This window comes from Harpia harpyja, chromosome 7, assembly GCF_026419915.1.
Source record: "Harpia harpyja isolate bHarHar1 chromosome 7, bHarHar1 primary haplotype, whole genome shotgun sequence".
Lineage (NCBI taxonomy): Eukaryota > Metazoa > Chordata > Aves > Accipitriformes > Accipitridae > Harpia > Harpia harpyja.
Window position 1 is genome coordinate 40,738,080 of NC_068946.1, and position 134,844 is coordinate 40,872,923.

The 134,844-nt window shown below is 47.7% G+C and overlaps 1 protein-coding gene across 2 annotated transcripts; it reads left to right on the forward strand.

Moving 5' to 3' along the window:
• The first annotated feature begins 15,471 nt into the window (after positions 1–15,471).
• On the forward strand, positions 15,472–121,671 carry MARCHF4 (membrane associated ring-CH-type finger 4). Of its 2 annotated transcripts, XM_052792786.1 has the most exons (5): positions 15,472–15,968; positions 16,076–17,350; positions 90,102–90,257; positions 99,364–99,556; positions 119,857–121,671. In XM_052792786.1, exons 2-5 carry the CDS (start codon positions 16,859–16,861, stop codon positions 120,216–120,218), a joined length of 1,203 nt encoding a protein of 400 aa, XP_052648746.1. In that variant the 5' UTR covers positions 15,472–15,968; positions 16,076–16,858; the 3' UTR covers positions 120,219–121,671. The 2 variants fall into 2 exon arrangements, with proteins under 2 accessions (XP_052648746.1, XP_052648745.1); XM_052792785.1 differs by lacking the exon at positions 15,472–15,968 and having other exon boundaries at positions 16,045–17,350; positions 90,102–90,263.
• The last annotated feature ends 13,173 nt before the right edge of the window (positions 121,672–134,844 follow it).

Sequence of the window (134,844 nt, forward strand, 5' to 3'; positions counted from 1 at the left end):
TAGCAAGGCCATCCAGCAGACAACTGGAAATCAGCCCAGGCTAGCGGCCCTCAGATGCCCCAGCTTCTTGGAGGGATTTGGTAGCCCACACTGAGCTCAGAGACACCATTACCAGTGCCCAAATGTGCCAGTCTTTGACCAGCTGTGGAGAACTTTTAGTTGTACCTTCTAAAATAAATGAATCCAATGCGCATGAGCTTTATCAGTTCCTTCCCAGCTAAAACCAGTCAAGTGGCTGGACTGGAGACATGCAGGTTACATTTTCAGAGAAGGTCTTGGGGCAGGAGAGTCAGAGAAAGGCCCGTGGACTGGCAGAGCTTCTTCGGATGGGAGAAACCCTTTCTTGTCGGTTGCTAGGGTCTGACATGAATACTTTTTACACCTGTCCTATGTAGGCTGTGGGGCTGTGCTTCCTCTGCTCTGGTTTGGGGTCCTCAGTGGGGTCTAAGCTTTCTAATGGGGAACCAGAGCCCTGGGCTTGGAGGGCCAGGGGGTGCTTGGGTTTGGGGGGATACTGACCCTGCATCTCCCCCCTCATACCAGTTCTCCCTAGATTTCTTTTCTTAGACAGCTGTTAATCCCCTCTAGTTTCCCTCTGCCATCAAGGCACATTCAAGGACCATGGACTGCTGGCCCATCTGACAGCCTAGCTACTACTGCAAGTTGACTCTGAATCAGGCCCTTTCCCCGAGCATCTTTGTAGCACCAAAGACAAAATTTGGAGTTTGCTGAATCCAGCTGCCCTTGAAACTGATGAAAGAGGACCTGCAGAGGCTTTTCTGTGAGCTTTTCTAGCATGAGAAGGTTGCTCCCCTCCTCTGACTGCCAGCTCAGTGAAGACCACTTCTTTTTCCCTGCTCTTTGGCCACCTGGTGCAAGGAAAATTAGTCACCCTCCACTCTTTTGAAGCAGCCTCTTTTATCTACACAGCTTGTTCTTCCCTGGCACGCTGAAGCCTTCCTGCTCTTGTTTATAGTACAACCCCTCCAACAGATTGCAGGGTCTCTTTTCTGCCTTCTGTCCTTCTTGGCTGGATTCCTCTCCACAGCTCCAGTCCAGAGCAATGGTCTGCACAGCACATGGCCTCCGCTTTGCTGCCAGGCCACTTCCACGCTCACAGGGCTGCTGCAAAGCTGAGCCGAGTCCTGATCTTTTATGCAACGCAGCCCAGGTGTGTGGGGCAGTTCGTTGGCACCCAGAACAAAGATTTAAAAGAGAAAACAAACCCCACATCCTACATTGAGATGCAAACTGTGTTTCCAAAGCTTCTCTGTCGCCAGCATTTAACACAACGTGAGCTGTGATCCAGCTGGGGTGTGGGCACTAGCAGTGTGGATTCTCCAATGTCTTATCATATGCCTAAGACCAGGGCAAAGCACATCCCTCTGCTCTACATAACTGGGGTTTTTTTGTCCAGATGCTGAACAGAACTTTATCTTGATGAAACACAGTTGAACTGGCAGAAGGGTGCGAAGTTAGAAGGAAAGGCTTGTGTGCACACACAGAGAATTTAACTGCATAAGCTTTATTTCCTCAGGAAACCAGGCTAAACAAACCAAAGTTGCATTCCCAGTTCTATTCTGGAGCTTAAATTACTGGCCTGGTTTTCAAACTCAGAATAAGTAGCTAATCCTATGGCCTTAGTAGTGATGTGAAGCCAGCTTTTGAGATCCTGTTTGTTAAAGCTAGCTACAGTTCTGTGCCCTTTCTCTTCCTGGTGCATGAGAGACCCAGAGATATGGAGAAATCCTTTAAGCAGGAACATCAGAGGTCACTGACGTTAAATAATTAACCACCAATGTAATATTAGTGGTCCTTTGCCCTTGCACAGGAGCAGCATCTCTCCTTGGTGGATCTCAAAGCATACTCCAGACCAAGAGGGGTTGGCAGAGAAGCTCTGGACTTCTGTGGGATGCAAAGTCTGATGCCAAGAGGGTTTCCAAGAGACAGAGCCAGGGTTGTGGCATGCCTGAGACTTTCCTAAAAGCCCTGAGCTTACAGTGGGTTCTGATACAACTGTTTGCCATCCTCTGCTGTGACTTAGACGGCAGCAGTGTAAGAGGAATGTGGACTCAGCACAGGACTCTCTTCTGCCTCAGTCTTCACTCAAATGCAGGAAGGTTGCTCTCATCTTAGAAACCTCCATGAATGCAGTGCATGGAAAGTGAGCCAGAATCTGGCCTTGGCAAACAGCACACGCTTAACTTGAAGTGTGTGCTTAAGCTTGTTAAGCCTCCTCTTTCAACAGAGATGATTTTCCTTTATGTTGGGAGTCTCATCTGCTACAGAAGCGGGGAGTCACAAGGTGATTTGTTTGTTATATTTTGTATAGCAGTCTGATCTAGAAAACACTTGCTGTCAGCTGCAGTATTTTGCTACCAGCTTGTCTCAGTGACTTCCACTGGGCTCCTTGGGATAGCAATTATTCCACAACAGGGAGTGCTCTTGAAGTGTCAGGGCAGCATGCTCGCAAGGTGCTGCTGCAATCTGCCTGGGCGGCGCTATACGTCTCTCATTATAAATAACAAGGGTCATAGGCAATGGGAATGCATGTGCCTTTATTTAGGGGGGGCTATTTCCCCGTTTTGATCACAGTAAAAATCGTGATAGCCAGATCCTGAGAAACAGCTACAAAGGTTCTGTTTAAAAGAATGTGACTACAGAAAGCAGATGCTCATCAAGTTAAATAAGGAATTTAATTAGCCTGCATTTTATCTTGTTTTCAGCAATATGATGACAAATCGCATCTTAATAAAATAACATTAGGGAGCAGCACAATTCCAGTGCTTCAGGAAATGAGAAGCAGTAGAAGTTAGAGGCCTGTTCCCACTGAAGAAGTCATTCTCATTCAGAAATCTGACATGAGACATGATGTTAAGATGGATAATGTTTTAGCAAAATGGTCCTCTGACATTTAGAAATATCTACAGCCACTTTTGGCTTTAAAAGGCTTAATATAGGGTGGTGGGTGAGAAGGAAGTGGCATGAATAGCTCAAGGGACTGGTAGCACAATTAATATTTTTTTTTATTCCTATGGTGGAACAGGTGTGCAGGGTTCTTTACAGGTGAATAAAAAGAGTTGTCCTTTCCCCAGTGGGGCTATAACTAAACATAGACATTATATGTTGTACAACAAGCAGCGGGTTTAGTATTTGTCATATAGTCGAATATGTCCAAATTCAATTACAAACTTGCATTTGATCTAGGAAATCAGTTTTGTGTAACATTGTGAGGACAGGTCTTGCCTCACCCTGAGAAAGGTTCATGAAGGATCCACAGCAAGTTCACTCATGTCATGGTTTGAGGGCTGCAAAAGTTTGTCTAAGCTCAGTTGTAACTTCTGGGACTCAAGAAACTAGCATTGTTTGGAATATTTCTGTCCAGTAAAAAGGATTACAAAACACAAGAGTTACAACAATAAAAGATGATGATATTTAGCTTCATTACACAAGAATAAAGGAACTACTCATCCCATTCAGCATGGTTGTCCACTGAATCCTTTCTTTTTGTCTGTACCAGGGAGCAGATCCATGTTTTAGGTGATAGATCATGGGATTATCACATAGCTGTCCACTATAAAATGCACATTTTGATCCTGGGTGATATCTTGAGGCAATATATTTCACTTGCTGATCATATGTTGTAACAACAGTTATTCCTGGTGGTCTATTTGACTTTTTCCATCATTCAGATTCAGTGGTTGCTCCATAGCTCTTTTGTTAGGAAAGGAGAAAAGTGTAAGAGTTGTCTGATTGGATCCCTTGTCATGCAAGGCTGCACACATACACAAACAGTACACACATTGAGTTTATACATGCATACATATTTGTGTGTAAACAAATATATATTTGCTGATAGAGTAATTTTCTGGATTTGTGATTTAATGTATTAATCCAAGATTATGCTGCTGTTGCTGAGGACAGAAATGCTTCAGAAGTCATTGATGAATTGGGAGTCTTCTGCCAGTAACTTCTTGGCCTGCATTTAGTTTAGGTTGATGAGGGCTGAAAGCTGTTGCTCTCTGACAGCTGTTCACTGGTGTATGTGAAATGAGTTTGTGATTGTTGATTCAGGACCTAGAAAACAGATGTCCATGCTACAAAACCCACCTTTGCTATTTAGACCCTCACTAACACTATCTAGAGGGATCGTGATGAAGCTCTGCTCATTGCTATGGGGCAGCCTTGAATCAAAAGACAGTGCAGAACTATGGGTTGGGAGTGGGTCTCCTCTTTTAACAGGCAATAAATTCCTTTTAAAATTAACTTACAGGAGCTAGTTTTAAGACTGAGCATGGAAGGGTGAGGTTTTCCCTTCTCTCTATTGGTGGAAAAAATTTTGAAATTTATTGACCTGGAAAATCCAAGCTCGGAAGCAGCAGCTGGGTTTTCAGCAAGTCCCTTGTTTCTTTCCCTGTTGTCCATCTGGATTCACTGTAACACAGAGAAATCAAGCATTGCCTCTGAGGTCAAGTAAAGTTTGGAAATGGCCACCATTTCCATACAGTTTTGCCAGGATGGGTGGTGCTGCCCCGTGCTCTGACAACGCTGCTTGCTGGATATGAAGGGCTCAGGTCTGTAAGCAGTGGTGGGGATGACTTTTCTCATTTGCAGAGATTTTGCAGAATTGGACCCTAAGCCCTCCTGGAGCAAATTATGAAGCAATGCACAAATCAAATCAAGATGCTGACTGTGACTGCATCATGGCACAATATCATGCTGATAGAATTTGAGGCTAAAAGCAGTGACATTCATGTCTAGTGATGTCTAATACATCATATGGTTGTAAAGTGACAACTGAGTCCTGGAGGACAAAGACTAACCCCCATATGCCCTGCAAGTATTTTCCAGTCCACAGATGAGTTAAAGACCAGGTCTTGAAAATCATTTGATGCAGTGCCTGAACTTGATCTCTTAACAGTAGAACAGGTAGTTCCCTCTGAATTTGCACATGCTGTCAGTTTTTATTCATGGTCATGACACCATGCGCTATTAATGTTCCCTGTGGATGCAACCAACTTTTTTTATAGATTTTCCAGACTTTCATTAATTACTTAATTGCTGCACAGTAATATAAGAAATGAAGTGTATTCCTATAGGGCAGTTATACTTCAGACAGGTACCAAGCTATTTGCAAGCAGAATTAAAACCAAATGAGAGAAACATTTTCAGTTGTCCTCGCTTCACCCCCAGTTTCAGCAACAAAGCTGATATATTGCCAGTTACCCACTGGTAATCCCACTACCTGGGATTTGTCCATGTTGAGAACCTATTAGTGTTCTCCTGTGAAGACAGGCTAAGCGAGTTGGGGTTGTTCAGCTTGGACAAGAGAAGGCTCTGGGGAGACCTTATAGCATCCTTCCAGTACGTAAAGGAGGCCTACAAGAAAGCTGGAGAGGGACTTTTTACAAGGGCATGTAGTGAAAGGACAAGGGGTAATGGCTTTAAACTGAAAGAGGGTAGATTTAGATAAGATGTAAGGAAGAAGTCCTTCACTGTGAGGGTGGTGAGGCACTGGAAGAGGTTGCCCAGAGAGGCTGTGGATGCCCCATCCCTGGAAGTGTTCAGGACCAGGTTGGATGGGGCTTTGACCAACCTGGTCTAGTGGAAGGTGTCCCTGCCTATGGCAAGGGGGTTGGAACTAGATGATCTCTAAGGTCCTTTCCAACCCAAACCATTCTATGATTCGATGATTCTATGATTCTTATTTGAGGGAAGAGGGTGAGAGAGAGAGAACACAGCTTGTATAAATCAGATTATATTGACAACTCCTAAGCAATGCTCGTTCCAGGAACAAGCTCACTATGTGATAACACCACTGCTATAGAAGAAGTGCATTTTGAATGCATGCCACTTTGCAAATACCTGGTGGGTCATGAGTTCTTGAGGCTTAGTTCCTAGAAGAGAAAACAGGATTGCTGGAAAAATTAAATACTCTAGATGGAGATTATCCGAATTACTTAAGAGGTGAGAGAGTTAACAGCCACTGGACTTTGCTTTGATGATTCAGAACCATCTTGGGTCAGAGTAGAGTAGAAATTGTTACAGCTGATACAGACTAAATGAAAAAATCAGGGTCTTGATCCAGGCCTAGTGAGCAAAGAACTCCACTGTGTGCCATGATTAGTCTTGTCTTTGCACATTCAGTGGGAAGGGCATGGTTAAATGCGAACCTAGAAGAACAAAATCCTGTCTCTCCTGTCAGTGTGGTTGCTGGATGTCAGGACCATGAAATATTAATAGTCAGTGTGTGTTAAGAGTCCACCTCTCTGCCTAATCCACAGACAATGTGCATCTGTCTCTGCTTTCAGCCACAGAGCTCAGCTCAAGCTGCGGACGGTGGTGCTTTTTGCTTGGGAGCCCTCGATGCACCCAGCAGGAGGGCAGCTTTGCCACCGGTGTTGAGTCTGGGCTTGGCAGATGGCTCCAGCTTCCTGACTGTCACCCTGGCGTCTTGCATCAGCACTAAAAACCCCTGTGTTATTTTTATTTGATACATTAGTCTTTTTTTTTTTGCCACAAAGCAGAACATGAGCAAAGGGTTGGAGGTGATGTGAGATGACCAGAGGAGGGATGGATAGCAGGGTAGTAGGAAGGAAAGGGGAGAGCTACAGTTGCAAGCAGAGAGACCTTCAGTGGCTCTACCAGTATCCCATCCCCTTTCCCCATCCCTCTTTCACACACACACACACACACACACACACAGAGGGAGTTAAGCAGTGGCAGATGGGAAAAGAAAATAGATAAATAAAAGTGTCAGTAGGATGGATTGGTTTGCACTTCGTCTCCTCTCATCTCTCTGCATATGTCTGCTGGTATGTAAAGATCACACAACCAAGGGACTTGGCACTGACCCGGAAAATTTATACTACTGAACATAAAAATGAATCAAAAAGAAAAATGTAGGAAGGAGGTGGTCAGGGAAGAGAACAAAAGGAGATTAATTTTTTTTTCCTGTATACATCAGGATTTTGTTGGGACAGCAATTTTGTGGGAGTACATATTGCCAATGCCACCACAGGAGCAGCTCTGCCTCAAAGAAAAGAGACCAGGTGGGCAGTTTCCTGTGCTGAGATCCCTCATGTTTTTGATCCTTATCTGCCTAAACGAGGGCTCCCCAAAGGGCATCAGAGGTGGACGGGGTGAACTCAGCAGCAGAGACTCAACACGTGACAGCTTCAGACAGAAGAGATTCCACCTCCCTCTCCAAGGTCTCCTGATACCACACACTCAAACCACATCAGTGAGGGCAGGAGGAGGTTATATCTCAGGCTACTCTGGGCCAATACTCCTGTGATTTTCCAGTTTTCCAGTAAGCTGGTCTGTCCAGAGGAAACTCTTCCCCTCTGTGTAGTGCCACCATGTAACTGAAAAAGCAGCATCCCAAGGAAGAGATTGTTGGTCTACCTGCTTTGCCTTTTGCCTGGATGATCAGTACTCCAGCCATGGGCTTCATTTGGAATGTGTCAGCAGCAGCTCCTCATTGTCATAATGTGCATAAGCACAGTCATTCCTGCAGTCCTGCCAGCTTGTGATCTTCCTCTGGGTCTCATCAGACCCAGGCCCATTTCCAGAGTTACCATGAGTACCGCAACACCATGCCCTGCAGGTGGCAAAAGCTGGTCCTGCACTAGGCTAAGCCCACCTTGCCCCATGCACCCTCCTGTGCAGGGAGCCTGGGCAGAGACCCATGACATGGCCACTGTGCTGGGGTAGGGTGATGGTTGGGAGCAGGGGAAACAATGGCCACCAGCTCCTCTGGTGGGGCCACGGCAAGCTTGAATGCCGCTCCCTGCTCCTCCAGGGGTAGGTGAGGATGATCTGGGGCACCACGCTGCCAGCTCTCCTGGCCTGTATGCCCAGCATGGGAGCCTTACCCAGGACCACAGGCAAGTTCAAGGGTTGGATGAGGTTCGAATTTGGCCTGTGTCTCATGCATGGCAACCTTCCTTTTTAGAACATGCTGGAAACTTTTTTCCTAAGGCACTATCTATCCTCCAGGGCACCCTTTCCTCCTTCTCATTGCTAGTTTCTACACAAATACAGGATCTTTGGTGCTTAGTCACTCTACCGTTCTTGCTGTTTATTGTCTCTAACGGGTGTAATTCTCTGCTTGGGAGACCTTTGCAAGTTGCTGTGGAGGAGCCGTGGGCTGTTGTCATCCCGTTTCCAGGGGGCAATAAACAGCAGCAGTCAAACTTCCATGGAACAAAGATTGTGTGATTATTCAGTCGTAAAGAGAGGGAAGAAAAACAGATATATATTGTGTGTGTGCTTATTTGCACATCACACAAGGATGTGCAAATTGCTCTCAGAAGAGAGTCTTGCTATGAGGTAAAATAGGTCCCCATGTAGCACTTCACTGCTGGCTGGAATAAGGGAATTCTCCTGCCTGTGCCTCGGTTTCCCTATGCAGATCAAAGGCCTTGTAGCTCTTCCCACCTAGCCTAAGTGCTTTCAGGGCCAGGACTTTATTTATGCCCTTACAGGGCAGGTCAGAAAGGCAGGGATGTGAACTCAGGGGTGTTGCAGGGAGGGAAGTGTTTCCCGGGGTTAACAGCTTCTGTTTTCCCCCTCTTCTTGAATGAGACCAAGTGTTTGTCTGGGAGGAAGATTCAGAGAAACCACATTAGTCTTAAGATGGAAAAGGCTGATATTAGAGCCAGCCCATCACAACAGTCACCTGCATCTGACGTGAGGGTTAAAAAACAATCACCACAGACACCTAAAGCCTATTAGGAAGGAAAAGCACCTTCAACAGCAGGGAATTGCTGCCTGCATGCAGACACTGGCTCAGAAGCAAGTGCTTTTGAGGGTTTCCTTTTGGGGGCTGTGGGACTGAATATTCTAGTGGTACTAAGTCATTAAGAGCTGCATGACCCCAAGGACCAGAGGGGATTTCCAGCTCATCAACAGTGAGGGTTCAGCCCATTGGGAAACCCATGCACTCAGCATGTTCATGGAGGTGTTTGGCACCTGGCAGCATCCATCCCTAAAATGCTCCCCCCACCATAAAATGTAATTAACAAAACCCTTTAACTACATAAACTTCTAAATCAATTAATTATCTTGGCAAGAAAATGTATATGGTTTTAAAATCTCCCTTTAATTAACATAAAGTCCGTTAGGAAGCAGTAGATCTAGGCCATTACTTTGACGTAACAGTCTCTCACTTCACATGCTCCTGAGGCCCTGGGAGAGTGTGTCAACATAATGCTCAAGCTCCCTTCCAAATACTATGTCTGGGCCACATGCAAGGTCAAGAACTCCCTTTCAGAACAAAGTTTCCATTCTGATGTACTATTGGGGGGCCCTCCTTAGAAGCGCAACGGTCAAAAATCAACTCCTGTAAATCCATTAACTTTTCCCACTCACTGCTCTTCCATTTCTCTCTGCTTTCATTGCTGGCAGCACTCCATCTTCGACAGCTCTGCCTTTAAATCCACACTTATCCTCTTATCTCTGTCTTATCTCTTCCTGAGAGAGCCCTCAGTTCTTTCATAGACAGACACTGTGCTTGTCCTTTGTGCAAAGGTGTGGGGAGAAGTCACCAAGGAGAGTGATACCTGCCAGTGAAATCTTAGCGCGCTTATTAGTGACAGTTGTGAGCTTTCCTGTATTTCTGATGTGCATCGGAGCATATTCAGGGCAAGAGAGAGAGGCAACACAGTATCTTAACAGGCTGTAGGTTAGCCCAGTGTTTTGTAGCTGATATTTCCAGGCAGATCTGGAAACCTACTGACTGCTCCTGCTGTGAAAATGATGTGGAGCTGGTGCATGTGGTGGGTGCTTCTTCAGCACAAGGGAGAAACTAGGATGTCCTCCTATGGTGTTCTTCACTGTGTGCCTTTCTCTGATGTCCAGTGTCCCCTCCCTTCTCAAGACCCACTATATGCAATGAGGGTCACTTAGGAGACACCTAAAATGGTCTTCTCCTCATGTCTGGACCTTGGCCTCTGCCAACATGGAAACTCATCTACTACTGATGAAACCAAGATTATCCATCTGGCTTGTAAGTGACTTCACTGCCTGCATTGTATTTATGCAGTGTGTGTATATTTGCCTGCTGATCCAGAAACAAGCTGCTGTAGCTGAGGAAGTTATCTGGGCAGCCTAAGATGTTAAATCCTAAAATACAGATTTGTAAGAATTTGGGGAAACAGTTTCAAATGTTCAAAATATTTATTATACTGAAGCAGAGTTGTAGCTCAAGAGGAATCTCAGCTCAGCACAGGATTCACAGGATTCATCTCCTGGACATCCTGGCATGGGGTCACCATACATGACACCTTTGTGCCACAAATGGGTCCTCCTGAGGACAGATATTCAGTCTTCCCATACAAAGCTGCTCCTGTTTCCTTAAGCTGAGTATGGCAGTGTTGTGCCACAGTATAATCATGATGGTCCTAAGGGGAATATCATCAGTGTTACTGTGTCAGATCATGAATCCTGGTAGCTAAGCAAATGCCTGATGACATGCTAGATCCTCTCATTTCACCTTGATTTGGAGAGCACAGCATATCTCTCAGGATCAGCCCCTAACTGGCTTGTTTAACAACATTGTTTTCCTCTAAATCCCATGTCAGACAAGTGAGAGCTAGTTCTAGGACTGTTGCATGTCGCTAAAATAACATACATCCGAGAATGCAGTTAGAGACTTGAAACAAATTTGACTTGACTCAGGAGAGTAGTGGAAATATCCAAGGGACCTGTGGTTATATACTTTCTCTTTTTTTTTTTTTTGTAATGTCTAAATTCCAGGCCCTTTTAGGTTTGGTGTTTCATGACAATTACTACATTCCTGGATAGTTAAAACTACTCAGCATTTGGCTAAATGCCTTCTGAAGATATCCTGAAATGCACCATCTATTGCAGCTGCTCTATTCAAGTCACAGTTCTGACTAGTCACCCAAGGGGACAAGGAATTCCTTTTGTAGGAGTTAGTGTAGGACTTGTTACCAGGAAAGCTCTATGTTTGCGGTTGTCTAGTCCTGAAGAGAAGTGCTGTGGCTTTGCAAGTTTGAATTTGAAATCCAAATCCTAAAGGAGGAAAGGTGGGGGCTGTCTTCATCAGCAATTGTATCATCTCTCTCACATACTCCTGCACATTGACTGGCCTCAAGACTGCTTGTAGACAAAGCTCAATAAAACAAAGACCTAGATTTCTTCCTAAACCCATGGAAAAAGATGTGCAGTTGTACTTCTTTGCTTGGGCGCCTGTTGTGGGACATGCCTGATTTTTCAAAAAAGAACAATTCCTTCTCTTGCCTTAGCAGAGAGCAAGCTGCCATGGAAGCAGAAAAATTTGCTGTGTATCAGCTCAGAGGCAGACCGCGATCCTCACAGGAAGAGAGTGAGTGGAAGTTCAGTCCCTGCTTGGTGAGAAAGCAATAGCACAGGGACTCCCTGTGTGCAGAGTAACGTGCTTTTTGCTCCAGCCCAAGGCAGCAGATATACCAAGGCACAGCACTCCGGAAATTATTTCTGATCTCCTTTGATCATTCCAATCAATACATGGATTATTTCTGGATGCTTGGGGGATGCATAACCCCCACCTGCTGATCCTGGCTTCCCAGAAGCAGCGTCCTTTGCATCGGCATATTTGCAACTGCCCAGAAAGAAAGAAAGACCAAAGAAAATGTGACAGAGCTCCCTCCAGCCCCTGGCTGTGTCTGCCCACAAGCTTCGTCAACTGAGTTATGATAATTACATCACTTGAGATTTATTTAATATCTCCATCCGGGAAAAAGAACCAGGAAGTCTGGCTGTGACAAGCAATCAGAGGGTACTCAGCTGATGAGCAGCTCCCCATCACTAAGAGAGCAGTAGGAACCTTCAATGGATTGGATTTAAGTAATGGTTTGCCAGAGGGATGAGGCCCACGCCACGGCAATCAAAGCTCCTCTGCACCATTAAGGAGCTGTAAGTGGAGCAGGAGGCGCAGTGCAGCTATTGACCAAGTAGGTGGGCATGAAAATGGGTTTAGGTAACTGTTTACTTCCTGAGAGATGGAAAACACAAAGGGATGTTCCTCTGGCAGCTTTATGGCTCTCTGATCCTGGCTGTCCACATCAGCATTTATATTGTCTGTCTCTTACATACTCATGCACAATGACCGGTATGCTGTGTTCAAGCTGTTCGGCAGCAGTCCACGCAGAGCTTTCCTGCTTGCCTTCTCACTATCTCTGCCATTTTTTAAATCTCTGACCTAACAATATTTAAAAAAAAAAAAAAGATTTCTGATACAATTTTATATCACACCACTACACAGGCAGATCAAGTATTGCTGCAGCTCCAGCCACCCTCTTTCTTCCTTCTTCCACCGCCTCTGCACTGAGCAATGGCTTGTACAGAGAGGTGAAGAGGAGACACATAAACAGCAATACTTTTTTTCCTCCTGGTTGAGGTGGTAGCTAAGGGCCAATGGGACCACACTTTGTTCTAGAAGACCAGAGTTAGAATATCTGCCGTGAGAATGACCTGCAGCCTGACACCTAAGTCCATCCTGAGGCAGGATCTATAATAAACAGGCATGCAGGTCTGTGCTGAGATGCCTGGGCATTTCCCCTTCTGATTTCCCAGTCAGTAGCTCAGGAACCAGTTCTCCACTCTCAGCTGATGGATCCATGTTTTTTTCTTCCTCTTTCTGTACCTGAGGAGGGCAGGTGTAGTGTGTGCCAGAGCTGATGCCTCCCGTATGTTTCCTCCCTATGTTAACCGCATGACTATTAGTGGGCTCAAGAGACACACTGTCAGAACTCCCAGAGACAGGCCCTTCTGCAAAATGAGAAGGTATTGCCCATCACTTGCTACACATTGCTTCCTGTGGAGTAAAGTTTGGAAGGCTGCATCGGCCTCCTGACAGCCCCCTGCTCCCACTGGGATCTCACCAAAGTGTCACAGGCCAGCTCTTTCCAGTGCGAGCGTTTTAAGCAAGGCACCTTGATCCATACCAAGGGACCTGAATGCAGCATCCAAGTGTGAAAACATTGGCCGCTGTCCCATTTACCAAAAGAGGAATAATAGTACCCACTCACCTCTGGGAAGCATATGGAGCACCTCCGATTTATTATTTGTTTTATTTATTTTGTCACATTTATCAGCCATTCAACACTCTGGGCACACAGCCCATACATTAAAACCCAGAGTATAATACAAAGATCTCCTCTACCCTGAGCATATCCTTTCTGTAAAACCAGGCATGGGCAGGAGGGAAGGATGAAAGATGCTTTACACAAGCAAAGAATGACAACAATATATTTTTCTCCAATTCTGTTATTGATGGAACCATTCTAAAAATGTTGGCGACATCAAGACAAGAAGATGAGGGCAATAAAAAGCAGGGGGGGTGGAAAGCCATCCTGGAGCACGGGCAGAGAGACTCAGCCTCTAGCCAGCCTGTCTCATGCTCAGGAAGTCCCTAAAATGCTTTTTCCATTATTATTTCTCTAATGACCCCATTAAACACATGTGAAATTCTGAGAAGCCTAAAATATGTTGTAGAGAGCCACACTGGCAAATCTGCCCAGCTTTTCTGAGAAACGGCAGGCTGCAGTGATGAATGTTTTAGCTTTAGAGCATCCCGATGTGTAATTTATTTGCTGGAAATTAATTGCATGTGCTGGTTTCATTTTCCTGTAGCGAATAATCAGTTTTGCTCCCTTTTTAATTAGGTAACAACACAGATTCCTCTGCTGATCATGGCACAGTGGTTTATGCATGTCACGTCTTATTCTAAGAGAGACAATTTCAAATCGTTGTCTAGGGCCCAGCACAACTTTCGAGTGACATTAGATTGTCTATCAGCTGTAACTCCTGGGTCACTGCCAGTGAAGACCTCATGCACAAGACTGGCTAGAGAACCCAGCCTGGGCACTGGTGTATGCTATATCCTACTGAAGTAGGAGTTTGAGGAAACCCTATGGAGAAAACAAATTAAGGAGCCTGAAATTTCAATGGCATTGACATGATGTCAGACCCAGGCCCAGCTCTGTGTCACCAAAAGGTGTGTCCCATCTGGCGGGTGTTCAGTGGTCCCTGAGCTGAGACATTGCACTGCCATTAGCCGGACTGCATAGACTAGAAGCCTTCAGATCATCTGTATCATTAATACTTCAGGTCCACATCAGCACCCTTGTCAGCTGTTCCAGCCGGGGTGGCAACGACAAAGTCCTAGTGGAGAGCTCACCTTCCCCTTGTATTTGGAGGCCGGATGGGGCTGCATGGACACACAAAGCGGGACAATGTGGAGAAAGCCACCCCTGCTGATGTTTGCAGAGAAAAGCTAATGGACTCCAGCAGCTGCTACTTAAAATTTTCAGATAGGCTGAAGAGTGTAAGGACTAGCAGCTTTGGCTGCCATTGGTTACTTTAGCAAATCTCTAATTAAGCAAGTGTTCAGTCATATTTACCCTTCACTGGGCTACAAGGAACCCATATTTCTACTGAAACACATGCTACTGAAACAAAACAAATCTATCAGCGAGCAAACGCTGCTGGAGTGAAATGAAAAAATATTGATTATCATAGCTATTAAGCCGTGAAATCCTCTGCAGCTAATTAATCTGGTAGGGGAAAGTTTGTTAGTGGGATTTCGGCTTCCTGCTGGGAACCTGTAAAGCAGGCACCATTGCCCGAGAAATCACCAAACACTCGATCGCTGCCACCTGCCCCTGAAAGTTTCCTCCTTTCATAGGTCCCCGCAACGGCTGGTGGGAGGTGAAAACCGGCCTGAAAACACGCCGGAGCGCAGAGCTTTCGCCTTCAGCAGGCTGCGGAGCCTCGCTGCCTTCCGGCTCCTCTGAGGCGGCGGGGCCGCCTCCGGCAGTGCCCGCGCTCGGCAGGGCCGGCTGCGGGGCCCCCCCCCGGGCCTGCCCGGCGGCGGGGGGCGGCGGGCCGGGGGCGCGCAGCGCGGAGCAGCGCGGAGCAGCGCGGAGCCGCCGCGCCGCGCCGCGCCCCGCCCCGCCCGCGCCCGGCGGAGCTGTCCGCGGCTCGTGGTGCTGAAGCCGCAGCGGCCGCCCAGCCCCTTCCCCCGCCCCTCCTCCCTTCCTCCCCGGCGTGGGCTCTTGCAGGCAGCCGGCAGCCCGGGGCATCAAAGCTCGGGGAGGGCCCCGTTTCTCCCTTTGATTCTCCCCCCCCACCCCCCCACCCCGCCTTTTTGCTTCTTTTTTTTTTTCTTTTTTCTTTTTTTTTTTTTTTTTAATGCCGGGGGAGGGAGGAGAGCGCGGCCACGTTACACCCCTCCCTTCCTGCAAATCCCCGCTTGCACTGCAAACAATCTGCCTTCCCCATTGCATCCAAGGGAGATAGCAACAGCAACATCATCACGGCAAGCCGGATGGGAGAGCGGAGAGGAGGCTGCTGCTGAGGGAGAAAGGCACACACGCACACACCAGCTCGATGTTGTCAAAGCGGTAGGAGCCGCACGAAAAATAAGCCATGCTGCCCCATGTGTCTGGCGCATTGTGCTCCATCCGAGCCTTTTAGGAGGAAGAAGAGAATTATCTGCTCCGATTTTTTTTTTTCCTGCCAGCGAGAGTGCGACAGACTTGCGATGGTTGAATGTCAATGCCTGTGAGAGAGAACAACAGTCAGAGGAGGAGGAGGACAGAAGGGGAGGAAAATGAAGGTGGGGACGGTGGTGGAGAGAAAGAAGGAGCCTCGTCCAATGCATCAAAAGGAGGTCCCTGCAATTGCTGATAGAGCCCTGGCCGCCTCGCCATCCACAATGGTCTGTACAAGCTGCCAATGCGTTTGATGACGTTCCTGTTTTGTGAAAGGAGGAAAGGAAACGTGACCATGTAAGATCCACGTTTCCCCGGTCAATTACATGCGAAGAATAGATCCGATTTCGACGGGTTTTTTTGGTCCAGAGTGGTAACAGCTTAGGGAATAATACAGCCACCTTCCCTCACCAATTTCGCTCTGATTTTTTTGGTGTGGTCCAGACAGCTGCTGGAATAGAGAAGGTCAGAATATATAAATATATATAAAATATATATATTATATATATAAAAATATCTTTATCTCAGTACATCTGGGATTAAGCTCATTGAATGCTAATTATTTCTTTCAGGACTTTTAATATTTACAATGAAATCTTTTAAAGGCAACGGGGAAATCTGAAGCCACCTGGGAGTACAGTGTTGGAAACGTAGGGTGTTTTCCCACAAACAATGTGAAGGTCTTTTTTGTCAAAGAGGCAATTTTGATAATAACAACAGCTACCAATTTTGCATTTTAATAGCCAGACCGGCTGCTATTTTGTCTGGGTGCACACCGGGTCTCGTGCGATCAGGTTTTATTTTTTAATTGAAAAAAAATTATTAAAAAATAGAAGAAAAAGGAAAATTACTTGAGATGCCAAATACTGTCGAGAGAACCATATTCTCCCTCCTCCCCACACCCACCGGAGACGTGGACCCTTCTTTTTTACAGGCTTAGGAGTTGCGAGAGCCGATCAGGGGCTTTCTCCCGAGCCCGCCGCCCGCGCCCCCGGACCCTCGGGCGTGGGAGATTTATTTCCTCCTCCCGCTGATTTCTACACAAACTTGTGGAGGGGGGTTAAGAATCCCCCAGGAGCGCAGAGTCGGGTTTGGTTTGGGGTTTTTTTTTGTGGTTTCTTTTTTTTTTTTTTTTTTAATTGTCATCCTCGCCGGCTTTCAGCGGGCTGCCGGGGATTTCACCCCCTCGCCCTCCGGCTCTGCTTTTGTCCTTTCCCCGCCGGCCAGCGCAGCCCCCCGCCCCCCCCCTCCCCCCGAACAGGCACTGAGGCCGCAGCGGAGCCCCCCCGGCCGCGGGGCGCCCGGCTCCTGCCCTTTTCTTTCCCACCCCGTCCCCGCCTGCCAAGGAAAGGCACATGTTAATACCACCCGGCGCGGTCATTTTCTGCTACTGCTGCTGCGGGCTCCTCCGTCCGAGACAGATGTTGCGAAACCAAGGCCTCCTCAAGTGCCGCTGCCGCATGCTCTTCAATGACCTGAAGGTCTTCCTGCTGCGGAGACCCCCCGCGCCGCCGCCGCCCTCCCCGCCGCCGCCGCTCCCCATGCCCGGCGGCGCAGAGGCGGCGGCGGCGGGCGGCCCGGCGGGGGCCGCACCGACCGGGGGGCGCGGGCCCGGCTGGCGGGCGGCGGCGGCGGGCGGCGGCGGCGGCGGCGGCGGCGGAGCGGGCAGCCCGGCCGCCGAGGAGTGGGGCAGCCCCGCCGGGGAGCCGCCCGCCTCCCTGCCCAGCAGCACCTCCTCGGATGACTTCGGCAAGGGCAAGGCCGAGGACCGCTACTCGCTGGGCAGCAGCGTCGACAGCGGCATCCGCACCCCGCTCTGCAGGATCTGCTTCCAGGGGCCCGAGCAGGTGAGCCCGCGGAGGGCGGTGGGCGCTGGGGCGGGGGGTCGGCGACGGGCCGCGGCGGGAGCCCGGCTCGCCCGATGGCAGCGGTGCTCCAGCCTGCAGGAACTGGGGCCTGCTGCTGGCCGGCGTCTCCCCCGTGCCCGGAACGGGACCCCAGAGCCCGAGGGGCTCTGCCCTCTGCCCGGGCCCTGGGCTCCAGGATTTTGCGCCTCGGTGGTGTTTCCCGGGGAAATGTGGGGTGGAGGCCCGCTCCGTCCCTCTCTGCCGGCCGGCAGCCTTGCCCCAGGCGCCCGTGCCCGGCCTCAGAGCCGTGCAGCTGTGGCAAGGCAGGGACCCGCGGACCCCTTCGTGGAGCATAGCGCATCTGGGCGAGGGGGGCTTTTTGTCGCCTCGTGGGTACCCAGTTGCGATGATCCCAGAAGTGATGCAAAAGATGCATTTAATGTGCTGTTTGCTTGTAAAAATACAACTTCAGTCTGTATAAACACGTGGCAGGAGGCAGCCCCACCTCATCGGTGGTTCCCAGGGGACAGCAAGTAGGAGCTCTGCGGGTTTGCCACCGCTCCCGTGCTCCCAGTTGCACTAGCTAGAGGAGGAAAACCGCTGGTTACAATTGTACCTGCTGGAGCTGCAGGCGTGAGATGGTCCTTGGTACAGACCGAGGTTAGGCCAGGGAAGTTTCCCGCCACCACACAGGAGAATGAAACAAACGCAACCTCGCTAGAACATAAGGTGCCACCCTGGGGCATTATTCTCCCTATTTAATGACAATTAAAAGCAGTTCACATATTTTCAGGCTGGCAACTTCCTTACAGTGATATACACAGCAACATTTGTAGCTAACGTGACACAGCTGCAGGCGGCAAGGAAAGCTGCAGACCTCTGCTTGTGGGATCAAGCCCGGATATGCAGATAACCTTTATTACTCTGGGTAGTCCTGTTACCTGTGATAATAAGGGATCCTTGCACGAGAAAGGGTTGCGAGGTTCGACTTGGCTGATACCCATTTCCATTTTAGGAAGAGATCCTGGCACGAAAGACGATACGTTGAAATCTTGAGCAAAACGGGTTTTGCCCCATGCCGTCTTTCCCCTTCATGGACCTGTGTGCTCTGCTGAGGAGAGCCAGTGCTCATCTGAGAGTGGCCACGCTCTGGCAGATGTCCCGCCTGTCCCAAGGCTACCCACGTCTGTAATGCAGTGATCGTGCCTTCCCTTGTGTCGGTGCGAGGATGGTGGTGGGGAGGTGGGGAGTGGGCTCCCATTCTTCTTTGGGAGAAGCAGGGCCTGCCACCAACTCATCTAAATACCCACAGCCCTGCTGGATGTGTCATACCAAGGGTCTCATAGATCAGAGCTGGGTGCTCAATGGACTGTAGCCTTCTCTAATGGTTTATGCAGCTGACTGATAGCTGTGAGACACAATTTTCACCACAGGCTTTTAGATTGGGGGTGGGGGAAATCATTCTTTTTTGGAGATGCTGTATGCCTCCCTCACTTGACTGTCTCCTCCCTGTCTTTTCTAAAAGTTGGAAGTCATGCAACTCTCTCTCTGGGAATTTGCATTATTCCACATTTCTAGTACTCTTCCCTGGCTTGGCATTCTGTCTGCGTACACGAGACGTAGTGCCTGCAAGATTGGCTTACGTGTGTGAGAAAATAGAGCCTAAGCAGAAATAAAATAGAGGTAACTTGCTTCCTTGGAGAACATTAATGCTCGAAAATAATTGGATGCTAATTTTCACACAGAAAACCTGTGTAGGTTGCATTGTAAAAGTGAGACTATTTGCTGACCATCTGCCAGACTACCTGAGTGAGAAGCTGAGCAGATGTGACTGGCATCTAATAGAGTTTCACCAGGATTTCTCTTTTTTGCTTCTCACAGTTTCTGACCAATATAATAAGACACTTACAACTGGATTCTGCCACTCATCCCTGAGCAGTACCTTATTCCACAAATAATTTTTTCATCACCAGCATGGCTTGAGGAGTATCTGAAACCCTTTGCCCCACAGCAGCTGGGAAGCACAAGTCATTATGGAGGTCTGAATCGTGGGGTTTTAAAGCACAGCCAGATCCTGACACAGCTTCCTAGAAGTACGGTTCAGAATAACTGAGAGCTGAATGAGTGCAGCTGATGTCAAGACCTGCAGTTTGGTTTATTTGGCCCTTACGTCCATAAAACTCCAACAGGGCTAAATCCCAAATTCCATGTTCTTTTTTATTATGGTGGTTATTACTGGTTTAGCCTTTATTTCCCATTTGTTTTCCAACTCAACAGCTGAGCAAAGACCCTTCATGTTTTGGACCCTCACAACTATAAAAGTCATAGATGCACATTATTCTATACCACCCCTGCCAAGATCATCATGAAAATTTATCCACTTGGAAACAAAATGTAATTGCTAGTTCTTTACTCTGTGGATTAATAACAATGAGAGATATAAACAGTGTTTTATTTACCTGTCAAAAACATCTGAAACTGCTGCAGCTGTGGGCAAATTTGCAGGGCTGCATCACGGTACCAAGAACAAAAGCCTTCATTATAAATTGACTGTTAGGCGCTCTAAGCTTGTTTACCCAGATAAAATGACAGCGAGTCTCCAAAAGATGTTTTAATCCTGTTTTGATTTAAAAAAAAAAAAAATTACAACAGCCAAAAAGGTTTCTTACTAATCTGGCTTCGCAAGTAGGTTTTATTTAATATCTAATGCAAAACAAAATCAGTAGGGATTTTCACTTTAAATTTATGATTGCCCTACACGCATGATACTTCAGGCTACTGAATTGCTTATATCTTAAGCTCCTCATGTTTGTTTGTGGCTCTTACGGGTAAGCTGATTCTTTCATTTAAAAATCTGCTGAGGACCGTAGGAAGGAGTAAAGCTCGTTATTGTAAAACTGTTCTGATCCTTGCATGTTACTCGAGAGAAACCAGTGGTGCGGGCGAGAAAGATGGCCAGGTGATCACAGCATCTGGACTCCCGTTTTGAGGGCATGAAGAGCAAGCTTTGCTCAGGTGTGGCAGTTGAAAAAGTCAACTGCTTTTATTGAAAACAAGGGCTTAACATTGTGAAAGCTGATGAGCTGAACTCTGAGCTTGGTAGTGGTATTGCCTTTCGGGGGCTTGCTTGGCATTTTCAAAAGTTTCACTGAGTGAGCATCCTGCACCATTGTGTCAGCTAATTCTGAGACCCTGGATTGAATGGCAAAGCTCTGGGGAGAAAGTGAGAAAGGAAGATGCTGGAGTATTTTCTTCTGTTTTGGTTAATGCTCAGCATTGGCAGAATTTTGTCTGCTTTCCTGGATCTCTGACAATGTTCTGCAAGAGAAAGAAACCGAGATGAGCTCCACTCTCACAAATGTTTCACAGTGCTTGGTATGGATCCAAGCTGAAAGCAAGTCATGGAGAGCAGCAGGAAAAGGCATGGGTTAAAAGTCCTTTCACAACAGCAGATCAACTGTTTGCCCATGTCACAAGGAGTTAGCAGTATGGCAGGGTTTAGGAGCTCAGAGTTGGTGCTAGCTGTGCTGAAAATAAATAGAAAAGCATTCTTAAATGAAACTGAGATAATTTGGAAATCAGTGTGTCTCAAGGATTGCTTGTTATATTGTCAGTTAGAGCATGCGTACATCTTTTCTTACCTGTCAGTTTCTGTCTGCGTTTCTCTATTTCTCTGTTCTGGGGAAAAATACTGTAAAGATGGAGATTTGAAAAGTCAGTGCAGATAGGATTGGTTGGCTCAGGAGGATCAGAGAGAACAGACTGTGGACTCTTTTGCCTGCAGGCTGCTAGCTTGGACTTAGTTCGGTATTCAATAGAAATGTTTGAAAATAGACTATTCTTCCCACTGAAGCCTCCTCCAGACTTTAGGGACGCTAACTCAGTAATATGAGAACGTGAAGACCTTCAAGGAAATTGGAAGGGAAGACAACTTATAATGGATATTAGGACATGCATTTCCATGTGATATGTCATGAGGCTGTGGAGCTCCTTGTTGCTAAGGACAAAGAAGTTGACTAAGTTTAATAAAGGATTGCAAAGCCATGTGGTTATTAAGGATATCTAGAGTCATCACAATTAATGATAACTTTTCTGAAAGTAAAATTCATGCTTCAGGTCTGAAGCCAGTCTAGAGATCAGGGTAACACTGAAGAGGAGCGAAGCCCTGGGGCTGGTCTCCAGCCCCACAGCTCACCAGCCCCTGTGCATGGCCAGTGAGATCTGCCTCTCCAGGGGCATGTCTGGATTTCATCCACATGTATTGTAATGTCTTCAACATGTAGGCACCTGCCATGCTCAGGGCCTCTCTAATGCTAAGGTGGCCCTAAATTACTTGGTCTGGATTAACACACCATTCTTGGGCACCCTATGTAGGCTCAGTGTATGGTTAGTACCATCGAATGGCTGGTCATTGGCGTGCGTTGCTTGAAAAAACATGTCAGAATCTCAACTCCATTCCTGTTATAAATACAGAAACAGGCAAAAGCTGTCATTAGCTTCCCGCCTGGTAGTGTCTGCGGAGAAGGCATGAACTAAGCCAGGAAATACTGCCACTCTACAGATTGGTCTCTCAGCAGCAGGGGAGTGGAAGAAGTCTCTGGGATGCTTCATTTCTGATTTACAACGTCGTAAAATAGAGCAGAATCAGGTACCTCTTTTCTAGAGTGAGACAAAGAGGGAAAGAGGTAGCCTGTGGCAGAATTCAGGGCACGAGCGTGACAATGAATGAGTGGAAGAAGAAACAACTGTGCAGCCAGCATCACAAGCATGTCCAAAGCCAGGGAAACTCAGGAAGGGAGATGCTGGCGTTTGGTGGGGTCTGACCAAATTGGCTAGACCATCAGCACACTGTTTTCAAACATGTCGAATCACATAATGACAGTGCAGGCTTCCCATCCATGTACTTTTCATAGGTGTGTTCCCACAGGATTCATTTACTTGGTGTTAGAAGGAGAATCATTCATTGGAAAACAGCCAGTCCTGCTAAAACTGAAGAGTAAGAGATGCTGGGATGCAGCCCTTTAGATTTTAATCTGTATATTGTGATTTATGACAGAAAGGAAGGGAAGATGCTTCCTGTGACATTTGCAGTCTACCTCTCTGCCTTCCCATCTTTGAATCTTAACACCTCTATACCTAACTCTATCGTTTCATCTGTCCCAGGATCAAGTCTATACTGTGGAGGCAGAACATTTTTGGCTTCAGCAGAAGCTTTGCTTGAGCCATCAACTGAATGGAGCCTAGGATGTCATCTATTTTAGATTTAGACTCTGTTGCCACAGAGTTGATTGGCAAAGTTCCCATTAACTTCAACAGCAAAAGGGTAGGCATCCAGTAGCAGAGACTTGACCCCTGTATTTCAATAATGTTGTGCACACAGCGGATTTTCTATAAATAATAGTGAAGGCCACTAATCCCATTGACTTCTAATTGCTCGAGGAGACAGGGTTTTCACCTTTTGTGCCTGCTGAAACTCTGATGCCTGACCCATTTATTTCAGTGGCACTAGCTAGCCTGAGGAGCAGTTTTTCTTTTCTTTCACTTTTCCCCATGTAAAAGGCTTCATGAAGGAACTTGTCTGTGTTTGTGTCACTGTTTCTTAAATATACATTTCAGGCCATGATTAACAGTGGCTGATGTCAGTTAGTGACAGAACAAGCAATGCAAAAGCATGTAGCTCCATTGTTTGCATCTGTAGAGACACTGTTATTTCCACGAAGGCAACACTTGCTCCTGGAAGGGCTCTGTTTGTACAAAACTGAATTGCATTCAGGTTGTCTGTCTTTCAAGCAAAAATTAATTCCCTGCAAGGGCCTCCTCTGTGGCAGCCTTTTGCTCACATTCGTATTTTTCCATCTAAGGCCGGCCCAGTCCAGAAGTCAGAAATACAGTTGTGCCAAAAATCTATGATGCTGTGTGTCCTATGTATGTGCTGCACATGTTTTCATCGCTCCTAGGCCTGGAGTAAGATAATAAGATAGACTACAATTGTTATTGGTCCATATCTATGGCCACCCCATCCCTTTTATTGATGATTCTAAAGGAATAAAGCCATGTGACAGTGTTAGCTGTTAGAGTTGATGCTCATCAGCCCTCTTCTAGACCTATTGGCCAATTTCAGCCAGATTTGGCAGAGAGTGGAGATCCGAAAGGCATTACATTTCTGCAACTTTCATGAAAACTAGCTGAATGAAGAAGAGGAAACCTAGAAACGTCCTGTTGTGGGAGAGATCATAGCATTGGCTGTGCTACACACTGTAGAGTCCATGCATGACAGAACTTCAGCTGGAGCAAAAGCTTTAACAGGAATGTGTATCCCATCAGATAAAAAAACCCCAAAACAACATGATATGGTTTCCATGGGAAACCAGACTCAAATAATACTCACAGAAAAGCTTGTTAACTTTTTATCTTTCTCCTTTTCCTTTGTTAATCAGGGTTACTTGCCTAAAATGAATTGCTTGATGCTGAAGACTTTCTTAGCTTCCCCCATCTTTTCACAACTGACCTTTTATCCTTTTCTGATTTATCACTGGTTACAGTAGAACAGATTACATTGTTGGCAGCGGAGAGTGATGAGTGATTACTTTCTTCTGGTGAGTTAAAAAGCAGCAAGACCTGGAAACCTATGTAGATAATAAATGGGCTGTCCCCATGCCCTTCTGTGAAAAGTGATGAGATAAGGCAAAATGTTGGTGGGCAGACTGGTTCCAGTGACAGGGCCCAGATCCTGAAATCCTCACACATCTTTTCTTCTGTTGTGTCATTTTTTCTTCTTTATGCTATTTGGTGGTTTTCTCTCACCTCCTCTTCCTTCTCTTCTTCTTGGCCAAAGTCAAGTGACACATCAGACCTTGGTCCCACCCAGCCTATCTAGCTGTACTCTGCACAGGTTCTCCTATGGCCTGTGTACCATCTTATCCAAGCATCCTCTGTTTGCAGCTTGAACACTGGTGGCATCACTCACAACAGCCACATGAGTTTAACCTGCTTCCCTGGGTGGGAGTGAAGGAAGGGATAGTACAGAATGGGAGAATAATAAGCAAAAATATGTTTTACATGTTGTTTTATTCTTTCCTACATCTGGTGCCTTGTGTTTGTTGGAGAAACCAGGCTGTGCTTGGGGAAAACTGTGTGAACTCCATGGAGGATGGGGTAGTTCAATCTTGAACAGACTCCTGAGAAAGTTTTCTGTCCTCTGTAGAAGAACTTTGTGGGGAACTTCTGTTAGGGTTGGAGAATAGGACTGTCAGCCATACTTTTTACCATGGAGTCACATTTTAGACATTTTAGACCAGCAGGTCCACATACAGAACAACATTGCAGAACAGGAGAGAGAAAATGAATTTGATATTCCACCAGTTTGGGAGGCCAAAGACTGCTGCTGTATTTGTGGTGTCCGATTGTGCTATATGTCACTCTTAGCAGAAGTTCATCAAGGGTTGCTTGATTGACAGGGTATTTATGTTTAAGGTAAGGCTGTGAGGTCACCTTTTCCATGCAAAAAGTATGTGTCATTAGCTAAGAGATCCATGTAAGAAGCACCTTTAAAGTTTGTAGTGCATTGAGCACTTGGAGGTGTTTGCCCTCACTGGATGCAGACGGCCCCATAGCTGCAGCCTCTGTGAAGTTGTTCCCTGTGACCACCATGGTAACCTCTGGTACTGTGTGGGTTTAGCTTCTGTTACTTAATCCATGCACTGATCACGCCCAAGCACTGGGCAATGTCCAGGTCTCAAGAGGTCAATTATTCCACCCATCCAAAATCCTGACAGAGGCTGATCTAACCAGTTCTTAATGGTGATCATGGTTGGAGGCTCCATCTTTCCTGCTGCAGCCCATTTCTTCTTGCCCTGCCCATTAGGAGGACAGGAGGTTATTTTTACTGTTTTCTTTTATCCAAGCAGTAAGTAATTGAAGGTATTATCCAGTAGTTGCATGTAAATATAGCAAAAATTCATCCTCTAAGGACTTTACAAGTTCAAGTGACAACTGAAGCCATGGCATTCCCTGTTCTTCTCTAGGCCAAACAATCCCAATTCTACCTGTGCTCTTATGACATGTTTTCTAGACCTCTAATCATCCTTGGTGTTATCCTCTGGACTTTCACCAAATGGTCCATATTTTGCTTTAAATGCACTGTCTAAAGTTGGAAACAATTCTCCAGGTGAGTCCTTGTCAGTGCTGAGCAGTGCAGAAAGGTTTGAATCCTTCTTAACAGATAACAGATGCCATCCATTCCAGGGTGATGGTTGCCCTATTTATTTATTTATTTATTTATTTATGGAACAACAGAAGATTATTGATTCTTACTCAACTCATGATCCCATATAATCTCCATGTCCTTCAGAACTGCTTTCTGGCCAGTCCTCCTCCATCTTGGCTCTGTGCAGTTGGCGTTACTGCCTTGGTGGAGGAGCAGTACTTGGCCCTGCTGAATTGCATCCTTTTTTCCCCAGACCTCTCCTCCGCAGTAGCAGGCCCTTCCAGATGGGTGTGCAGATGCAGTGAGCATTAACTCTATTGAATCTTCCATGTCATTAATGACTTGAGCTCTTCTGCCTTGATTTCTGAGGAGAGTTGGGAGGAAAAGGCTGAAGAAGCAGCTGTGTGTTTCTTTAAGGATCCCTTGGTGGCCAGAGATGAGACTTATGGCTGGGGCTGGTCCTGTCACTGCTCACTTATAGCCATGTGGAGGAGGAGAGAATGGATCCTCATTACTTCAGGTGTCTGCTCTTTGCCCCCAGTTAAAGCTGCTCTCAGCAACGCTGAATATGACCTTTCCTGACAGATGCAGGCCTCCAGCCAGTCCTGCTTGAAATGTTGCCCCTCCACCCCCCATTTCTCTCCTGCTTCTCCAATCACTTTATCATTGATGGGGTGCATCACATTTCCTCCACAATCGCCTAATGGCATCCCACAAAGCTCCTTTCTCCTTGTCTTTCCCATCTTTCCCCAGCTCACCCACTTCCTCCATTATGTCAGCCCTTAAGGCTGGTTCTGCAAGCTTGATTTTCTTTAGTCCAACCCTAGATCTCCTGTCTCCTAGACATCTGTTACTGAATGCTCTGGCATCAGCTCAGATTTCTTGTATCCAACATTTTCCTCCATGTCCATCTTTTTTCTGCCTTCCTCCTGTGCTACCACTGTCACTCGGGGCATTAACCCTACCCTCAACTTGAGCTTCTTTTGTCTCACCTCCCAGCTGTGTATTCATGTTGTGCCCAGATCTTCATTTGCTTTCTTTTGGGTTGCACAGATACTTGCTCAGATCCTCATTTCTTGCCTTCATTTCTGTGATTCCTTCTTGTCTGCCTTCCCAGCACAGGCATTGCCCTGCTTCAGTTGAGTCAAAACCAAGGTGTGAAGATCAATTCTTTGACTGCTATTTTGATGGAAGAAGTGGTTTCCCTGAGAACTTCGCCGTGCATCTCCCCTCCCATCAGTGAGTGTTCCCTGGCCTTGCCCAGGTAGATCCTGGATAGCTTTTTACTCCAATTCCCAGTCTTTGGGAGAGCCAAGAAAGCGCTGTGGATGGATCTGATGAAGACAAAACATACAGCATTGGCACGCAGGATTCCTGCTGACACTTCACCCACATCACATCAGCACCTACCCTGGCAATTTCATGCAGGCGGTGAACTAAAGCTCAAAGGATGGTTTGCACTTTCTGCAAGTACAGGGCCATGGGCTAAACCTACCCCTCCAAACACCCCAACACTTTTAGTTGTGTCAGGTCTTTCCAGCCTGTCTGATACCCTGCATGACCTTGCCCTGTCTGATGAATGAAGCACTTTCCCTTTCCTTTTCTCCTTGTTGAGTGCACTAGGACCTGCCAGGATTAAAGGTGCTGGAGAAGTACAAGCAGATTATTATCCCATTCCAACTGATATTAAAAGAACATTAAGACAGATCAGATGAGCATTCAAGAAAAGTAGGTAATAATAAAATACTATATCAGAGAGAAATAGCAGTTAAGTAATTAAAGAGAGGGTTTGCACAAGAGACAGAAGTAAAGTTATAGGTGCTTCTGGCCTCTAGACCATTCTTTATTTTAATACTGTGGTAACCTTTAGAGGATGTCAGTATGTCAAGCATTGCACCAAGAAGTGAAGCAAAGGCTTTTCTTGCCCTAAAGAGTTCACATTTTAGGACATAAAAACCCAACATTTCCTTAACATTGAAGAGAGGTGAATTCTTACAAGATTTAGGGCCAGAGGGGATTATTGGGCTAGTCTAGTCTGAACCTCTCTATAACAGCAGTGAAATAAGTTCCCTCAATGAAATTCCCGCTTGAAGGTTAATAGCTGTGCAAGGACTGGAGAAGAAATATCCCATCTTGATTTTAAAATCTCCAACAATGGGAAATTGTTGCAGTGCCCAAGGAGAACGTCTGGGGAAACAAGGAACTGAAACTATCTTTGCATATGAACTTTTGTCTTTTCTGTCACAGAAAGGACTGTGTACTGTGTGCATCCTTAGAAACCAGCTTCAGAAACCCTTGGGCTGGCTGGCAGAGAAGATTTCTCTCATGGAAAAAGTTCAGTGTTGAATACTGTTTTATTCCACATTAGATTGAAAGCAAGAAACTTTCAGCCTGGGAAAACATGCATGGGATTCAGCTAGTTAGGAAAAACCAGTTCATAGCCTCCTCTGACATATGAGAGAAGTAGTGCTGTCACCTACATTTAACCCACATTTGGAAAATTTTCTTCATAGACAGGATAGCTACATCATTTCTAAGAAAAACATTTCTACAGCCCCCAAAGCCTGCATTGAGGACTCCTACATAAAATCCAGCTTGCTAAGCTGCCATAACCTGGCCCAGCTGCCATCGTTATTCTTTTTCCCGGTCCTTATGGATTCATTTCTTGCCCTTCTTGCAGACATGCGAAAATCTGCAGGAAAGCCCTTGGCCTTCCCATCCTGCAGCTATTCAAGAAATTTCTTCTCTCACCTTTTTCTTGGTGTTGCCAGACAAGAGCTTCATCTCTTTGGAGGAGTGCTGAGGCATGTGATGCAAATGTCAGGTGAAGGTGACAGTTCTGAGTGTTATAGCTCAGGTCAAACAAAATCACACAACCCCAGAATAATTTAGAATGCAGGGACCTCTGGAGGTCACCTTGTCCAACACCCTACACAAGCAGATTCGACCAGATCAGGTTGCTCTGGGCCTTGCGCAGCTGAGAGCTGGGTATCTCTAAGGACAGCTATTCCACTCACCTCTCTGGACCCCTGGTCCAATATTTGACCTCCCTTATGGTGAAAATGTTTTTTTCTGATTTCTAATCAGAATTTCTTGTGTTCCAGATTGTGTCTGTTGCCTCTTGTCTTACAACCATGCACCTTTGAGAAGAGTCTGGCTCTCTTTGCTGTACCTTTCCATGAGGTGGCTCAAGACAGCAATAAGCTCTCCCCTTAGCCTTTACAGTGATTTTAGGAGGACCTATGCAAATGATAGGATTAAATGTCTGCTCTAGCTCCCCAGAGTGGATTTGGACAGGGGCTGAGATTTTTGTAATAGTAGTCAGGTAAATACCAAGGGAAAATAGCCGCCCAGCCATAGATTGAAGAATGAGAACAAACATCGCTAATAATAGCAAAGGCTCAGATATTTCTGTTTGTCATAGCCAAGACACTTCTTGATCCAATAATCACTAAACCTCCAAGAGGTGATACTATTTCAAATCTGAGTCTTATAGAAATACTGGTTGTAGAAAAGCTTGATTGAACAAGAACTGTTTCTGTTTAAATTGAACAGAAGGATAAGCAAAAAGAGGTCTGTAACTAAGGTTTTCAACTTTGCAAAAGCAGATTTTGAAAAATTAGGAATCTTTAAAAATATGCAACGTAGCAGAAATTTATTATACGTTGTCTAATGACTACCAAAACAGCCATTAGTCTCTTTATAACAAACAAAAGCATTCTGTTACAATTGCTGCTTTCTGGAAGCTCACAGTCATTCTCTTTTCTACAGGCTATTTTTGCTTTCTGCCTTCAATTAATTTGTCTAGAAAGCTGTTCACAACCTGTCCCAAGATGTACTTTAATAAAAATGAAAAATATTCTTTTCTCTCTTTCTAGCTTGCTTTCCTAAGCAACAGTACTTGTCCATGTAAGTTCTGTTTCTAAGTCCATGAGATACACTCAGTGACATTTAAACTTCTTTGCCAAATTCAGCCACCGTTGATAAATAAATGCTGCAGAATTCTTAAGCTTTTATGAGTTGCATGAAAATAAGTGGCCAAGTGGGGCATACTGCCCACGTTGGGTTTGTGATGCCATGGAGGAGAACTGTCATAAGAGGTCCACCCCTGTTCAACATCAAAGAAGCCACCTTACTCCCAGGTACAAATTGGGGATACCTAACTTTGTTTGGCTCCATTGCTCTGAGAACTTCTGGTTTTGATTTTTTGTTCTCTATTCTGTTTTAAAAAGGCAAGACAAAGATCCATCTGCCAGCAGAGGCTGAGCCTAGCAAGTTTGAATGCAATACTAAGTATTTCAGAAAATTACACATTTAGGAAAACTGAGGAACCACATAGTAAAAGTTTTGGAGTCTTCTCCACTGATCACAGTCCAGGATCTGTTACTTCAGGCAGCCTCTTCCAAGGGCACTTCACAGCAGGGCAGTCACATCCAGCCAGATGATGGTGTTTGCCCTTTAGGCAGTACAGGCATGGAGGGGGTTGATGTAGGGCTGTCCTAGGATAGCCTGAAAGCCTGAACCAACACCTTTTGTAGTTGGCTGATGGCAGCACCTCTTTCCCAAGCCTGCAGAGCCCTGCGTGTCACCCTGCGTGTCACTTGATAGCTACAGTAAACCAAACTGGAGTGGAGAGCCAGGTGATCGTGGGAGTGATTGTAGACGGTTAAGTTAGCATGAACGGTGGGGAGAATATCAGAAATAATTCTGTGCAACTTAACAAGAGGAGGAGCTTCGATCAGAGGCAGCCAGAGTGCATCGGTCAGTAGGAAAGCAAACTAAGCTGCTGGGACTCTTCAGAAGTTGTTACTGTCATGGTAAGCCAAGGGGGATGCAGAGACAGCTACAGGCTTATGGATTTCCACAGAGCAGCCTCAGAGGCTCCACATCAGAGATTATTGGCAAACGCAAGGTGTACAAATGTGTGTGTGCATGTAACTGAGCTGCTCTGTGTGTATTTAGGAGGATCAGAAACATGCCGGGCAAATGTTGCAGTCTCTGAAGCTGGCAGGAGGTTTGCTACCATAACACGTCTCTGTTTTCTGTTTGGGTTGGATCCACTTATTTTTCCCTGTAATGGATGCGAGGAGGCCACTGAGATAGGGTTTCTCTGATGAAACAGAAGGTGCAGCAGGATGATCTTGGGAGAGAAGAAGCTGGAAAACACGTGCTTTGCTTCTGTGATCAGCACAAGGTTGTGTTGCACCTGATGGAGCCTGACTGGTTTGTTCCTGCAGGCGATCCCACCACCACCAAAAGAGCCCAATGACGTTCATCTGCTCCTTGCTTCTTTGCATCACTCCCAGTTCTGCCTTTCCCCACTTGCGTATCTCCTTCCATAGGATTTATAATTTCATCCCTCTCCAGATGATGTCTCTCCAATGGGAGAATGTAACTCTCTGCCTTTTCTCACCAGATAATCCTCTGCCCCTAAGCGCTGTGATTGGAGCAGCAGTACCAGCCCTCTTAGGCTACAGGGGAGGTTTTCACCTTCTCTAACTACATCCTGAATGTTCCCAGTTTTTCAGCATGCTCTGCATTTTGGCCTGATTAGGCTACTTGTTCTGTTGTATTGCAGAGACAAGGAGTGGTGCTTAGGCACAAGACAGTATGTTCTCTCTGTATCCTGTAAAATAAGAGAAAATTTGCTCAGCTGGAAATGAAGCAACCTGGAGTTCAAAACTCACTTCCACCGACAGCTGTTTTGCATTTTCATACGCTTACCAGCCATCAGTACTGGCCAAGGTCTCTACCCCTAGGTAAATGTTCCTAAGGCACTTAGCTATTTGTATGCTGGAAATGCTGATGACTCAAAAAGAGGCTGTACAAACACATGGAGATTGGGAAAACCATCCAGATCCCTGCCATTCAGCCTGCCTTAACCATGTATGGGACAAATATGCACCCCCTGAGTCCCCTTTCTCAGACTGCCCTGTGGTATTTGCTTCCCAGGGGTGAGATAAAACCCACGAGTCCTCCTGGTTGACACTGTTTGGTAACCCTCTGACATAGCTTCAGGTGTAATGGGTGGGCTGCAGGATGAATAATAGCCCTTCCCATGATTTATAACCTGTCAGGGGGAGGAAGGGATTTTTGCCAGATATCCATCTACCTATAAATGCATATGGCATAACTGCTGGGACACAGCTGCACTCACGTGTCTGTCTTTAATCCGTTTCCTTTTAAATCACTGTGTCTACATTGCCTTGAGCTGTTTTTCTTCCCTCCTGAAATGTGCATAGCAGCATTGGAGATAGGTATCTTCAGTGCATTGCTCCACTCCTGGACTGCACACCCTCTGGGGCTTTCATGAGAGAGTTGGAGGACCACGGAGGTCAGGGACCTAGGTTCTCACTAACACACTCCCTGACCCCTCTGTCTTTGGAGGATCGGCATGATTTCCAAGCAACAGCCAGCCATCACACACTGCCGCAGCGTGCGCTGATCCCAGCGCTCACTATTAGTCAGGGATTGGCTGTGCGCATATTTGCAGCAGTGTGGTGGAAGGCAGGTGGCACGTGGCTGAGCCAAATTGGATAGAGAAGGAGATTAAGTGGTCACTTGTGGGTCAGCTTTTCCTGCAGAGAGCAGCTTGATGCCGCGGTGCACATCTGGGCTGTTGAGCAGATGCAGCAGTTTCAGGCTGCTGCAAGGTGCTTTCCTGGAGGTCTCTCCTGAGCTCACTGCAGGGTTCAAGACACAACACAACAACCAAGAGCTCCCCCAGCCAGGGATGTTCCTGTGCAGAAAGTGGTCTTTGAAAGGTAACTACTCTTCACTGTTACTGGTACATTTGTACTCACAGATCAGCACTTTGGCTGTTTCTCCCAGTCGCATGTGCATGGCATATCCAGCGCAGCATGGTGATTCGCAGTGTGTCATGACTGGGCTGAATCACAGTGGCCCACGGATCAGGCCTGTGTGTCTTTTGTTTTTTCAATCCCCATACAAGTGCTCTGTGTCCACCCACTGAAAAAGATCTTTCCATCTGTCTGGTCAGCTATGAGGCTCACCAGGTCATGAAAGCAGGCTGACCTGGAAAGATCCAAGATATGAGGATGTTTCAGAAAGGCTTGGTTTAGGCTTGAGCACTTTAGATACTGGGATGTTGGGGCTGTGACTGTGAAACAGTAGTGAGCCCTTGCTGGACAATACAAGTGGTAAAGAAAACTTCCCGGTCAGGGCAGTATTTAACCCATGTTAGAAGACCTCTGAGCAAACAGTATGCTGTGATATGGAGGAAAATGACATGGCCTGCCTCCATGAGTGCCCGGAGAGGGGCACTTCTGCTTTCTGCAGAGCCAGGGTTTGCCTTTCTGGCAGAGAAAAAGAAATAGGCTGAAGGATGCGGGGAACTGGGCAGCAAACACCGTCCTCTGAGATGAGAGTTATCCTAGAGATCAGTCTTAGCAAAACCCAGGTTTTAGAGTCAAGGTGGCAGCTTGGTCACTGGATACCAAACAGGTCCCAACCCAGGCAGAGGGTTGCTCACTGGCGTTAAGAGGACACATTTAAAGTAGTTCCCCCATGGTGACAGCTTGACTAGAGGAGGTTCCTCTTCCAGTTCAAGCTGATGAAGGAGGATGAATAGCAACCCAGGGATCTCAGCTTCTCCTCTGAAACAACTGTGATCCTGGGTACATCCCTGAGGCGGAACGCAGCTCCGGATTGCAGACACCTCAATGCGAGTGTTGCAGCGTAGGTGTCTGCATGTGGACTGGGTGTCTAGGCAGTGAAAAATCAAGAGCTTGACTCATGCCCACACAATGATTTCTTAGTGGAAAACATCTCGAGGTAGGTAATCGTGCCCCTAGTCAATACAGTCAGTGGAGCTGGAGAGCTAGACACCTACATTTGCTCAGCTGACTCACTCCGGGGCTCCGCTGTCAACATTGACTAGACCTCCATCGATTATGTGGGAATAGAGATACCCAGTGTGCATATAGCTGCTACATCTAGATATAGTCTGTCTGGATCTGGATTCACCTGTAGTGATACATAGGGCCCTTTCATGCCACCATAAAGCAGGACTAGAAATCTTCACTTCCTTCTAGGAAAGCTGTAAGGGATCCTTGCTCGACTATAAAACACCTAAACCACTTCAAAGCTAGGTGCTCTGCAAATGCTGAGTGTTCGCATTATTATAACTAAACAGCAATTCGGAAATGCACGCACAACACTGAAGAGTAGTAAACAGATGGGAGAAGTTGCCAAGTAAGGCCACGCTGAAGCAGCGAGCAAAAATAAGTGTTAGAGTCAGTCTGACGTTTTTATAGCAAGACAGACGCAGCCAGGATTTGAAGCATATAGCAATGAAATGGGGTCAAGGAGGTGAGCTGCCTTTTCTTGGCCAAGTTCTTCTCCTGTCGTGCAGTCCCTTCTGTGCTCAGACAGCAAACGCTCCTCGTTGCTGGCCTGGCTGGGAGTTTTCAAGATAATCACAGCGCAACACAGCTGCAGTGGACAAGGCAGGAAAAGCAATATCGTTTATGATGAACCGCTGTGTAGGAAAAAAGAGGTTTTAAACACAGCCTTGAAGTCACTGGGTTACACCAGCACTGGGCTGAGTTGAACTGACAACTACTAATTACTGAGAGAAAAATGACTCACTAAAACCCAATAATAATTGTCTTACATCTAATTAAAATGGTTGATTTACAGTCAAATAGAAAACTACAGTCTTGGCATGGGGCACATGCAGAATTTGACGGACAGCCTGCAGCCCCGCATATCTCTCATAGAAATAGAGTTCAAAAGTTGTGCAAGACATACTGTATTTTAATTAACCGAAGCCCAGAGAAGCTGTTCTGCAAACCTAGGCAGAAACTGCACAAGGATACCATTCTCCTGGCAAAACACTGAAAGTTCAGTCTGATGCTGCTAGCAGCAAAACTCGTCTGGCTTCCAAGGAGTCAATATTTTCCCCTTTCCAGTATCCAGCTGGCGTTGCTGCTGGAAACTCTCCTGTGGGGAGGGGAGAGCATCGGTAGAGAGGGTCTCCACAGAGAAATAGTGAGAGGGAGCAATTCTTGCGGACTGACATAGTAAACATGTGACAGGCACTTCTGAAAATTCTTATGTCTGTCAGAGACGTTAAAACTATTTCCTGTTGGTGTGATAAAAATGTATCAAATATTTGTCGGGGTTTATACAAGCATGGATTATAAGGAAAGCTCTTGTATTTTAAGGGATTACATACTTTATTACAGTATATGCTACCTAAGTAGTACTGAGAACAGTTCTTGTGTGTGTGTGCTACAAGGGAACAGTAAGCAAAAGGCAAATGGTTGTTGGTGGTCTTAGGTGTAATTTGGATGAACAGGCATGGTTTTCCTCTTTTTGGCATCCAGAATGATCTTTTCACCTCCATAAAGGGACCTGAAGTCAGTCTGAAATCTGAGCTGGTGTTGAGGTGCTCCTCATTTGGGTGTAAATGGGTCCACCACGCTTCTTGGGCATCAGAGCTCAGGGGATCTGTTTCTGGTTCCCAGCTCACTTTTTAACGTTGAGCAGGTTGTTTCCAATCTTTGTTTTGGGAGCGACAGCTCAGCAGACCTTGGCTCTGAATTTCAAGCTGCTGGGCCTACTCAGCAGACGGAGATGTCTGCTGGGGAACAAGGCACTCAGCACCTCTGGAAACAGCACTGTCAGTGCAATGTCATTTTTATTTAAGAAAAGGTTGGCTTGGTTGGCCTTTGCATTATTGTTGCCTTCCCATGCATATGTTGATAATTCCTTGTTAATGGGTCATTTCTGTTTGTAAAGCACTTTAAGTACAGTTCCACACCAGTGTGGGACATGCTGTTACCTAAGACAGTGGTGGCCTCCTGTTCGCCTCCCCTTCTCTTTTTCTCTCTCTCTTGTAATTGCTTGAAAGTTCCCTTGAGCCCTTGCTTAGCTGGTTCACCCTGGACTCAAAATAGTAACAGCCTTAATCCAGGGGACTTCTCTAATCCTGGGGTTGGGGTGGGAGGCATGAGTGATTGCTCTGAGCAGCAAACCAATTTATGCAAAGTGTTTCATTCTCTGAGCAGCATCATTGAGGAAGGATGAGATTAGAAGGATATCACTGGCAAAGTGACTAAGAGATTTATCTTATTCATAGGCTTGGCTTGTACTTAAGGAATTTACATTATTGGGATTTTTCAAAATCTGAGCTGGCTGAATCTATCCTTCTTCCAGCAGTGTCACAGCTATCAAAGGCTTGTTGTTTCCTTTCCAGTTCATAACTTCCAGCACCAACACATTGCTCCCTTTGCTTTCTCTGTTGCTTTTCCACACTTGTTTTCAAATGCCAGGAGTACCACAGTCTCCCTCAAGTCCCTAAGAGTTGATCATAAGGTGATTCAAGCCATTTTCCCAGGTATTCAGCCTGGGGTTTTTTTTGCTTAATTAATTTCTTCCTGATTTGTCTAGTTAATACCATTGGGAAGGATAAAGAGGGATGCATCTCCCTCTGACACTGACATGTCCAGATATTTATAATAAAGAAGAGTTAGATCTCCTTGAAACTTCCAGGTCAGAGATCCCCTCTAGAGAGGGAGCTGGGCCAGACTGTAGGATGGAGATAGATATTTCTGTACGTCTGTCCTCAGAGAAAGCCCTTGGGAGGACAGACCCCAGGGTGCCCTTACCCCAGCTGAGGCCGGGGATGCCAGCGCGAGGCCCCCAGCTTGCAACACTGAGGGACGTCCTGGAGTGCCTTTGCTCCACGAGGACTCTGTATTCAGCCAGACTACTTGGGAAATGCTATCAGCAAAAACCCACACTCCTCTGCTAATGAAGACTGACACCTTGCTGGGGACTTCAGAGAGGTGACAGGGCTGGGCTGGATGAGGAGTGGGGATGGCTGCGCTGGGCTAGCACAAACGAGTTGCTCTGGGGAAAGGCTGTGTGGAACGAGACATGCTGTGCCGGAAGGCAAAACATCCACAGTGAGAAAAGTCAGGCTAAAGTCAGTTCAGAAACTGTGTCCTCCCAGCGCGGTATCTCCGTGCTCAGCAATTGAGCCAGGAGCAGCAGGGACATTCCCAAGGGGAAAAAAAAAAAAAGGTGTCACTGAAAGAAGGCAAAGTCTAATCTACAGACCTTTCCTCAGTGTAAGGATGACTTTCCGGTCTCTCAGTGGTGTGTGTTCATGAGCAAGCTGAGCCAATCTAAGCCCATGCAGCTATAGCGAGCAGCAACCTCAGCTCTGCGTTTCCACCCTTTCCGAGCTCTAGCACCAGTGACCATGCAGCCAGGGACTCGATCCAACAATAATCAACTTTTTTAAAATTTTGATTATCTTTCAGTTGGATCAGTTCCCTGATCTGACCACCCGGTCACCAACACAGCACCGGTGAAGGGGCAGGGCAGCACACCGGGGAGGGCAAGGGGAAGGGGGAGATGGCAGCACAGACTTAGGCATAAACTGTGCATGGAATTGCATCCTGATACCAAGAATTTAGCAACTCCCTTCTAGCAACAATGAAGTATAAAGCATTTGAAGATACATCACAGCAATTTCAAAGGGATTATTCTAAATTCAGCCCAGTGAGATAAAGCATACTTTGGGCTCAGCTCTTCAAGAAAACAAGCTGCCTGCCTGGCCTGACATGTGAGTATCTGTCCCAGGAGAGAGTCCCCTTCACCTCTGTAAAAGGAAAAAGAAAACCAGTGGCACTTTTACGCATGGAGCCATGCCATTTTCTTTCTCATACTTCGCAGTTTTTCCCAAGTGACACTGAAGTTGTTCCCAGATTAGGGATGCAATGTCTTCTGGCCATCCTGGGAAGAAGGGCTATACTAGGTCTGTATTAGGTGGTTGCAGGCTGCAATTTCAGAGATTTCTTTCTTAGTGCCCAAAGACTGCCCAGTACAAAAGAGAGATTGATGATCCAGGCTAGTCCAGTGGGGGCTGCTAAAATGGTGAAGGGGCAGAATCATGTTATGTGTGAGGAGAGGTGGAGGGAGTTGGACTTGTTCAGTCTGGCAGCAAGAAGATGAAAGGGGAAATCTGCTGTCTTCTGCTACTTAAAGTTGGATTATAGAGACCACAGAGCCAGAGGGGCACAGCAAAGGACAAGAGGCAATGGCAGAAGTTGCAGCAAGGCAAATGCTCGTTGGATATACAGAAACAAACCTTCACAGGGAGAGCAGTGCAGCCCTGAAACTAGGGCCCAGAGATATGGTAGGATCTCAGTCCTCAAAGATCTTCAGGGTTCAGCTAGACAAAGCCCTGAGCAACCTTGAAGCCAGCCCTGGTTTGAGCAGGAGGTTGGACTAAAGAAATCCAGAGACCTTTCCCAACCTAAATTCTGCAACCCTATGAAAACCACAGAGTGAGGGGACTGAGAAGTGGTTGTAATGTCACTGCTCATACTTGTTCTGGAGAAGGGGGGGGGGAGATTTTTACACACACAGAGATGTGCGTGCACCCACCCACTTGCTTGCCTGCCGACGCAAATGTGCCTGCAGCTGTCTCAGTGGTGTCCCAACTTCTGTCTGATTGACCTTTAAACAACGGAGCTGGCCCAGCATGAGAACCTGCCCTAATGAGCACAGCAAAGCCACGGCCTCTTGAACCGGTGGCAGCAGTTGGTGCATCACTCGTGCCTAGAGGGTGCCTGAGCCCAGCTTCCCACTCATGTTGGGGGGATTGCTGATGCCAGCCTTCACCTGCTGCACTTTTAAGATCAAATTAATGTAGAACCAGTGAAAACTGGAGCTGGAAAGGGCTGGATAGAACACTACCTGCCTTACCTGTACCTCTAACATGGCCCCTGCCCTATCACCTGCATAACTCCCGATCTCCTGTATCATCCTGCTTCTTTCCATCCCATGGCCCCCAGCTGATTCCCCACTAGTCACTTTTCTCTTTGTTTCCAAGCATGGCTCTCCTGCCTTTTTCCTCCTCTCTCCCTCAGACCTGGTGCTCTGACCTGGACAGAAGGTCCCTTCTGTCCTTGGGGACGGCAGCAGAGTGAGACCGGTGATGGAGCCACACTCTGAGGTCCGCTTAGCTCCCATGGTGAGACCACCCTCTGGTGAGCGTGAATCTGGGCTTGGTGCCTCTCTCTCCTGATCCCCTGCCTCCCAGCAGAGGTGGAAATAGTTTCCTCCAAGCCTGTCTCACTTAGGGGACCCTGGAGTGCCTGGAAAAACTGTGTGCCCATGCCCACCCCAGCACTGCTGCTGCCCTTTCTCCATCAGCGAGCAAGGAGGGGAAAGCAGCCAGGAATGAGAAAGCACTGCTTTGACCAACCTGGTTTACTGCAGGTTACCCCAGGTCCCTCCAGTGTAACAACAGACCCCTGATCCCCACATCATCAAGTCCTTTTCTTTCAGTATTATTCCCCAGCCCATCGTGCTGGGGCATCCCAGTACCCCATGCCCAGTGACTGTCACCTGAGAGCCACACTTAGCAGCACCTCTCTTACACCCCCGTTTCCCAGAGCCCTTCCAAGCTCAGTACTGCCAACTCATCACACTTGTGACTGTGCTCACACATGGCTCTTTCCCTTCTGGCACATCCTCATCACTTTCACATCCCCCTGCCTCTCCCAGTAGCTCTCCCCGCCCAGCCTCCAGAAATGGTCCTTCCAGGTGCCCTCCATCTTCACCTTCCTCCCTGGCAGGAGTGTGGAAGGAGAAGGCAGGCAAAACCTCTCCCTGTAGAGTGGGCGTGCTTAATTTGGTGTTTGTTTTCAGTGCCGTCTGCTCAGTCACTGCTTAATGGAGTTCATAAAAGAAAATAAGAGTTATATCCCTGCCTCACTACAGCACCTTTTTTGAAGGGAAAATACCTTCCCTGTTTGCCCATGGATGCTGGTTTCTGTCTGTGAGGTTCAGCTACCAAAAGGCTTGAGTGTGGTCACCTGAAGCATGCTTTGAAGTGCTGCTTATTTTCTCCCTCAAGGGAGCAGGTGAAGGTTTTAAATCTGGTCGTGTTCTGCCAAGGGAGAAAGTGATGCCAAAATGCAGCCTGCCCCAGTGGAGGAGCTGGGTGAAGAGGATGGCTCTGGAAAGGCAGCGTGGGCTCACCTGGCCAGGTCTGGCCATCACAGGCAACCCCAGTATCTCCTGAGCATACCCAGCACCAGAAGACAGGGAGTTTCTTCCCTTCCTGCTTTTGCTGGGGACAGACCCTGAGCATCCCTGCGCTGGGGTTGGGCCGGAAATCTCGACTGATTTCTAGCCTGCCTGCAAGTCCAGGCTACTTGAGACCTATTTGGTTTTGTGTCCCCAAAGTCCTTTATTTAACCAAAGTCAGGCCTTCAGCCTCCAGAAGCGTGAAATAGTTGATTCATATTCCTTTAAATTGCTATTAATTTCCTCTTTTAAAATTTCCCTCCCATTCTCCTACACTATCTGAGTTTGGATTAGGTGCCACAAGCAGTCTGTCTGTCCCTGGACAGGGGCAGCTTTCCTGGCCTCCGCATGGGGTTTGGTACCAGACCACTGATTTGCAGAGGAGCCATTTTCCTGATTGTGGCATGGGCTTTGACTGACTCAAGCTGCTGTGAAAGGAGAGGCATTAGGGAATGGCTATGAGGTCTCCGAAGAGCCAGACCCAAGCAGAAGTGTGAAATGTTACTGTGCCGGCAGGTGATAAGGAAGAAAGTGTGTTAATGCTTTCAAGAAGCACCGTCAGGCCACAGATTCATTTCTCAGCCATCCACCTCACTGCCCTATGCAGCAAACCGTGAATAGTAACACCTCCCTCGATCCCTCCCTCCCAGGACCCGGGGGGCAAAATTAACTATTGCAAAGCCCGCTGGGTGCATGAAACAAAGAGTCCCAACTGTCCATGAAAAAGCCTTTCCACGATATAAATTCTAACTCGTGATGTATTTTAGGCTTTTCATAGAATTAAAAATAAAGCGAGATAAGCCTCCTCCCAGCGCTCAGAGCTGGCTATGTGTGCAAAGTGGATTTTGGCTGAGAGCAGGTGCTGCTCTCCACAGTGTGAGTGACTTGAAGGAGCAAGCCCGGCCTCGCATTGTGCTTTTAGCACAAAAGGATGGGTTTTGAGGCTTACTGCAAAGAAGTAGCACTGCCTTCCCCTGCCACCATGCTCCCACCTTCATTGCAGCAGAGCACGCTGCCAGGAGCAATTAGGCAGAACGAGTTTTGTTCTCTCTGAGAGCAAGAGCTCTCTTGTGGCGAGGTCGCTTCTCGCTGCTATAACGTGGCTTAGCTCAGGAATTTGCCGTGGTTTTTGAAGGGGTGTTGCCAGGCAGGGTAGGACCGACACGTTTCATTAGAAAGAGGATGAATGCAAAGCCAGGGTGGGGCATACAGGCTGGTTAAAGGAAGGAAGGATGGTGCCGAGATGAAACCTCTCACATGGCACTTGGAAGCCCGTGGTGTAAATCCCTGCTCCGCTGGAGACCTCCCAGCAAGTCTCTGCCTACACACCAGCTCCCACCCGGGCGCAGGAGACACCATGCTGGCCCTTCTCCCCAGGGAGACCGTCAAGGTAAAGGCATCGACAATTACACAGCCCTCAGACAGTATGAAAAAAGGAGACACACATGCACATGCCCAAGATAGCCACTATTAACCTTGCCTCATTTTATATATTTTTACAGCTGCAGCAGATGTCTCTGTGTCTCCCTGGAGGGACGTTAGGTACTTACAGCCCTTTCAGCGCAGAGAGAGTTGCCTAGAGGAGCTGACGGCTTTGGCCCCGGCTCCGCGTGGCTCCCCTCCTCACAGGCAGGCTGATTGAAATCGGTCAAATCGTCCCAGCCCTGAAAGGGACTTGTCTGCGAGAGCACAGCTGGGTTTCAGCAGCTGGGTCAGTGCCGGTAGCCGCTCGCCCAGATCTAATTGCAAGCTCGGGACATAAATAAGACAGAGGATAAATAAGAAAGGATGTGCTGGGAAGCCCCACAAGAGGAAATAAGGATATTATTATTGATTAATAAAGATAATAACAATAGCAGTTATCGACTCGATCTTGCAGCATCGGGCACACCAGCCATGTTGTGCTAATGCAGGAGAAGTGAGAGGTGCAGCAACCCCTGCACGCCAGTCACGCAGCTCGTTTGCCCTCACTGAGCTGAACCGGAGAGAGCACGTTTGTAAAATGTAGCCTGAATATCATAAGCTAAAGTGACCTGTAGGATTTTCCCACTACAATCACCTGGGGAGCTGTTGGCAGCAGTAGTCCAGAAATATTTTTCCTTGGCATCAGCCCAGAGGGCATTGGCATTGCTGGGAAATGTGCTGAATTTGGGGAGCTTTGGAGCTGGCTGGAAGAGTCTTGCAGAAGATGGAGAGGAATTGGGTTTTGGTGTCAGGAAGTGCTGTCTCCCAGGCCCAGGCTCTGTAGCAAACTGGTCTCCCCCTTTAAGCACCCCACAAAGGAGCACTGGGTGCAGAGAAACCCACCACCCACCTTCCTGGTGAGCTCTGCACATACTCATGGGGTGGAAGAAAACACCTGTGATTTTCACTTGTGGTGTAGCCACCTCTGCTGTGGCCCAAAGTGATTATTTTTTCCCATCAAAGATTATTTACCTGTTCCTTCCTAGCTGCCTGCTGCTTGCCCGGCCCTGGCCAGGGTTCTCCCTCTACAGCACAGAGGTGATGTCTGAGCATTGCATCTCTGGGCACCCTGGATGGTGGGTTAGCCTGGCTTTGAGTGGCGACTTGAAGCAGGCAGGAGCAGGACACCCTGATGGGCAGCTCTATCACCCCCTTGCCATGCTCTCCATCCCACGCACAGCCCCAGCACGGACTGCCCAGCCCCGGTCCTGCCTCTCTGCTCTGCCTCCCCATGTCCTCCCTGGCTTGGCTTGCAAATTGCTGGTAGCTACATGGAGATCCTCTGGTAAAGGGGCATTTCCCAGCTTCTGGAGTTGCTTAATAGGGCAGGTTTGGTTGCTGGAGGGCCAGTGTCCCTCTCCCTGCAGTTTCCAGCTGCTCCCTTTGTCCTGCTTCTGCCTCATTTTCCCCATATATGAAGTTAAATGAGAGTAGCCAGTTCCGTCAGGTACTAGGATGCTTAATGTATTAAAGATCGCATGGCACCTGGATGAAAGCACATGGAAAACTGCTCCGCATTTTTGTTAAATGCATTTTCTACCGTTCATTCTGTGCTGCCTCCCCAAAGCCACTGAGTCCCCTTCAGGTGAGGCAGAAATTTCGTACCGAGCAGCCAAGCCAGATGCAGGGACCTGCTGGTGACAGGGCTGTCCCTGGGCTCCCCATAGCTCCCTGGGCTCAGGGCTGGCACAGCCATCCCTGGAAATGCCGCGTGGTGGGATGTATCCCTCCTGCCCCAGCTCAGCGTGCGTAGCCGGACCCCCAGCCTTAGTGCTGAGGCAGGGGATGCTCTCCACGGAGCTAAACACTAAACGCATTTGCTGTCCTCTGCTTCGTGGCCCCCCAGCCACTTTTCCACCTGGTCCCTTTGCAAGGCAGGTAGCTTTTAATTGGGGAAAGGACTACCAGGATGCTGCAACGGCTGCTGGCTTGGAAAACAAGTTGCAAATGGCCCAAGTGAGAAAATGCAGAGCTCAGGTAACCCTCACCCACAGGGGCTGTGCGGTGGATGCAGCCCTGACCTGGGTAAGAGGCTTATGTGTGTTATGGCAAGCATGTGTCACGCTGCAGAGGAGCAGCGTACATTTACTTTGTCATCTCACCCCCTAAATCTGATTTAGGGTGGCCTCATCTATGAGGAAACCCCTTATTTCCCATTCCTTCAGTCTGTTTCAAATCACCCTGCTGGCCACCCTGCTAGTGTGCAGATGTATGTGGGTGTATAGGGGTGTTAAGCCCTTTAGAGCATGAAATGTGATAGCTTTCCCTGCACGCAGTGAACTGGGGCTGCGAAGGGAGATGCAATTAATTGCACCAGCAGTAGAAGTTGATTGACAGTCAGTGTCGCGGTGGGGAGGTGAGTCTGCAAAGGGGTGAGCTTTATCAAAAAGCTGGGAATCGGCTTAATCAGGAGGGGGTTTCTTCAGCTGGTAGCTGGGCAGAAAACACATCTGTTGACATTAGTGCCTGAAGGCACATGCTGAGTTGGAGGTGTGCGGCAGGGGAGCATGGCAGCCACTTGGGTGCGTGCCTGGGCTCCCCAAGGGAGCGGAGGAGGGCTCGTGGGAGAGCAGCCGGGATGTGCTGCGTGAGAAACCTCGTTTGATGTGACCATAGGAAGGGGGCCACAGACAAATTCCTGGGGTACGGGTGTTAAGTGAAGTGAGCGTTTGGGACTGATCTGAAATACCAGATTTAAAAGTGAATTTTGGAGGTAGCAATTTTCAGAATTAGCTGCCCCTGGCAACTGAGTTGGAGGATAGGGGACATTTAGCTGCTCATCCTGTGTGAGATTCAGCCTGGCATTTCTGGTCCCAGAGCATGGAGCTACCATGAACCCACTGTACCAGGGCAGGGTAAAGCACAGTGCCAGTCAAAGTTGTTTTTACTGTGCCGTAGGCAACACTGACAGCTGATCTCCAACCCCCTAGCTTGCTGTGGAAGACTTTATTAAACATCTCCATAAGCCCAAAACCACAATACAATGTACAATATCCAGTCAGTACAATATACTGATTCAGGGTCCTCACTAGGGCCAGATCCTCAGTGACTGCATCTTGGTGTCTTTCCCTCCTCGGTGGCATGGAGAGGTTTTATTGCGTGCGTCCGAGATGTGACCACCCAGGCTGATCAGTCCAAGGCTGATAGTCACCATAATGACAAATTACCCCATGGCTCTGCCTTTTGTTACAGGGCTATTGCCACCATGTCCGTGACATACAAATGAATCATTCTGCCCAGCGGTAACGCACAGCCTCCTCCAGAATGGCTGCTGGTTACTCATGCACAGCAGCAATACGTGCTGGCTTACTGCTCCAGGAGCGTCATCTCCAGCTGCTGCTTCAAAGTGCAAGAAGGGGGTGATTTAGACCTGCCCCATGCCGTAGCTGACCAGGGCTGAGCCCCTAGATGGGCAAAAAGAGGAGCAGCAAATTGTCCCTGTCCCTCTATGGAGAGCAGAGTTGCTCAGAGTCTCTACTGAGCATAAGGAAGAACAAGGATTTCCACCCTTGCATAAAGTCATTTGAGCTGATCTAAGTGAGGGGCAGGACTGGGCAGCAGTGCCCCTGAGCCCACTCTTCAGCTCATAGCTGACTCACTGCCTGACATGGGAAAATGAACTAGGGCTTGTCTGCACCAGAGAATTCTGCCCACCCCCCCACCCCCCCCCCATGCTAATCTGGTCTGGCAGGGGAGGCAGAGTGAGGTGCCAAAATGCTTTTTTTTTTTCTTTTCCTTTTCATCCTCTTTTTAAGTAGCAGTTCAGCTGATGGGCAAAACACGGTCTAGAGTAGCATTTCAGGCAGCAGAAAATTAGTTCAGCTTTTACCCTCATTAGCTGATTGCCAGTAATTAACATTTTGTCATTAACTACAGATGTTTATGGCCTCGAAGAGAAGTTTGGGCGTCTCCGCATATAGCTCTCAGAAATGCGCTGATTATCTCCATTTAATTGGCTGCCTGTGCCTCAGTTTCCTTATCTGATAAGGGGAAAAAAAGGTTATAATGACTCACCCCTATCCTCTACTTTACATACCAGCCTATAAGGGCTTTCAAAGGAGAACATGCTGCCTTTAGATATGGGGTTTTTTAGGAAGTTCAGCTTCAGGAAACGCAGTTTTTCACTCTCAAGCTTGCCAGCCCTTCCCTTTAATGAGCCTCATTGTCCAATAGATCATAATCTCCTTGGCATTAAGTGACTCTTCATTGCATCCTGGAACTTTATTCAAACTATTCTTCTTCAAGTAAGTGTGGATGCCTACAAGTGCATTCATGCCTGTTTTTTGATGGCACCTGGTTCTTTTGCAGCTGATTATGCTAAGGTGTCTTAAAGAACCATAGCTGGGGCCTAGATGGGCGATCCCATCCTGAAGACCCTGCTCCTGGTCTGAAAAAGCAGATATAGCCCAGCACTTGGGTCCCAAACCCAGTGGCAACTGGGGATGGCTAGCATTCATGTCATCCTCATGCCCTCTCCCTCTCTGACAAGCTTCTGTATCTCCCTGGGTTTCAGAACAAATCCTTCCATACTGCTTGTTTTCTCATTAAAAAATGCATTTATGTAGCAACCTCTTCTGGAGGAGTAACCCCACAGTAGCAAATTCGTGTGCGCAGCCTGGCGTTTCAGAGCAACGATGTAATGTGAAATAAAGCCAGCTGGAGTTTCATCGGGAGACCTGAAAGAGAGCTCCCTATCCCCACTCCTCCTGCCTGGGGCACTGAGCATGGCCCCAGCAACATCAAGTGGTTGTGGCTCTCCTCCTCTCCTATTCCCACTGCAGCTGCGGTGGCCCCAGAAAACATGAAAGGCAGCAGCACTCGGTGCAAAACGTGTTTCCAGGAGGCTGCTGCAAGTGTCACTGAGTGAACAGGGAGCCTGGGTAGGTAGGAAGAACTGGAAAATCATGCACAATACACTGCCAGTTTGCCTTTGAAAGTCATTCCTGTTTATCTCCCCAGCACACCCCTCTCCCATTCCTCCTGCTGCTGCTGGGAGCCTCAGCGGTCTCTGCTTACCAGCCGTTCCTCCTCCTTTGCCTATGTAGCAATCACCACCTTTTGATGCTCTTTCTCTGAGCGGGAGGGTGCAAAGCGGGGATTGACAGCAAGAGTTCAAAGGCCCTGGGGATCAAGCAGTGCCGCTTTCTCGCTGCTGCAGTGACTCCGAGTCTGGTTCTGGTGGCTCCGTGTACAGGGTCGTACACCAGTGCCTCTCCCAAGTATAGCTACGGTCTCTGTGGGCGGAGACAAAGGCTTTGGCTGTATCTGGAGATAGTGGCAGTCTTCGATAGGAGGGAGTATAGGTTTTCAGCAGAGCTAAAGGCAGCTGGGTGGTTTCTGGTTCACACAGCAGGCCCAGAGCTCAGCTGCTCTCTGCATGGGCAGAGCGAGTTTGCATGTGCCAGCAAAATGCACATCGAGGCAGCCTCGCACACCAACCCCTCCCGTGCAGCAGCTTTGGCTGCCGATGCGGTCCCTGCTGTATTTATATCCCAGCAGTGTCCGCGCCGTGCTGTTAATAGGTGTCGGCATCAGCACGAGCAGATTTGACGGTCACTGGGGAAAGCTTGTCTGAAGGATAGGGACATGAGGGCATTGCAGTATCCAGGCTGGGGCTGCTCAAGCACAGGATGGGAGTATTCGTGTTGGAGTCTGGGGACAGGCTGTTGTGCTGAGGGCAGGAGAGATGGGGTTCGTGCACTAATGCCCAGTGCTTGCGTTTTCTTGCCCTCACACCTGCTTAGTTTCCTCTCCTCTGAGGATGTCACCTGCTGAGTCTTTGGCCCTGCTTTTCTGTGTGACATGCCCCAGCTTTGCACAGATTAAACCCAAGCATGGCTGAAAACCCGCAGGGCAGCACTGGGAAAGCATGACAGCACAGAGAGCACCAGGAGCAGCCAAGACAAGGGAGTTACTGGGGATCTGGATAAATCCAAGGAGGGGCCCAAGGATTGGCCTCCAGCAGGGCCAGTGTGTAGCCAGAAGCCATGTCACAGCCACAGGTAATGCCAGGTCATTACGAAGGAACAGGACTCCAGTAGCTGTCCAAGCTGTGCAGAGCATGTTTGCATGCAGTAGTGGGAGCTGCATGTCTTGGAGCACTCTGTGCTCTCCGCATCCCAGTCAGGCTGGGGGCATGGTACAGTCACACCTGATCTAGTGTCAGGGCAATTACCCCGTTGGGATGACTTGTAAGTCCCAGTGGCTGTATTAGCTGTTGCTGGACCCATTGCTCAGCTCTCCAGCTCTGCCCTGCGAGCATTGTCCCGCCGGGATTGCTTTGCACAGTCCCTGGATTTCCCTCTGCTCTTGGCAGATGGGCTTTCCTCATGTAGTAAAACCTCCAAACACCTACGGGATCCCTGCAGAGGGAAAAATCCCGTTGTCTCTTTTGGTGAAGTCTCTGCCTTGTCTGCTCCTCAGCACAGCACCCAGTCACCTGGGGTGACATAGCTGCTTTGCAGGCAGAGAGGGAACTCCAGAGGAACCTGGAAAATGTGCTTTTCCTGCTTGTTAGATGTCTTCAAGATGGGAGGATCCTCTACCAACAGCCTCAGCAAACATTGTCTCCAGTGCTGGCACCCTGGTCCTAGCTCTGTGGTTTCCAGGAGGGAAAGACCCTGGGTCTTCAGTGGCAGTCTTGAAGAAAAGGGTGGATCAAGGCTGATCAAGACTGCTTTCCTCTGTGCCTTGCAGTCAAATCTCTGGTGCTTAATCATGTGAACTGAAGCAATTTCCAGGATACGAGGGCATTTCTGACACTTTTCTTTGTGCTCTCTCCATCTTCTGTGGATACTCTACTCCAGACTCTAACAAGGAATATAACTCAGTCTATTGATTTTTCTACATTGGCAGTTTTTAGTAAGGTTTCTCTCTTCTATGCATTCCCCTATTTTCAAGAAACATAAGCAAATTTATTATCTTGGAGCCCTCCAATCCTTGCCAAATTTGGCTGAAAGTGGCCAATGACTTAAAAATGAGTTACCAGCAATGTGGTCTCGTAAGCCCCATTCCCATTACAAACCATGCTGAAAAGGCAAAAAGCAAAACCTGGTGGGACTCCTTGATATCTGATGAGATGAGGAAAGTCATGATGGGGAGAGATGCGACACTATAGAGATGGCAGTGATGACAGAGCAGAGGTGGGGTTAGCACTGACTGCAGGAGAGAGGGAAGAATTAAATTCAGCAGTGCCATGGAAATGATGGGATATATCTGACATACGCTGGCCAAAGCATGTGCTGGGTTAATCCAAAAGACTGCAGTTCTGACTAAAGGTTGATACTTCAGGTGTGACTGAGCTTTGGTTTGAATGCCTCTATGCCAAGATCTTGTGGATTTCCCAGAGTTCAAGCTAGAGAAGTGGACAGACCATTGGTGATCACTGGGAAAATTGGGGCAGGGCAGGAATTGGTGAATGCATTTCTGCCCACATTAGTGCACAAGTGTGTTGTGCCCTGGGGAAGGGCTTCAGGGCTGGACTGCCAAAGTGTCTCAAAGGGTTAGGACAAGAAAGTCTCTGGCAAGTACTCAGTGCGCCAATGAGAATGGAAAAAAGCCCATGGGACATGTCATTGCTGTGACTGTGGTAACTAGGAGAGAAAGTCCTTGATTCTCTCGACAGCGCCCGTGTGGCCCTTTGGTCACCAGATGGATGCCAGCAAGACCATTTTACTTGTGGGAACTTTTTCAGTTGTTCAGAGTGTAGCAGCTTGGCTAGAACAACTGCTTCCAGGTGGGGACTAGAGAGGCATCTGGGGCTCGGTGTGAGCCTGAGCAGCGCAGAGATCCTCCTCATGCCCCAGCAAGCATGAAAATGGGGGGAAACACATTTCCAAACTAGGAGACAGATGTTCTGGCTGGGTTGAGATGCATTTGCAGCCCCTGAGTGGATCCAGGGAAGAGGCAGGGAATGTCTGTGCCCAAGAGATGCAGGAAGAAAACTGCGAGAAGAGAGCATGGGGGTGGGCTGCAAGAGGAGGCAGGTTATTCTGGGCATGTATAGGTGTGGAGCAGAGGTCACAGTTACCATAGGGCCCTTGAAAACTGAAGCCGGAGCATGTGCAAGTGATTAAGAGCCTGATTAACATTCTCCTGTGGAGAATGTGTGTAACTGCATGATGCACAACTCATGGCTGGAAGGCAACAGCTATTAAACAGACAATCAGAAGCCTTTAGGAAGCAAAGGTAAATTCATGGATTTTTTTTTTTAAGTGTGTCTTTTGTAAACCAGCTATTCTGGTTTCTCTGTGGTGTGAAATTCTAGCAGGTTCCCCTCATTTCAGACCCAGTGACGCCTATCATTTCAAACATAACCAGGTTTTGTTTAAGACTTCAGGAGCTGAGGGACCTAGTGCATCTCTCCATAGGTTCTTTAATGGCTAATTGCTTTCACTGTTTCAAAAAAAATGCACTTCATTTCTAGACTGTATCTGCCTGCCTTCATCTTCCATCCACTGGATCTCATTCAGCCTGTCTACCAGATTAAAAGCACTCCACTGTTAAAAGCCTTCTTCCAGTGGTAGTACTTAACAGATTGCAGTCGCGTCACATCTTCACCTTCTCTTCATTAAGCTAAGCAGATTAAGCTTCTCTCTGCAGTCACCAGAGAGGCAGGTTTTCCCAAACACGGACTCACAGTTCTGCTTTTCACCTCTGAAATTGTGGGAGGGTTGTGGGGAGTCAGGGTACACTCCAGATGGTCCAGATGACCAGACTAACTTCAGGACGTGATGATACGATAAGGTGCAGGCTCTATTTGAGAGGTTGAACACGCTGTGTCTGAGATGCTGATTTGCCAGACCCTGGTCCATGGAGATAAAGTACAGTGCGGTATGGTCTTGGATACCTCTCCTCTGCACTGTATCCCCTTCCAGGATATATCTACAGGAATTGGAGGTAAAAGAACATTTCTTAACCTTGCCAACTTATAGCAGCTCCTCTCTGCATCTGGCAGTCCTTGGGTTAATCTTGCACCTGGAAGTTTACTGATTTGCAGAAATGTCCTGTTTATTTCTTGTGTACACATTGTTAAGGGTAGGCCCATATGTCCTGTCTGCTCATCTAGCATGAAGAGGATTGACACAAACGAATGGTGCCATCCACAGCCTGATCATACTTGGCATCCTTGCATTTGGCAGAGGCTGTGGAGCTAGTTTTAAAAAAGAAGAAAGAAGAAAAAACCGTAAGAAGCTGTCAACTCTGCTTTCCTAAAGGGCTTATTAGAAAGTGTGTTGTAAGAATCTGCTCAGCATTTTTGTGATTTGATGAAGAGTACCCAGGAGGGATGAGTGAAGCAATCTGGAAGGAATAAGAATTGATCCAAAGCTCAGCCTGAAACTTACGGGAAGTTTGTAAGTTTCAGCAGCTTCATGTAACTGTTCCCATTGCTCCTACCTTGCTGACACTGGGACCACGGTCCTGAATAACAGAACTGCTCTAAAGCCAGGACATGTCCTGCCTGACCAGGCATGCCAAGTCTTGAAGAGGATCTCTGCCTCTGGATTTCTGGCCAAGCGACACTCCTCAGCCGCATGTTCCTCCTTCAGTGTAAATGCACAGTTTTTCATCCTGGCAGTCTGAGAACATGCTGTCATTGCTGCCACCCGGGAGCAGTGGGTGGGATAGGCCTCTGAGCTGGGGACTGAAAGATGTCCAATCCCGTATCTTTGCATGCTGCTTGTGATGTTGTCTGTGAAACATGAATCCATTACGAGCTGATTTGTTTTAATGCACTTAGATTGCTTTGTGTCAGGTCCCCAAAGCCTTTCCCATCCTCTTCTCTCTGGTTTGTGAAGAGCCAGGAAAGGGATGTCTAGCTGACCAAACTGTGCCAACGACTGAAGAGTCCTCAAGACTCAGAAGTCCTTAAGATGACACAGAAAGGTTTAGTGGGGGAGAACACTAAGCAGAAAACAGCTCCAAGCTTCAGGTGGGTAGAAAGAAGAGTAATTATTGGAAGTGATCCCAGCGTCACCACAATGAGTCTGCCTGCTGCTTGGGGACCCTTCCAGTCCAGACCCAATGGACTGCCTGGAGCAGTGTTAGTTAAGGAGATATCTCCCACCTGTCCCTGGTCCCCAGTGTGATGCTGGGGCTTGTGTTTGTCTCAAGAAGCTTGCTTTCAGTCAGAATGGCCGTGCCTCTTCCCACTGGCAGGCCTGAAAATTCTCATGGTGCTTTTGGAAAGGGCATCCAAACAACAGTGACCTGGCAAAAGGACATCCAAACGAGTGTCTGGGCCACTCGCCAGGCTGGGGAAATCACTGCTCCTGTAGTCTGCCTGGATCTTTCCTTAGAGTTATTAAATTGTGGTAGGGCTGCCAACACTTGTGGCATTGAGGGTAAATTACTACTTTTAGTGGCAGTCTACTGCCTCCCTGCTTTGGGCCCTAATCTCCCACATTTCCAGTTACCTATTGACATATGTACACCTCCTCTCCATGTGTCAAGTAGGTGAGTTGTACACTGAGCAGTAAATTTGATGCCTTCAGGTGACACTGGACTTTCCAGAGCAACTGAACTTTTCCAGAGGAAGAATCTGCTTTCCCAGGAGGTGATACGGTGATGGTTGGGCGGCAGCCCAGGAAACGGCTCCAGCGTGTCACACCATGCGATGGAGAAGTGATTGCAGGTTTTCATGCTTAGTGCATGAAGCTTAGCAGATACAAGGGTACATGTTAATTGTGGAGTTGTGCAAATACTATGTGCATAATGGGGACCCAGTTCCCTTTCTGTCCTGTTAGTACAGCGGAAGTGAAGGGTCTTAGGTAGGAGATACACTCAGTTACAATGTTCAGACTAAAAATAATTAATCCTTATGAATGCTAAGAAAGAATTTAAGGAGCCGCCTGCCTATTTGGTTATAAATCCCAACTAAATGCATTTACCACAGTCAGTCAAACAAGTAACTTAACACTGACTAAATTTCTTAGTAAGCAAGGAGATTATTAGCTGTCTGGGCAGGAAGAGTGGATCAGAGTGCTGATTCTTAGAAGTCAGTGCCCCTGTGGTGGATAAAATGTCCCATCTGTGTCCCCCTGGGCTTCCACAAAACACACAGGATAGGATGTTTAACTACGTGTACTTAAGGTCACGTGTACTTAAGGTCACAGGTGATAACTTCAAGCCTCAGGGGACCTGTGAACACTGAACCCACTAAGACTACAGAAGGGACTGTTCAGCACCGAGGAAATCTTCCATGCAAAGATCCGTTTCCATGCAGCAATCATGGGTGTTCACAGTATATGCAGGTATGGATTCACATTCCTTTTTGCACCTTAAAAACAAAGAACATGAGAAGGTTGGGAAAACACAAGGTATAAAAATAAAAGATAAGAAAAAAGGAAAAGAAAAAAAATTATGTGTGACAGAAAGAGAGCAGCAATCTCTCCAGCTTTCTCCATCTCTGGACACTTCTAGAATAAGCACCAGAATTGCAGTCCCTGCACTGCTAGCACAGCCCTAGCCATGGCTGCTGGCATGGTGGTTTTTGCTTATCAGGTTTCCCGAGGGGCAGAGAAAGCCTGATTGAAGGACAGAGTGGCTCGGTGGCCTATTACAGGAATGTGCTAATGAAATCTGCTGATGACATGAGGTTCAGAGGCATCGGCTGTGGAGAGGAGAATGAGAGTCTCAGCTTTGGATTACTCTGGGTAATAGAAACGACATGAAATGGAGTAGAGCTACAGGGAATAACAGCCCGGACTTCCAATGTTGCAGCTGGAAAGGGCAATGCTGAACCTAGCAGGCCAGGTGTTTCCTGCAGAGACAGGTAAATCATGACCACGGCATTGGCAAGTCCTCCTGGGGAGGCCTAGGCAGAGGAGGGTTTCTGGGATGGCCATAGGCGTGGAGACCCCATCGGACGAGAGGAAGACACCAGCTGTGTGTTTAGCCTAAGCAAGCAAAATCTGAAGGAGAAATGCTGGGCTATTCTAGTTCTGCTGGAGGTGGGAGTGCAGCGCGAAGGAGCAGTGTACGCTAGCGGTCAGCACTGGTTCTCAAATGAGAGAAATTCAGAAACAGCCTTTCAGTAGGAATAACAAGAAGAAAACTACTTGTAAGAGGAGCCTGAGTCCTTTATTTGGGATTGAGGCTTGCCTTAGAGTCATGCGACTTCACCTACCTAAGTTCAAAGTGTCCCCTATAACAACAGTCAGTTCAGAAAAGTCTTGCATAAATCACACACCATTTAATGTCCCAGAGTCTGTAACCCTGCTGTTCTTCACACACCCAGCACCCATTTGCCAAAAATGATAAATAAGGCGGCTACAGGTAAGAAGAAGGTAGCATGAAGTTTTACCTGGGAGAGGAGGATTTGAGATTCCAACATTAGGTATACAATTCTATACATACAGCTGGTTAATCCGGGCTGGATTTGTTTGTTTTAGTCATTTGAGACTCATCCACTAGCAAAAATAAAAAGAACTTTGAACTTATGACTGTTTCATCATCTCTGGTTTCTTCTCCCTGGTCAAAAACTAGAGCTATAAATCAGAGAGTTCATCTTTGTAATGTACATTCAGTTAAATAAATGTTATCCTAGCCTCCTTTGAACACAGAATATTAAATTTGGGAAAGGTTTAGATCTCCACACACACTCTTCATCCCCCCTAAGCAGCCAGGTCTGCTGTCAGAAGGCATACAGAGGAGATTTGCTCTGGTCCAGCTCCTACTCTCATAAACAAGGGCACAGCAAGCACAGACACCAAGACCTTGTCTCGGCTTTGTCTCAGCTCTCATGGCTTTGTAAAGAGAGATAAGATCCGAACGATTCAGGTCAGTATTTAAACTTCCACTCACTGTCCAGCTGGTGGTCTGTCAAGGCATGGCTGTCTGAGGACGACCCCAACTGATCAGCAGGCAACTGGGTTTGGCATTAGCTGTACCTAATTACCTGCAGCTAGTGCAGGCTCTTCAGAGGTAGCCTCCAGTGACAGTCCCATTGTACTTCGGCCATCTGTGCCAGGCAGTGCAACCTCTCCAGCACCTGTGGTTATGAACATACCTAATGCTTTCTGCTAGGAGAAAACTCAAACACTCCCAGGAAGTGCAGCTGGGAATCAAGCTCCCTCCCTGGGCCTGACTGAGGGGCAACAGACTTTCCAGATGGTGTTCAGAGGACTTAGAGAAACTGTATTTTTCCACTGAGAAATTGCAAGGTCCGCTTTAAACTGGTAGCTTCAGCTTTCCTGAGATCTCATGAAAACGTGGAAAGAATGAACTGAGACAGTCATTGGGGTGGCTGGTCTCTATGGAAAGCAGTCTCCTGTTGCCTCACACAATGGGGCAGACCCTTCCACCTAGGAGTATCACTAGGCACCGCACAGCCCCACAAATCACGGTCCAAAAAAGGTGGCAGGAGGGCAGCTGAGCAAGGCGGAGTCTGACCACGCATGCTGGTCCATCCCAGAGTGACCGCTTTGCATTTCTCTTTCACTCAGAGGAGGTTGCTGGCCTTCGTCAGCCCCAAAGCAAACTTTGTATGCAATTATTCCTTCAGCCTTCCTTCAAACGTGGTAGGAGATCACATAGACTCTTCAAATGCTCCTCACTCAGTGTTCTCCTGTAACATCCTTTCTCCTGGTCCTATTTACACCCTGCGCATAAGACTCCCAGCTCGTGCTGGGGGTCTCCAGCCCTGCTCCTGCCCTGCCGGCGCTGCCTTCCCAGGGCACGGCAGACCTGCTGCACAGGCTGCTTTGTTCAGCATCAAAAAACAGTTCCCAACTTGCTTCGTCATGGCCCCAGTGTAGGTAGAAAAGCTCCCCTCCAGCCCCAGTGGGCCTGGGAAAGGGCCTTTAGTTCTTCACAGCTGAAAACGTGGTGGGATTGAACACGGCCTCCCTGAGCGACCTGCCCCGAGACCGTGCTGTAGAGAGGCACAAATTACCCAGCTCCTGCCGGCTGAACAGAGAGCATTAAATGACTCACTAGGCTTTTCTGCCAATTTGTTGGGTTTTTTTATTTTTTCTATTATTATTTAGCCTCCAAAAGCATTTTTCATATCCTCTCATCTGCTTTTAATGGAATGCATTTAGTCGTCTTTTTTTTTTTTACCCAAGATTAAGGCATGATTTTCTGTTTTGAAACCTGGGCCGGTCATTATCTCTGTCAAAGTTTTTGGTACAGCTGGGGTTTCTTTTCTGTGTCCATTAGGGAGAGCAGGACTTGAAGCAAGAATAGACGTCTTACATTTATTCACTGTGCCTGCCATGAAAACTGTTCCTGTTTGAAATGAAGTCTTATTATCTCAAGGATGCCTCTTACTTCTGCAGTGGCAGCTGCCAGAGAAAATGCATTACCCTTCCAGCTTGTGCAGGGCATTGTGGCTGCGTGTGTGGGAAGGGAGGAGTGTTTTTTTTCTGGAAGGACCCCTTACCCAAGTGCAGATGCCTTTCCAGCACAAAATTCATGCTCCTGGGATGAGGGACACCAGGAGAAGATGGAGTTTGCTCCTCAGGAAAACATGGGAAGAGCAATTGAGATGAATGGTGTGAGCATGTTGCATTTTTAGGGAGTCTCTATGGTCACTCGGCTCTGCTGAAGGCTAACATGCTTTTCTGCTGGAGCAGAGGGCCTCTGAGAGGAGCAGCGCAGCCCTCACTGCCCACCTACACAACAGCACATCAAGGTCTCAATCCCAGCCTTTTCCAAAGCCTTTGCCAGCCCTGGAGATGGAGGCGTGTGTGGATGAGACGGGTGCCTCTCAGAGCAGCTCTCCAAATTACGTCACTGGAGAAAAACAAGGAATACAGGCAGGGCACAGGGAAGAGGGAGGGAGAGCAAACTGGAAGGGTGGACCCAGAAGCAGGCAGGGGAGAGGAGAATGGCAGGACCCCAGAAGCAGAGGCAAAAAGAAAGCTCAATGCTATCGTCAACCCAGGAGGATCAGGCGAAGAGCATGGGCGTCCTGAGGACTGTGTGTGGCTGTGCTGGGACGTGTGGGTGTATTTGCTATCTGACAGAGATTGCACAGCAGCTTCATCATCCCTATCTAATATATTGATTGTGATTAATGCTGTTACATGGCATATCTGATTAATTAACAATGGCTTCCCACTTGCAGCTGCTCCTAGCCCAGCAAGTGTGTCAGCTCTCGCCTGGCAGATGCTGGCACTGGTATTGCCAGTCCCAACAGTGGGGCTCCCCGCAGCCCACCGAGGGAGCACCATGGCCAGGGCACTAACAAAAGGGCTGGAGGAGATGTGCAAAAGGACCGTGTTGGTAGCAAACCAAGCTTTGTCACAGGCAGAGCGGGGTGGCCCATTGTGCCAGCAGAAATGATAGCAGAGGGGAGGATGTTCATCTGGTCAGATGGAGCAGGAGGCTTGGAGAAGTCAGAGTTGCCCCTGTGCAGGGCCTTCATCCTCCCCACAGCCCCAGTTCCCAACCATGAGGCTGTAGGCTTTGATCTCCCTCCAAATGGAGGGCTCAGCACTATTTGGAGAGGAGGGTTTGAGGCAATTCATTGCCTCACATCTCCTCCTTCTATGGTATCAGTTGTTTTTTCTCCCCTATAAAGTTCTCCAGCCTTGACAGGGAAAAGGCACTATGGGAACCTCCTCGCCCTGACCTCCATGGCAGGAGAGATCAGGAGCCTGCGCGTCTACATCTCCTCTCTCCTGTGCTCAAAAGCTATCTAGATGTGCTGCCGGTTGGCACCTGCACGGGAACCAAAGGAGATTGGTGGATTTTTGCAGCCTCTTCTACGTGGAGGACAGCTCTCCACCTGCCTTACCCCTCATCCAGGGGCAAAGCCAGCCTTTGGCATCCCCTTCCCTGCTGTGTGTCCGTCCTCCTCCTGCCATCTCTCCTTGTGATATCTTTTTCATGGATGGTTTTTGATAGCTGATAACCTGTTACCATGACAACCAGCCTCTGTTGTGACTTCGGTCTTGAAACAAGCACAGGCTGATGGTTTTCAAAGTTCCTGCATGTCTCAAGCGGTCAGAAGGCTGCCTTTGTGCCCTCCATTCATCCCTGGCATGCCTCCGAGGCCAAGAGGAGGAGGGTAAAGTTTCCCTCTAATGAGAGCAGTGGGTGCCTGGCTACATTTTTATGTATTGGTGAACCAGAGAGAGATTAAAGGAAAGAGGCTCCACTAAAGGATTAGCAGATTTGGGTATTCAACTATCTCTTTAAATTATTATCCCTAATTATGAGTATGATGAAAGTCCACTTGGTGAGGGATTAGAAAAGAGTCAGATGCAGCTCTTGGGGCTCTTGTGCTAGCGCCTGGCTCTGGGGAATTGCTCCTTGTCGTGCTTTTAGGTGTTCCACTCTGCTCTTTATTGTTCGGGTGGAGAACAACTCACGTAAAGGGGAGCTGAGGTCCTGGTGTTCCCTTTCCTCCCCTGTGAACCCAGTGCGATGTCCCATGTGTAGAAGAAGACAAAGGTGAGCAGGACCCCCGTCCCCTTCCCGGCTCCTCACCATCTCCCTTTGCTTCCATTTCTGATTGGACATGGTTTCTTTGTCTTCCTACATCACAACATGATCAGAGCTTCACCATCATTTGCAAAACCCTTTGGGGTCCTCACATATGCTCCAGACAGGAAAATTATTAGTATTTAAAATCCACTCAATCTTTGCTACAAATAGACCTTTTGCATCTGCTACATTATTTTCCACTTAAATGGCTCCAAAGCAGTTTGCAAGGACAAGACTTGGGTTCCTGCTGCTGATGGGACTTGTGGTGGGAGGGAAGAAGGTGTCTGTCAGCAAAGACACAACAGCTCAAACGGGGCCAGACACTGAAAGTGCTCAGGAAAGAGGTGAGCTGAAGGACAGGGACTTCTTCCTAGGAAGAAAGCTGAAATTTGGGCAGGAGATGGGGACTAACCAACCCACCTATGCCTGCAAAGTGCACACAGAGAAGTTTTAGGTCATTTGGGACATAATTTTGGGAGTGCTGAGCAGCCATTTTCCCAACAAGCTTGCACACTCCTTCCTGGCAGCCTGTGGGGTCTGGAGTGAGAGTCAGCCACGATGCAGAGCTGAGCATTGGGGACCAGAAAGGGGTCTAAGCTCACAGGTTGAACTAATTAAGCTCAAACACCCTCTGGGGAAGGGTGAGGCTGAGGAAGACTGGGGAGGGGGAGAAGCAGCTGGCGTCCATGAGGCTGGGTTTTGTCAGAGCATTGGTGGTACTAATCCCATGGGAAGAGCAGACCTTGCTGGCAGCTGGGAGAAGGACCCTACAACCCTGTATGAACCATGCCTTGGGACAGCTCTTCCAGAGCCCCAAACCCAGCTGCAGCAGCCTGGGCTCTCTTGTGGCTGCAGTGTCACACTACAGATTTGACTGAATAATTTCTTTTTTGGGTGTTGGGTGTTTGGGGATGGGGGAGGGGAGAGTAAAGTGCTGGCAAGAATTTGAAACACAGCAATTAATAGGATTAAAGTGTCATGTTTTACAGGACTGTGTACACAGTTTACAATGATGGGAATTGTAATTATAAGTTCTCCCAACTGACGGGGAAGGCGCAGCTTTGCGAGTCAGAGTGCCTTATCCAGCACACCACAGCATCTCTTTGGGCTGGGGAAGAAATGAGCAGCAGTGCTTGGGAATGGCATCATTTTGGGGGAGGAGTCGTTATATAGGCTTGTAGAGGAAACCTGAGTGGTCCCAGGTGGGGAATGGAAACCACATCCAAACCAAACATCATCATCATTATCAGGGTTGCAGAGCTCCAAGTTATGTCCTGGTAACCACAGCAGTATTGCCCCAAACAGCGATAACCATGGCTTTGCTGAGCTTCTCGCTGAGGAGAGGGGAGGAGGAGATCAGAGAGGAGGTGAGAAATCACATTTTGATCACTATGGCTCAGTGGAGATATGTGCTCTGCCGGTTTCTCTACAGTGATGACCTTAGGTTTGTGGATCTGGTGGAATAAGACTGAATGATGTGCACGGAGCTCTCTGCATAGCAGGGGCAGCAGTGTGGTGGGTTGAAAGGGCTCTTTGTACAGGGCTAGGGCCAGTGCCCCAGACATCTGCCTGCCTCTGTCACTGCCCTGTCTGCAAGGCATGGTGGCTCCATGGTCCATGTCTCAAAGGGAAGGTCTTTGGGGCATGCTCTGGGTGGTTAATTAGTAACATAATCATGAGTCAAGAGGTATCAGTAATTGGGCTCTGGCACTTCATTTCATCTGCAGCACGTAAATTTAGGGTTCCCCAGCACAGGGAGATCGGTGCCCAGCAGGGCTGGATTTTTGCAGGGTTTCTATGTTGGGGACCTCTCTGAGGTTGGCTGCAACATGAGCTCTTCTTGGACCCCTGCATGTGGCTGGCACCCAAAACCGTTTCTCCTGCACTTCCATGGCCATGGGCTCAGCTGCTTCCCAGCAGGCAGGAGGAGACCCAGGCTCTGCATCATTACCTGGGTAAATGGTGCATCCTGAGCAATGCTGTGTTGTCCCCAGCCTGGCTGGTGTGGGAAGCACCAGCTGGATAAATAAACTAAGAAGCCTGCAGAAGTGATCTGACCACCGTTTCTACAAGCTTCATCTCACACCATTAACAACAGAAGCTGAATTTTACCTGTTAGTTTGCAGTCCTAGGGGCTGGTTTTGCAGTGCTGTCGTGTGGTGGCAGGTTCAGATTCAGCTGGGCTGATGGAACCAAGCCCCTGTGCTCCACAGCATCCTGATGGTTTAGACCAGCTCCAGTGTCAGCATTGTGGGAGCAAGCACATTCATGTGGGATCTGCCACTTTTCTTTGTCTACCAGAAAGCAGTGGAGCTTCCCATGAATTGTTCCCTTACTGCCACATAGGTATAGTCCAAAAAGGTCTCACTTTTCCAGGAAAGAAGCCAGGATTAGGTTCTCCATAAAGATCAGCCTTGGCATCACCAGGTCTCCAGTGGAAAATAGGGTCAAGCCAGTCTCTACATTGTCCAGTACACCAGAGCTGTGACCTCTTGATCAACAGTTCCCAAATTAAGGGTCCTTTTCAGCCAGTGGGGTCACAAACCTCTTGGAAATACATTCCTAGAAATAGGGCTATGAAGTGAACCCAGTGGTGTCCTAGGAAGTGGATCATCCGTGAGAAAGTCGGGATGCAACAAGGCTAGAAACTGCCACCACAAAGAAAGCTGAGATTGTTACCGAGGGGAGGTGGCACAAAATCTGTTTCCTTTAATTTCCATGGGAGACACCCACTCTAGACAGGAGCAAAAAATCTGTTCCTCACCTGACACTAATCAGCAGTTACCAGGATCTTTATATAAAGATCTACACAAAGGCACTGCAATATTTGGGGGATGCCAACAGCAGAGGGTGGGCTAGATTTACTCAAACCCAATTTAGGTGAGATTTTTGTATGTGTTGACTCTGAAATTCACAGCAAGGACAGAACAAAGCACATGCAACATGAAGGCCTCACAGGAAAAAAAAAAACCAAACAAGTAGTGAGCAGTTCAGCATGGGGGATTAATTCCCTATTGTCAAGGAAAGCTGGAAAGCAAACCTCCTCCAGCTCGTGGTGTGCCCACCTTCCTGCCAGGCTGGCCTGTAGAATCTCTGCCCACAGCCGAGACTCCTCCTAGCTCCGTGCAGTTATTGCTCCTGCAACATTTCAACCTGGACCTCTTATGTCATTTTTACAAGGTGCTGATGGAAACCTGATTCATAGCTCTCAGCTGAGGAGCTGGGTCTGTGTTTAATGAAAAGCAAGAGTTCGGAGCAAAAGTTGCCTTGGACGAGATCAGCTGTTACAGGTTTACCTTTTTTTCAGCTAGATTTATACCCTGTCCAGCCCTACTCTGTGTCTGGGGGTTACTGCTGCAAATAATAAATAAGTGAAAAGCTGGGCTGAGATTCCTGCATTTAAGCAGAAACCCACTTCCTTTTGGGCTAGTTTTCTGATGGCCAGCAAGGAACAGAACAACCCCAAACTCCCTGTCTGTTTAGCTGAAGGCTTTTCTACTGTGTTTCAGTAACAGCATTCAAAGTCACCCTCTTACTGATTTAAATGTTTCACAGCTTGCAGGGCCTTAAATGAGTTGTGTATTGTGAACAATAAATTACATCACAGCATGTGCAGTTGGGTTCAGCCTAAACATGAAACACTCCTTTTCCTGAGTCAGCGAGTTTTCCCAGATAACTTTTAAGACCATTTGTGTTTAAATGTCATCCGTGCAGAGGATCTGGGACCTGTCTCTTTGAATGCTGGGGTCAATAACTGCCTACTGAATGCCAGCAAGAGCAATGAGGATTTTAGTTATCCATACTCCTTTTGCCAGGGAGAGTATTGTTTTGTTCACAGAAGTTGTGTGTGGTTGGGGGTATTATAGGGGACTGCAAAATATGCCAGGAGGCTGCAGTGTTTGATGGCTGGAGCTCTGTACGGGGTCTTGTGTCCTGGGTTTGACTCTTAAGTCCATATATAGTCCCCTGAGGCATCTGCCCTTCCTGTGCCTCAGTTTCCCCAGCAGTAAATTTGAGGCAGTGGCTCCCCCTCCCTATAAAGTGCTATGAAGTAATCCTGAAAAACAACTCGTATGAGAGGGGTTATATTTTCAATACGGTGTTAATAAATAGTGCAATACGAATCATTCGGTAGCCTTACATATAATTATATACCCTTGTTAATTATTGAACAGATGCTTTAATAAAACATGCAACAAATAATTCAAAATCTATTCAAGGAAAAAGATGTGCAAAAATTCTTCCTGTAAATATGTACAAAAAATAATTTGTGTATTATTTAAAAATCAGAGCAGTCCTTTGCTCTATCTATAGAGAATAATTGAATAGAAAAATATTGAAGTTAGTAAACAGCAAATTAATAATTCACATAGTATTTACAGTCACAGTACACCATATTTTCCACCAAGTGCATGTTCTCTTTTCGCCAATTGACCAAAGAGATGCTACAGTCTAAGGCACTTGTGTCTGGGCACTTTTTTGAGCCGTTTTGTGACTGGGGGATGCTGCTGTGAGTGACCTGTCAAGTTGTCCAGCTGACATTGGGGCTGATGAAAACATGCCAAGATGGAAAGCCAACCCCTGACTAGAGGTCTGCAACATTTCAGCTCCAGTTTCCGGAGCATCGTACAACCCCTGCTTCATGTGAGGACTAATGATCTCATTTGCATGCTCTGCATCCTGGTTCCATTATCACACACTGAATCCAGTTTATGGCACACAAAGAAATTGATTTTAAATTATTTTCCTTGCTCCTAGCTCTGCAATGGTCAGTTTTGGAGGTGATTGTCCTATGTTAACATTTATTCTTCTTTGGAATTGTCTGAAAATCTATTGCTTGGCCCGTACCAAAATCTGTGTGTTGCTCAGGAGAAATAAGAAGTCGTTTAGGGTTCTCATTTAAAGAGGAAATGGGAGTAGAAACCAAATTTTGCCACAGACGTCCTGTGGGATCTTGGTGAATCACTCAAAGCCAACCTGAAACCGTCACTACAGTGGGCAAATTTTGGGGAAAAAGGACCAATTTGGGTCACCCGGTCTCCTGAGCTCCCTCTGCCTGCCCCCCTGGGGGGCAGTGCCAAGAGGCGTGTACCCTCAGTACCCAGATATCGGGTGCTCAGGGCTCCTCAGCGTTGAATCGGCACCACTATGGGGACGGTTTGAAAGCAACCGCTCATTGTGGAAACATGAGATGGTGTCTCTGGAGCAGCTTGTAGACAAGGAGGTTGTACCCCCAAAAGCAGCCCCATCCAGCAGTGGGGGCACCATCTCTCCATCCCTGTCCCTAGCTGTGACACGGGGGAAGGTGTCCTCGCACCTCGCACACACAGCGATGCAGGAGGAGACATCCCAAGGGCAGCGCTGGGCCAACCTCCACAGGCAGCTGTGACCCAGCTGCCAGACACCAGGCTGGGGGTGTCTGCACCTGCCTGCAACCCCCCCGTTAAATCAAACCCCCACAGCTACTGCCAGGGGGGCATTTGCTATGGGTCAGACCTTTGCTTTCAGCTCCCATCCCTACAAGAGGCTGAAGCCTGAGAGTCAGACAGATTTAGGGTGGGCAGCCTTCCGGGGGGGGTGTTTCAGGCTGAACTCGGCAGGTTTGGGACCACTTTGGTTCGGGTTGGCTCCAACCTTCCACTTTTTCTAACAACACTGCCCAGGGCGTGTCTCTAGAGTTCAGTGCATTTAAAAGCTTTTTTTTTTTTTTTTTTTTTTCTTGTGCTAAATCTTGAGGGAGAAGACTTTTTCAGAGGCTCTTTGAACAGGTTTTTCTAAGATCTAGATTTCTATTGTGTCCCTTCCCTTCCTTGAGATCTGAAAATTAAGTGCTGCCTGACTTCTCCAGAAGTTTATCCCCAGAGCAGTCAGATGTTGCTTCCTTTCTGAAAACCCAGAGCATTCACAGTATCCGTGAGCTCAGGGAACTGGAATTGGGGAAAATAAGTGTTTTTTCCTTTCTAGCTCACTGGTCTAAATCCTGGTCAGTGAACGCCCACATGGGGTGGTCCTGTCAGGAGAAGAGCTGAACCTTGTTTCTTGTCCTGAGCCCTGGACAGGGTGGTTTCAAAGGAGTGAGAAGCCAAGATGTGCTGACAGCTATGTGTTAAGTGGGGCTGGGATGGAGTCAGGGAGCTTTTGGGGGAGTCGGGAGTTTGGGGGAAAGTGGAGCAAGTGGTAGGTGGCTCTGCAGCATGGGCCATGCTCAAGGAGAGGCCAGGAGCAAGGGAACAAGCCTTCAGCCAGGAGTTAAGAGTGCTAAACCCAAAAGGGTGGAGGTGTCTGTGCTGAGCAGGGAGAGAAGGAGCCACAGCAGCGTTTGCATGACTTGGAGACATCAGCCCTCAGGGGTGCACCTGGATCTGCTGATGAGGGTGGGGAGGGGAGTCACCGGAGATCTGCATCGGGGGTTATTTCTTCAGTCAGGTTCCTCCTGCATTTCCTCCTGGGAGCCCCTGACTGACAGCTCTCCAGCAGGGATTCGTGCAGTACTGTCAGTCATTCATTACTGCCAGAGACGTTACGTGCTGACGGCAGCCACTGATGGGACCGCAAAGGAGCGGGGGGTGTCTGAGGGACAGGAGGTACATTTTACTCCATCGATCATTTCGCTTCCTTGCTGGGGCTCATGTGACTTCATATCTGACAAAGACAGGGGTATTATCTTCAGCTCTGTGACCAGGTTTTAATGAGGCAATTCTTTTATTTCTGCTTTATATTCATTGAATGCCTGGATGCAGTGAGGAGGCATTGCACAAGGATTAAACCATTATCAAACCTGCCAGCAGTGGCAAGCCGGAGCTGCCGTCCATGCTTCCTGTCCCAAATCTCCCACAGAGGCTGTGACGGCCACCTTGCCTTAGCCCACAGTCAGGAATTTCAGCAGGGGATGATCAGGCAGTCTGGGGTGAAAGTTGCTCATGAAAACCAACTTCTTACCCTTCAGGGTTAAGACTCTAAGACCATGGAGCATAAAAGGCAGCCAAGGATTTCACAAATGTTGCTTTGCCATCCCATCAGGTGAAGGATCTGAGTACAGGTGGTGACTGGACACTCCACTGGAGGCTCTTACATGGTGAGGTCTGGTGGGGCTGAGTGCAGAGATGTGCTCAAGTGTCCAGTGATGCCAGCAGGGACTGGCCCTAGACTGCCTCAGAAGAGAGCAGGGAACGTGGGTTACCCTGAGGGTGCAGTGTGGGTGTACGTCAGGTGCATTGTGGCCGAAATGACCCCTTTCGTTCATCTCTTTTCATGCACTTTCTTGGACACTCATAACCACATTAGGGAAAGCAGAGGAAAGTGAAATGGTGTGATCCACATGGCAACACCTGCTATTTTCACTTCTCCACCCTCTCCCACATTTTTTGGTTCCCATCATCTATAACTGCCTGCTCGGGTGAGGCCCTCAGTCACAGTCTTGCCTCGGTCACAAAGCAGTGCCCAGAGAGAGGTGCTGCAGGCTTTGTGCGGTTTGTCTCTCCTGGCACCCCTGCAGTTGTCCGCTCATGGGTGTAGTCCTGGCATTGTCCCACTCTTTGGGTCCCACATTGGCAGGTGTCTAAAGTTAGGGGCTGGCTGTTCCTGGCAGCAATATCTGTTCTACTATCCGGGTGGAACCTTCCCTTTTTTCAAGGGGATGCTCTACTCCTTTATAGTTTTGTCACTGGAGATAGACCCCATTGCTACCATGAGTAAGGACCCTTTTCTGGGCCTTTGGCTTATATTCAATATATTTAGCATCTGTTTCCTGCTAATTCTGCTGCTCTCTTTTGCTTATGAGAACACCAGAAGAAGAACTGAAGTGAGATTTAGATGATTTTCTTCTTCGTTCTCCCCAAAATATAAAAGGCATTATTCACAGTAAAGATACATTTAAATCAACTTAAAACAGAAAGTCTGTCTCCCCCTCTATATTCATATAATTTCACCTACAATTTAAAAATGACGAAAGTTATCCCTATAAAAGCTAATTATATTCAAAGACAATTAGTGTAAATGAGACATCAACTGATCAAAAATATTTTTGCATTTATAAAAAATTTAAATTCCAGTCAGCCTGATTGTACAGGAAAAAACCTAAAAATATCACATCTCAGATTTCTTGAGACAGAATTTCTGCCATTGAGATCGAAGAAGAGAAACTTCCAGGTGTGCAGAGAAAGGTGAGCACACTGGACCCTATAGACCCTATATACCTCCAGAAATGTCTAGAAACCAAGCGCTATCCCTATGGATTAATAACAGATATGGTACAGTGAGGAAATGTCAAGACCAACTCATTGGTCATGGCTGGTTAATGGTTACTACTATGGCTCCCAGCCTGAGGCTCTTACTTAATGTTGGTGTTATCACATCAAAAAGCAGGTGTCCACATCTGCCTCAGCCTCCATTAGAGACAGTGGGCTGTAGGGCAGGCATCATCTCACCCCAAATAAGCCAAACAAATCCTGCCCTCTCTCACCTGTGTTGACTAGCCCCTAAACCAGGAGTCCAGGGAGACAACCTCAGATGGAGATGTCTGCATAGGAGCACTGCACGTTGGATGTGATAAATCCCACCCTCAGTGTCTCTCATTTGAAGTGTTTCTCTTGCTGCCAGTGCTTTTCTCAATGTTCCTCTCCATTTCAGGTTTTTAAAAAGGCTGATGTTGCTGCTATCTACAGGTTATGCCAATGAAATGTCAATTTTTTTCCCCCAAAATGTACCGCCTTCCTTTGCTATGTTTCTAGACAGGAAGAAGCTAAATAACTAGCTCACCTTGGCTTGGCGAAGGAATTATGGTGGGGATTATAGGGTAGAAATCTATAAAATCCAGAACAGACTGGAGGACAAGAACAGGGAACAATTAATGATTGACTGCTTCTTCCAATCCAGGAACCAAAGGGTGCCCAGTTAACTGATAACAGGTCAAAAGTCAGCAAAAGGAAGGTGTTCCCACACAATGCATCAGCTGGGCAGGTTGTTTCCTCAGGGTGTTGCAGGAAGAAAAAGAATAAAACACCTGAAAAAGGGATTAAGAGTTATTAAACTCAGTGGTCCAGAAGTGACCTCTTTCAATGAACCTTTGGTCTGACACTGTTCTTATGAAGACTGCTGGTGTGAAACATTAACCCCAACCACTGCTGCAACCCCAGGAGGAATACTAATTAAAACACAGTTGTCCAGTCCAGGGCAGACAGTGCCCAGAGGTGATGGGAGGAGATTCAACAGATACTGGTGGCTTTAGAGGCAATATCATCTTCTGTCAAAAAGCAAAGGAGCTCAGCTGGACTCTAGGAAATGGGAATCTGATCCGCTGCATGGCCGCAGGCAAATAATTTCCTTGGTATTGCTCCTGACCCTGGTCTGTCTTACTAATATGATGGTCACCCCTGTAGGGCAGGAGCAATCTTTTACTATTTGTCTGTTCAGTTCTCCAGAGAAATCAGCCCATCTCTCAGGCAGTGCCTCTCATTGTGCTTGCAAGAGACACCCAAATTGGCAATAATTATGTCTATTATGGAAAAAAAATTTCCATTCCACTGTGTATTTTACTCTGCATATTCAAAGCTGTTCCATTTACAGACACCCTCCATGTGTCACTCCACTTACGGACTCTGATGCAGATGGTCCAATTATTTATTAATATGGGTTTAAAATATCCTCAGAGTGTTTCAGTAGGAGACACTTTCTTCAAGGTCCCAATTTCAGCAGTCAATAAGAATTTTGCTGTTGAATTTGCTGGAAAGCAGGATTGAGGCTTCTTTTGTACTCTCTGACCTTCCCTTTCACATACTACCAACATCTTAGACCTGGGAGAGGCAGTTACTCTTGTGGTGCATTCATATTTTTAAAATGTCTGAAATTGAAGGGATTATGTCTTAAATCTTTGCCTGCATCCCTAGAGTGCCTTCATACTCTCACAAGCCATGGCAGCATGGATAAGAAAAAGCATAAAAATTTCTGTGAATTAAGTGTTAGAGCTGGGGGGGGGGGGGTGGGGGGGGAAGGTGGTTTGGGTTTTGGTGTGTTGTTCCCACCCCCACCCCACCCCCCCCCCCTCCTTTCTGCCACATGTCCCAGAAGATTCAGGACATCTGGGATGTTGGCTGCAGGCCTGAATGAACTGGTTTTAGTGGCAGCTCATTAGATTTTGCTGCCCCTCTTTATGAGTCTATGAAGCAGACCAGGTGATTCATCCAACCCAGGCACCGCAGCTGAGTTGGACAACACCATGACTCAGACTTTTCTCTTGCCCTGACATAGAAGATGTCTCACTGCACAATAAGCACAGTTAGCTGATCTCCATTAGCCAGCCATTGAGCTAGCCACCAGCTGCATTCATGGGCTAGGGCACATGGGCTGCACTGAAATCCAAAGGCCAAATTCACCCAAACCATGGGGGACTTAAAATGTCAGCTCGGGGATTGTGCTCTTCCTCTGCAAAAACAGAGGAAAAGTGCTAGGAAACACATTAACTGCCTTGTTGCTTTTCCAGCACCGGTAGCTGAGCACCATTGCTGATGTGCTCATGGGGGGTGATGCACCAAAGGGGTCCAGAAAGCGCTCCGAGATCTGTGCCTGCAACCTTGCACTGGCTTCAGAGGATGACGCCTGAAAATAACCATAGCCTTCAAAAGATCACAGCAGAAAATAACACGCACAAGACTTTCCTCTTGTGCATCCTGTGAACCTGAGGTTGTGGTACAGCACTGCTGTTGCCACAGCCAGCCTGAGCATACCTGGGAGGACTGCCTTGTACTGAATGGCACTGAGTGCCTTTTAGAGGTCTGAACCTCTGCCTCCAGAACCTCTGCAGGAACAGCTGGAGAGGCATAGAGGTACAGGGCAGCAGGTTTCCCCAGGATGGGTCCTTATTTGGCCTTATATCCTGACCTGCCTCTCAAAACTACCTGTCATTCAAATCCCATCATTGCAAGCTTAAGCTCCCTTTTGTTGCACCAAGTAAATTTAGAAACAGTTAATCAGTGTATTTGTCTTCTGCCTATTAAATTACAGTGCAGCAAAAAAGGTTTCCTGGGAATAAAACAATTATTGTGGAAAATGAAAGGACCTGTTTGTTCAATTCCCTTTTGTAATGAATTGTTTGGACAATGCAACATTTGAACTGATGAGCAGGAAACAAAGGAATTCTGCCATTAGAAGAGAAGTGGAAGTCTTCCCAGCGCTGGCACTGATGGGGCAATCCTCCCCCTCTGAGCTCCACAGCTTGGAGCATCACTGTGTGAAAGTACTTACTGCACCCTGGGTCTTGCAGGGAAACACAGACAAGAGGGACACTGAGGGCTTCTGCTTTGCGGAAGGAAACCTTCAGCTCATCTGGGCTTTTGCTGCTGTGCCCCTTCATGCTTTTCTTCCATATTTTTTGGCTTTTTGTAGCAGGGGTTTGTGTCATTTAGAGACCCTTTGGCTTTAGGAGTAGCTCAGATCCTTACCCTGCCACTAAAGCGGGCAGGGTGTGAGGGAGCAACATCAGGTTTAGTCCCAGACGAGACTTGGGCAGGTCTGGAGCTGATCTAGGATGGAGCAATGCCAAAGGCGTGGCATCTTATTATGAAATCTCTCAGTCCCTAATGCATAAGTATTAGAAATTTGATAAACTTGTGAGGCTTCTATCTCAAACAGGCTGGTCTCACAAGGCTCCAATATATGCCTTCTAGTACAAATAATATTCCTACACTTGCTGCTATAAAGTCCTGCACACATCAGAAGGAGAAAGTGGTATGTTTCCTTGTGTCTGACATCTCTGCCCCTAGAGCAGAGCAAAGGTAACTGAGTTCCTTGAGGAATCTGGTACCTGTATGTCTGTAACGCAAAGACTTGGTGTTGTCACTGAACATATGATGATTTTGAATGACCAGGGTGCTTCTGGCCTGAAAAAGACAAACATAATCCTGCAACACCATGGAAAACAGTCTCCCCACCACCTCTCATGCAATATTGATACCTCCGTGTCTGGCTGCAGGAAGGGCTGGACTGGGATAGCATGAGGAGCAGACCACTCATGCTTAAAGGGGAGGCCTTCAACCCAGAAGCAGCACAGAAACAGGCTACACACATAACCACAGTGAGGTGGTCTCATGAGAAGGAGCTCAGGAGTCCAGGAGAAAGAAACAGCTGACAGAGGCCCTGATTTATCCCTGTAAATACACAAGAGAGGGGGAACTCTGGGGAGGGAAAAAGCTGTTCAAGCTCCCAGAATTATATTAAATATTCCTGCTGCAAAATAGATAGAGCTGGAATGAATTTAGGGTGAAAATCATAAGCAAGTTCAAGTGACCACATAGGGAGGTTTTGAAGGAGCTTTCCAGAAGGAGTTGGAGCATTAAATTGAACTGATTTTATAATGAAGCAGAGCACGTTTGCAAGCAAATTTATATGACATTCAATAACAGGAGGCTGGAGCTGGCTGCTGAAGTGATCTCTTCAATCTTACAGCTGTCTGTTGAAAGCAGGCTCCAATTTCTTAACATAAAGGCATTTACCTCAGTTAGCAAGGGAAGATGTGTGGCTCGGCGCTGGCCCGTGGGCCTCTCCCTGTAGCTCAGATGTGCTTCCCATGGTCTGCTCTCTGTGGTTGGGCTGGAGGCTTGCAGTTCTTGGTCTATGAAGATATCATCAAGCTACAGCACAAGGCAACAAAAACTTCTGCACCAAAGAAACTCCTTCCTCTAAAGTCAAACCCAGTTGTGCTCTCTTTCTGGAAGAGCCTCTCTTGAATGCTTTTAGGCTTTTTTCTCTGGCTACAAGGATAAAGGTGTGTTATTCCTAATACAGAAGCAATCCAGAAGAGGCATCCACAGAATGGTAGAAATGTTGTGGCTCATGACACATGAAGGCTAGAACAGAATCAATGCAAGGGGAAGACGCTTCGCAGCCCAGGAGAGCATCATCCAGGCTAAGGCGGACCCTTGTCATGTGGGGGATTTTTGTTCACTTTCTCCCATTGCTTCTACTTGAACTTGGCTAAATAATCACTCTCCCTCTCTGATCTTGCAGCTTTCAGCAGGCCATATGCACAGTGGGGCTACCTGTCCCTTTCTGGCCTTTCTGCTGACTTCTAGCATGCATATTCCCCTGTGCTAAACCCCCTCTGGGTTTTGTGAATCTGAATCGGGACAAGCCATCCTCTAATCAGCCACGATCACTGAAAGCAACCAGCTCCAAACTCACACACACACACACGTGAGGGAACAAATTGGTAAACAGCTTATTGCTCATTTAATAGTATCACTCAGCAAAGCTCCCAGTTTGCTAATACACCTGGGTTATCTTGTTACAATTACTGTTGAATTGTGGAGGAGCATCCTCCAAAATAGTTCCAGGTAGATAGCGCTTGCCTGGCAGACAGCTCTGAGTATCTCCCAAGTGAAATAAGTACTGTTTCCACCTAAATAGGATCTAACGAGCCATTCAGAGGAGTAGAAAAAAAAAAAGTCTTTGCCCTGAGGAAAAGCATCCCAAAGAACTCAACAGCATCTCCAGCCTTCTGCTGGCAGTGCTTCTCATCAATCAGATAACACAAGCTAAGATAGTTTTCTTAAAGCGTGAAGGAAAAAACAGAATTAGGTGGAAGAAGTAGGGGTCTTTGGGGTACAGATTTCGTAATTGTTTCCAAGAGTTTGGTCTTCAGTTTCACAGTATCTTATCCTGTCACACTTGCAAAAAAGGTCATTAAAGATGGATTGTGGTGGTCCCGGAGACTGCTCCCTGCCTTTGCAGAGAGCCCAAGACAACAGGTCGAAACTTAGTGATGGCTCATCGCAGGTTTGCAGTAGTGCAGGTAGCAGTGTCAGCGCTGCCAACGACCACTTCACAACTCACAAAAGCGCAGAATTACAGCAAAATCACAGAAAAGAAGTGAATGCCTACCTGAAAGGCTGCTGGGTTGTGATGGCATATTTCTGTGAGCCTGGGGGTAGGGGAGGGAAATGTAGCTCTCCCTGCAGTCCCATAGTCCACAGCAAGGTTTGCAGACAGCAATAATGGCTTTCATCAGCTGAGCTGATACAGGTGAAAAACTGTGAAACCCCAGAAAAGCCTGTGTCAAGTACAGGCCAGATACAGAAGCTCTGGATTAATCTGATTGTACAGAAAGAGGTGAGGGTGGGCAGCTCTAGGTGGTAACAGGGTGTTAGGGAGAAGGGAAAGGCTGCAAGCCCCAAATGGAGAGGGAAGGATGCCAAACACCAATTGAAACCAGGGGTAAGCAGCCCCATTATTGTGGGCCTTAAACCTGAGAGAAAGAGTGGTTCATGGACAGAAAACAGATTTTCTGGTTTTCAGATCATATCAAACTCTTGAGGATCAGGGAAGAAAAAAAAAAAAAAAAAGAGCTGGATCAGCTCTCTGGTGAAAAAATATTCCCTTCCCATTGACTGGGTGTCCCTGTTCAGGTTCATGGGAGAGGGGACAAGTCTGGAGCCTAAAACACAGCAAGGGTGAGGCAAGTTAGACATAACCTACCATGCTTTATGGCAGTCCCATTTTCTAGTCCTGCACTGTACAGAGCAGAAAGTCTCTCCTAGGGACTGGAGAACTGTGAGGGGCTTCTGAATCATGGAAGCTTAAAGATAAAAATGTGTTTAGCATCAGGTTAAAAAGCTCATGCCAGCTCCGCACTCACATTCAGCCATTAATCTGCTCTTGAGACATTTTGTACCCAAGAAACATGCAGAGTAAAGGTGGATGCAGGAGGAATCCCAGCCAGATCAGTTCAGAGCTCGTATTTCCATTTGCACCTGGCTGCATTGTGGACCAGGACCAACAAATCTGTTCCCAAAAGCTCCAAAGCGACCCCTGGGGCTTCCCAGCCCAGGGAAGGCAGGGGGCAAATTCCTTGATGAGAAGGTGGGCTTAGGTGTTTTCTGGTCACCACAGGCTGCCAGGTGACTTTTTCTTGCCCATGACAATAGCTGTGATTTAGGAATAAAGTTAGTTTGTATTTTGTTATTAAACACTTAAAATACATGCCTGGGAATGAGCTCACAGAGCACAGGCAGGCACTGCATGCCCACTCAGAGGCAAGCAGAGGAGGCAGGGGAAAGGGAGGCTGAGAAAAATCGATGGTACCTGCTGTCCATGGGACCACAAGATCAGTAAGCTAATCCTTCTAGGAGGGAGGTGCAGACTAACACTATCACTCTACTGGGGAAACCAATCCTATATAACTCAGAGTAACATATCACAACCCACTGAAGCCAAATCAAGGCCATAACATTGCTGCCTAAAAGGGAGCACAGCCTCCTTCCACCCTGCTTCCCAGGATAGGTTCCATTCTACATATTTATTCCCTCCCTGGCCCCACCAAAGACTTCAGTTTTTCCCAGGTTGGTTTTCAGCCAGATCAGCAGAGCTGGCCAAGTGCACAGCCACCAAGTACTAGCAGCAGCACCAGCAAAAACTTCCCAGATGCCTATGAAACCAATAGTAAACCCATACCCAGCCACCTCTCTGCTTTTATAGAGACTTAAAAAGTACCTCCTCACAGCTACTCTGAGAAGGAATTCAGTAATGGAGGCTTCACTCCTGATGACCCTAGCATCGTTCACGGGAAGGTAGCCCAAGACTCCCCAAGAGAAGAGCCTGCTGCCTTATCTAAACCCTAAGCCAGCCTTGCCTTCCGCTCTTAAAGGGTGTACACAGCTCAGGTGTGTCTCAAAACAAGGGACAGGACTGTGGAGATGAGCCCAATTGCTTTCCACAGGTGTCTTTAATAACCAAGTTAAAGAGAAGGCTTGGGCAGGAGAAGTCCTGGGCTGCTTTTTGGAGAGAGATAGTGTTGCAGCAGCTGTAGGTAGGCTGGGATGCTGTGTGGTGCCTGCTGAGGAGGTCTGAGCTGGAGAAGCCCCATGTTCTCCCCCAGCTGTATTTTAGAAAGTTGGGTTCCTGGAAATGTTTTCTATTTTAGCCAGGATGCTTTTAGTTTTAATTCAATATTAATACTTCAAAAGAAAGGCTATAATAGGACTGTTTCATGTTCCAGGGCACTTTAGGATCCTCCCCCTGCTGCCCGGTGGGAACAGGGAAGCTTTTCTATGTGTGATAATCTCCATAACTGAGTATCAATGTGCAAAAAGCCTGGGTACCCCTGCACCAATGATGGATAATGGCATTTCCCTTGTAGGCCCTTGTTCTCTGTGTCTGTCTCCAGATCTTTCCCCCATCATCTTTCAAGGCTGTACCATATGACGTTTCTCCTGAGAGAACAGTGCAGGTGGACGTGACGTAGCAGACATCTATTGCCATCTCCTGATAGTCTGGGATGAAAAAGGAGAAATCAGTGTATGTAGAAAGGTCATGTAAAGAGAAGACAGGGAGGAAAGGAAAGGTTATGGCAGAGTCAGTCAGACAGGTTTAAGTGACCGCCTTTGCATATTTGAGCTTGTTTCATAGTTAGTGCAGGGAAAATACTGTGTTTGCTTCTGGAAAACAATGTGCAAGGGTCTGCACAAAGCTGGGGACAGTGCAAGGCCCTGCTCTGAAGGGCTTGTGCCCCAGGATGATGAGCAGGTCATCAGCCCTGAGGTCCCCCTGCCCGAAATCCCAAGGCGCGAAGCAGGTAGGCAAAGCATCACCCAGGTCAAGGCAGCACTGGATCTGCTGGCAGTCTCGAGGCGGCGTGACTTTAACACATTCAGTCCTAGCAGCGGTTTATCCCTGCATCGTAGGGAAAACCAAATAACAAATCTCCTGGGGTTGCTGCCTCGCTGTTTCTGCACGGCCAGCACCGTTATCGACTGCGGCCAGCGTGCAGGCAGCACCAGGCAGGGCTCAGCGCGTGCTGCCAGCCAGTGTTTACTCCTCGCACCACAGCTCTCCGTGTCTCTGTTTCCTTTGCAGCTTCACACCTCGCTCCCTTTCATCACATTACGCTGAGGTGACCGCTTCCCCTCTGCCTTCCCTGTCGTGCGCTCCAGCCCAAGTGCTGAGCATTGCCTTCACATGCCCGAGTTACCTGCAGGCTGTGCAAATAAAATCATTCCCGTGGTGACAAACGTGCCTGTATTTCTGGCTCACCTTGGGGAAACTCTCACTCAGCTTATGTCCCTGTTTCCTTGCAATCTAATCAGCTAAGGGGGGAGGCGAGCTCCCCTCTGTAACAATTGGCAATCTAATAGTCGCAGGCTTGGACTATTATTTTTTTTCCTATTAAGCAATGAATTTAACCAGAAAACAAGCTGGTCAGGAGCGACCTGGGCACCCTGCTCTCTGTAATATAGCCAGCCCTGAAACACGTGGCAGTGCAGCAGAGCATGTTTCAAGACCTGCCCCCTGTGTGCTCACATTCATCAGCGCTGTTACCAGGCAGACTTTCATCTCTGACATCTCCAAAGAAATTAAAGAAAATAAATTAAATTAAAAATTCAAAAACTGTCGCTCTCCTCCCAGCAGCAGGAGGGCAAAATTGCTGGAGATCCTGGACAGTGAAGCCTAAGATGCAGGTCCCACTCAGAGATGCCACTCAGCTTCCCTGGCTGCTGGCAGAGCCCAGGGATGGTGACCAAGCACAAGAAGGAGAGGATCTGGAGGACGCAGAAGGAGTGTTTCCACCTGCCAAGCCCTGGGGCTGTTAGAAGTCCTCCAACTTTTCGGGATGATTGCAAGTACCCTTGCCGGCAGGCACCATTGGTTTCATTTCCCACTCGCTGTCCCTCAAAAAAAATCTCCGAGTGAATTTACCGCCTGTGGAAATGCATGGATACAAGAGATGAAGGCAGACACGGCTTGGGCAGGAGCCATGGATGCAGGCGCCCTGTCTCTGCCAAGGCACCTCGACCCTGCTCTGCCATCCCCGCAGCCAGGGACCTCGCTGAGCACCAGCACTTCACAGAGGCTTGCATGGTAGCTGGAGGTACTCGTTTTGGAAATGAAGTTAAAGACAATCATCTCCCACTGCCCATTCCTTTCAGCAAGGACACAGAAGTCAGACTGAGGATTTGTGTGTAAACATATTGAATAAGAGAAGGCCCCTGACTAGGTGGATATGCAGTAGGAGGATAACTTCTTTTCCTTCAAAGGCTCAGTTTGCTTTCACATAATGCTGGTAGGGGGCTCTGAAGGATACTTTCCACTTAAACACCCCTGCGGGTGGACAGGGCTGCTGCAAGGGATGTGACCTTCCTCCAGAGCAGACATGGGCTGCCCCAGTGCTCAAGGCTGGGACACGCTCCAACTGCCAGAGTAGCAAAGGCACACCAGTGAAGATCAATGTCCATGCAGACTGCTGGCCAGCCACGTTTAATCACTTGCTCTTCAACAGCCTTGTTTATTCAAGATCTTAAAGCCCTCGACGAATGCAGATAAATGAAGTCTCTGGCTGGCCATGTGCAGCGGATAAGAGTCTTTACTCTGATACACAGAGCAGAGATCCCAGCGTGGAGATTGCCCCAAACCCAACAGCGTGTCATCAGCGGAGCTGCAAGAGGGAGAGCTGAAGCTGGGATCCGCTCTGCCCATGCCGACCTCGGACAGCTGTGCTTCCCAGTGCACTGCAGCCCACTAGGAGCATCTACGGCTGCCGCAGATATTTCCCATTCCTGGAGCGTCGCCATGAAGGGCGATGGCTGGGTAATGAGTTTCTTTAGTCTTGCCTGAATGCTTTCAGCTCTGCAGGCACAACTTCTCAGCATTCGGCACCAAAGCGCAGATGAGTAGCTGATTACACACTACCCTGCCCTGAACACAAATCCCAACAATTAGTGGGACTTCTTCCAGGTAATACGCATCTGTGAATAGTGATCATTTCTGTGCTCATCTCTCTACCAACCCCAGTTCTGCAAAGGCAAGAAAAAAACCCAGGAACTTTCAAAAACCTCTTATAATCTTCCTGGCGTATCAAAGCCCAGGAACGCTGCACTGAAAGATCTCGGCTCTTGGAACTTACAGCCCTGACCACTTTGCACCCATGACACCAAGGGCAAAGCAATGAGAACAGCATCCCTCTTTCCTCTTCTCTCTCTGATGGCCCAGCTGGTGACCCTCTTGCATCCCAGCTGCTTGCAGCATGAACGATAGTGAAGGAGTAACTAGTCCTGCCAGAAGACAGCAGGTCGTTGTCAGGGAAGTGGGCTGGCCAAGCATCACGTTTCCATGTTGCTCTTAGCTTGTTGCACCAGGGAGTGGAGTAGAGTAGCTGGGTGGATATAAGGGACGATCCCTTCCTAAAAGCTCACTGCAGATTAGAAAGACAATAAAATCTCCACCACTGGAGAGAGTGGTGGAGCGATGTCTCTGTGCACCTCGAGTGGCTGAAGCCTGTGGCTGGTGCACATCAACTTTTTGTTCTTAACACTGCCCAAGAGCAGGTCTAGCACCAGTTTCGTTGCTTGTGCCTTCGGCTTCATTACCAAGGCAAAAGAAAAGCCCGGCCAGAAACAGGCACTTGACCCTTCCTGTGCAGAGACACCACTTGCTAAGGGAACTGTAAGTTGTTACAGAGGAGATGTGTTGCTTCAGAGGAAGACAGCCTACCCCCTAGCTAAAGGAGGATGCTGGAAGACCTGTCACAGCCCAGTCTGACCAGACGTAGTTCACCAAGTTAAATAACCTAATCCAGGTGTGGTAGGAGGAACCTCGTGGCAGAAATGGGTTCTGTATCTGATACAGCAAATCCCGTGGGGAGGGAGCAGGAGAAGCAGTCTGACAAAGCACAATAAAGACCAACAATGGAGAGGGTAATAATTCATATTTCAATAGGGCATCTTTTTGTGCTGAAGGATACAAATGATTTGGCAACCATTTGAAATTCAGCCACCTCTGGAATGGAACACGGCCGTGCATAACATCTGATATTGCCTCAGTGTTGATGTATTTGTTAATATGCAAATTGCCAATCAGTGTATCTTCAAAAGGTTATTGCAGAGTCAGATAATAAATCAGCCCTGTGTAATGTTTAATATCTTTACACTGACAGTGCTGAAACTTCAGAGCCCTGGCACCGTTTATACATACACGTCTCTGTGTGTGTGTTCACCATAAACCTGATGTTGTTCGTGTACAAAAGGAAGACCAAAAGAAAAAACTAGAAAATGGCCTCTGTAGCCCACTTTACTGATGTTACAGCTATTCTTATATTTATTTCTACCTTTTCTCCTCTCTATTTTATACTCTGCCTGCGAAAGGGAAAGCTGGATTCCCCAGCTGGAGCAGGAAAACACAACAAGGCTTTTTCACCAGGAGGCATATGCAGGCAAAGACTGAAACACATGGATTCATGCAGCTTCTTATACAGGAGGCCTTTGGCCAGGGCAGCATTGAAAACTCAGAATTAATGTCGTGCAGCTTCCCTCGGGGACAGTGTAGCCAGCGCCGCTGGTACCTTCGGCTCTATCCTCTTGAGCTGGCTATTTGCTGGGAAGTTGTCACGCAAGGCAAAGGGATTTGGGGATTAAGCTGCCTGTTCTCCTTTCCCATGGTTTATTTTGGCTGCACTTCAACTAAGTGGACCTGTGGTTTTATGAGCTCTGGACCACACTCCCGCAGTGAGGGGAGAGGGTGGTGCTGAGAGTCGGCAGGAGCGCGCTCGCTCGCCCGCCTCCTAATCCCAGCCTTTCCCCAGGGGACTTCACCTACTTTTCCAGCACCCAGGATGCCTTGAAAGTAGAAAACAAGTGAAGGGGCAACATGACCGCTCTTGCCATGGCCAAGTGGTTTGAGACTCCCTGCTTTTATCCCCTTTCCTTATCCCATCACTTGCTTCCGCTGCTCCATGCTGCCGCTGGCTCTCCCATCTAATTTGCAGCCCCCTGACTCCCCCAGGTGTGACCCTGAGCTGCCAGCCCTGCAGACACCTCCCACCTCAGCCCTGTGGGTCCTTCCCCAGATCCCACTGGAGAAGTATTACCGGTGGTGGTTGGTTTGGCGTGTTGGGGTTCCTGGGCAGTGTCCGTCATTGCTGCATGAGTGCGTCCTGCAGGCAGCTGCTCTGCTGCTGCTCCACCCGCCGGCTTGGCAGATACCTGCTGAAGAAACACTTCATATTTATGGCTGGGTTTTAGCTCACTGCCAGTAAAAGCAGTTCAGACTAACTCTGTAACTGCATCATTTCCAAAGGAGGTGCCTCTGCCTCCAGCGCACGTTTGTGCCAGCAAGCATTTTGACTTTCCGCCAAACATTTAAGTGACCTTATGGCAGGATTGGAAGGCAAGGCTCTGGAGCTCCACCACCCGCGGTCCCTGAGGGCTGTATTCTCCCCTCCGCTGCCTCCTCCGTATATTTTTGTTCAGCATCTCTGCTTGCAGAGTTGCCTGAGATGTTAAAAAGAAATGCCTTCCCCACTAAGACAGTCTGTAGTAATAAGGAACTTGATCTCACATAAATTGGGATGTTCTAAGAACCATTTTAATTTCTGCTAATCGGCAGATGAAAAATGAATTACTTCAGATGTCATGTCCTACTGCACGAGTCTCATAAGGTTTGGAAAAGCCGTAACAGAGTTACCCAGTAATTGAAGGGCTCTACATGAGTGAACTTTGTAATTGCATATTCTTCTCCTCGAGTCTGGGAAGCAGAAAGGAAAAGCAGTTCAGGCCACATCTTAATGAAGCAGCTCAGTCCGGCAGCGCTACCAAAGCTAAAAGTAAACAAACCGCACTCATTATTTTATATCGCAGCTCCCCAGCCACCGCAGCAGCCCTGTGTGGGATGTGCTGTCTCTGACTTCACTGCCCCTTCACCAATTCTGCTTTCAACCCACGCCGGGCTGCCCTCGGCCCCAGCGGCAGCCTTCACCCCACGTGCCCCCGAGGCCAGCGGCTGCCCCCGGCCCAGCACTACCCCACGTGGCGGGAGACGTAAGTGGCTTTGGAGACACAAATGGCTTTGGAGACAGACATGGCTTTGGAAGGTTTCCACCTCTGAGCTGCCAGTCCTCACCGGCCCAGGTGGAGCAGGAAAAGCTCCTGCATAACCATCCCTGTCCAGAGCTGTTGGGACAGCCCCTCCTGCCAAATCCCCATCTCTGCTCCCAGCTGGGGATCGCTGCCTTTGAGTACTGAAGACGTGCTCTGTGTTTCTGTCTGCACCTTATTATTGGCTTCCACTTATTGAACGTGCACGCAGCTCCCCCAGTTCCCCACCCCGCCGCCCTCCGTCCTGGCTGGGGGTCACTTGAGGGTACTGTGGCAAATGGGAACCCCTAAATCCTGCGGTACTGTCTTTTCCACTCCCTTCCATTGCTGAGCTGATGGCACCAGCACAAAGCAGCTCTGGAGTAGTTGCTGCACTTTCGGATGAAGCATCTCGCTGCTGTAAGGCTGCCAACAGCACCTGGCCATTTTCTCATTCGTGAAGAAAGTGGGAAGATGAGGTAAATATTACAGACTAAAGATTTTCTCAGCTCTTATGTTGAAGGGTTTTTCAGCTTTCTCGGGGAAAAAAGAAAAGTCTATTGCTCTGTTTGTTTCACTGCCTTTAAAAGTGGGATCTATCATCTGGAGAGGTAAACCAGCATCCATTGCTGTGGATTTTCCATGGCTGCTCCTCAGCGGCTGATGGCATAATGTTTTCTGAAATGGCCATTAGCTGAGTATCTTATGAACAGCTTCCCAGGGAAGTAGCTGCAAAGTTCGATTTGCTGAATTATGAGCACATCTCTGATAAGAATTACATTACATGGTACTTGCATGCTGAAAGCATTAACTTTATACTTTGAACTTTTAAAATACTCATTGATGGATCTGATGAGGACTGAAGAAGTAGAAAGGTGAAGGTCCCCAAGGATTAGAGATAATAAGGAATAATTGCTATCTTTTTTTTCCTTGAAAAAGAAGCGGTATATTTAGAAGAATTCTATTTAGCTGAGGCTTTTTCACTAGAAAAAGCCATTTGTACCAAAGAAAAAATTAATGGAAAACCTCTTGAATTGGTTGAAAATTTATTACAACAAGCCGTAACTTAAGGGCACTTGATTTGTGCTGAAGAACTGTTTGGCTTCATGGAGTCGCATCAGATTTACCCCAGCAGCCTAGGGAGCAAAACTGAGCTCACTCTTCTATCTCACACAGAATAAATCTAAGTATTGTCTGAAATACTTTTATTTTTTAATTAAGAAGAACCAGAGTGAATCAACAGTGGATTTCTCTTTCAGAAGAGACTAGATTGTTCTAGCTCACAAAATGGATGTGGTCTACAGTAAATCTCCAGAAGTTTAAAGCCTTGATACTTTGGGTGAAAGCCCAAGAGCTACAGACTAGGACACTTCTTCTCTGGGATGCTGAGACATCTGTATTCAGGACAAGTCTGGAGCTGAACTCACTCTAACACCCAAGTGCTCAGGGATATTCAGGTATCTTGATTTCACATGCGCAGCGCTGTGATTTCTGTGCCCTGAAGGCTCTTCACTTAATCGGTGCTATTATCACACCTGATGAGGCACAGCAGGTGATATTTGAGATGCTTGCCTTTTGATTCCTTGCAACTGAGCAACATTTAGTAAGAATTACTTAAATCAGCTAATCAAAAACATGTTCAATGACATTAAGATGAAGTGGGCTCTAGAACACCTAAGTGAAGTTATTTTTCTTGTGGAAATCCTTCTGTAGAGAGAAAAGCAAATAAATCCCAATGTGATCTATATATGGTAAGCTGTCTGCTCCTTGGGCTATTGATAAGTAATTCCTGAAAATCCTTTGTTATTCCATATTTCAGGCAAGGTTCAGCTTTGTTCTGGTGGAACAGGTTTTCACAAACCTTTTCTACTCATATTTTGATGGCATAGCTGAGACTGGCCAAGAGCCTGTGTGATAGCTGGTGGAACAAGGGCACACAGCGGTACAGCTGGGCTGCAGCTGGGCACTGCGAGTGCAGCCAGGACAGCCTGGTGTCTGCCTCCCTGTGCCAGGGAAATGGGATGGTGGGGCCATTTGCAGATGCGATTTTGATGGTGGTGCATGTAGGCAGTGGCATGGTCCCTTGCAGCACCGGTCCACCAGTTGCCATTTCTATTGAGTAAGGTTTTCATCCCCTAGGAAGGGTGTTCTCCCACTTTAGGAAATTAATTTGCATGGAGTTTGGCTACCCAAAAGGGCTGGTGCTGAAAGGACAAGATGGCAGAGCTGTAAAGGTGCAAAGTACGAAGCTTGGTTCAATGGGCAGAGCAGGGAGCAATTCACCTCCAACCTCCGGTCACTTGGGAGCTGGGCGAGCTCCTCCTGTCCATGCGGAGGGGACCGCAATGCTTTGTGCCACAGAGGCGTGAGGGCCTGATCGGCTACGGTGGGGACACCCCACCTAACTGCCCAGAGTCTGCAAACTGAGGGCTTCCATTTTGCTGAGAAATTAAGCCAGGGACACTGCTGGCACAAACTTCTGGAGAAAAACAGCTGCAGAAAGTCAGGGCTCGTATTTTCTCCTCTCTGAAAACTCTCTCAGTAGAACCCTTCTGCTGTATTGCACAATGCAGAACTTCCCAGTCTGCTGGGCACAGGGCAGGATCAGTCCCAACTTCTTTTTCTTGGGTTCAGTGGTGGCAGCAGCAGCATGGCAGGAGTGCTTGCAGGCTCCTGTGCTTGCTGTGTTATTTGCTCTGAGGACAACTGGTGGGTCAGGATTCCTGCTCAGAGGAATCTCCCCCCGGAAGGGCCCATCTGTAGGCAAGACCGACATGCAGAGATGGAGTTTAGCATCTTCTCTCTCAGTTAAAGGGACCCTTAGGGACTGTCTTCCCCTCTCACTTACCCAGCAGTGGCTGTCCCAGGTGAGAACCAGCCCCCAGCATCCCTTTCCGTACTGTCCCTTTCATAGCCGAGTGGGACTTACATCGTAGGGCGCTCTGCCCTTCACCTTTCACTGGCCTGAAACCAGGTGTTAAAATCCTCTGTAGCCCATTGTACAAAAAATATCCTCTGATTTTCTGTTTCTTGCAAAAATGTATGCTTTCTGCTCCTTTAAAGTATTTTCCCTTAAAGGAAATCGATGTTAAGCCATGAGACACCTGGTCCCACCTGTACCAGCTCCCTTTGGCCTTTACCAGTGGTGGCAGGGATGTGCCCAGAGCTGGTGGATTGTGCCTGCCTGCGGGCAAATGCATGGGCAAGTTACTGTCAGCTAAATATTGAGAGTCCTAGCCTAGATTAAGCCCTTTTTTTTCTTTTTTTTTAATAGGAAGGGCTAGGGCTATGTCCAAATATTTCACATTAAAGTCCGCAACATTCCTGCTTTGCTTTTCTGTTTTCGAGGCATTGCACAAACTTGGGAGAGCTCACATTAAGCTTGGTGGAGCTGCATTCAATCACCTTCCCCTGGAAATCAGTGAAGGAGCGAGGGCAGAGCCGTGTAGCAGAGCCACTGCTCCAGACTGCTCCGAGGATGAGTCACTGCAGAGAAGGCTCCTGTCTGAGGGAGGCAGAGCCGCTAATGTGCTGGGCTTTCTGCACTGAGGACTTCTCAAGCCTCTTCCTCCTTCTTTCTTTTCTTCCTGAGTTTTTATTCCTTGTCTTCGTTTGCCTCTTGCCTGCCCTTCTGCCCTGCAGAGTTCTTTAAGGTTTTAGCAATTAAAGGGGGAAAAAAAGCCATCCTTTTTTCTGCTCCCTGGTGGGGCCAAAAGCTGATCTGTGTGCAAAGGAGACCCATCCCTCCTCCTGGTCAGCTGAGTCTGTTGCAGTGTTGCTTACCCCATGGGAAAGGTGGAGTACAGAGGTTGCCCTCATACTTTTTTGACGTGGCAGTCATCCCTGTTAATAAGCAGTGGGGATCCCACAGGGGCACACGGGCAGCTCTGTGGGTATCTTGCTTTTGAACATCCACTCAGAGGTGGCAGAGAAGGAGCAGGGCAATTTGGTAAAGAGGGCAGTCAATGCTGTGGTGCAGCTCAGGACCCTTTTGGGGCTTTCCTGTGCTCTGCTGACCAGGGCATAGCCCTGGGATGGGGACCAGCCAGACGCCTCTCCCCCAGATCCCTGCACTGCTGTTGGGCATGGGGGCACAGGGTTTTTACCTGCTGTCTGCCTCCAACACAGCTGAGCCTCCTGAGTCATCCACTTTAACCAAAAAAGCCATCTTTTGGCCTAAATCATGGGCAAGCTTCACTGATGCCCTGGTGAGCAGGTTAGATGGAGTGATGGTCCCTTATCTCTGCAGTGACAAAGAGTCCCCATGGGGATTGGTAAGGCTCAGAAAAAAGAAAGTCTCCCTTCCTTCCCCCTTCTCCATCTCACTCCCAAATTCTGAGCTGCCACCTCTGGCGCTGTCTGTCCATCCTTCTGTCTGTCCCAGAGGCAGTGACAGGCATAAAACACTGGAGATGGGAAGGAGCAAAGGTCACTTAAAATTCCCCTTGGCCATGGTAAAGCTGAAGGCTGTGGGCAGAGGCTGCTCAGCCAGAAAGTCACGTCACTTGTGTTAGCAGTGGGATGCATTTTCCTGCCAAAGGAGGCTGCGGAACCTCCCCGCTGCTGTGGCTGCAGCCTTTCATATTTTCATCAGAGAGGTGCAGAAAAAGCCTGAGCAGGGTGGCAGCCTCGGCACTCCTCGTGGGTGCCCCAGCAGCAGCCTCCACAGGTGGCAAGCCAATTTGTGCTGGTTTTGGAGGATCAGGAGCTCTGCAGACATGATGGCTTTTCAGACAGGACTCACTCTGGAACAAACATTGGGTCTCAGCTGAAGAACATGTGAGACATATCCCTCTCCTGACCAGCACCCATGTCTCCAGACATCGCCAAAATGTGCCTGATGGTCCCGGAGGAGTGTGTGGTGGTTTCACTGGGTGCGCTAAAGCCGAGCTGCCTTTCTGCTCGCACCCAGCCCGTAGGCAGAAGGATGCCTGTGTTTTGTTGCTAGATTAGTCATTGCCTTGTCGGAGATAAGTGCCCCATTCGCAGGGCTGCCAGAACAGCTAATATCCATGGAAAATTGCAGAAACCCACAAAAAAAGGAGAGCTGTACCCCCCTGCACCCATCTCAGAGCCCCCGGGCTGCCATGCCCAGCTGTGGCTGCTCACTCATACTGCTGTGGGGATGAGGAGCCCCAGAGAGGGACCCACACTTCTACCGTGCCAGAGCCCCGCAGAGATGTGGTCCTGCCCCAGGGAGCTGCCAGGCCAAGATCCCACACCAAAAACTTCAGCCAGGCAGCTGCAGGCTTAAGGCCACGGCTAAGCAACAGAAATAACTGTCCAGAGCTGGATTTTTCACCATTCCTTTACGGGGCTGCATTTTCTCATGCTGTTGGGGTGGGGGGTACTCATTGCAACCCAGGGCACACAGATCTTGCCTGGCATGGGGCAGCATTGCCTCTGCATGCTGCAGGGATGCCTGGTCTTGCAGGGGAGCTGTCCTGGTCACGGAGGTGGCATGGCAGCAGTGGTGGCGCCTGGGGCTGGGAAGGGAGCTGCAAGGAGTCTGGGTGATTTCTTTTTATAATCACTCGCATCGATTTTCCTATAGGTTCCCCAGTTTTTAGGGAGCTGCCCCATTGGGGGATCCCCCCCAAGGAAAGTCTCTCAGCAGATTGCTGCCAAGACGGAGACTGGAGTCAGCCCCCAGCTCTGCCAGGGTGCCTGTGGAGATGCCACCCCACCACAGAGCCCTGTACATAACCATGTCCTGTGCTGTCCCAACACCACAGGAGATGTAAGCCCACTCCTCTCTGGGTCCACACTCTGCATCACTGCCTCAGTGCTGGAGAATTTCATGCAATATACATATATATGTATATTCATAGATACTTATTTCATGTTCCTTGTTGTCTGTTGCTGGCTGGCACAGTGCTCGCACACGGGAGGGTACTCACGGGAAGTATTTGAGATGCTGATAGTAACGTGTGTGTTTAGTTTAAAAGGATGGAGGGGCAGTTCTTTTAAGTGTGTGTGAAGACAGAGTGATCATTAGTACATGTTTATTGGAGTTTACCAGCTCTGTAACAATGGATTTCTCTTTGCCATTGGACTTAATTCCTCTGTAATTATGTTCCTAATAGAGAAATCATTTGGCATTTATTTGCCATAATAAAACTTCCCATTGCATTTAAATTAAATGTGAAGATTTAAGTATATTTAGGAGACTCAGTTGAAGATGTGAAATTAAATATTCCTGGTTTCCTTTTCCAAACAAGACAAACTCAGATAAATGCTAGCAGTCAAATCCATGTGTGCAACTACTCCCAGGAGCAGTGGCCGCTGCATGAGCATGCCCAGAGAGAGATGGTAGCCCTTGTGATGGGGACAACTCTTTCAGCTTCTTCTCACTGCCCCGCTCTGGTTCAGGGCACTGGTCCTGTGGGTGATGCTGAGGACTGATGCTACTTTGTACACCCAAGCAGGGAAAGCACATAGTTGAGGAAAAACTGCAGGTGTTAAGATCACCATCAGCCATCCTGGTTTGCTGTACAGCTTGCACTGGTTTTCAAAATGTTTGCTTTAATAGTTGTGGTAGCAGGATGTTGCTAATGTGGCTCTTTCCAGCTGAGCTGGTGCTCAGGAGCAGCCCAGGCAGCAGACGTAGGTCAGCACAGCTGGAGCTGGGAGAGCCCAGAACACCACATGCTGGCCCAGTGACACCATCGTCCTCAGCCTTGCGTGTTCAAAGGAGACCGGGTGGGCAAATTTGCTATACTTAATTTATAGTTAAAAGAACAGGCCTGGGAAACACATCCCATGACTGTCTGCTGGGGGGTGAGAACCTGCAGCTTTGGCAACAGTGTGTGGATGGGCTCCCAGCACTCATAAATGACAGATAAAATGGCCGGGTGAAACGCTGACACCAGCATGCAACAGGGGTGACGCTGCTCCTGATGCCATTATTTTCTCCCTAGATATACCGAGCATCAGAAGCACGTGCTGGCAATATTTTTTTTTTTTATCCTTTCTCAGAACTCCTCCCAGTAGGCTTAAAATAGCAGGGCCCAGATAATCATTAACCACTTTTTGACGTATTGCAACAGGCACAGATTGGGAATTCATAAGGAGAAGACAGAGCTGGAACAGACCCACACTCCTGGTTTGTCTCAAGCAGTATTGTCCTCCACAGGGTAAAGCCAGTTCAGCCTGGCCTTGCCCTTGCTGCTCCTAGAGACAAGCTCCCAGCACAGCCAGAATAGGAAAGAATATTATATATAATTGCTTAATATATTACTCTTCCCAGAAGTAGGGAAGAGTAATATAGAGGGAAGAGTATTTCATCCATACGTTGAGAGGGTTATGACTGAAGCCAGAGCACTCTTCTCTTTTTGTTAACTCTGGTTTTCCACCTTTGACATGAACCCTGATTTAGACTTGGATAACAACAAAAAAAAGGCAGGTGCCCTGAGTCCAAAGCCCACTTGGTTGTTTCAGGGGAACAAGATAGTACGGAGCAAGCTGAGGATGGAGATTGCAGCCAGGCAGCATTTCTCCACTAGTTGCTGACAAAGCAGAAATGCTGCTTAGGCTGATCCAAGTGTTGGGATGTAACTCTACAAAGGAAAATTGCAAAAATAAATGTTGGGAAGTAGACCCTTCAAAGGGTCTTTGGAGAGCAGTCCCCGAAGGGAATTGGTGGGAACACTGTTGTTTGAAGCACTGGAGAATATGTTGTGCAGAGCCATCTTCTACAAACCTACAGAAATGGGCATGGGGATTTAATTGCCATCTCTAATTGCTGTGATCTGCACCTCATTTTGGGCTTGCTTTTGTGTGCATGTAGCTTTTAGCAGAGGTCTCTGCGCAGCAAATCCTTCATGTGTATCACAGCCAATGGACTGTTCCTGGGTTCGCTGTACAGCCAGCAATGAGGCTCCTTCTCCTTTGCTGTACAAAGGATTTATTCCTTTAATATGCCCCTGGTGTTTACATTTCTGCTGGTACAGGAGTGCATGTGCGCATGTGTGCATGTGGCAGTGTTTTACGAATGCCTGCTGTGGACAGAATTGGGCTTCACAGAATGCAAAAATAGCTGTGCACCACATGCATGGATATAATATTTCACACGGCTGGAGAAAATGTGATAAATCAGGTTTTTGCTGGACTTGCAAAAATCAAGAAACTGTGAGATTCATCTCCACAGTTGAGTCCTGAGCTTTTGCAGGAGCTTGCCAGGCTGTCTGGGTTGGAGCTTCCCAATTAGGGAAGGGGGACTGGGTCCCCATGGCAATGTAGGACATCTATGAACATCTCTTGGCTCTGAAGAGACAAGTTCAGATTTCGTAGACTCATTTATTACAGAGCCCAAGAAGCCAACGTGCGTCCGGGCTGCAGCTAGAGCTTTTCTCCTCTGCCTTTGCCTGGAGGTTGTTGCTCTTAGTTCCTGCTCCATTCTGCCCTGTTCCCGATCCCTCATCACCAGTGCCTCCAGCTGCTCGTTAGACAAGACCCAGGTCCCTCACTCACCATTTTGAGCCCTGCAGGAGACCCCTGTGTGCGGCGAGGTGGAAAGGCAGGGACGCTGTAGAGCTGGGAGGTTTCTGCATTACCTGTTTGGTCCTGGGATCACATGTGTGTGCTGAGGAGTGAAGCTGTTGAGAAAATAAAGCACCAGGGACTGAGATGAGGAGAGTAGACCAGAGGCACAGAGGAGTGGTCCTTGTACCAGGCTAGCTCGGTGTGGAAGAGGTTTGGCGAGCAGGGGAGCAGAGGAGCTGTGCTAAGCCCTGATCCCTCCCCTTTTGCATCCTGGCTGGCAGTACGTGCTCATGCAGGTTCCTTATCCCACTTGCGCTTTCCCACCCCAGTCCCAGCAAGGAGCACAGATATGCACAGCCAGACCCGAGCCCCTCAAACTGCACATCACACAGGGAGTTTGAATGGCAAATGCCAGTGCTCCTTCACACATGCACCTTCCTCCCATCTAATCCTTCCCTGCTTCCCTTTTTGTGGCTTGCCCTGTCACACCTTTCCAGGTGAAAAAGGTTCACAGGTCCTACAACCCTCCTTGCTCCTTCTCTCCCTTTGCATCCCCTCCAGTGTGTAACGAAAACCAGTGACAGGTAGAGCTGAGCCTAGTTTTGTAACATAAACAGTTATTTACAGTTTTGCTAAAATTTCATGGAAGATGACATTTTTAGGTCACCTAGCTGAAGCAAATGAAATGATTAACATGTTTGCATTAGGTTTCATAAAAAAAAGTATCACTCTTGTCCAGCGTGGTTCTCAGTTCCTCAGGTCCTGTGACCTAATGTGGTACTCTGAAAACTAAGACAGTTTCCCACCAGGGTTAGCAAGAGCAGTATCGGGTTTCCTAACCCAAGGCAGCTGGGATGGACATCTTTTACTGTGTCCAGCAGCCTCAGATGCCAGGGTCTGTTATCCTGGTGCTCTATCAGTGGTAATGATGGGGCTGATCTAGCGGTGTAAGAGGAAATATTCTCTCCCCAACACTGAAAGTATGATGCCAGCCTTCCCCATCCTGTAGATATTCTCATTCTGCCCTTAAAAGCATTTAAATCTTGGAGCGCAGCTAAATACACTATTGGGGTCTATACTGTGGCTTTTAAACACTAAGAGGTGGGGAGTAAAATGTAATGGCTCTGTTCTTCCCTAAATAAGTGATGGCAAATGACTGTAAAATGAACTCCTGAGTTTGTGTGTGCAGACAGGAATTTAGTCCCATGGTGAACAGGATGATAGCAGATGGATCAGAATAATGGGTTTTCCTGGATACCCTGTTTAAAGCTATACCAGAAACAAGGGAGCAAGCCAGGAGGTTCAGTGTTTCGGCCACCACTCATAAATGTCTGTGTGTCACAAGCCAGGACACAATTTGTTCTCCATCTTGCTTGCTTCTAGGGTGGAAATAGCCAGCTGGACAGGCTATGCATCAGTATGACTCACTTTTGGGACAGACTGTCTGGGGGAAGTGGATAAGGTTGTGAAATTTGAGGACCTTTTCCCTGCTGGGCTAGCGGTACACAGAGCTCTAGACCCAAAGCACACACCTGCCACCCACAGTCAGGTCCATCCCTCCTGGTCCGGGAGCACTGGGAAAGGAGAGTCCTGCGTCTAGCGCTGCAAACGCCCACTGCCTGGCAAGTCCTGGGAGATACCGCATGGCGCTGGGCTCGGTCCAGCTCCCGGGGAGGAGCGGCACCTCCAGGGCTGGCACGAGCTAGCCTGCGCAGAAAGTCCAAGGGCCGCCGTGTCTGTGCTCCCCCTCCTGCCTGGCTGGGCTCCAGGAAGCCACCCTGGGCTGAGCAGGACACCAGCCTGCAGCAGAGGCTGTCTCTCAGCTATCCCCACCACCAACCTTGCTTTCTAAAATAGGTAGCAGAGAGACAGAAACCTGACCAGTGAAACAGTGGCATCTGGTTGCCAACAGAGCTGTGTCCACTGGTTGTGGTCTAGTGTGGGTCCTCTGGTGTCTAGTAAGAGTTGTGCTCATCTAGTTTTTCCTTCAGGTGATATTAGGCATCTCTTACCCAGCTGTCTCTTTCCACAAAAAAAGTAGGACCCAAGTATCTGAGACTGTTACATCCCTGTCAAACTCTGTTCACATCAGCCAAGAATTATTAGAGGGAAAATGGATGGAGGCAGCACAATTACCTAAGCCAAACCGGGTAAAAAGGAACAAGGAGCAAATGGGTGGATGATGGAGCTTCTGCCACGCCATGCTGTGCCGTGCCTGTGGGAGGAGGGGAGCCTTGCTGATGCTGTCTCTCTTTTTCAGGGGGAGTTGCTGAGCCCGTGTCGATGCGATGGATCGGTGAAGTGCACGCACCAGCCATGTCTGATCAAATGGATTAGCGAGAGAGGCTGCTGGAGCTGTGAGCTGTGTTACTACAAGTATCACGTCATTGCCATAAGCACAAAGAACCCTCTGCAGGTAAAGGTACTAGAGACATTTCAAAGTCTATTTATTCTCGTTTCTATTTTTGTTTCTGGGAGCAAGTGGATTTTACCTGCGTGGGTTTTCCTTCCCTGCACGCAGTGATCCATAGGTCTGAGACACTTAGAAAAGGGTTTGGGGGGCTAGTCCAAAGAGGCCCCATGTTCTGCTCGGTGGTACTGGGGGCATCCCTTGGGAGTCTGCTTTTTCTGTCTTTTGACAATTCCCACATTCACTTGCCTCCTGTTGAAAATGCCAGTGTGACCACAATAGTGCTGTAGCACCTCACAGCCCTTCAGATGTGTTCATCCACTGGAGACCATGGGTATGCCACTGTCCCCAGGGGCAGACGGGGACGGAGCAGTTATGGGATTTGCTATAACAGAGCGTATAGTCTGTGACAGAGCAGTACCTTGAGACTCCACATGTCTGTAGTTGTGCCATTAACCCCAGTCTCCTTGTGCTGAGCCTCCTCTGTGTTGGCATGAGGGATGGAGGAGGCAGATGGAGGACTTTTACAGGTCTCCTCCCTGATCCTGCCACCCTTTTCACTTTACTGCTCCCCCATGATCAAATACATCCTGGTATGGCAAAGGGGTGTTGGCTCTGATGATCTGGTCTCTCCAAGCCTGATTCTCAGTGGACATTTGCAGATGCGCACACAACAGGTTAAGCACATATTGATGTAAGTGGCTGTGAAAGGCATCAGAGGACTCACCTTCTTTCTCTTCCGAGTTCAAAAGCACTGTGGTTTAATAAGCCCCACTGCAGGCTGGTAATTTAAAATCAAGTTTCAGAATGGGGAAAACTGTGACTGTTAAAAATGGGATAAATTATCCTTAATAGCTATTGATTTATTGCGGGGGCAACACCTGAAGATGGATTAATTGCTGCATGCCTTTGCTGAGCACCCTTAGTGCTTCAGATGTAAGGAAGCACATTACATCCAGGCACTACTGCTTAATTAACATCATCTGGACTAGAGAGACATTACAGCAGCATGCTGTGGTATAGAGACCGGGGCGATGTCCGTGAGGATGTTGGTCTGTCCAGCATGTGGTGGAGGGCTTTGGCTCTCTCCTGGTCACTCTGCTCTCTAACAGGAGGCAAGGACTTTGCTAGTGATGGTACCCAGTTGTACAGAGGTGGAGGGAAAGGCAAACTCCTGCCCTCTCCTCCAAAATGCAGTCTCTGTGTGTCTTTTTCCAGGCCTGAGGTCACTACCACAGTGAGGAAACAGGGACAGTCCTTTAGGACTCCAGACTTAAATGAGGTAGTGAAATTAGTAGGGCATTGGGGAAAATTTTGCTGAGGGGAAGGAAAAAGACTGCCTGCTCTCTGCAAGTCCCTACAGCTTTTGATTCAATTTTCCATGTGCCCTGGGCTGGAGAGATCAGTAGTTTCAACCCAAGCCCCAGACCTAGGGTGTTTTAATTTCTTGGCTCTAGTATTTCTGAGCAGATTGAAACACAGGAGGGGAGATGTGGACAAAGCAGCATTTGTTTATTTCTGGAAAGCTGGTCCATGAGTGCCCTAATGTTTCCTGTGTCTCAGATCGGGGGTGCAATGCTGAGCAGCACTGAAGGTTTGTGGGTGCGGATTTGTGAGCGTGTGTGTAGCCAGCACTGCCTTTAATGAATGACCTCCAAGTTCTCTACACCTTCAGGTAGCTCAGGGCAATGGGTCAGTGACTTTCCTCCTGCTCCTCACTCAGCTAAAATTTGTTGGAGCTATTCACAGACAAGCTCCCCTCTCACACACACGTTTCAAAAGCCTGTGCAAAGCATTGGTCTTTCTGGGCTCCCCTGTTAGAAAGCGGCCTGATCTGCTGGCCTTTGCCATGAACACAAAAACTGAGTGGCAGGAGCAACTGAGTTAGAGAGCTCAGCTCCTGGAGCAAGGGTCCCAGAGGACCGTGCAGACCCTGGGCTCAGAGGCTTCATGTTGCTGGCTTAGACTTCACAGCACTTCTCGCAGAAGCACTGGAGATTTGGAGGGTGGGAAGAAGCAACTGGAGCGAAAAGCCACTTGGTCTGAAATAAATGCAGCATGTGTGGAGTTACAGCTGCGTGGCCGGGCATCCTGTCTGGTGCCAGCACAAGGGCACTTCTGGGAAGCAGATGCTACACTAGCACTAGTATGTGAAATCCCATGGGAAGCAGCTGATGTACCAGGCCTGGACTTTCCACAAGGACTAAGGGCTTGGGCCTCCCATGAGCCACCACCACACATGCCTCGGTCCCCAGCAGCTCTCACCATCCTCTGACGCTGGGAAAGGGAAGCAGAGAGGACCCAGGGGCTGCAATGCCCTGACACTATGTGCCATAACAATGTGTCACAGCATATGCAGGTGGGAAGAGCATCCTTTCTGCTCGGTCTTCACCCCACACGTGGATAACAGGGGCCACCTGGACATACAAGCACGTCTCTACATAAAGCAATAGTCCCTGGCCTTTCTTCTCAGGGTCTGCTGGAACTCCTGCACAGCTTTATTCTTGCTAGAAAGCTCTGAATTTCTCAAGCACAGGTTTTGGAGGGCAAATGGTATAGGAAGTCATGGTCGTCTGTTTATTCCAGACCAAGCGTAATACAGGCAAGGACCACACAAACCTCACCCCCTTGTCAAATGAAACCTGTTTGGGTGATGCTCTGAACCTGGCTAGATTTTAACCAGCAACATGGCCTAGCTATCCCCTGTGTCCTCTCATGTGACAGACCACTGGAAAGCCAAATCCAGGCAGCTGGCAGGCCCTGGGCTCCCTGAAGCATGTCCAATTGGTCCAAGCAGAGCAGCATATCCAACACCCACATGTTCCCCAGGTTCTGCATGTTTCTCTGCCCATTTTGACATCTGCTGCACATGTTTTGGAGTGCCTAGGAACACAGCATGGGCTAGATGTGTGTGGAGACTCGTGGTGTGGGCAGAGAAGTTACAGCCAGGGAAACATGGTTCATACATAATTAACACAGACTCCTTCCAGCCTCCAGGCTGTTATGATGTCTCATACCAGAGAGGCCTTTAGTCTGGTATTTTGGCAGAATGAATCTCTATAAATTAACACACGCACCCCCATCCCTGGATTGCAGGCATTCAAAAGCAAAGGTCTTAAAGCAGCAACACTGCAAACCTGCTGAGACTGGGGGATTAAAGATGTTGGACAGCAAGGCATGTGTCCTGCCAAGCAGCAGTCAGGCAGCAAATGAGCAAAAATATCCCACCAGCTGTGAGCAACCAGAAGATCCAGAGCTTTTGTCCATCCATCCATCCATCCATCCATCCTCCTGCTCTCCAGTCTGCCAGTCATCAAGACAGGAGTCATGGTTAAATGCTCCTCTCCATTGCAATATCTGTGCAAAGCCCATGAATTTAAAAAGGCCCCGAAGACACAGGGTTTTAGAAGCACGTGATAGTGCTGCAGGCACCCTGGTGCTCATACGCAGTGGAATAGGTATCTGCTGTGATGGGACTCGGCAGTGGATTTCATCTATGCAGCTCCTTTGTAGCTGCTTCTGAGCCACATCCGCTCTGATGCTCTGATTTTAGCAAATAGAAAATCTGTTTGAACCAACCTTCCCAGACCTATAACTGTCTGCAGTCTCAGGGAGTTCAACTCTGCTTTACAGTTGTTATCTCTGACTCTTCCTGTATTGTGGGTTGTTTCAGCTCCAAAGATCCTGTTCTCCAGTGCTGGGATTGGGATCCAGTCCCAGTTCTTCTCTGGCTCTATTTTGACTGTGGTGGTGCTCTGTTAAGAGCTGATTAGTGTTTGTTTATATGGCCTCTTCACCAGGACACCCACATCTGCAAGAAAAGTGGCCAGGGTCCCAGGGTGTTTGAACCTCAGCATGAGCTCCTGAGCTAAAAAGCTTGAGGCAAGTTCACTGGCATCTCCTGGTTGTCCCAACTTGCTGAATCACTTGTGTTGAGTATGAGCTTTGGCTGGTCCCTGCTGAGCTCCAGCTGCAGCCTGCAGCCTGCAAGCAATGGGTGCAATCACAGCTAGAGAGGCTTGATGGCCTATGCCTTATAACGGGGGCTTTCTAGGATACCGATACTGTAGCCTGAGTCTCACCAGATGCTCTGGCACATGGAGGAGAGGGGGTTTCATCACTGCACATTTCCATTACATGGCCCTAGTGGACCCTCATTCCTCCCTGCTGCCTTTCCAGTATCTGAATAAGCCACAGCATCTGTAAAAGTACAGCAGGGAAGCTATCACAGTAGTAGCATAACTTTGCTTGGTGAATTTATAAAAAGAAAAGCCATCCTCCAAAAGATGATTGAGGAAGATGGCCAGGGCCCCGGGACAGCAGCGAGGGGAGAGCCAGACCTAAGCAGTGCTGGGAATGGTCCACTCCAACCTTCTAGGAAAAACCTCTGCTTGCTTGTGATCCTGTGTCTGAAAATTAAATTGTTGACTAGCACAGCTCAGGATGTTAATGATACGTACTAAGGGGACGTGTCAGATACAGCAATAAAAATAAACTGAACTGCCTGAGGCAGGCATGGGGGAGCTCTCAGAGGAATGTAGGAAGGCTTTTCCAGCAAGCAAGTCTTCTTTGCAAGCTGCTGCAGTAAGATATCTTCTGCAGGCAAATATCTGCCTTGGATCTGCTCATGCTGGTGCTTGGGAACCTTTGGAGACTGCTGGTGCCAAAGAAAGGGAGATACGGATCAGGCCTTAAATACTATAGTAATGACATTATTAATCTATGTTACATTAGCAGCGGGAGTTTTCACTCACAAGCCTCTGAGCAGAAGCACTGAAGCAAACAGGGAAACAGGTTTGTCCCAAGTACAACACACAGGTTATGAAACAGTACAAGAGAACAAGAGTGACATGACTGGCAGGCACCAGTCCCAGCTTGGCCCCTGGCTAAGGTCATTGCAAATGTCAGACCTGGGCTCCTAAGAAACCCTTTCTGAGGCATCTAGGTTGCAAAGCTTTGAGATTTGGGGAAAATGGGGAAACGGGGGAAATCAGTCCAAGAGAGCAAGGTGTTTTGCACATGCACATCTGGGTGGTGTGCCAAGCACTAGGCCAGGAAGGATGGTAGCAGAGGACAGACAGAGAGCTCCTGAGTGAGTGAGGACATTTCTTCAGAATGGTCTGGCAGGATGGAGCCCTTTTTCCAGCGCGGGTGGAAAAGCCATCGCAGAGAGCTACTTGGGCATGCTCTGAAGCTATTGGAATCCTGGAGCTCTCAAAGCTTCTCCTGTTATCCTGCAGAAGCCTTTAAAGCTTTCTGGTACCACCAAGTCCTTAGTTCTGCCCTGTTCAGCGCTGGCAGAGCATCTGTAGAGCTTTCTACCTGCCTAAAGCTCATATTCCTGATTGACAACCTGGGTGAGCTGCTCGTTGTTAAAGGTGCACTTCAGTACAGCTCAGCAGCTACCTGGGACTCAACGGTCATTAGCAGCTGAGGAAAGAAGGGCTCGGTTTTAGGTCTCTACCCTCAAGGTAGGATTGCTTGACACTGTGACCTTGCTGGAGCTTGAATGTTTGAGCTGGAAATTTGGAGGGAGGGGGCTGTGTCTGCAGCCAGGCATTCAGACAAAGAGCTTTGGGGGTTTCAGATCTGCCAGTAAAGGGACTCTGCAGCGCTGCTGAGACCTTTCTTTGCAGCTCTAGTGGTGACCCAAGGACAATAGGATCACCCACCAAATCCCTGGTCTGCTGGCCATAATGATGGTGGAGAGGGGTTAGGAAAACAGGTGATTTTCTAAGGGCTGTTATGAAATCTGAAAGGCACAGTGCTGTGATTGAGGTGGGCTCCTGAGGCCACTGGTGTAGGGATGCATCAGGCCCAGCTCCTGCAGCTGAAATTCATCAGCACGTTCCACCTCTGAGCAGCTCTTGGACCCTTCTGTCTGTGCTCTCACTGGGTAACACGCTTTATCCTCTCTCACCCCTTTTCTTCTCTCTGTGCAAACCTCATACCCTAAGATGTGTAGCAAAACGGAATTAAAAGATGAAAAATAATGACTCCGGTTATTGGTGGCTCAGGCTAGGTGTGGGATGCTAAATTGCACTTCTCAGGGTTGCCAGAGAGGAAATACAACATTTATTACTTACTTTTTTTTTTTTTTCTGGAAAATATTAAATTCTTCTGCAAGCTGGTTATTTTCCCCAGTGTTCAGCTCTGACCCATTTACCTCCTTGCCAGAGGGTAATCACACCCCAGTGCCACCTCCTGAACAGTCAGGACTGCTGCTGTGTGTGTCGCTGTCACTTAGTGCCAGATGCCGGGGGAGAGTCTCCTACTCCCTGGCACAGCTGACGGACTCCAGCCTCTTCATTATCGCCACAGTGAACTTCCTGGCAGCTACTGCCAGCTGAGCAGCGTCAGGCAGTGTCCCTGCTTGTGTTTCAGCCTCTCTTGTTCCCAACCAAAGGGAGCAGGGTTTGAAGTTTGCTCTCAGGTGTAACTTCTTTGTGCTCTGAGCCCTATCCCCTTTGACAGTATATTTAGTACTACACCTAAGCCTCCCTGTCTCTGGAAAGCAGTGGTGCTGGTTGTACGTGGCTGCTAGTTGTAGAAAACAGCTCCTTCTTCTTTTTCTATCTTTAATTGCTACCTCGGAAAGACCTGTTGCAACCACAGGCCTTGCAGTGTGCCAGGCAGATGGTGAGGAGCCAGTCCATTACCTCCTCGAGAGAGAGAAATGATGCAGAATGATTTGGCTGGCACAGGCGCACAAGGGTCAGCGTGAGGGACCTGCAGTAAAACCTTCACATGCAGCACCAGGCTGTGCACCGGGCTCCCTGCACTCCCCTCTCCTTGGTGTTCGCCAGAGTTAGTGGAAGGAGAGATGAGGTCTGGTTAAAGCTGCAGGGGTGAAAGTGCAACCCCACACACATACCCAAACCCCCTCCCCACCACTTGCCTCTAGTCCTGGAGCTCTGAGCTGATGGCACCAGTTGCAGATTTGTCCTGCATCTGCTTATGGTGCTGTTGAGAACAAAGCTGAAGAGCTGATGGGAGGAGAGCATAGCTGCTGATCCCACCCTCAGAACCCAAATTTGGGGGCAGTGGGTGCTGGGTGGCCTTTGCTCCGTCTTAGGAGATGAGTTGCACAGTTGTGCATCTCCTGTGGACTCCAGCACCCCTGCATCTAGCCTTGACCCGTTGCGACTGGCACCAAGCTTCAGCCATAAGAGGAGGGCTGTTCACTACCTCAGCTTCTTCATGGCACAAAGGGGCCACTTGTGAGTCTGGATGTGGTGGAGGTGTGGAGCAGGTCGGGCTATGGCAGAGTGGGAATGGGCTGTTGAAGACATCACTGAGTGTCCCCAGTGCTCCGTGTTTGCTTTTGGCTGCACCAGCTGCTGGAGCGGATGGCAGAAAGGGGATTGGGGTTAGCTGAGCCCGGAAAGGGGATAGGGGTTAGCTGAGCCCAGTCCTGCTTCAGCAGGGAACAAGCTCTCTCTCTGCTCAGCAGCTTTATGGCCATCTACTCTGTGGCCAACTATGAAATAAGCTGGTACCACCCACATCACTGATGCTGCACATCCCTAACATGCGATTTGAGGGCTGTCTGCCCTTGCAGGATCTAAGCCAAGGAGCAAGGCTGGCAGAGGCAGACACTTCAGCTCACCTCTGAGCCAAGCCAGGCAATCTTCTTCCAGCTGCAACCTGCAGACCTCAGCCTCAGGCTGAAGCTCTCATCTGTTCCTCTCCAAAGGCAGCCCTTTGCAGGGGAGTGCATTCGGTTCAGGGGTTTGGTCATTGGACTGGTAGCAATGCCATGCATGCCTGTACCAGCACAAGTCACCTGTCATCCTTCTTGCCCTTCAATCAGGGTTCAAACTCTTCCCTACCTCCCCAAAACCGCTGGTAACTCCTGGCTGGCTTGGGCATTAAAGAGGGACCCAGCAACTAAACTCCCTTCTTGCCCTGCAAAAGGATGAGACAAGGCTTGACAGGTGACCCAGCTGTCCCAGGATATGTTTGACAAACATGCAGGGTGCTAAGGGCCCGCCAGAGATGCCACTTCACAGGGACACTGAATTTGGGCTGAATCCAGGCTAAACTTTTTCAGTTCCTCTGAATCCTCTATCCCTGCAGGAGGTTGAAGTCTGCCTTTATTTATCCTTCTGCCAGTCCCACTGAGAATTCAAGGGCATGTATCTCACAGCTAAAGGTGGCCTATATACTTCGATGCCAGGAGAGACTGTCTCTCCCCAGCCTGTTTATGCATTTGATTTCTGATTTGCAGGAAGGACTATGGACCATGTCCCCAAGTCTTGTTAAAGAAAGCAATTTCTGCTCTTGGTTTTTACAGAGCAGTTCTCTCAGCAGCGTAAATCTGAGTGGGGAGGTTTTATGCTGGATGACAGAGAGGAGTCCGGGCTTAGGATATTTTTACCATAGCTTATACAAAGCTATTTGACATAGTGAATGGATTTGGGGGAGTTATTTCTATTTTTTTCTTCTTCTGAGGAAGAAGCATTGACGTTTACCTTGGAAGACAGCCTGAACATGTCATCACCTAAAGGCAGGGTGTCCTGACCACAGCAACTTGTGTTGTTTGTAACAAGTTTTGTGGGATGTGCATTGCTGCTGTGAGATCCTACCTAGTGCTGTGATCCTGTCAGATCTCACAAAGTGGCACAGAGCCAGCTCATGGAAGGCCTCCGAAGGAAAGCTTGGCTCTCTGAGACACTTCTTCTCATGGTAATAGGACGCTCTGGCTGAGGATGCTGCCTGGCATCTATTTGAGGTAGCAACTGAATGTCCTGGTTTGTGATGGCCATCACAGACCTACTGTCATGGGGGTGTTATTTTTGGTGTTTTTCCCCCAGTCCATCCTGCCTCCCTCAGGTCTCTGTGCTTTCCTGGTGAGATGCAGGATTCCTCCCCATTGCCTCTTCAGCAATGCTGTCAGGAAATATGGGGCCATGCACTGTTGAACAACTGCCATGCTCCACCCCAGATGTGGACCAGGTAAAAGTACCTATGCTCGTAGGTGCTCTTTGAGATCTCCAAAACCACCACAGTGATGTAAAACAGCAACATGCCCCAAGTAACTAATCTCCTCTCTTTTTCTTTCCTCCCTCCCCCTTGTCCCCTCTCCTCTCCCCGTTGCCTCCCCTTGCAGTGGCAGGCCATCTCTCTGACAGTCATTGAGAAGGTTCAGATAGCAGCGGCCATCCTGGGTTCACTCTTCCTCATCGCCAGTATCTCGTGGCTCATCTGGTCGACCTTTAGTCCTTCGGCCAAATGGCAGCGCCAGGACCTGCTCTTCCAGATCTGCTATGGAATGTACGGCTTCATGGACATTGTCTGTATAGGTGGGTGATCGTATCTCACGGCACGGCCAAGGTCGCCCGCCCACTCACACGCGGAGAGGAGCGGGAGACAGCGTGGAGAGCCAGCCAGTGCAGCTCAGCTCGGATTGAGCCTCCCTGGCTTTTCCACCTCTTTGCTTCCGCGGCACCTTTTTTACAGTCCTCTCTGCTCGTCTGGGCAGCCCCAGGGTGTCTCCTTGGCTGGGCTGGCAGAGGGACCTGCAGCAACCCCAGAGAGGAACAAATCTCTCTTCAGAGCAAGAAGAGGGTGGGAAGGTCTCAGGGAGGCTGGGGATTGTAAGGCTTTTGAGAAACTCCTTCCTTTCTGGAACAGCTAATTTAGGGACTGCCCCATGGTTGGGTACGGCAGGGTCTCTCCATGCGCAACTCCTTGCCTCTCCAGCCCAGTCTCTCTGCCGGGGAGGGGTGGCTGCCCCTTCTTTGGCCCACCCTGGAGCTGCAAGTCCCAACCAGCCCAGGCCATGGCCCAGCCTGGGGTCCTTGTCAGGTTGCTCTGAGAACAAAGCTGCCCCACACTGAGCAAGCCCAGACAGCAAAGCAGGTGCTGGCAGCCTGGCCCCAGCAGGGTCTCCCTGAGAGCTTGAGCTGTAGCCCCAGCACAGGTCTGCAGGATGGGGGGACGTAGCTGACGATACCTGCAGGCAGAGGCACTCACCAGCCAGGCCGTTGAAAGAGCGGTGGTTACCGAAACAGTCCAGTGAACACCAGCCACCTCCAAACGTGCTCCTGAGCAGTGTCCACCCAAGCACAGGCCACCAGATAACGTCAGTTCAAGTGACCCTTCCAGGAAGCAAAGAGGGTCCCAGAGAGCTCTTCGTGTCTGGGTCCTTCCATCATTGGTATAAAGGCAGAAGGAGCCTCCCAGAAACTCGGTGGGACAAGGCAGACCTCTTGACTTGGTGGATACGAGTTTTGTACGGGTAAAGCCACTCCAGAGGGAAGGGGCATGGCCTCCAGTTCAGCCCTCAGGAGGAGTAGGACAGACTATATCACAGAGCAGCAGCTGGTGAAATTGGGGTACAGAAGTAAAACAAACCCAGCGGCAGGGACAGAGGTCTGGACCGCACACCCTGGTATCCGGGTTCAAATGGTTCTTGGCTTCAGCATCCTTCCAGCACAGGAGTTGGGCCTGCTGAAACCCAGGCCAGTTCCTCCCACTGTTGCCACCACTGTGCTGACAATGAGAGGTGAGCTTGGCCTGTAGAGATCATCCTGCTCCTTCATGAGATGCTGATGGAGCTACCACATCTCTCCAGGAACAAAGGGTGGCAAAGGGGGTGAAAGAGAAATGGGCAGCACCCACATGTTGGCACAAGAGCCACTGGTGACATCCTCTTGCTGGTGGAACTGAGAGTGGAAAAAAAATTATCCCTATGTGTGTGTGATGTGTGTTTGTGTTGCCTTGTTGGCAGAGGACAGAAGTGGAGAGCCCTGGCCTGGGCGGACATCAGTAACATGATTAACTGGCTTTGCTAAAGCTTCAAGAGCTGAGGGGAACTGATTAGCTCATCTGTCAATAGGAGCTAAATCCTCCCACATGGCAGAGAACAAACCACGCCAGCCGTGAACTGAAGGGGAGCTGGGTAGACAGATTCAGATTTGAGGTTCTTTGTTTCTTTCTTATTAATTTTTTTAAGGGTCTGGCCTCTATTTCTCTTTTCCAGCTTCTCTGAGGAGAAAAAAAGCCCCTTTGCATCTTCACTGATGCCACCATTAAGCTTTACGCCCCAAGCTGGGAGCTTTGATTTTTTTCCAGCCAAAGAGCAAGCAGCCATCCCATTCCCAGGAACATTTCAGAGTTGTGGCTTGGGGTAGCCCCTGTCTCACGGTCCTCCCTATGCAGTTGGCAATCCTGGTGGGCCAGGCATGCTGGCTTTCCCAAAACTCAAAAGCAAGTGGGAAGCGTTATAGTTGCAGTGAGTTAACATGTCTGTATGTGGCTTCTCTTGCCCAGCACCTCAGAAACTACCCAGAGATGGCTCCACTTGTGCTGTGTGCAGCCTGTGTGCCTGTGCTGCCAGGCAGCCCACCCATGCTCGACCAGGAGAGATGATGTTCTGGACCATGTGAGCTTTTGTATACATTTCCCTAGAAAAGCTTATATGTGCATGCAGCCAGCCCTCTGCCCCTGCCACGCTCCAGTGTAAAACTTGCTTGTATTGTGCATCAATACCCTTTGCAATCCCAGCTGCTGCCACTCCGGGTCTGCAGTGGAGGGGAAGGGAGCTCTGAGCAGTGCTAGCTGAGATCTGGTGTTCACTCTCCTCCCCACCTCCTCCTCCTCCTCTTCCTTCTCTGCCCAGGTTGAACCAAGTGACAAATGAGGTCTTCACAGGGGGCTGTGACTCCCTGCCTGTCAATGCAGTCAGGTGTCTCCTCTGAGGGACTTCTCTCCAGCCCTGCTGATTTCAGGGGGCTGCACCAGCACTAGCTAGAAGGCTGGTCTGTATGGTGGAGAGACCGGGCCGGGTCAGGCCAGCAGAAGGGGCTGATCAAAGGGAACTCCGTAACTGGGTTTAATTCCTCATTCATTGTAGCTTTGCTTGACTGTGATGGATGCAGCAATGCCAGCTCCCTAGAAGACTCGCAGTGAGTTCCTCACTGTGGAACCGCTATTCTCCCTCTCTTTATCCATCTCCCAAACGTTGCAGCCTCACACAGGGTCTTTGATCTCAGCCGGGCAAAGCCGGCTCCAGAGATTCAGAGTTCTGCTCCTAACTGCCAGTATGGCCTGAGGCCTCTTGTTACTCCTCCCTGGGCTTTAGTTCCACTTCTGCAAGTTCTGGATAAAACCTCTCATGGATAATTGCAGTGACAACGGTTCTTGAAATACCAGGGTGCTGTCTGTGCGTTTCGGTGTCTCCTCCTCCGCAGTCCAGCCCTTTTTGCCTTTTGCTTTCCAGCCTGTGGGTGGGTAGGAAAGACTTAGGAACTAAGAAATGCTCAGTGATGGGGAAAGAGCAGGACATTAAGTGCACTCAGGTCTACCACATTTGTTTTTTTCAGCTAATGTAACACACACATGGTCTGTGCATTGTTTGGTAACAGGCTGGGCAGCTTTAGCTAGCAGAAAGCTATACTGTACATCCAACACAATTGTATGAATTCCAGTTATTCCTTCCCCCAGTTTGACCCCAAGTTTTGCTTTCACTGGCAGAGTAGCAGAGATTTGAAAGACAAGGTATTTACTAAAGAGCAGATGTACTGAAGCAGAGCTGCACTGTAGTTCCTGCCAGTTCCCACTTTGGTTGTCTCATATCCATTGAGTAGCCAGTGACATTTGTCCAGGAGGCCAGATTACACACCCTGTCACTGGAGGTTCTCAGCAGGACACTTCCTCTGGCACCAGAGTCTCAAAGCTGGAAAAGACACCAAGTCTGCAGAGATCCTGACTATCGTCGGACAGGGCATATGCACCTAGTCAGCAACTGCCTAGCTGTTTTGTGTGCTCTCCTCGCTACCAAGTCATTAGGGATTTGGGTAGCAATTTGCCAAGACAGAGATATCTGTGGCAATTTGCATGGGCAATCCCATGGCAGCACTGGTGTTTCCAATGTGGAGTCAAAGGTGAGGGCATGAGTGCTCACTTGCACGTATAGCTCCCTAAGCACAAATCATTTTGTTGTTATCTTCACTTGAGCTGTACTTAATCTGAAACAGTCAGATCACCTCCAAACTGAGCTCTCAAAATGCGGCTGTTAATTCAGAGACTATTGATCCATGTATCAAAATCCAGGAGTCTTGGGTTTGACCCTCAGCAACTCACATTCAGTAATACACTAGTTTTCTTTGGACTTTGCTAGATTCTAGCATGCTCCACAAAAAACAGTTGTAAGGGACAGGCACCATTTGCTACGCCTTCACCCACCATGGAAACAAATCCACAGCCAAAGTAAAATGAATCTGCTCCTTGTGACCAGCAGGACAGATGGTATGGCCCCAAGTACCAGAAGCTACGTCCATCTGGGCAAGATGTGCAAGATGGTCTTTCAACATTGTTCTCCCCCTTGCTCTCAGACATGTAACAGGAGGGCGGGAAGCACTGGAAAGGATTGCTTGGGATTTGTGGGAGTCTCCAATACTGGGGTTTTTTTTAAGAACCTGTTAGAAAACATATGTCAAGAACAGGTTGTGGAGAGATGATCCCAGATTGTGAAGGAGGAACAGACTAAATGCTTCTTGATATCCAGCCAGCCCCAACGTCTTTGATTCTGATCTCTCTCTCTTTCACATGTGCTATCTCTGGTCATGTCTGTAGGACAGATATGAGAGTTGGATTAAACTAGAAACTGGTAATGGTGCCAGCATAGGTATTACTCTGCTATGAAGCCATCTACAACACAGACATTTGAGATCAGCAACCAGGAAGTGACTGAAAAGTGAGATGGGGACTGTTCATTTGATTAACTGCTCTCTCCATGGGTCCCTGAGAGGCAAATCCGCAAAGCTAGCATAGAGAGGGATTAGCAGAAATGCAGTTATCGAAATGCAGAGATAAATGGAGTGAGCTTTCATAGGCCTGAGTTACTGAGTAGGGAGAGTAGCAGCTTAGAGCTGGGCTGTAAATCCTGAGAGATACCTGCCTGTTAATTAAGTGACAGTCCTTGGAGGGCGAAGGAGGGGTTTGCCTCTCTCTCTGTCAAGGTGCAATTAGGGAAAGTCAGCGTTTGTAGATTAAGGTGTCATTTGGGGTCAGGAGGACAGGAAACCATCTCCTGTTAAACAAGGAGCAACTCTGCCAGTTAATGAGCATGTCACATTCTAGGCTGAGGCATCACCAGCTCGGCTCCAAGGGGGAAGCGCGTCTCAGGAAGGCCATTAGCAGGCTGTGTGCGCAGGGCTGTCACTGTTATGGTTTGTGTGTGCTGTCCTGCTTGTGCTCACACAGGGGTATGGCTGTGGTTGGCATGCTGGGGGCTTTATTCTCAGTGATGCAAAAGCAATCTGATCTGCATCTCCTTGGACCGCTGTCTGGTGGGGACTGTTTCTTTGCCCATGCCCATCCAGTCCCTGCTCTCTGACTCACCCTGCCTTGGTGCTGACAGCCGCGCACTTTCGCAAGCACTAAATCCTCATGCTCTTTGAAGCTTTTCCCTCGCTTTCCTTGGCAGCCAGTCCCTGAGGATATTTGCCTTCACAACAGTAACTGCACTGCAGCTCAATAGCACAAGAGACAGGCAAAGCAGGACCATTCATCCTGCCAACGATTTTTGTTGGCACACCGTGGCAATCCATTACAGATCAGGAAGTGTGTGCCCGCTGTTTTTAATCCCAGCTGCCAGCAAGAATAATCAAAAGCATCCAGTATGTCTGATGGCATCTCAGCACAACCATAGGTAATAACATAAGAAATCAATAGCCAATTAAAACTGATCCACAGCATTTGATCTTTCATAGTGCAATGGGAACAGTAATTAATGGAGTTTCCTTGAGACAGTCACAATTCAAACTTCCTGCCAAAACTAATGTGGTTTTGTTTTAAATGAGCTTTGCTTCCTAGAGGAAATGCCAGGCTGAGGTAGCTTCAGGGTGTTTTCTGGCCAGGTCACTCAGGCCCTCAGCATTCAAAGGATTTAGGAGTCAAAGTCCCAATCAAATAAAGAGAAACTGAGAAATTAAGTGTCTTCAGGGTCTTCATCTGTATTGATCTGATTCTCAAAAGGAAAGCAGATGTTTTCGTTCAGGTCTGCATAGTCCCCCAAGGTACAAAGTAGGAAGAATTGCTACAGCAGTAAGAAATCAGTTCTGGGGAAGTACCAAGCCTATGCCTTGGCTTGATGACACCCTAAAGGCAGAGCACAAGGCAGAGAAGTTCAGTAAATGTCTTCAGAGGAGAAACCCGAGACCAACCCAGACAGCAAATGTGCATGGCTTCAACATACCTGGAAGAGACCCATGAGAGTATGCAGAAGTCTTCTGGGCCCTTCATCTTAATGCATTGCTTGCCATGCTGTTCATGCATTTCTAGCCCAGTTTGCCTGCAAACTGGAGCTACCAGGAGCTAACTGGAGTGACCAGATCCAGGCCCCATCATCAGAGCAGGCAGTTGGGATAAAGTCAAGCAGCCAATTCGCTTTTTTTACGCTGTGAATCCTGGTTTGCATACATTCAGTCACAACGTGCATGCTTGAAAAATCACTGAGCAAATCATTGATTTATCAGCTGTAAAGGGGGGTGTGGAGACAGGCACATTCCCCACAGTGTGTGTTGTGGGGCTCTCAATCCAGTTGGGCAGGGACCATCCCGCGAGAGCAGTCATTGAGGGCTCTGTACCTGGTCCAGCAGCAGGAGAAGCGACGCTGCACAGCCAATCTGCCGACCGACTTCTTGGCAGCTATCCAGGAACAGCGGGCGCTCGGCAAAGCCGAGACATGCCACCCCTCTGTTCCTGAAAGATGGGACCTATTTTTGTCTAATGCTGCATTGATTATTCAATAAGAGAGCAGAGTGGGCCAGCCGGCATGCATGCATTTGTGCTGCTCTCACCAGTGGGCATTTCTGCAGAGGCTCAGTGCGCCTGCTGAACTCCAGTGCAGCTCCAGCAGCTCTCCACAGAACAAGCATGTCGCTGCTGAGCAAAGAGCCACGGGGTTTGGACCTGGCTCTGAACCCCCTCCCTTTTTGCAGGGAAGGAGCTTGGCTTCCAGCACCGTCAGAGCAGCACCTGGCCTTTCACACATGTCCTTTCAACTCCACAATCCTTCACCACATCCATCTCCGTGCAGTTTCCCACTGTTGCAACAGGGCTCCGGAGATGCATTTTGTCATGAATAACCATATGGTGCTCTTTGCTCCAGTGGATCAATGTGTTTAGCATTTAACGAGGGCAACATAATTAACATTTTCTGAGGGGGAAAAGAAATCCTTTTACCTTGCGAACTGCATCTTGTGATTTTGAGGGTGATACATTATAATCAGAACGATGCTTCCCTGTCACTAAACCCCGTGGTGGAATTAAGTGCCTGGTGTTCCTGGGTTAATATCCCATCCATGGGCAGAGGCAGAAGCACTCACCTGTCTGTCACAGCTTCTACACCACAGCAGGAGATTCCCTTGTAGGCAGCTGGTAGGACCTCCTGCACCAGCTGCATAAATTGTACTGTCTAGTAAAGGCTGGAAAAAGTCCTCAGCTCTGTGCCAGGCTGTGTTTTTCCAACTGCCTTCTGTCCCGTTGCTCCTCCTACTACAGCCTCCATCCCCGCAGACATGTTACTCCTGGAGGTGAGAGGCTGTGGTCCATGGCACGCTGTTGTGGCAGTAGCAAGAGAAGTCAACTCCATATTCAAAGATGAGACCGCAGGGGAGTCATCCCCTGTGCAGAGTGGATGAGGCTGCTTTTGTGTGTCCTCAGCTCCAGAGACAGAGGTGAGAAGAGATTAACATGAAGCCACATTAATCCAGTTCCGGGATTGCTTCTTAAAGTAGTGACTGATCGGTTCTTCTCCTGGAGGGATGGCTACCTACCAACAAAGCCATCTTTCAGACCCAGATACAAAAGTCTGTAAGCAAGAACAGTGCAAACAGGCTCATGGGTGATCTCAGGTCAAGCAGTGCAGGTTTCCCTCACTGACGGGAACAAGTCTTGGCTTTGCTAAACTTATTCTGCCTGGAATTTACTCCATGAAGCAGTGCTTTTCTTCCTGAACCAAGATGCACTGATGGCAGCCACAGCCTGAGTCCCTCTGCCCCATGGCAGAGCTGGATCCACAATATTCATACGACCATGCAGTGTTTGGCAGAAGTTGTTCAATAGGATTAAATAATGCCAAAGATCCTGTGCCCAGTAGTCCAGCCAGCACTTCTTTACCTTCTTGGAAGAGGTCCAGCCAGCATACAAAACCACAGCAATGACACTCAGACAGGGCCAATGTGGAGTGGGCAGTCATCACTACCTGCTGAATGTGGAGAAGCCTGAAGAGCCAAAGGTCCGGGCATTTACTATGCCAGGTGGGACAATTCACTGTGCTCAGCCATGGCCACATCACAGACCTCCCTGTGTCCTACAAGACTCAGGTCTCACCCAGACTTTTGCTGCAGACTTAGCCACTCTCAGTTCCTTTCACTGCTTTCACTCTTGTCAGCTCAGCATTGATAGATCCCGTAAGCATACGTGAACTCTTACCTGCCGCTTTCAGGCCTGCATCAGCATTCACTGAGCTGGGTATTGCACTCCGTAAAGGTCTTCAGCTCTGGTGGAAGAACCTTGTATACCCAGAGCAGGAAGGCAAAAGTTTTGCTTTCCCAGGGATCCTAGCTAGTGATGGATCAGAAATAATAGACCTTGTCCTCTTGCCACTTTCCTTAGTTTTTAATAGTGCCCCTGTATAAGAGGTGAATACATTTGCAGGGGAGAAAGCAGGGTGAGACCTGCAGGGACACTGAGGGGGAGCAGAGAGGAAAGGCTGCAGCACCCAAGGTGGAAGGCTCCTGGAAATCTCACAGAAATCCTGGGGTCTGCAATGACAGCTGTGGAGGACAAAGCAGCCAAACAGACTGCACCGTAGTGTGTCCTAGGGATACATTTATCCCAACAAAAGGCTGGCCAAAGAGCACCAGGAGCACCTTCTACCTCACGTCCTTGGGCTGCCTTCCCGCATGGCGGAGGGGAAAGATGCCCGCATCTCACTCCCACAAGGGTGTAGAAGCAATTACAACACACACACCGACCTGTAAGTTCAGAGGAGCTTCCAGGTCCATTAGTAGTTTATGTGCCCTGCGTTACCCTCGAAGATGCTCTCTTAAGGGTGATCTGTACTCACCTTTCTGTCTTTCCTAACCGGTCCCTATTCCTGTTAGTGAAAGAGCACTTAGGTGGCTGGAGCAGTCTGGAGGGATTGGGCTCAGGCAGGACCCACATCCCTTAGAAAATGAAAAACTGTGAAACTATACCCATTTTTTCTTACAGAATTTCATTTGCTAATAAAAGCAGAGAGGGAGGCACTAGTTCTACCTTCAATAAGCAAATGTCATGTTTTGATCAGTATTGAACAAAGCATTTTGATTTAGCATTTAGAGATGACTGCTCATGCTGAGTATTTTAAATTCAGTGTCAGAACTGGAATACAATATTAAAAAAAAATTCAAGTCCAAATGAAACATTCTCACCTGTCTGAAAATATGTATGTATTCTTCCATTCTGGGGGACAGCATGACTTTTTCAAGTCTCACTCCAAGCGAGTGTGAAGCCATATTTCCAAGCCCTACACGAACAGTGCTGCTTTAAAGAAATGTCCCAGGAATGGCTGAGGATGCAGCATGACTGCACAGGCAGCACTTTGGTTGAAGTACCATTAGCTATAGGATAGAAAGGTTCAGGACCCAGACCTGGAGGACTGGCTGCCGTGGTGCAAGTGTAGTGAAATGGAAGCCGTGCTTTTTCTCTCCTCAACACGAGTGTCCACCTCCATAGACTTCTGTCAGGGAATGTCTGGAAACAGAGACCCAGAGACTAGGGTGTGCATTTGGCCAGTGCTCTGTTCAATCCAGTTTGAAATTATTTTCTACTCCCTTCTTTTAAAGACCTAAGAGTATGCACACCTGCACACAAGTGACTCTCACCTCTCGTGCACAAAGTCCTTTCAAGATGTGGGGTGTTGTTCCCATCTCCATTTTAAATTGGGGGAAAAAAGGCACTGAGAGAGTCTATACAATCCTAGTTACAAAGCGAGGAGGGGAAACTTTAAGGGAGCAAGGAGGTATATGGGTAAGGCCTCCAAGCCCTATCCTTCCTATACTGGCACAGTTATGGGTAGACTCACAAGTGGGGAATGATGCTGGAGATGTATGATTCAGAGGCAAGGCTGTTCTGCTGGTGGAGCTCCAGTCTTCATTTATTTATTTGCTTGTTCCAGGAAGAGTCTCATTTATTGCTGCCTGCATAGCTAGAGACTGCCCTTTAATCCTCTGCTTTATCATGCACTGTGAGTTAAATACCACAGGAGTACAAAAGCCCTTAAGGGCACAACATCCATTTTGCTGTAGCTGTCCACAGCCAGCTGAGTTTACAGGAGTGCTTTTTTTTATGGTTTATCTATTGCCTGAGCAAGGATTTCTCTGGGTTTTATTTTACCTATTTTTGCTGTTATTTCTTGGTTTGGGGTTTTTTTTGTCCCAGTTTTGAGGCAGGATGTAAAAGTGCTAGTCTGGGCAGGGCAAGAAAAAGTTGTGGTGGTTGGTAGCTTCTGTGCTTACAGCTGAAAATACTGTGGCATTTCCGGAGCGATGGTGCTGCTGTGTGCTGTTTGCCAGGGTCAGCCCAGCTCCTCCGTCACAGATGGCATCTTGAAGACAGCTGATGCTGTTTTCCCATTGCAAACAAACCATGTGGGAGTGCTGAATGAAAAGGAATTTCCTGTCCCTTGGACACCTCCTATCAGCTCCTTAATTTTGCCAGTCTTTCCTCATTTGGGGCTTTACCAGCTCAGCCCTACAGGGCCCAGCCCATGTGTTGTAGAGGAACGTGAGGGTGGACAGAGGACATAAATGAGGATGGCTGCCCTGGGATGAAGGCAGCACCTCGCAGAGAAGATGGCATCTACCTGGCAGCCATAAAAGCTCCCCCAATGCTCCTACAACATACTGCCCCCAGCTCCCCGAGGCCAATGACAGGCAGTCCTACCTGTCCTCTCAATTCATCCCACTGGATAAAGCGTTCCTCCTCCCCCAGCTGTAAATGCCATGTATGTGGGATGGACTGCTCTTGCTTCCAAGAGGAACCCATAGCACCCTATGCACACAGGAATCACTGCCACATACTTGTGTTACATGAACCCATGACGTGCTGCAGTGTCACGACCTGGAAATTGTCTCCTGCTGTATAGCTCAGCAGCAAAATCACAGTGCTGCTTGGAGGAGAGATGCCGCTGGCTGTCACGCCAAGAACTCCCATCAGTAATAAAAGAGCTGCCTCCTTTCCCTGGCTCCGCATGCTCAGCCCCAGTGTGACAGAGGCGAGGTCTACCATGATCGCTCACCTGGTGGAACAGCAACTGTGGGGACCCTCTGAGATGCCGGTGTGCTGGATCCGTCTCCCACCTGGCAAGGCTCTCACTGAGTCTGGAGGTGGTTGTTAATGGCCGCAGAGAGCTTGGGGCATAGCGTAACCACCTGCCCAGATGGGACCTGCTGCTCCTGTTGCTCTGCCAGATGGACAGAGGAGGCAGGGAAGGAGAAGGGCTCTTGCTGCCTCTGTGGGGGGTCCTGGCCCACCTGGGGCTGAGGAAGCTTTGAGGCAGAGCCGTCCTTGAACCCCAGCTTGCATGAGAGGAGGCAAGCCGTAATAAGCACAAGGTTTGCCTGTTAGTCAGCAGTTGAAGGCTTGGGGGCAGCCTGTTTGTGCTGTTAACGACCCAAAAATGGAAGAGTCCATACCTCCATAAAATACCTCCCCAAGACAGCTGGGAGCAGCTTTTCTGCATGCACTGGTGGGGGCTCTGCCTACGCCATGGAGGTCTCACCCTTTGAGGGGCTCAGTTTCAGTTTTGCTGGAGTTGCGGCCCCTGTGGCCTGAGAAAAGCCAAGCATGACGTACACGTCGGTGTGAAAGCTGCCTGCCAGTGGAGCCCCGTCACAGCAAATGCACTTAAAGGGCATTGAGCAGAAGAAGGAGTGTTTTGTCTTCCCCAGACCCATGGGCTCCATGACAGCACCTGTCATCCAGTGGTCAACAGCACTCAACAGGGTCCAGCCGGCCCAGTTCTGCTGAGCCAAAATACAGCCCAGCTTTGTACATATTTAATCAGTTCTTTAGATATTAAAAAATGTGCATGGAGAATGATTGATAAGAAAATGCCTGATTATAATCAGCTAATTATTTTTTCCATATGCTAAGCATTCACTCGAGCTCTAATCATTATAAATACATTTTCAGTTTATGCTATATGTCATTCAATGCTGGACATTTCTCAGCTTGCACACCTTCCTTATACAGTTCCAGCATTATTCAGAGGAGACCTTTGCTAGATGTTTTGTGGACTGGAGACATCCTGCTCACTGGTCCAGTGTCTTGCCAGTCTAAAAGACATCAGGGGTCCCAAGTTACCCATTACCTGGACTTCTGTGTGCAGGATAGACTGTCCACTAAGCTCTCGAAACATTTGGGGGACAAAATTAATATTTCGGAAAGCAGAGATAACAGTTATGAAGGAGTCTATACTTCCTATTTGAATTCATCTGAAAGCAAAGAATCCCTGAAAATCTGTGTGTAGCAGTAGTTTGTATGAAAAGTGATTGTATGATGAAAGCATTCCTGAGCTGAAGAAAAGTATGATGTGAGGATAATGGACTCCAGAAAAGCAGCGGCAGCAGCCTCAGGGGACCAGAGCAGGGAGTGTCTCCTGGGAAGGGAATCTGAAGGATAAAAGAACTGCGAACAGCTCGCAGCTGCCAAAAGGGATGATACTACAGGCAGAACAGCAAACTGTGCCTGTGCAGGGGAAAGCTCAGAAGCGTGGGAAGAGAGCACTGAGGCTGCATCAGGAGCTCTTTGAGGACCCAAAAATCAGAAGAGGCAATCACACAAAAGGCAGAAAGAAGAGCCTGCAACTAATGAAAAGTCTCTAGAAATCACATAGGCATAGGGAGCCATCAGAGCTGAACCCCAGGATGACCACCCAGAAATACAAAAGGCAACAAGAAATGGGTCCATAAGCATATGTAAAGAAGAACAAGGCAAGTCTACGAGCTCAAATAATATTTGATACAAAAAGGGCCAAAGAGTTAAATGTTGCCTTTGTTTCAATCTTCAAAACTTAAGCAAAATAATTTTAATGAGGAGAAGGGAGCCCAGGGCAGAATCAGAAAAGAACAGACTCAAAAATATTCAAATGAGTTAGCTCTGTCCTTGTCAGCATGTCCTAATGAACTTCAGAGGAAGCTGCAGGAACAGCCTCTGACCCATGAGCATTTCATCATCAGGAACTTGGGGAGGATGCAGGAGGTGCCAGGCAGCTGGAGACATGCAAGCAGAGTACCTAGCTTTAAATATAATCTCTATCATTAAAGAAGGTAGGAACTGAGTGAGGATCAGGGAAATGAAGGGCAAATCAGCTTAACTGATTCATAGAAAGATATTAGAGTAATTTTTTTAACGAACCAATTGATGAGCATGAGAGTATAACCGTATCTAATTTGGGAGGGGAATTGTCCTAGTGGCTAAGGACGAAGCAGTCTGATATTCCGTGACTTGGGCAATGCTTTTGGTGCTTTGGCTTAAGATTCTCCTAAACAAACCAGAGAAATGTGGTCTAGACTAAATAACTGTAACACAGGTGTACAGCCAATTGAAAAACTGCTTTCTCAGTAGTTGTCAGTGGTGGACTGTAAACTGGAAACACGTTTCGAGTAGGACTGTTTTGGACTCTGCTCTCTTCAATATTTTTATTAATGGTTTAGGTAATGAAATAGGAAGTGCTGTTATAAAATTCACAGATGACATCAAGCTTGGAAAGGCTGCAAACACTCTGGAGGATCAGATCAGCATTTGAAATGATCTTGGCAAACTGGAGAAATCAACAAGATGGCATTGAATAAAGAGAAGTGCGAAGCGCTACCCTTAGGAAGGAGAAATCAGAATCCCAAACACAAGCTGGACCAGGCAGTCACACTGCTGAAGACTGTGATTCTGTGACATATCAGTTTATTTCATCAGGGTATCGAAAGCAAAGTGGGGTGTACAGTGCTGATTCTGCATATCTCTGCACTAGGGACTGCACCCTCCTGGGGAGTTCACTTGCAGAAAAAGGGGGGGCAGGATGAGGAGGTTCTGCAGATGATGAACAGGAGTGAGGAGAGGGAGGGCATTACCTGATTCCCCACCTGATCAGCTCCAATGTTCACATCTCCTCTCCCAAATCAGCCCAAGTGCAGAGTCCCACTGGTGCCACAGCATAACTTTCAATTATGAATCCACCTCTTCCCACTCCCTCGTTCACCCTCTTCCCCATTGCCTGCAGAGCACAGCTCTGCAGCCTTGAGTCCTGGCCACTGGAGGATTTAAAGGTGCTAGGTTGTATAAAGAACTTGTCATTCAGCTGGAACTGACCCTGCCACAATGTTGAGGGATGTCACATACTAGGTGTCCCTTTCCCAGCCTGTATTTGCAGGAAAAGGTCCCTCTGGCTCTCTTTTCCCAGTTTATCACCAAGGACTATCTTGCATCATGGATGAGGAATAAAGTACAGGGGATTGCATTGAAAAGCAGTATGAGTTGGAAGGGTCCAGTGGGAGCTCGGTGACTCATCTCCCATGTACGGTGAGGTACTTGTGAAGCTGGGGTGAGGCAGAGATTCACGGTTATTTCTAAAGAGCTTTTTGGAGTAGAGTGATCTCATGGGGACTATGAGAATTTGGGAAGTGGTGGGGCAGCCTAACTTAAGCAAATGCAGAGTGCAGAGCAAAAGTCAGTACACTTTACTGTACTACAATAGAAACCCATGGTTGGAGAACATAGCTGAGCCTAAAGAGACCATCTGTGGCTAGCTATGTCCCCTACAGTGTGCAGAGCCCATCAGGGAAACATCACTCTTCTGGCTTTGTTTTCACACCCTTCCTTGTACTTTTGGCCACTGCTGGAGGCAGGATGCTATGATATACAGACCCCTTGTCTGAACCAGTACAGCCACTTTCCTGCTCTTAGGTTAAGATAAAAGGCAGCTAAGGATGGAGGAGCATATAGGATGAGATTAAGGCAAAGAGATAAGTGAGGGCTGAGCTGCTGGAGCTTTGGAAACAAAAGTGGTGGAGTTGGAGATTGCCACAAAAGCTGAAAGAATTTACAGAACAGGAGGGAAGGGTTTGTGTACGCAATGATGTCAATAGAGGCAAAGCCCGGCAATGAAAGTGTTATCTCCCAGGAGGATTGGTTTGCCTTGGCCTGAGCCAGCGCTGCTGTGGATGCAAACATTAAGCTTTGATCACAGCTGCCAGAATCTTCCCCTGACACCCAGCAAGGAAAGCAATAGAAACAGGCTAAAGCGTGGCAGCTGTCTGGCTGAGGTGAAACTGCATTTGGAAAGGAAACCGAAGGGGAAAGTGCTGCTGAAGGTGAAAACAAGAAGTGACAGCTCAGGTGGCAGGACAAGGGCTTTATGAGAAGCAGGACGGAGTAACTGGCTGGAATGGACTGTGATTTTTCCTCCTGTAGATAATGTGAGTGACAGCGCAGGGGTGATGTACCACTCACTGTCAGCAGAAGCCTTGTTTTGGTGGTTTCTTTACTGGCAAACAGGAGAAACAGTTCCTGCCCCAAGAATTTACCTGTCTCTTTCAAGAAAATGTATGGCAAGTGTTGGAATAAGAGGAAGGTTAATTAGAGGCTGAAAGTCCTGGTGAAAAGATCACTTAGTGGCAGTGGCTGACAATGTGCAGGTGACTGCTTGTCATTTCTGGGAAACTGCTGCTCCAAAGTTGCCTTAAATTGGAGGCTCACAAGTGCTCAGGTTAATCTCACAGGATGACAGTGTGCCAGCTGGTTCTCCCTTGCCCATCCAGAGGCACAAACGCAGTTGTCCTTGTCACGTCTGGGTTTTGCCCATGTTCTTCCAACAGTCCTTCTAGCCATTGGGCTGAGGACCTCTCTCGTGACCAACAGGCTCACTGATGGCAATACACATCTGTCCCAACTAATCCCAAGAGACAAAAGGCCACCTGCAGCACACAGCCCGTATGTGTCCACCCTCAGCACCAAGAACATTTCCTTGCACAGAGTCTGCCCACGTGGATCATGATATGGTGTGGGCAGGTATTGCAGGGCTCAGAGGAATCCTACAGTGACAGGAGCCTTACCTCTGGGACATGATACTCACCCTTGGTCATGCTGCACCTCGATCATCTGGAAAAGAAACAGTCCAGTTATTCTTACTCCGGAATGAAAATGAGCATGAGGGTGGGGGTTAAATGGAAGAGGTAAGTCTTTCCCCAGAGTTAGCAGTTGTCAGCTTGCTCTCCCAGATGCTGTGAGCATGCACTGATTGGGTATGCAACTGCACTGACACAACCCTTGCCTAGCCAACCTGTATTGATGTTGCTTACCTGTTGCTTTAAATCCAGTCTGGAACCAGGCTCTGTGCTCTTTGGGGCTGGGTCACTTACTGTGATAGTTTTGCAGAAGAGCAGTATTTAGGTGCTGGGTACTCTCCCATATAAAAGATACCAGCATAAGCCATGTGTACAGTTTTGGTATAACCTATTGCCAAGGTATTGTTGTGTTTGCCTGTGCTGTGAAGCACAAAGCAGCTTCTCAGCTCTGGGAAGTCATCCCTGCACCCAGGATAATCACTAGTCCCTCCCGCCTGGACTCTACAGACCTCCACAGGGCTGACGATGATCTGATCCTCTGCATGGACTCAATATTAATAAAGCCACAGAGAAAGAGCAAAAAACGCTAATATATGGAAAGAGTGAACACAGTGAAAAGAGATCAATATTGTTTCCTGTACATATTGTTCCAGATTCAGCATGTTTTAATTTGGAGCACTGCACTGGGTTAGCCCTACCATGTTAGCTCAGAGATACTATGTCTTGTCCTGGCAACAGCATAGCCACATCAACATGGCAGTGCAAGCAGAGGCATTAGAAATTTTTTTTGTAGAATTTGCTATCAGGTTAATGACCCCATCACATAATATGGGCTGTCTCCAGCTCCAGAGCAATCTAGAAAATCTTTTCATGGCACAAACCAGTGCAAGTAGAAATGTCTAAAAACGTAAGAATGGCCAAGGCTCCATCTAGCCAGCTGCCCTGTTTCCATCAATGGCCACAAACAGACATAAGAGTGAAATAAGAACAAGACAAGTGTATATTATAGTTCCCCTGAATACTTCTTCCAGCATTCAACAATTTTCAGCTCAAGGAATTTCTTCTGATGCTGGTCCAGCCAGGTCTATACATGAGAAAATGGGAATGAGAACGGCACATCTTCAGTGCCCATGTTCCGTAGGAGTTTCATTTCACCAACACCACGAACAAGGGATTTCATGGACCGGGCAACAATCTGGACCAACACATTTTGCATGAAACTCACAGACATTTTCCTTCCAAAGAGGTTGGTTTTCACAGAGGATCCGTTGAGAACAGATTTTGTGAAGAAGTAGAGGAGGGCAACATAAACTTGGGAGCAGTGGAAAAGGACAAGGCCATTACCAGAATCCATCTGAAATTCTCATACAGACATTTCTGCATTGAAAAGAGGGAAGTGCACAAAGAGAGAAGTTCACACCAACCTGCTGTCTTCCCCACATAAACAGGATTTGGCTTGTGGAATAATTGCTTCTAGCTGGACACTTCTAGTTGAATACAGTTCTTCCTGAAGGATTTCCCACTTAAGTCTGGCCTTTCATTGGAAAGTTTCACCTCTAAACAAGAATGATCCTCGAGGGAGGAGTGTTTCTGTAAGGGGATGCACAGAGCTGAACATAGGAATTCCAATCCTAATTTATCTTAGGCAGACAAAATTTGTTTCGATGGGAGCATTAAGCGTCCTGCAGCTTGATATAAACTGATGGACTCTTGCTTACTCTTGGCATTTGCTCTTGCAAATGAATCACTGTTACTTCCGCCTCCCTGCCCACCCCTCCACTTGGTTTCTTTTTAATTTTACAGCTTCCTGAGCTTGACACTGGGAAATCGATAAGTAATTTAGAGCACAGTAAATACAGACAAAAACAAGTTATTTTGTACTTTTATAAATATTTGGAAACCAAAATTATCTAAGAAAACAGGTGCTCAGTTGACTCAGCAACCCATCCATCAGCATCACACAGTTAATTGCATAAGATCATAAACATTTATAATTAGAAGGCAAACAAACAAGAATTTTATAAACAGCCCTCTTGAATCAGGCTGCGCATTAAATATTTGTGATAAGGTAATTAAGAATAGATTTACAATCCTGGCGCAGTGTTTAATACTTCGGAGAATGGATTTGATTCTGTGGAGAATGTTCTACAGCCAAGGAGAAAACATTCAATTTCGGCTCTTTTATCCGAGGCTTAAAGTGGTCTCAGAGAAACATTGGCTCTGTCATTGATCAGAGTGGAATTTCATTCATTACAGATCAGACAGCTCATTTAAATATATGTCTAATGTCCCTTGTCATGGGCTGATCCACTTCAGGCCTGCTTCAAAGCTCTGTCTCCTCGGCTGGATCTGCAGGCTTTCCCTAAGTCCTGCTTTTTATGGTTGATACTTTGATCAGAAGATGTCAGAATTTTCAACCGTGTTTCAAAGTAGGGAAGAAAAACCACGTTTTTCTATTATGACATCATGGTGCTTGGTTATGAAAAGCTGGCATCACTACAGGATTACAGCTGTGCAATCTCAGTGGTCTATGGGAACCAGAGGGAAGATCTCTCTTGTACTGTAGAGCCCAACACCATTCCCTGTCCCAAAATAGCCAGATCTGCACACTTAATCTATCCAATGTAATTACTTCTACAGCCAGTAAGCAGGCTCAGCACCCAATTACAATAAATGTGAGAGTCCCCCTGAAGCTAATCGGTGCTCACGTCAGCAGGACTTCTAGTTATGCTTAGAACCAGAGAGGCTAGAAACTCAATCTGTACTGAAGCTAGGGCTTAAACTATGTAAAATCAGATGCAGACCCTAAGAAACCTGGTGGCTGCATCCCATCAGTGAGTAATGGGGAGATCAGCCCTGAGGGTAGGATGACCTTCAGATATTTAGGGTTTTGATATAGCACAGGTTTACTCTAGTAATTATCTGCCATCAGAAACTAGAACAGTCTGGAAAAGGTGGGTGGAGGGTAAAGCCGTAGCATTTGATTCATCAGGGATAACCATAAACCACTTGATTCTGTGCTGACCTCCACACATTGCTGGTCAAGGCAACCTCCTCGTTTAGGCATGATTTTGCTTCTTATTTCTTGTGGGTCTTTTGTTCTTTGCTCTTGCATTTATATGCTTGCAACAGGCAGGCAAGAGAACTGCTCTTCCTAGAAATGTTTTTGATAATCTTGATCCTGACCAAGAATGGTGAAGTGATCCTTATCAAGAACAATGAAGCTATCCATGCGCTGACTCACCCAGTTCTACCTGCTGCTCTGGCTTCAGTTACATGGGACACAAAGGCACTTTCCTAACAGACAGATTGCTGCAAAACAAGACGACTTGGACACCCCCCCCCCCCCCTCATTCTGCATAAATCCCACTCTCTGACAAAGCTTGTTAATTATATTACAGTGTGTCAGCTAAGCCAGTCTACGTGAGATGTTGCAGCTTCCTCCAGCCTCAGTGGAGAAGAACAACACAGTGTTGCAGTCGCTGCTGGACCTAGTGCTTTCGAAGGATCTAGCCACAGCCTGGCAGCTTGAATAACAACAGAGCTTAATACTCAAGTACTGTCATTGTCTAAACAACTTCTAACATTATTTAATCCTTCAATCCTCTTGCAAGGGTGGGAGGATGAGAGAGACCACTGGGAGGTGAGCTAACTGCTGGATGAGCAGCGAGTGAGCTCCTCACTCTCTTTCAAATGCAGAGACCATTAGAAGTCAGATGTCCTGCAGCCCAGTGCCATGCCCCAGACATCAGCTCTGGTATACGCAGATGGGTAGCAGGACATGTGCATTACATGCATACTCGGCGCACACGCACGGTATGAGCTCATCTGCCCTTCCTTTCAAGTGTGTTGTTTTCCCCCTTGGAAGGGAGCAATGACGTACGATGAGGTACCTGCTCTGCAGATGAGCAAAATTTTGCCTAGGATGACAAACCATTTACAGGTATAGACAGACCCTTTTTTTTGCTTGATTGCCGCCTCTGGCCTCCATGTGCATGTCTGCTCTGCTGCTGTGTGTGTGGGGAGAGACTCGGGCTGTGCACACACGTGACGTTGGTGCAGCAGACGTCACCAGCACGTCAGATCCAGTTACACCCCCTCCAAACACACGCCGTTAGCTGGGTGAATCATGCCTATGCAGCATGCAAAACCAGTCCAGTGATAGATAAACCTGGGGCGTTTATTGGTACACAGATACTGTTTTGCTGTAAGAGCATAACTCACTCAGCTGCATTTACGATCTGTTTATTGATTGCTGAGATAAAGCTGTAATCCTTTTAATTCAGGGGAAAAGGGATCCAGCAGAGCAGGAGCACCGGTGCTCTGCCAGTCGGTAATTAAAATACATGATTTATTGTTGAATAAACACTGGCTGAGGGAGAGCTGAGCTAACCAGCTATCTGGGGGCAGGATGCTGGGATAGGTTTATGGTTCTTTCTAAAGTTTTGTTTCTGTTTTATGTTTATTTCTTTCCCCCTTCCCTCCAGGTCTAATAATACACGAAGGGCCCTCGGTTTACCGGATTTTTAAACGGTGGCAGGCGGTCAATCAGCAGTGGAAAGTGCTGAACTATGACAAAACAAAGGACATGGAGGAACAAAAAACAGGGACCAGGACAAATCAGCGCCCCTCCTCCCAAACCACCCACTCGTCCTCCACTGGTGGTACAGCCACTAACTCCGCTCCAGCCGACAGCGGGGCACGGGCTGCCGGCCATGCCACAGGCACCCTCTCTGACCACCACTGTGCTTATACCATCCTGCATATACTCAGCCACCTGAGGCCTCACGAACAGAGGAGTCAGTCTAGTAGTAACAGAGAGCTCGTCATGAGGGTCACGACGGTCTGAGCCGAGGAATTCAGGAGGCCTTAACAAGAAGCGGAGGAGACAAAGAACTCATAAAGCAGAGGAGCATGGTGTGCCTTTTTCTTTCTCTTTCCTTTTCTTTTCTTTTTTTCTTTTTTTTTTTTTCTCCTCCTCTCCTTTTCTTTTTTGGTAACTGCACAAGATATAAGAGGCGGCACCTGGCCAGCTGAGGAAAAAAGCAGGTGGAGGGAGAGCTGCACACTCATGCTAAAGAGGTTAATGTTTTCCAGCCAGTTTAAAAAAAAAAAAAAAAGAAAAAAAAACAACAACACAAATCACAAAAAAACCAACAAAACAAGTGCAATACAGACTACAAACTGAGTAGGCAGAGTTCTGGGGAAGCAGAGGAACAGACGGCTTAGCATGTCTTATAAATCCTATTACCTGGAATAGGTAATGCTCTGTACACACCCCCCGTACACACACACACGTGCACACAAACACACACACACACACACACACAGTGTGAGATTTATAAAAACAAGGAAGGGAACAAAATATTTGGAGTATTTTTATTGTCCAGACTCTAATTAACCAGGGCTATGAGTTGTTTTGTTTCCTGAGTCACTCTGGAGCCTTGTTCGATTTACCATAAGATACCTGAAGTGAAATGGCTGGGGATTTTTCAGTATTGATTTACAGAAAGAGAGATTGAATCATCCCACCAAGAAAATCTAACAAAACCCAGGCGTACCCAAATTTCACCAAAATCCTGTTTTTTCATAATGTTCCTGACAAGGGGTTTGTGAGGGAGGAATAGGGAGGGGGGAGGGCACTCCATGAACTTTATTCAACATATAGGCATTTTTGGCAAATTTTGTACAAACACTCAGCAGGTGTTTCAAGCACAAGTACTGGTGTGATTTATGCCTTCATAACCCCAAATCCAGCATCCAAATCTTGCCACTCACACACATCATTTTCCATGCAGACTTTCCAGATTAATTTCCTTTCATTTTACTCTGATCACAAGAAGCTGATCCCTCTTGCTGGGTTTCTGCTTCCTTGCTGATTCAGACACTCATGCATTACAGATGTACATCTTTTTTTTTTGGTGTCTGTATCCCTGCTGCTCGATTTGCAACAGTCTCACTCAGTCTTGTAGGCTGAGCCTTTCACATCCAGTCTGTTAGTTTATTACAGAGTCTATTCCATTCAATCATTCAAGAGAGAGTTAGTCTGAAGAGGGAGCACAGTTGCTGATTGAATATGTAACACTTCTAATAAGTCTCCTTCTCTGGGATATGTCCTCGAAGGTACTGGTTGCTCTTCAGGAACATTCTCTTTCAATGCACAATGGCTGAATCATCTGTGGATATTAAAGGGACACTGTCAAGTACTTTTAAAATAGTTTTTAGGGTTTGGGCTTTTTTTACTCTCCATTGTTTGTAATATTCTCTTACAAGCTTGAAAATAAAATTTCTTTCCCTACCGATTTTGTCCTTCTCCATTTGGGCACGTATCGTTCTCTCCACTCACCCCATTCCTTTCACCATCCCCGTCCTTCCCCTCCCCACCTTTCTTTTGCAACAGGAGGAAATCCATGTTACTGATTTCCTGCTGACTGTCCTCGCTCTGTGGAGGGTATGTCCTAGCTCTATGGGGTTGAGCTGTTTTGCCAGTGTAACTGCCACAAAGGAAGTGTAAGAGCAGGAACGCTAAAAAAATGGAGATTAGCTAATTGAGGAGCAACAGCTCAGCAATCCCAAAACAATGAACCTATAGTGATCAAGCCTGAACCCAGCTCCCTCCAAAATTAAGATAAGGACTTCAGCCAAACTGCACCCGTTTAGCAGCAGTGCTGAGTAACATTGCACAATGGCTGTGTCTAACTGCCCTCCATCATCGTACCAGCACCTCTCGCAGCTTCTGTTGGAGCCAGGGCAAACACAAGCTACCAGCCATCATGGGTCAGGTGTTTCTGGACCAGAGAAGGTGTCAAACTTCAGCCTCCGGGTTTGAACACACCAGCCATTCTGCAACGTTGAAGATGGAGGTTAGCATCTTAAGGCAGGTCATATTTTTCACCTCGATTACTTGACAGTGTCCCTTTGAATATCAGAATGCAACAGAACAGGTACTTTCTCTGACAGAGAATGTGGGAGGTGAAACACCGGCCAAGAAAGCTGACTTACTGAGGACCCATGTGAAACAGCATGGCTTCTGAGGCCACTGTACCTTTATCTGACCAATCTTACTATCTACCAAAGAGTGCTTTTGGAAGAGGGGAGGGAAGGGATGTTGGTGGGCAGAGAGAGAGGGAAGATCATCTCTAAAAGCAGCTACCCCCAGAATGAAGGTGTTGCAACGAATGGTCTCTGGAAGAACCGCTTCTGATCCACAGTAGAGAGAAACCTGGCCAAAGCAAGCAAACACAGCAGCCTCTCGCCCCCATGCCTGTCCTGGAAGCTGTCCTCATTCCAAGAGATGAGTAATTATGGTGGTTTGGGGAAAGGGGAAGCACACACAGATGAAGGGACAGCTGTCAGACATGATGTTGTTTCCCTCCCTGCCCTCCACTCATTTAATATGGAGAAGTCAAATTCCTTTAATTTGGCTAACGGCTAAAAGTTTATGAGGTCAGAAGCACAACTTGCCGTGAAAGAGTGGTGTGATCTAGTACTCTGAGCACACAGGACTCTGCATACTCTCACTCCAGCTCTGCCACTGACTCTGTAGCCTTGGGCTGTTTGGCTCAGTCCCCCTCCACGCAAAGGGGGAATAACAATACGTACCTACCTCACAGGGGTGTTGTGAGAATCCACGTTGGTAAAGCCTGTCGAAGTGCTAAGTCTACCACCGGTAGTCACAAAGCGTGTGGTGGGGGTGAGCAGCGCTGCCCTTTTGCTGGTTACAGTCCGAATCACTCAGCGGGAGTCCCACCGGCCCTCTCCTGCTTGGAGATCCTCCTTGATCCGAAGCGGAGGGTGTCGTCCGAGTGCCCTCTCCTCCATTGCATGACATTTTAAGCGGCTGTGAGGTGCAGGGTAGTGACAGACGTGATGTCCTACTTGACCAGGGATTTGCTACAACGTTTTCTATATCTGTGGGGTTTGTTGGTTTGGTTTTTCCATATATTGTGCTTAGAAATAAACTTTCCACTTAGGGCTGGCGGTTCGGGGTCTCTTCTGTTGCATGGCAATGTATACAAGTCTTATTGTCTGTCTTACTGTGCAAATGACCCCGCAGCCCAATTTCAGAGATGGGCATGGTCTGAGCCTTTTCATAGTGGCATAAGACTCAAAAGCCTGTCTAGACTGTTTAATATTTAAACAACACTATGAACTTGTCAATTGTATGTGTTCTGTGCAATACGAAGCATGTCATTAGCTGGCTTGATGGGCAGAGGGGATAAAGGAAGGTCAAAACTTGTTCAAAGAGCTTCATACATGTGCCAGCATGGAGCCGAAGGGCTGCCACCAGCAAAGCAAACTCGGGGAAGCCACTGGAAACTGTTTTCAGAACAGTTTACTCCAGAACAAGGTACTTCTGAGTTTATGAACTTCTAGGCTGCCAGCCTGAGAGAACAAGTGCAAATTTAGTGTGGGGTTTGGGGTTTTGGATTCTCTTATTTCTTTCCTCCCCGAAGTATTGATGGCAGAAATACTGATGAGGGTCTCGCTTCCATAGCACAGTTCTCTCGTCTCCCACAATCTCCTTGTGCCATCCCCTTTGTGCTACTATGCAGGACTTTAAAAGGTGCAAATGGAGAGAGTACGCTCCCGAGACATGCAAAATACATTGTGTATTGCGGGATTCTAGCAGACAGAAGAGATGGGGCAGAGCTATGCTACAGAAGGCATTTCTTCCTCCCCACATCTTTCCTCTAGTCTTGTCTGCTGGGTACCTGAAGAGACGTTCTCTGTATTTTGTTACAAAGCAGTCAGATCAGCTTCCACCGACAAACAAAGCTTGCAGAGTTTGGCAGCTGTTTCTCCCAGTGGAGAAAATACCAGGTCCTATCACTGTGGAGACCCCTCAGTTCTTGGGCTTTGTGATCCTCCAACACCGTTCGGGGGTGGTCAGCGTGGAGGACTGTGTTCAGCCATCATCAGAGATTGTGTGTGTGTGGTCCTGCTCATTCTTGTGATTTCTGCTAGTGCCCTGATTTTCCGTTGGTTTTGACATGTCTTTCTGGTAATGCTCTTCTGGTTATGCTCTTCAGAGGTGTTTTGCTCTGTGTCAGTTGCCAATGCTGTTCTTGCCTACTGAAACATCAGTGCTGACCTCCAGCTTCCACAGCTCTTCCATTCTTGCCATCCAGTCTCTTGGTAAATACCCACTGCCACATTCAGACCCTCTTCCTCTGTGCCTGCAATGGCTCGAGCACATGCACTAACCCAAGGGTCATCAGAGAACACAGGGACCATTAAGAGTCTGTATCAATAGTCGGACTCCGTAACCATCTGTCAGTCCTCTTTGATATATATTCACTTGACCAGTCCCAGTGCCTGTTGTTAACTGGTTGCCACAAAAATCCCATAATACTAGCAAAACCCATATACCCATCTAATGCTTGGTTTCCAAGTTCAAATGTCAGAAGTGATGGACTGTTTTTCAAGTAAATCAGATGTGTTCCCTGTTGTGGTTTTCCAAGCAAGGTGCTGAAGAGGTCCATGTCTTACCTCACCATGACGGGCAACCCAAGGAAAGGGCAAGCCAGCAGCGTAGATTTGAGTCAAGAGGCGTCGGCTGTTCACTATGTTTTCACTTAGGGAGACAGGAAAATAGCGCTCATGCCTGCCAGGTCACCGACCCTTCTCAAAGATGTTTTATCTGGCAGCAGTAAAACATCAGAGCCAATGGCTGTAGATGGAGGAAAATTCTGAAGAATTTCCAGTTCTGAAGACTTTCCAGTTCTGAAGACCATCCCCTGCCCACGTGTGCTGGTCAGTCACTCAAGCATCTTTTCTTTGTTTTCCTCAAGAGAAAAAAGATTATTTTGACTAAGCAAAGTACTACTACTCTTCCGTGTAGGAGGAGGCTGCACCATTAGCACTTCCAACCTGTGGTTCATCCACCAGGACTCCTGCACATCTCCTTGTGAGAAGGCATGGCCAGAAGACCTATTCCTTCCTCGTACTATTATATGTCGGTCAAGCACTTGGAGGGAAATAGTCAGCAGTGCAATTGCCTTAGTGACTACTGGCTGAGTATCCTAACCTCCTCTCCACTATCACCTCATCTGTGACTGTTCCTTCTCGTTCCTGAGCCAACAGATGCCTCATCCCCTCTGCCATGTCTAAACTCCAGCCCTGAAGATCTGCTGAGCAGACAGACACAGGATTCCTCACAGACTAGTTTTAGAGTCTTCTGCATCCTTCATATGTATCCAAACAGGCAAATTCATTTCATTGATAGACTATGGCATATTTGAATCCTGAGAGGAGAAACAAATGAGGAGCTTATTGCATTGACCTTCACCTCTTCTTCCACGTTGAAGGAGATAGATACAGTGAAAACATCAGTTGGTTTCCATACGACAGCAATGAGCTGATGGCTCTAAGAATATTTCCCTCAATAATGCAAGTCTGACATGCTGCAGTTACTGAAGGCAGCCTTTGATCTCACATCTATCACACTGGATACAAGGAGAACAGAATCTGACAATTTTGTGGCATTTACACAAATACCAAAACTATCTTAGTTCATTATTCAAATTACCTCCAGGTCAGTGGGTGAATTTCTCCTTTGATGAAAGAATGATGTTTTCTCTTCCATAACTGGAATTGCAAGATAAAATATATGTACACATATACATATATATTTACAATTGTTATCCTGAAAACATAAAGAAAAGAAAAAAACCTGAAATGAACCTGAAAGAATATTTAGCTGTATTGAGTAAGGATTGACAGGAGGTAGGGAGTTGCTGCATGGAAAGTACGACATATGATTTGACTTCAGGCAAAGAGAAGACGGAACAGGGAAATGCTTTTATGTGACCTCTGGCCTGTCTCTGGTTCACGCTCATTATTGTGTAGCATTTAATTAATGCAGAAAACATTATGTGGAAAACAGATGCTCAGCTCCAGCAGCAGGAAACACACTGAAGACCCCTCAAACTTATCTGAGCCATACTCAAACAAGCACAATGATGCAAAAGCACAAACACCTGCCATCAAGAACTGTTTGAGAAGAGATGGATTTCTGAACAGAGACAAGGACTTACAGAGACATTCTTTTCCAAGCCACAGCGACAGTATTTTTCCCAGCTTGTTTACTTCTTATTATTAACCCCCTTTTTTTCCAAGCATCTTAGGAAAAAAAAAGAAAAGAAAAGAAAAAAAGGATTCTGATACCCAGGACTTAAAGAATTAAATAAAGTAGAGAAGAGGTACTAAGGGAAGATGTTCCTTTATATGTTGTGTTATGCATCAAGATGTGCTTTACCAGAGTTAGGACATCACATTCAGTTCCCTCCTTGCTCAAAGACAGTCTGAGTGATTGAGTCTGCTCATAATCAAGGAGGCTTCCTAGAGAGTAGCCTTCTACAGGGGACCACAGCTTCCCTCTGGATGGGACAGCCAGCATCAGGCAGAGATGTTTTGCCTCCAGTTGCATCCCTCTGTGGCAGGATGACAACCTGTTGTTAGCAGGTTGTTAGCAAGTCACTGTTGGGCAGTGGGAGCATCTATCAGCTTATATAAGTTTTGATATTAATAATTACAAGAATTGCATAGGCCCAGTGTGCTCCTGCAAGTGACCTGTCTCATCCTTTCACAGTGCAAGTTGGTGACAGAGCTACTCTGCTCTTTGCTCTTCATTACAAGACAGCTTTCCTTTAAAATCCACCCTGCCACCCTTCTCTGGGAGTTTTTCCACTGCACATTACAAAGGTTCAGTTTAGTCCTTTTTCCTAGAAGGATGAACAGACCTCTACCTAACCCACCTGATCTTCCTTCCCAGCTAGAGAGACAAAAATTGATGTTCTCTGAACAGCTGATCTCAGTACCTATGTTCTTATGAGATTATATTCCCCCTCCCCTTTCACTCACTACTCCATAATCTTCACTTTTCTTTGGAAAGGGGTGATTCATTGCTACTAAATCGTAGAGCATCTTTCTGAGACAGGAGCATGGACAGCCCTTCTACTCCTTGCTAACAGGCACACAAACCTTCCTCCCATCCCTCTAGACTGGTGTGGCCAGCAGAACCCTTTTTCATGGAGTTTAGCTTCTTGATCCAGAAGAGCAAATGCTTTCAAGCATCTCCTTCACCGCTATCAAGCTGTGGGATAATGGCATGGGGAATCTTTTGTTTCTTAGCCTCAGGGTAACTAGAGTGGATGTTGCACCTGAGCCAAAAACACAGTGAGGACAAAGCACTTATATTTTTAGATGGTGGTAAAACTGGGTGTGGTCTGCCCTGATGACAGGGGAGCAAGAATCTTTGTCAGATTTATACGGTAACAAAGCAAAATGGCCTTGTCCCTCATGTTTTTAGCTCATACACATCAGCTCTCCATTATAAACAAACCCTCTGTAGGCAATGCAGGCCAGGCTTGGGGAGGAAATCTTCCTCATTCCAGAAGCACAACCAGCCCATAGCTATGCATCAACCCCTTCAGGACTGTTGCCCCAGAGAGGCTGAGAGTAAGAAGGAGGTAGCTAGTGGGGATGGCAAGAACACTTCCCTGGATCTTCATCCCCAGTGGGCAGAGTCCCCAGTAGGCTAATTCTGCATCTCCTCACGTGAGTCCCCTTTGAAATCACTCCCAAGGACTATGGTCTGATCCTTCACTACTACAGGGTCTGCCCAGGAGAGGAAGCAGTGTCTCTGCATGGATCTCCAAGGTCTGTTGGTAGGGTCCTGAGTTGGGCCTGGAAGAAATCACTATGTTCACTGAGGGATGAGATGAGTCAATGGCGTGTCCATGCAGAAATACTCTCTTTGAGACTTCTACAGAGATGTCTGTGGGGTTGGGAGGGGGGGTTGGTTTTGTTCAGGGCAGGAAGCACGGGGAAGGGAAGGCTGCAATGTAAGAAACAATCAATCAGCCACAAGGGAGGGGTTGACTAAGAGGAATGACCATGTCGACTGTGTTACTGTCCCGTCATTCTCCTGAACCCAGAATGGAAACTTCCAAGTGCTCTTCATGAGCTTACATTTATTAGAAAACTATTCCTGGGTGTTCAAGGTTGTTTTCTAATGAAAATATACATAATAAAAAAAGGAAATGAACGACTCTTGTTAATCTTTTCCTCTCCTCTGTTAAGCTGTAACACACACTGTGAAACTTACCTCCTTCCCTGTTTGTTTACTGCCATTCCTGGTCAATAAAATCTCTTTCTTTCTGGTCATGATCCACACAGGGCCTTATGCAGTAAGCTTTCATCTTCTGCCTACACATCAGAGGTCAAGACTTCACATAAGGGATTTGAATAAAATGCCATGGCTTAGCACACATAACACAATGTGTTAGCATTTTGACTTATCATTTGTTTACAGCATTAAGCAGCAAAAATCGTTTACCCAGCTTCACTATAAGGTTCATGTGTAGCGCCTTCCCTGTGTGCAAGAGAGAAGCTTGAGGCAACCATGGCAAGTACAGGCAAGCACTGAAAAATGCTGCTATTTTCAGAGTACCCACTCTGGTGCGCTAGGTCCTTCCCAGGGACAACACAGAACTATCCTTGACAATGAACATCTCCCATCTAAGCGGTACTGGAGTCAGCCCTTGCTCCAGGGCTTTATCTTCTACAAATTGCTCTGTGAACTTCAAGACACAGGGAACGCTCAGAGCAAGCTTGCACAGAGAAAGTGAGGACGATGGAAGCAATCACCAATGCCATGGTAGGAAGGGGTTGGTAAAGAGCTAGGCTAGATCCGCAGCTCCTCTCCTGAATGCTGGGCACATGACAGCAAGCTGTACCCCAGGACATCTTTTGAGGCTGCCCCTTGTTTCTGTAGTGCCCACTGAATGCCTAGAGTATCACTTTTCAAGGTGATGTGCCTAGAAGCCCAGTGCAACCAGCTGCACAGCCTCCCTGTCTGAGGAAAGCAGGGGCAGCGTTTCACCAGGCAAACACAGACTTCACAAGAAGCTCTGAAAACTCTTCCTCTGCCAAAGGGTCACAGAACTTTCCCATGCTTGCTCATGTGAGGATCCTGCCCTGAAGGGACAGGCAGAGTCTGTTCCTCATCCTTCCCCTGGAAACCAGATAAGTCCTTTTCTTCTCTCTCTCTTTTACTCTTTTTTTTTTTTTTTTTTAATATAGGTCTATTCCAATAAGTCTATCGAAATTCACGGAGAGACAGAGAGGGACAAGGGGACAAATGGAGAAAAGGAAATGGGCAGGACAAGGAGCTGCTTGGAAAGAAACAGCTGTGCTAATCAGAAATGCAGGACAAAACACAAGGGAAGGGGATACGACAGCGGAAGCAGTGGCTGGGGGCAGAAGATAGGGAGCAGGGGTAGGACTGGCAGAAAGAAAGGAGACATCTGGTGTGAAGAGGCTGGTGGCAACTGTTGATTACTGCAGCAATAACATCGACAGTTTGGAGAAAAGAGGGCAAGACAGGCCCTAGAGGATCCTCAGGGAAAGGAGGAAGGAGCCATGAAACACTGGCAGACGGGACTTCACAGAGTCCTCTCCAACCAACCTTTCTGTGAGTCCAGGACCAAAACTGGGTCTTTCACAGACTACAGCCTCACAAACAACCCTCTTGTTAGATTATATCCCCCGATTAACAAAAAGCTGCATCACCCAGGCTAGGCAAACACAAATTACTGTGCATGTCATCTTACTTGTAACTCAATTATTCTTACCAATATGTATCATTCCTAATTCAAGGTGGCCTCCCAGGGCTTGTTTTATTCTGTGCACGCAGCTATGTTGCTAAAAACCATAATGTGCCCTGCCCGCTCAGACCAAAAGTAATTTCCTACACCAGCCAGCCAGGGCTCTGCTGAATTGTAGCAGCTATAACACACTGTGGTCTTTGCCAGCTCAGTGGATTTCAGGAGAAATGGGATGCTGAAACGCTGGGTTGCTCTGGAGAGACAGAAGATTGTCTGTAAAACAAGGAGGTTTGAGTGATACTGCAGCCTGGATTCCCTCACACACAGGCAGGAGTGTTGCCAAAACATTGGGATTTGAGCTCAAGCTGCAAAATTCACAGCAGAATTGCAAAAATCACAAGCTTGAGAGTAAAAAGCATTTCAGGCAAGGCGGTGGCAGGAAGAAATTTTAACCACTGGGAATGTGAAACTATTTCGGTTTAGAAATGGGTGAGAATTTCAAAACCTAACCTACAATGAATGTAGGTGTATCTGCATGGGGAATATATTTACCTGAATCTTAAAAAGAAAATAATCTGGTTTGAGAATTTCAAACAGCAAACAGTGTCTCCCATCTAGAAGTTACTGGCCACTTCCAGAAGTGACACAACAGCTGTCTGCTCAATGGCCAGCAGATGCTAATCCCTGAAGAAGATGGCTAACAACTGTCTGCAATTACACTGATAAAATTCCCAATGTAATACAGGTCTATAAGACAACTAGTTTATTAATTCTGAACGAGATCACCTAAGGGCCTCACATAAAACTGACTGAAATCAGCAGGATTTTTCCTCAGGCTTGAGTGGACACATAGGATCAGGACTGTGCCCTTGGGGCATTTCATGCTCTCAGCTCCTCAGTACTCGCATCTTCTGGGTTTACAATCCAGAAGCAAGAGCACAGGAGAGCAGCAAGTGGATCATGTCTGTGAGGCCAATGGAGCCAGTCTTACTGCAGGATTTGCAAAAGTCACTATTTTTACCATCCACCACCAAAACAACCTCATATCCCTGTGAATTAATAGCCATTAATCTTAAAGCATCATCTTTGCAACAAAGTTTGCGTGAATCTGCACACTTATGTCCAGTCATGCTTACGGGTGTAAATACATGCGTGTGTGAGATGGCACTCAAACTGCTACGGGCACACACAAAGTTACTGCAAGGCAAGCCCAGGGATGTGCACCAGCCGCGCTGTGATGACTCCTGACGTGCATGGTCTTATCACCCAATAAACTGGCAGTCAAAGTGGAAATGTAGTTAGTTACCTTGCGTCTACAGGGGAAAAGAGCCTATTCACAGGCAGTGATGGTAGATTAGCTGAAACGTTGCAAGTTCATTACCAAGAGCAGTTACTCATACATCTGTAAACAAGGCCTAACATTCCCCAAAACAGCCAACAGTAGCCCCATGCATCTGGGCAAGACACAGTCACAGAGTTGCACATCTTACAAAAAATAAAGTATTCCCCTCCCTCTCATTTTGAATTTAGCTGGGAGTAACAACCACTGATTACTTAATGTAAACAGTGCCCTGGTTATTGAATGCACTAAATAACAATAGACATCCATAAACTCACTTATTTTATATACTTTTTAAATGCCCACAGCTTTCTCTAGTTTGTGAATGCTGTGAACTTTATTGCATCACTAAAGCCTTACTGAATGTTGGAGCAGTCTCAGGTCAGAGCACAATGGATCATTTTCAAAGCTATAAGCAGAGTAAAGGGAGGCTAAATCATTTCACTAAATTCCCACTTTCACACACAATCCATGTGTTTGTCCCTTCCATTCAGACAAGGTTTCATGGTGGTGAAAGATGCCAGATCTGGAGTTGTTTCTGTTCACAGCACATGGAGTGACCCTGAAAGCTATGTCTGTTCTCAGTCTCCAGTAACACCCTTTGAGCAATGCTTAAGGCCATATATTTCAACCTGCCTTTGTACGTATTTAACATAGGCATCTGCAGCTCACCCAAATTTATACATCTAAAGGCCACTTGTCAAATTCTAAGCTGCCTTAGTAATCATCAGAGAAAAATAGGTACCTCCTAGGAATTATTCATCCCAATTGTATTCAGCACCAAACTGCCTACACAGTTGTCTAGTATGACTTGAGATGCTTGACTGGCCTCCAGTGTCTCAATTTTAAATTGACACCCATCTCTAAAGTTAGGAAAAAAGCACCCACCCCTATTTTGCATGTATGGGGTAGCCAGCAGTCGAATCAGTCGTGTTTCCCCTGACTTTATTAATCTAAGGAGGTAAGTTAGGCTGCCCAGGCTGAATACAAGATGTGGTCCCCAAAAAACTGCTTTCTTCACTCATCTTACTGAAAAAGGGAAAAGGAACCTAAGGGATTTGTGAGGTTCTCCTACCATCCACAGTCAGTATGAGACTCCAACCACCAAACATCTTAGCCCTGCAGTTAATTGTGCTTATGGTCTACAGTTTGTTACATCTGTTACTTGCAACCTGTCTTCTATTCTCAACTTTTGTTCTGAATTCGCAAAAAGGATGAAGTAATTCAGGGTGTTCAATTCAGGGGATTTTTTAAAGCGGAATCCCAAAAGAACACTGTTCAACTTTTCCTAAAAGTAAAAAAACTACTTTCTAGGCAAATTTAGGGCTCTCAAATTACTGCTACCTCCTGAAAATGCAGGCCTGAATTTCTAAACTCTAAGGAGAAAACCAGCATTTTTTAAATGGCAAACTCTGCAAGGCTGTGAATGAAGCCTGGCAAAAAGCTGTTCTCTGAACAGCCAAGCAGCTAGTCCTACGACTGTCACCATTTGTGACTCGTGATACTGCAGAGAGCTCTCATCATTACAGTGCATCTTGTACCAGAAGCATCTTTCAGAGCTTTGGGGAATTGTTTGTTTTCTTGTTTAAAGACTGCAGTAGGGGGAAAAAGTCCTGAGAAAACAGAAAAGGGAAGCTAGTGAGAGGCTGAGTACCCAGGCAGAATGGAACAACTACAGCCACCATAGTCAACAAGCTGACCTGATGGAAAGCACAGCCTCATGCTAAATGACAGCCCCTGGATTAGAAATCATCCCTGAAAATGTTTAACTAAGGCATTTGCCTGACAGCGAAAGCAAACAATAAGCAGCATACAGGGGTGCATTGAGGCTTTAAAACTCTATTTGCAAGGTTGAAGGAGATCAGGGGCTCAACAAGCCAAAGCTGTTGGTGTCCGTTATATTTTCCAAAGTAACAGATCTATGAAAGGAAATCACTCATGACCCCACACAACAAGCAATTGGTGTTTTACAGGGAGAGGTCCACACCCAGGAGACATTCCTTGGACTGCCTTTCTCAGCTACCCAAACAGCAGTGCTCCTCCACCATCCCTTGACCTGCAGCCTGTCTCAGTCTCCCCTTCTGGAAAGCCAAGACTTGCTATTCTTCTGCAGAGCAGGGGCAGATGTCAGTGGCTTCCCATCAGCACTCCATCCCCACCAGCAAGTGGGCCACTGGGCCAGAGCTCACAAGCACCAGCAACTATGGTGGGATCACACCTATACTTCATATGGACATCATCAAAGGGGACCAGTAATTCTGTTCCTTGTCCTGGGCTTGATTTGAACCCATCGTGTTACACTAAAACTACAGCCCGGGAGGCATTTGAAACACTCACAGCACATTTCTAAGCACACTGTTTCTGAATGTGTGTAAAAAAATCCCATTACTTTACCTCTCCAGAAAAAAAGTCCACTGCTGCCTTTGGCATCTGTCTCCACACTTCTTCCACACTTTTCTTTGGGCTTGTGGTGGTATTTGCTGCTGTTACTGAGATGCACGAGATTATGCAACTGTCTAGCATTTTGATTTAATCAGCTAGGGGAAAAAAACTGTTCCAAATTCTATTAATAACTGGCAGCCAGCTCCCTCCTTCCCTCCCTCCCTCCCTCCCTCCCTCCCCAAATTACCACAGAAGGAGGATCACAGACAGATCCCTGCAAGCACAAACTAGCAGCCTGACTGGATCAATAACAGCCATGGAGCCAGAGAATTGCAATGAATTCTGGGTAATTAATCTGCCAGGGAAAGACAATCTTAATTAAGAAAAGCCAAGCTGTTCTTTTCCCAAACCTTTTGATTAATAAAGCCACAGTATTGGTTTGGCTGAGTATTTTGGTCTAAATTTTAATGGATTTTGTGTTCCTACCACATGTTCCGAAAGCAACCATGCAAGCAGTGGTAGAATCTTCAAGCAGCAGTCAGAGATGTAAATGCTTTACTTTGCCTTCTTGAAACCACATTAAAGGTGAATGATCTCATTATTCAGGATGGACTCAGTGCTGGGGAGAAGCACTGGCTTCACAGCTTGGATGGACAGTGCCATGGAGAGGTTGCCCCCATCCTCATGTAAAGCAGCTACACTTGAGTTAAGACTGGGACCCTCCCTCCCCTTCTTCTCAGGAAGAGCATCCAGGACAAAAGGTTTCCTCAGAAGGCCAAAGCTCCTGCTTTTACAACCCTTTCAGTCAATCCTGGAAATATCATTTGGAAGCAAAGGCAGCTTGCCAGCACCCATATTAGGTTGCAAGCAGCCATTTGGATATGAACAGCTGTACAGGTCACTCCAAAGTTCCTGAAGCAGCTCTTGTCATGAGGCAGTCATAAGTCCTCCCAGGCACCGCATCAAGATTTAGGAGTATTGGGTATATTTCAGAGACATGGGATTTAAGTTCTTTGTTCTTTTGCTTCTGGTTCTACTTCAAACTCCTCATTTCATGTGTGATAAGTATCTACGGCAACACCTATCCTAGTATGCTCGGCGTGCTCAGGACCCTTCTCTGGTGCTGATGCCAATTGGCACAG

Coding starts and splice junctions, on each gene's coding strand:
- MARCHF4 (XM_052792785.1), top strand. CDS start 16,859: ATGTTAATACCACCCGGCGCGGTCATTTTCTGCTACTGCTGCTGCGGG. Junction 17,351..90,101: donor GCTTCCAGGGGCCCGAGCAG/GTGAGCCCGCGG, acceptor TCTCTTTTTCAG/GGGGAGTTGCTGAGCCCGTG. Junction 99,557..119,856: donor CATGGACATTGTCTGTATAG/GTGGGTGATCGT, acceptor CCTTCCCTCCAG/GTCTAATAATACACGAAGGG.